This window comes from Phoenix dactylifera, chromosome 2, assembly GCF_051530095.1.
Source record: "Phoenix dactylifera cultivar Ajwa chromosome 2, Ajwa_hap1_PhDact_Kaust_v1.1, whole genome shotgun sequence".
Lineage (NCBI taxonomy): Eukaryota > Viridiplantae > Streptophyta > Magnoliopsida > Arecales > Arecaceae > Phoenix > Phoenix dactylifera.
Genome location: NC_143191.1, coordinates 15,679,256 through 15,795,183, shown reverse-complemented (window position 1 = coordinate 15,795,183; position 115,928 = coordinate 15,679,256). Strand labels below are relative to the sequence as shown.

Genomic DNA, 115,928 nt, shown 5'->3' with positions numbered 1-115,928 from the left:
CGCTCCTCGGATTCAAGTTATCATATCCTTGATATGAAGGCAGTAAATATATTAATCTTAATATTTTTTTATTTTGTTATTAATTTTCCTAGCCTCTCTATTTTAAATTTTATTTTCTGCTTTCCTACTTCTAGGTTTAGTTTAGTTTACTTTTTGCTTAAGAAGTTTAGACTATTACTTAACTAGTCTAGTTTCTCATTAGGTAACTCTAAAACTAACATCATGCCTTCCCTACCTACATCCAAGGTACAACTTCTAATCTAGGAAGAATTTGGGGATGTGATTAAAGAAGTTGTTGTAAGAGCCAAGATCTGGCTTACTCCAAATTTGAAATTTGTATGTATGTATGTATGTATGTATGTATATGTATCCATAGAATGGTAGAGAATTTGCAACTTCTTTTTCTTTAGATAAAAGAGCAATCCAATTCAAAGAAGCAGAAATTCGGTAGTATAAATGGAGGGCTCATGCCATGATTTTGCAAGACAAGAATATAGGGAGTGAAAATAAAGAGCATAGACTACTTTTCACACATTATATAATTATCTAGATTAGAAAGATTAATGAAAGTAAAGGGCTAAGGCCCTACTTTCTAAAATTTTTATTGTTAATTATTTTGTTTGAGAGATTGTGCTGGTTGACAAGATTATTTTCCTTAATCGACCATGATTACCTTAAACAAGGTTGAAGGGAGACATGAACCATCCAAGGAGTTTGATTTATAATATTTGATCAATTGATATGTCATTTAACAAAAAGAGATGCATCGATATTAGTCATCCATTGGTTGGCATAGACTTCTTTATCACGGTCACAACAATAAAAATAAATAAATAAATATCTTAGTTATTTTTCTAGTAAAAAAGAACCAACTTGGAATTAGATTTAGATAAAAGGGACTAATATGCTCTAGAGAGAAAAGGAGAAACCAACATGAAAACGTAAACTTCTTCTTTAGACGTAACAACCTAAATGTGAACCTCTTCTCTTGGAATGGATGAGGGAAGGATTGCAAAACAAAGTGTTCATGCTCTGCCTTGGCTTAGTGATAGCCTTGACCAGGCTTCTTAGTAAGAAAACAAGCCAAGCTCAAGCCACAGTTTATTTTAAAATGAGCCCATTTTGAAAGCCATGTGCCACTAAACAAAGAAGGTAGCATAAGCCAGGATGACAATAAGCTAGTACAAACTAAAGTTGATCATAAGCCGAGCTTGGACACAAAAATATTATATTTTAAAGAGGCTCGGCCTGAAGCCCAGCTAAAAATAAATAAAATTTAGGCTCGAGGCTAACTCATCCAACTAGGAAACAAACCAAACTGAAACATGTGTAATAAATCAAGCCTGAGCAGCCCAAGCTCGACTCAGCTCGTTTGCATCTTAAGATCAACTGGGTCGCCTCCTTCGTCATTCGGCACTCCGAAAAATTTTTTTGAATATTTATAGGAGATATTCCTTCTATTTTGTATTCTTTATTTTTTTTTATCTAGCAAAATGTACTCACTTTAGAGCCGTACAATTTGCCATTTTGATGAGAGAGAGAGAGAGGAGGTAAGCAGACCGGAAGGTGAGTGGATAGTGACACGGACAATAAAGTAGGCGACCCACTTGACGACTTGGCGCCCGCAGGGAATCGAGGTGGTGACTAAAGTATTAAAGATCCCACCAGATTCTCACGTGGTAGGCGAAGAGATACCTCTGCTGACATCATTGGTGGGTGGGATTCCCAAGAAGTAGGACCCACTTGGCGGATCCGTCAGAGGGGCAGCTAAGTCAAAAGCTTCGTCCTATCAAGGATGCACACGTGGAGGCACGAAGGCGGTGGCAAGTTGCAGCCAAGGGTTTAGATAAGATGCTTCATGAAACCTTATCAACCCTAACCCCATGTAAATCTCGGGGTCATTTCAATCATTAATGCCAGGACCAGTCTTCATCTCCCCCCACCCAATCAAACGGTGATGGTGTCCAAAAGATGATCAAATCCAACAAACAATTGTAGCACCAACATTCATGATCTGCCCATAGTAGTATTTAAAAAAAAAAAAAAAACGCATCTTAAGAATTCTACCAAATCTTGTTATATAATCTTAAATAACAAGAATCTATTACTGAATATAGTTAAAGTGATTACAAATTATATCAATGTAAAGTGGGTGACTGCATTCATGATGTATGGCTTCTGTCACATATGCCGTGATCAGACTGCAAACATTTAGCTTCACACAGACTTTTATGTGTGACATTCTGATAGAAATTTTGGCAGCTTACCTCAGCTATGAACGTGGTTTCTTCAGTCTGGAGTCAAAAGGGGGGGTTAGTATGGGCAGATGACAACCAGGTGGTGAATCCACACTTAGCCACCAACTTCACAGACAAAGACTTATTTGGATGTTTCACGAGATTCCAGAACAATGAAAAAAGCTTGCATCAATAAAGCAATTCTTGGATCAAAATAAACAGCAAAATTAAGGTAAAGTAATATACTTCCAATCACAGATGTAAGCTTATGTAGGGCAAAGTAGAAAAACTTGGGACGACCAGCTCATGTTGGATGCCAAAGTCTTCACAAAATTCATATGGCTGCTGAATAAAAAAATGAGAAGAAGTACAAAATTTGAACAAGGCATGTTGCATATAGGCTGGTACATATGATGTACACAATCATGTAGAATTAATGGAAAGGTGGAACGTGTACTCTTAAAAGAGGCTAAACTCTAGGAATATGTACCCCTAAAGAGGCTAAACTTTAGCATAAGTTTCATAGTGGGGCAAGAAAGGTGTTGACAGAGAAAAAAAGAAAAAGAAAGCAAACCACCACGGCATTTCCCCAGGTTACTTTCCTGCTCTCATCATATGACAGTTGATGGAGGAGGCTCAGATATCAATATAAGTCATGCGATCCATCTGCCACTAGCTATATATCTGTTCAATATCTGGACATCCAAGTACAGGAAGGCTCATCTCATGTTTCCATAGAGAAGAACAGAGGAGGACTTTCTCCCTTCAGAGCTTTCTGCTATGAGCCATCAGGCACCGCCCACAAGGAATAAAAGCCACACCTCAATCCAAGAATCCATCTGAATGCAATGATCTCAGGGAGCTTTTTTTCAGGTATACTCTCTGAAAACAGAAGATAACCAATCATGGCTGGGTTGTCCTTGAAACTTCCCTTTTGGATGATGTATATAATAGCCCAGTTGGTAGTAGGCTCTGTCATTTCTGGTTACTCCTGGTGCCCCGCTCCTCCAAGCAAACAGACTGAATCAAAATTTAAACAGAAAACGAATAGATTCTGGAAGTTTGCAGAGAAGACCAATACATGGGTAGAAATCGGCTTGCCGTTTGATCTGATGTCCTGTATTAATGAAACCTGCACAAAAGTAGGATCAATCGAAAGCATGCATATGAAACGTAATCAGTTACCTACCCAAGAGCAGCAGAAGAATACAAGAATTGCTGGTACTGATAGAGTTTTAGAAGAAAATATTGATCCAGTTCTGCCTTTAAGAAAGAGAGTTTCTTTGACTAGAATGTCAGAGGCATCAGTTTGGGTGACGGGGCAAAGTGGTTCGATCTATGAGAGGTTCTGGAATGGGGTGCAGTGGGTAATTGCTCCCCATGAATTACCTACTGCAGCTGGTCAGGCTGTTTCTGTTTTCTTCATCAATCAGACAATTCTTGCTCTGTCAGAAGGTGGGATGCTTTATCAGGTAATTAGTATCTTTTAATTTCGGATGTTACTTTTTTCAGAACGATTTCAAAATATTATGTTTAGGATTTTGTGATATTGCCAAGTGGCATAAGCGTATCAAACTTTGCTATAATTGCTTCAATCATCTTTTGTTCTACATGATTCGATTCAACTTCAGTGTCTATGTTGATACTTAGATACAAAAGTTGAACAGACCAAGTTCATATTCTTAACAGATTGATTATAACAAAGCCTCCTTTTGTGTATTGATACCACATCTATTCTCTATCCTGTTTAGATCTCTGGCTTTGCTTGACAATATTGTTACTTACCTAATAAATAATGGTAATCAGGAAAGAGAACATGGTCAGAAGAGAAAAGAGTTGTTTCACAGAAAAGCATGGCTTAATCAAGATAAAATCAATAAGCAGGAAGCCATGTTACTTACACAATAATCTCTCTTGAAGATGTGGTCTTACCCAATAATTCCCTGGCCTGTTTGGTGGAACAAAAATTGATTGAAGGTTCTGCGAAGGAAAATACTTTGAAATTCCCTGTATAAAAAGTTTGACATTTTCAGATGTATATAGCTCAGTGCAGATTCACAGAGACTTATTATGTATAACCTTCAGCCAGGATAAAATCCAAATGCATCTGGTTGTCCAGCTCAACAAAAATTGAACTGTATTCTGGAGCGATAACTCTCACTCCAAATTGCAGAAGGCATGGATGGGATCTTATGTGGATGAATAGATAAGAACCAAAAATACTAATTTCATGATCAGGATAGAACATTTACCATCAAACAAAGTGTCATAGTCTATGGGCCATAGTCTATGGGCCAAGAAAACATGTAAGAATATCTGGAGGTGCAATATGACTGAAAACATCGTAGCTCCTTGCAAGAAAGAAGCAACTTCATACAGTAAGCAAATAGTCAACCCCACAGGCACAATTCTATTTTTAGTCACAAGTTCAACCAATGGTTTTGACCAGTGAGGTTTATGCTTATTTAATGGTAAATATTTCATTGGAACATGAACATAATTGAACTTCTTATACTGTAATAATTTCAGTTGCAGCTGAACGAAAATTCTCAGCCCATTTGGACAGAATTTGTGCTTATGTCCAAAGAAGACATGCATACTACAGAAGCTGAACCAAGCCAAGTTGTACAGATTAAGTTTGGCATCATATCGCATGATGGAGAGTGAGTAATCTGGTACACATTCACAATTTTTCAATAATGTGTGCAAATGTTCTTTTGCAAAAAAGGAATTAAAAAAAAGAAGAAAAGTTGCATTTATGTAAAGTTCTTTCTTTAACTGCTCATCAATCTGAATGCTAACAAACATTGTTCCTTGATCTGTATATCAGGAGGTTGTACTTATCCACCAAGAACGGGTCATTGGTTGAGATCAGTGAATTTCAGCCTTTGAGGTAGGAGAAACAAGTAACAAGAATATTCAGCTGCCTTGTATTTTATCTGAAGTAACATGTCAAGAACTTAAAAGAGGGTGAACCAATGTTTAAGCATTTGGCATGTGGGCATGACTTAGATTAGCAAGATAGCTGTTATTGTGGTGGTTCTGACACTAATGTTAAAGCTTAATGGATGCCCGATGAATTGGACTTGAATAGGTGGGATTTTCATGGCCGGCCTCCAGGTGGAGATGTTTCAGCTATTGTTGACACTGGCACTATTAGACCAGGCATTGTGTTCACAGTAAGGTATGTTCATGTCAGTCTATTCTTTTTTCTTTTCTTTTTTTTCTCTTTTGTTTTTGTGGTTTTGTGGGGGTAATGAAGGGGGATAGGCATATTATTCTATTTGTCTGGTCATAGATGGACTATTCTGAGTTCATATTGATTGTGCTGTAAATTAAAGTTGCACTATAATAGCATGATTCTTTTCCAGTTACACAAAGACAAAGTATTTTAATAATTTTAAACCACATGGACACCAAGCATTCATCTAAGGTGTTTTCATGAGTAAAAATAAGGTCATATTTAATTAATGTTCTACCAGAATGCTTCACATGCCCAATAGTCCATGAGCTTATCCATCTAGTTACTCCACAACTTTTGATCCACTTAGTAATTTTGTTGCCTTAGCGAAGACCTTCAGTTTCCATTGCTTTCATTCAGGAACCTCATCTCAACTACCTTCACATGGAACCAAAGTTTCATATGGCACAACTGAGAACTTTCCTGAATCAGTGCCTACTTTTATAGCTGACAATGCGTGCTGTTTCTACATATCAGTTTCCCTTATACCCATGTCAATGACCAACCAAGAATGTATCAAATTTTGATTCAAGGAAGAACTAACATCTTACAAGATGGGCAAACCACTTCAACTAAAAAGACGACACTAGGCTTCTAATTGTAAGTAATATTTGGACGGTCAAATAGAGATTTAGTAGTTTCCCATAACTACCATCATATTCAATGAAATTCTCGTCTTGTTACTGCTTACGGAAATTATTACCGCTAGCAGTAGGGCCTCCGTTGGGCTTTTGTAGAAATAATATTCACATTCAGGTGTAATAAGACAGAGTCTGAACTCCATGCCCTTATCCTGCTGTTTGTTTCTATAACAAACCTTCCTCTTCTAGTTTTTATTTGTGAGACTATATATTGTGGTGCAGTTCTACTGGAGATCTATACGAATTCGACAAGAAATCAAAGCCATCATGGAAGAAGCATATATCAATGGAAGAAATATCACTTAGATCATCCGGAGGATGTTCTCTACATGGCCAGGCTGGAGCTCATTCAGTATCACTTTTCCTATTAACCAAGGTAATTAAGTGACTTCTCTGCAACATTCAATGAACTAAAGTAAACTATTAAATGACGTAGTGAATGATACAAACCAAAAAGAAATAATGTCATACAGTGTAAGTGAATAGCATGTAGCAGATCTCTTGAGAGCATGACTATATTAATAAACTAATAATCCATATTCAAAAACATGTTGTTTGCACATATATAGCCAAAAATGTATCCGAGGTAGTAACATAAGAGCTAAATAGCCTCTTATAGCACTATTATTCATCATGTATACACTGGTTTTCATAGCTAATTATGTTTATCATAGTCTTGTATTAAATTTTCATTCTCCAATTAAGAGGGCATGAGAATCAGCAGAGCAGGAACGTCAGTGAACTGAATGCTATTAATATAAATAATTTAAAGTTCTGCTTGCTAATCTACAGTGCTTTTATATGTCAGCTGAATATATTCCTTTTTAATTGATAGTTACCAATATAAAAGCAACTTTTAAATAATTGATTGGTTAAAGGGACTTATAGATCTACAGGGTGGTTTTCTAATAGAACGGCGCTTGCACAAAAGGAAGTGGAAGTGGGAACTCCATGGGGCTCCTAAAGATCATCGGTTAAGTGCTATCACGCCAGTTCGACAGAATGACGTAAACGAAAACATCTTATCACTATTCTTCACTACAAATACTGGATATGTATTTGAATATCAGCTTCCAAAGCACTCAGGTAGAAACCAACTTCTTCTGCTCCCTTGGTAAAATCACTTCTTTTTTCTGCTGTTTAAGGCCATTTTGAATGATTACCTAGGACAACACTCAACTGGCTATTCCTTTGTCTTAATTACAATAGCGCTATTATAAGATTTAAAGAACCACCTCAGCTCACTGTAGTAGCTCATATATAAAAGCAGAGAGATAGGTATCAAATCAGAACAAGATGAGTGGCGCATATGTCATGCTTTTAAGTTGTATTTTCTAACTCATGGTGATAATGATATTGCAATAAATTTTTATTTACTCAAACAAAGCCGGAGTTTGATGGGTATCCATCAAGGTACGCCATCTTAGTACCAGGCCTCGTACTGGTGCCACCCGGTCACTATATCGGTTCGGCATACCAAGTATCGATATGCTCTCTATATTGTGTACTGGTACCGAACCAGTACCATACCATACTAGTTCGGTACGGAATGGTGTACCTTGGTATCGATACTACTGATTGAAAGCCAAATATAATAGACGTATTTCTATAGTAAGGCAAATTAATACCAACCAAACCAGCTCACGTTATAATTTGGTTTTGTACAGAAGCATGGCAAAATAAAATTGCTTCAGAGATCATTTCAAAAAATGTTCTTGGACTTCCCTAGACACTCTCCATGTTATCTTTCGCAATTCTTTTTCTGTTTAACTTTGGGTCAACAATTAGCAATGCTGATATCTGCAGAATTTCATAGTTACAGAAGTCCAAGAATATTGCCAGTTAACTAGGGCAAAATATTTCTAGTTAACCCTACCTATTGACTTTGAACTAACTGAACCACAACAACAAGACAGTGATTCACTTATCAGTCCATGGGTAAAATTCTTAAGCTAAAGTCAGTAAACAATAAAGTCTTTCTTTAGCAAATAATCAGGATTGTACCAATTACCAAAGATAGATCCCTTTCAAATTCATGATGATGCTGATGCACCTAGCAGATGCGCAAAGAAGCCAAGCCAACCAATAAACTAGATGATTGTGAAGTAGTTTCTACATATTCCTAACCTTCTTTTAGTTGCTTACATGCAACCACCTCCTCCAAATACTTATTGGGCAAGGATTGTTATTTTCTGAACCATTGGCTGATATCTCTATCAAGAGAAAAAGGTCTCTCAATACCTTTAACAGTGAAAAAACCTGAACTTCTGATGGCTTTTATGCTCGAGGATTTTCTTTCCAAATGTCAACCTAAAAGGTAGGAAAGAAATGAACTTTCCATGCACTACTATGATCACTGAAAGGGCATAATTGCTCAAGCTGTGAGAGAATCTTCAATAACAAATGGAAAAGGAAAATAGTGCCAATATCTAGAAATGTTACAACCAGCCTCTGGAAAAATCCATCATCCCTCCATGTTTTGCAGATAAATCCCTTTTATCTTGCACATGATTCAAGGTAGACACCTATTAGAGATGCTTCACGATTTAAACACTTGATATTTAGACATATGCAACACAAAAGAATGAAATCAAGATGCCTTTTACCCCATGCATGTCAAGAATTTACATGATGATGTTAACAAGAATTTTAAGTTCCCCTTGCAGTTCTAAGGCCTTTCAGCAACACCAATATGGATGTAAAATGAGAATTTTGAATACGACATAACTGTTATCAATTCCAATAAGTTTATTTACATTTCATCTCCCATTTCCATTTCCAAAGCTCCTTTTTTTTTCAAAACAATCCTTCACGATGAAAATTCCAATTAGCACGTAAATTTTGAATCCAATTTTCGTTTACCATTTATGAAATTCAATATCCTTCCAGACAAAGCACCCAGCCACCATTATTTCAACATCAGAAGCCACTTTGAAAATCAGGCAAGTGAAATCCAGAAGGTGTTTCCCGCAAGAATTTCTTTCAATTGGATAAAATCTATCTGAGGGTGTCAGTTTCCTCCTTTACTTCTCATACACCGCTCTTCCAAAGGCCTTAATAAATTTTCACTCTTACAATAGCAGATACTTGCATGCATTTTAATAGTATGGATCTTTTTAATTCAAGATGCAAAATTCATTCTTTTAAGTTACTGTTTTTGTTGGAAGACTCCACTTGCCAAATTTGAAATCCAAAAGGAAGAGCTAAGGAAGATTAGGAAACAAAAGCAAATCAGTATCACTTCTCGAAATTCATTGAAAGTGGGAATTTCTAAGAAGCCTTTGTGTGAAACAAAATCAGTCCTAATAAAAGACAACAGAAAGCATTAGAACAAAACAATACATCATCTTATTTACGGATTTGGAAAATATTTAAAAAGGATTAAACATTAGTGTATTCATCTAGTAAATATCAACCAAGAAGTTTTAGAACATCACAGGGTTATCAAACTTAGTGCTCAAGTAATATTGTTGCTTGAGACATCACGGCATCCTTTTCAGATCTCACTTGTGACTTTGATCTGTTTCAAACAGCATGGGTATAGCCCCAATATGTATTGGAAAAGTAATTCTCTTGTCTCTCATGTTTTTGCAGATACCCATAATTATGTTGGCATGTGTGTATCCTGTCTTTTATATTTCACAGGCTTGTGGCACTTTTAGCTTCATCCAGATGTATTCTTTCATTCATAATAAGTTTATTTGTCGATGTATTATATGAAGTAGAATGTACCTTGGCCAGATAGATGCACAAACTTTATAATCTACTTCAATGCTAGCTAATCAGAATAACTGATGTCAGACTTTTATGAAAGCTTTTGTGTGAAATATGCCAATATATCATCAAGCTTTGCAACACCCTAACTATTGTCATATCCTCTCCAGTATTTTTCCAGAGTTTTGTTGATATTTGATAACTAGTCTAGCAAATTGGTTTCAAAACATTTAAGCACCTCAAATATGAGATACAATCAGTACACAGGTAAAAAGCATCTATCCCCCTCCATGGGTTGTGACCCACCCCTTGTTCCATCTTTATTTCTTCACCTAATAGTCTAGGGGGCTTGAGTTACTCACTAAAGTTAGCTTAATCCCTCCAATCAGGGTTGGACCTTTTTCATATTCAAGGTGAGTGACATTGCTTCTTGGTTCAATGACATCTACACAACCTTGCCCAGCCAGATTAATCATCTTTGAACTTCCACTTGTTCCCAAATTTAGTTGGATTCTTATGGTACCAGGCATTAATTTCTCCTGAATCCAGGTCATAGTCTTTACGCTTTGATGAATGCCATTGTTCACAATCTTCTAAGATATGAACAAGCCCTTGTCTGCATGGGATCTGAAGTTGACTTTGTTTTCTGTTCTTGCAGCCAATAGGAGACTTGAATCCTTCTTCTCATTATTTAGCCTGTCATGCAACTAAAATATGGCCCTTAAAGAATGCATAATCATTTTTTTCCAGGGTCACTCTCTGGGTCCTACTAGTCTGCTTTAAACTCTCTACAAGACCCACTATATTAACTAATAAAGGAACTTTTGGACACCACTGAAATATGATTTTCTGTCTTGTTTTTGGGCCATTCTTTAGGTTTTGCTGATTCAATAGTTTGTGAAAGTCAGTAAGTTTCACAATTTTGATTAATACTAGAACGTTTTAGCACTTTACAAGTTCAATTCATCCCACTGAATTATGATCTTTTACTTTCTCTTCTCTCTTTTTTTTTTGAACTGGCCTTGTGTTGGGCCTGCAATTTTTTTAGTCTGATCTACATCTTCATAGTAAACATTGTGCTTTGTCACCATATGCTTTCATGTGGTTTTCCTATTTCAATTTCTTAAGCTCACATGATATTCATGTGCATGTTATTCTCATTGTCTAGCATGTCAACAATATTCTGCATGTGCATGTGCTTCACATGGTAGTCAACCCGTTCTTCCATTAATTTTACAAGTCTGAATTTAGACTACCACTCATCATCTTGATTGTGCTCCCTTTCTCTAAAAAATAGAAAATGATGAGGTTTGCCCGTCGATTCATTTCATGAGTGAATAAAATAAAAGGAATACAGAGTGCCATACGAAAATAGGAGTTATATTTATTTTTAAAAAAAAAAACAGAAGAGATAGCAGCCCAAAACAGAGCATAAAAAGGTGGCCCAAAAATGAACAACACATCATTAGCAAATTCAGCACATCACTATCAATCACTCCATTTATACGCATTCCCACAATACTTGGATCCCCAGTTTTGTTGAAAGTATAGTGGCCTTGCTTGTCACATGCTTGAAAGGACGCTATGGAGTTGTCTTTCAGAATCTTTCAGTATGGGACGTATTGTACCGGTTCGGTGTCGGTACACAACACGGAAAGCGTAGTGACACTCGGTATGCCGAACTGGCCCCGTACCATACCATACCGACACAGATAGCACCTATACGGGGCTCAGTATCGAGACGGCATACCTTGCCTACAACAGATATATGCCATTTTAAGTGCAACCTCTTTTATTGCCATTAGACTCATGCAGCTTTCAAGTAGTTGCTTCCCAACAGCAATATGTTATCCATGTTCAGGCTTGCTTCATCAAACTTGCCTTGAGACAGTGGTGCATTTTTAACCATGTAAAAATTATTTTTAGTGGTTTGCCTCTCGAATTGATTGCCCACAAACATTTCACACCACATGCTTGCTGCGAGTCAACTCACCAATGAGCTTAGTCTGACAAATTTGTTGATCAGTCCTAGAAGCGATGTGCTAGAGTCCAATCTACATTGGTTATCTTGGACACTCACAAATTAGTATGTTCCTTTGGACACTACTTAAGTCTTTCCTAAATGACTAGAGAAAACTTTTACGAAATCTTATTAGGTCAGCTTTAAAAATCATGCACAACTCATGCAGTTGTTGCTCATGTTTAAAGTAGCTTGTTATTGTATCAGCACAACTTGTCATGTTGACATGCCTTACCATAGCAGTCAAGGATTAGATAATCGCATATCAAACCTACATCAGCAAATGATCACCATAGTATGTTTCTATCATGCCAAAACACATACCCGTAGGCAGAAATTACATGATGTCCTGACAGATACACAAAGGTATTCTAAAACTCACTACAAAAACCTCCCCTTATTTCCATTCAAGCTACCTTTCAGCTGTTTCTTAGAGCAAGCCACACATTTTTGAACATCTAAAAGTGATTATTTGACCTGTATAAGCAAATTTAAAACATGGTACTAACTACTAATAGATTCCTATATAGGTGCGATGCACAGCCTCGAGTAGTGCAATATGCCAATAACATGAGCTAGCAATATCTATGAGCAAGCAAAAAAATCAGAAGATAAAAGTTCATTTTATTAGTCATCTGAAACCATATAGTTACTTTCAATCTGTGGGAAATAGCTCTATGCATGAATGACACAGTGGACAAGCAAACAACACAAAGCAAGCTAAACACAAAACAAGCTCATGACATTGCATCTGTTTGAGTTCTAGCATAACCAACCAATCTGCAGCAATATGGCCCGAAACTATAGGTAAGTGAGATGTCAATTTGTATTATTAATTTTTTTAATAGTATATTAATTAATGTGCATGGTAGCTATTAAAATTCCACAAAGTGCAAGAGGGTTCTTTTTTCATTCCAAACTGAATGAGGCCTAATCCTTTCACTTAAGCTGATATTCAATTCACTCCTGAACAAGTGGGAAAAACTCATAGATGCACTTAACATGTTATTAAGGAATTAAATTTATTATGAGATTATCATTATCATTATCATGACGAAATCCTGATACCTACTTCAAAGTTTGACACCTGAAAACCTGATATGATGATTATATTGATAATTAATCACTGTTTGAACCTGTTATGTCTGGAAAAATTCAAATTTATCATCCTTCATAGTAAAAAAACGAACTCATTCAGACATTGTGACCTTCTATATTCATATTCGTCACCAAATATTCTTTCAACATATTATTAATTTTGTTATTGGAGTATAATCCACATGGAGCAATAAATTGATCATCAGTTTCTGTTGGGAAAAAGGTGGCACTCATGGGAATCATGTGGAAGGGCTCTGGATAAATCATATACACCCACAGCATGCCAAGGTTGCTCAAGGTGTGCAAGGAATACAGGTTCAAGCTGGAAGATTAATGTTCCCCCTGGATGATGGTAGACTTGGAGAGCTGCATTTGCCTGGAATTGGAGGTGATGGTTCTGGTCCAACTCATCAGAGTAGCCTGCGCAGGAAAACATCCAGTAGGTATGAATGGTCAGTCATAGATGCACCTGAAACAGAAGGATGGAATGCAGAATACTGCACCGATGAGCGTGGCCCATCAAATTGCATTGCAGGAATAAAGAATGTTCTTTCAGACGACGAACCAAATGACTCGAGTATTATTACACCTGCTAGAAGACGCAAGGCACAAGGGCATCAAGAGTACATATCCTTGAGTAATCATGAAAGTGGTGCAACTGAATCTTACAACTTTCTAACAAGAAGCATCAATACTAACTTTCGCATGCGAGTAATGTATGCAGATAGATCATTTTTTGTTATAACAGACGGTGGCCTAACTTTTGAATACCTTTATTCTGATAATGTCTGGTTATGGCTAAGGCATGAGCATTCAACAGCAATGAGAGGTGCACTAGGAAGCTATAATGGAAGTTTGTTTTTGGTCAACACGCATGGAAACTTGCTTATTAGAGAAAGGAATGGAAATGAGCTATCATGGATCAATTGCACTGCCATGAGGAAGGGAAGGCAGGTAGTGACAGGACCTCCATGGGATGTCATTCCGGGTAAAGCTCACAGAGCTACGACAGTAGATTCTCTCTTCTTCGTCGACAAGAAAGGAAAACTTCTTCAGTTTACGGTGAGAGTTCAAAACCTGAAAACTGAAATAATTAGTTCTAAGGGTAATCATGCTAAAAAGTAGGAGAAAAAAAGCATCTAAAAACATCATGACTTTTCAGAAGAATCCACTGAAATAGCTTAAAAAGAAAAAAGAGAATTTGCGTTATCATCAAAGATGCTACTTTCTAAGTTGTGGCTTTTGACCATGGATAGAAATACTATAAATGGCATTGCTTCGGTGGTTACTTGTCTGTTTGATAGTTTTAGTTAATGCTTGCTCAAAACTTGGATACTTAGTGGCAAAGCGCTCATGAATATTAACCATCCACATCAAGGTGTGTTCTGTGTTATGTTTTATTTATAGATTACTAAGGCAAGAGAAAAAATGTATATCAAGTAATTTATGGATGTTGCAACACCAAGTAGCATAGCATGACTATGCAATCATGTCTCCTATTGACCCATGCATTTTTGCAAAAATCTCTTTTAATAACCAAGAGATATTACCCAAAATCAAGTTTGTTTAGCTTTTAATTAAGTTCCTGGAATCAATGAAGCTCATTGTTGGCTTCAGCACTTACCTAATGTAGCATGTCAAACCCTATTCTTGGACATCATTTCGTACTACTGATATAAAAAATCAACTAATATTTAATTGATTGCATCAGATTTAGGACTTGATAGTTTGCTTAACTTTGCTTTATTAATCAGTGTGTAAGGTTTTTTATAATCCATGTTTAAAGCTGGACCATAGTGGTGAACCTTTCTGCACAAACATTGGTAATCTAAATGAAATCAAGCTCTTACTTCTCAGTTCATTCTCTTCCTCCACATTTTTTTCTTCCATCAAACCTTTTTCTTCTTTGAGCTCAGGCAGTGCTTCATATACACTGTCCTAAATATTTCTGCAGAACTACAAATTAAATCAAGTGATTTGAAATGATTTGAAGATTATTTTTATCACTGCATTCAGAGAAATTGTAGTTCAAAAGGTTACAATTTCTCCAAATTTAAAATGGCATGGTAATTTCTTTCTTCAATAAATTTGTTGGAAAATAACAAAAGTTAACAGATCTTTCTACAGTTTGACATCCTTATGTCAGTACAAAAGCAATCTGAAGTAAGACATTATCATGACCTTGTAGCTTAATTTCTCTTAGAAAATAAAAGGAAAAAAAAATCTATTAAGCATTACTTTGTTACCAACATTTAAATTTCACATATACGCAGGCATGCTTTTATGTTCCATGCATATGCATCTCCTGTATAATTCAGTCCTAAGCATCTGGTGCCACATGTCTTACAATTCATTGAGCTCCTAAGCATCTGCTGCCAGTTATGTCTTGCAATTCATAGGTCATCATGACCTGAAAACTGGTTTAGCATAGTGCAGAATATAACCGTGTCTTAATCTATACAGGTGGCACTACGAAAATATAAATGGAAGGACTGCCACAGCCCTCCAGATACTAGGATTGCATTTATTGTGGATCAAGAATTCTTCAGGATGAACATCATATTCGTTGTTGGACGGAACGGCCGTCTATACCAATATAACAGAATCACCGAGCTATGGCACGAGCACTACCAGTCCCCTCATTTGGTCCTCTCAAGATCCCCTGGAACTGCTATGAGGCCATCGCTGCAATCGCTTACAGGCTCACTATTCATGATATCAGAAAATGGAGGTCTTGTCGAGTATCACTGGAACTCACAAGACAGATGGGAATGGGTGGAGCATGGGACACCATATAGAGACGTGATGCTGCTTGGTGCACCAGGTCCATGTTTCGATGGCACTCAATTGTTTGTGATCGGGTCAGATGGCCATGTTTATCGAAGATTTCTGGAACAAAGAACTTGGAAATGGATGAGCCATGGGTACCCATACACGGAGACTTCAGCTCTGGAAGCTCAAAGAACTAGAAGTGATCACACTTGCACATATGAAGATAAAACGGCCTACCTTGAGCACAATGACCAATACTCAAACAGTTACAGAAGACACTGCAACGAGAAGGTTAGTGCGACCACACCCCAAACCAATACCAGATGAAATTCCCATGATGTACAAAAGCATATATAATAACCATATTGCAAATTTGATCAATAGGATGGCATTTACATCAGCTAAATGTATTGATAATCTGCAGGTGGCGCCGATACGACCAATACCATTTTCGCAAGATTCAGTAATTTTCGAGTTACAAGATGGCAGGGTAAGTAGCATTCAGTTTTGCTAAGTTTGTGAATTGCACTGCAACAAAATCTTTAGGATGGAATGGGAGTGAATAGTTGAATTAGAATTGCAGTGCACTGTTGCTGCAACGTGCTTGACATTGAAGGAAGTAGTAGAATTAAGTATAAAATATTTTGAGTTTAAAACATGGGGAGAGCTAACAAGGGTGACTCACTGAACAGCTGGCCGAGCTGCGGAGATTGGAAGGGACGGCCGACTGGGCGTGGGCACGAGTCATCGTCACGCCGACCAGCTTATGCTCGTCGAGTTACTGGACTGCAGTGGCAACATAACAGCGTCGAGCAACCAAACCTTTTGCAGGATCATCGAAAGCGCAGTTAAAGAAACAAAAAGGTGGAATGTGTATGGAGTTTGTAAAGAAGAGGGGAGATATTAGCAACTTACAATGTTAAATAGTTTGATGTAAAGATGAACAAAGAAGGAACGAAAGAAGAACAAATTGAGAGTTTATTTTCTACAGGCTTTGGCTCTTTAGAAAATCAGAAACAAGACCCTGGAAGGGTGATGGAGAAGGGGGCGGGCCAAAAAACCAAAGAGCCTCGCATGAAAAAGCGAGTTTGCTCTACTGTTTGAGCTACATCTCCGACAGGCGAAGGATGCTCAGCTTTTCTTCCGTGGATCGCCTAATGGCTGGATAAATGTAAGGGCATTGTAATTGTGCCGCATCAACCAAAAAAAAGTTATTGTTTGGTTGGATTGTACTTGGAGGACAGGTGTAGCAATGGATTTATGCACATCATTATTGATTTCAGTTCAGCCAACCTAATTTAACCAATATGACTGGACTCAACTTTTAATTATGATGTTTAAGGGTGTTGTTGGTGCGGAGCGAATTTTGCATAACTATTTTACCAACAAGACTTGATCATTTTCTCATTTGGCACTGCTTTTGAAGGGCCAAAAATTTTTTTGTGTTTAAGTGTGCATTAGAAATTTTGAAATAGTTTTTTATTTTATTGAAAAAATAAAAAAATTACTATGAAAAAGTTTTTGAAACAAAAACTCCATTTAAGATGCATCATGAGGTTGTTTTTATTTTAATGAAAAAATTGCAGTGTTGAACATACCATGAAATATAATTATAATATAATATAATACAATAGGATATTATCATTATATTAAATAATATAGTTATATAACATAATATAGTATAATAATATTGTTATATTGTATTCATGGCAATATAATAATTTTATCATATGCTAGTATAAGTATATAAAGGCCCCCCAAGGATTTTATTATATCCTAATATAATGATATAATAATTTTATTATATGCTAATATAAGTATAATAATTTCCGTCGGAGAAGAAGCCTTCCAACGATTTGGCCGCGCTGCTGTCCCGAGCGGATAAGTATATAAAGGCCAAGGAAGCTATAGCAACTTGGAGGGAGGTGGCTGGAGGTAAGAATGGTAAAAGAAAGAGCTGAGAAGAAAAAGAAACACCAGATAGAAATCGGGACGCGAAGGAGGTTCTAGGTAACTGAGGAGTCAAACTCAAAAGTTCGAGAGACACACCTCAAAAGTACAGATTTTGATGGAAATCGAAAGCCGATACTATCTACAATGGTCCAAAAGGATGAAAGCCCCTCCTAGCAAAAGAAATCGAAATAAGCACCGTTGATTCCATAAGAACCGCAAGCATGATATTGAGTGTTTGCAGCTGAACGATGAGATCAAAAGCCCTTATCCAATGAGGGCACCTCAATAGATACATGGATAATCAATAGAGAGGAGAAGACATTGGTCGGGATAGCAGTACCCCAGGTGGCCCGATAATTGGCGGATTTAGTTTGTTGGCTCAGAGAGCTTATGCCCAAGCAACCCAAGCTAGGGAGGCAGTCCCAAAAAGGCCATGCACATGAGAGATGTTCTCCTTTTCCGATGGCAACACCCCATATGACGATGAGGTGGTGGTCTCCCTCACTATCACTATCTACAAGGTGCGGCGAATACTGGTAGATAATATAAGCTCGGTCGATATCCTCTTCTATGATGCCTTTTAGAAGATGAACATACCAGCATATAAGCTTAGGAGAATGGATTCCTCATTGCTCTAATTCTCAGGAGATCCAGTAGGGTGCTATTACTTTTTTTGTTATGGCCGACCAAGACTTCATGGTCTACTAGGGTCATGGACCTCTACTTCAAGGGCGACGGGCTGAGATGGGGCCTTGGGAGCAATAGGTCATATCTCAAGTTGCTTCAGCTAAACCCCAACCTAACAGGAGGTCAAGGCACTGCATGCTTTTTTTGCAGGTGAGAAGGACCCACCTTCCACTGCCTTACGCTTGGTGGTAGCTGCTTTCTTCAGAAGAGCCTTGTCCACCATATTTATGCAAACAAAACAAAGTCAAACAATTCATCATCAAAAGTAATGAAAAGATTCTTACCCTAAGGCTGTGTAAGACTCAAGCTAACATCGACCGAGTTCTACTCTGCCAATAGCTCCCAAACAGAAAGAGCCTTGGCACGACACAAAGCCTATAATATCTACTGCTTGGCACCGGTGAGGCTCGAGGCCCGGTTCAAAATATTTTTTCTGAATACCCTAAATGGTGTTAAACCCATAGAGTTGCTCAGACAGAACAAAAATAAGTAGCCCTTCCAGCCATGCACCAAGGAAGAACTGTCCTAAATCAGGCAATAATCTTTCTAAGCAGAAAAATACCATCATCCCCACTCGGAAGGGTGTTTTTTTTTAAATGTAAAGAGAACAAAATATCTATATAGTGGGTTGAACACCATGTAGAGATAGAAGAGATAAAAAGCCAATAATTATCCGCCACGTATTGGAGACCAATTGGGTGGAACCAAATGGAAGAGATTGAGAAGAAGGGCTATAAAGAAGACAAAAGAAATCTTAGGTTGGCCTTCAGAGTTTCTATATAAAGGTTGACCTGGGCTGGGAAACAACTATTTGCTCTCTCCTCAAGTCTGGGCAACTTGAGAGAGAAGCCATTTGGGATGTAAAAGCTCTTTTAGAATCTATCCAAATCCTCCTAGTCTATGATGCATTCCTTGGCCCCTCGACTATAGAGGACCTCTTGCTTGGTAGCCTTCGAGCTACTAGAGGACTGGTCAGAGGAGGAGGATGAGTTGGATGACAAACTCAATGAAAGATCCCTCTCAAGTGTGCCAACCATTATGGCCCACCTGACCAAAAATGAAGGAAGAGGAAGAAAAAAGAAGATGAAGCAAGAAAGGAGGAGAAGGATCAAGGAAGAAAGATGCCAACCTAGAAAGATGCAGGAAACTCCTAAAGTCGAAAGGAACTCAGAGCTGGGATGACTTGGGAGTTGGAGAACACTTATCGAGCGGAGAGCAACTTGAATAAAAAGGCTCGATCTCTTAGAATAGAGAGGAAATGGTTGTCGATACTCCCTCTTATATAGAGCCCTAAACAGCTCAGATCTAGGTGTCGGATCGACTACCTAGCCTAGAGAGTCACCGCATGTCAATCCGATATTCGGCATCCATAGCTCACATGGATCAGCCCTTTCAGTCACCTCAAGAAGGCAATGTGACACTATTAACTTTATTAACTTTCCACCAAAACCAACGTCGCTTTGGAAAAGTGAACCAAAAACATGGAAATTATGCCAATCATTTAATGCCGCTTCCAAAGACTTCTAGACCAAGCTAGGTAGCTCAACTCAAGCCTCACCGATTCATCCGTTAGGTGACTTGATTACTTTCTCTGCTCGAGTTGATAAGAATAGCTTGAGCTTGGAAGTGTGTGTGTTGGGGGGGGTGGGGGGGCGCAAATAATAGGGTTCGGATTCAATGTCCATTAAAATTGCACCTACTAGCTTAGGCCGATCAATAGCCAGGTGACATGTGGCATATGGAATTAATGGTCGAACGAACCTCCGAGCTCGATGTGAGCTCGGTGCAATCTCGACACGCTAGATAAGGTAAGGTATAATCGTTCAAAGCAACAGAGAAGGAAGAGCACAACAACTCATCTGAAGATCATATGACTAGATTGCGATGAACTCTCACTGTTCTCTATATAAACCAGGCTAGGAGATCATAGGTATAAGACTTTTCACCCCCCCTTAGCTTGTTGTTCTTCATCTCATATCTCCTATGTTCTACCAAAACTCTATGCAACGGTTGTCCCTCGTTGGGCACTCTTTGATAACCCCTAATTACCTTTTTTGCAGGTGATCTCTTAATGCATAGCCCAACTCCAGCCGAGCCAACCAACCTCAATCCTATATAGTCCCTAACTTTGTTGGGCCGAGTTCTGGATAGCAACAATACTAATTAAAAAAATAGTTTTTTTATGATGTTGAGTATTTTTAGATAAAACTATATAGAAAATAATATATAAAAAATCGCTTATTTTTTGTTGAATTTAGAAATTATTTACTTACAAATTAGTCAAGATCTCAAAATATTTTATTTTTTTTCAAAATTTTCTCATCTATTGTTCGACCAAGCCAAAATAAGACTATCAACCCATCTCCATTTCTAGTTACAATTGCTTGGACTTTATGGGTATGTTCTTTATCTGCAAGCTTATTATCTTGTGTCCCTTGTCACTAATTACACTCCATCTCGATCAGAGTAAGGAGGCATTTGGTACTGAGGTGATCATTCCAAAATCAAGGATGATAGGAGAGGAGATGACAAGATCACCATGTTTAGTAGTAGCACACTGATTTTATATCATCGTGATCTCCAATCATCCCCACTCTTCAAATTACCACCCAATCTAGTGATGAAATATCCATTTTTGAGGTCGGAAATTCAAGATCACCGTAGGATAGCTATCTTGGGCCGAACTTTGAGAATAAAAATACCTCTCAGTCCATCAAAAAAAAATTGACATATCAATATACAATTATGATATTATATATTGTATTTATGATATATAATATATTATAATATATTATTACTCACATTATTATTCAATGATAATTTTAAGTTAGAATAGAAATACATCATTGAACTTTATATTTATATAATGAAATTATTTAATATATTACTTCTATTTTACTTATTTTCCTAGTCAAAATAAAATATTAGTATTAAAAATATAAGTATAAATAAAATGTTAATTCTATAATAACAATTAACATATTTTTATAGGATTATATTTTATATATGTAGTAAATATTTTTGGGATAGTTTTCGTAATGATATGGCCAATAACTTTGGATTTTCATAGAACACCTAACAGATTATTTATGGATACCTAAAAATTTTTAATTATTAAAATATAATAAACTAAAAATAAACTTTTTAAATTATAGAGTATTAAATTTTTCTGAAATAAAAATCTATCAGTATCTAAGATCACGTTGATGTTTCCATTCGGATCACCAAACGGGATCTAAGAGTTTCCAATCGCAACGACCATGCGCCCTGGCCGTAACATGTGACGTGGGTCGCAACAAATTCCCCAGTCGCCAAAATGATCCCGTTCCTTGCGTCGACAAATATAGCCCCATCCTAAATTTACGAAAAAAAAAAAAAGAAGGAAGGGGTAAAAACACCCCCAAAAGTACACCTTTTTCACACCCACGCAGAACTTGTGATAACCGAACTAAAGAGTATGTGGGCCCCAGTTGTCTGTAAGTCGCAATTCTTAGTTCCTTCACCGGTAAGATAGGAAACCCGTTTCGGAACCCGAGATCACGCTTGCGGCAAACCGAGGAACCAAATTTCCCAAACATACCCCTATCTTTTAATCCTCCCGGCTTTAATCCGACGGTCCGAATTCGAATGATAACCACTCATTTTGTTAACGTAAAGCAATAATAAGAAACAAATACTAATTAATTCCTCTCCCATTTAAGAAAAGCGGGGAATACAAATTTCGTAGGGGTAAAATCCGGAAGGATCGCTGCATGCTCTGTTTGCCAGTAAAGAGGCGAACAATCCAAAGACGAAAATAGCGGCGGGTCGTTCAAAACTTGAATTTTTTTTATCATTTTACCCAAACTAATCCCCGCCCTTTCAGGAATTATGGGAATGGATGCCGTCCTAATTCCCAAAATACCCCGCTCCGGCGATGCTTGGCAACCACACGTCCCGTCCCCTAAGGCGACGGTAAGGCGTGCGCAACTCGCCGTGACGACAGCGCCTGTCATGTCAACGTCCTCAAGGTGGGATCCACCGATTCTACGGTCGAGATCGTCTCTTGGCCCTGTCTTGCGAGATCACGACCGTGTAGTTGGGGGAATCGTAGGAGCCAGGGGCGCAGAGTACTAAGGGACGACGACAGAGGAGGCGAGGGCAAGGCTGTTAAGAGGTGACGGAGGTGTATTTTGGGAAATTCGAAAAAAGGGCGCTGTCTGACACGTGGGCCGGAGGGCTCGGACGGCAGCTTTCAGTGCGAACCGATTCCAATAAACCCCCGTAAGAAACTTTCTGTGCGGTAAAACACGTTTCGTCCGTCAGCAAGAAAAAGTGCGCGGAGGGTACACGTGGACGGCGATTGATGTCTGTCGTATACAGTTTTTATGCGGTGTGGATGTATTGCAGTTTTAGAAGGCGAAAGGGGGGGGCGGGGGTGGGAGGCAGCAAAGAGAGTACTAAAGAGAGAGAGTAGGAAGAGGAGGTCTTGTTCATCTTTTTTCTACTTCTCTTTGGGGTAAGCTGGGTTTGCCGCTCTCTTCTCTGAAATGAAAAATTAGGGTTCAGGTGGCTTGTTGTACGGCGTAGACTAATTTTTTGGTCAAATTTCTTTTTTATTTGTTCTTTGTTGTCTTTGGTTGAAATCCTTTAGGGTTTCTGGTCCGTTTTTGGGGTATTTTTTTATTTTGTCGTTCTACTTTTTTTTTATTTATTTTAAAATTTGTGTTTTTGTGGTTTATGAAGGGTTGCCGAAGAGGAAACGGAGTTGGTGGAGATTGTGAGGTTTTGAAGAGGGAATACTTGGAAGGTAAAGTGGTTTCCATCTGAATCCTTTTTTTTTTGCTCGGTTTTTGCTTAGATTCTCTGTAATGCAGGTGTTGTTTGGTAAGATTTGCTGTGTTATCATGGCTTTGGTGTCTCTCTTTTTTTTTCTTCGGTACTCTAGTTCGTGTAGACTTGAATGTGTGCTGGTGTGAAGTCTTTACAGTTTTGGAGAATGTTCTTTCTCTATAGGTTTGATTCTTTAGTTGTGAAGAGGTTCATCTTTTTTTTTTCCCCATCATTTCTAAGGATCTTGTTTTCATGCATGTTTCATTTCTGTTTCTGTGGATTTATATGACATCCTCACTTTCTAAAGGTATTTTGCTGTGCCGCTTCTTAATGTCTCTCTGATTGTTGATCTGGTTAGGGGACTTATGGTTCATCTCTTGTTTGAATCTATTTGTGCCTATTTTGCGATGTTTATTTCAGTTGTTACTGCTTTAAGTTTTGTGGTTGTGTTATATTTTTCACATTGTTAAGCTGGAATTTTTTTGATGTTGAGGGTGGTGGAGGCAGCAAGTTTGGACAATGCTATTCACGAGACTAGTGCGCGCGCAACAACTACCCTGTTCGTACCCTGTAAATTAGCTGAACGACAGGGTCACATTAGGGGACAGGGGTATTGTGCATGCCTTCTTATGCCGCGTATGTGAAATGTGATATTCATCATGTTTGAGCTTATTAGCTCCGGCATTAATAATCATAGAGCTGGTATTCAAGGCCTGGTTATGCTTTTGCAAGGAGGCCCTTTTCTATCATGTTCTCCCCCCCTCCCCCCCCCCCCCCCCCCCCCCCCCCCCCCCCCCCCCCCCCCCCCCCCCCCAAGTTATAAAATCTACTGTATTATTATTATTATCATATCTTGTGGAGTGATTGCATACGTAGTATGTTTACTGGAGGAGCTATTGTTCATTAAGACCATGTAGACGCTTGCTTATTGTTCACCAAGACTTGTAAATTGGGCATCATGTTTTTTTCCCAACCCAGTTATAGAAGCTACACATGTGTAAGTTGGTGGACCATGTGCAATATAATATAATTATGTAATATCCTCTAGAGCTAGTGTGGAGTATATTTACTGGAGGTGGTATGCTTATTCATGACAGTATGGAGTATTTACTGCAGTACAAGTTGCTATGTTTTGTGCTGGGTTGCGGCAAATATGAGTAGTCATTTGGACAAAAAGACCTAGAATTGATGGTATAATGCTTTACTAATGAGTAGAAGTCCTATACTCTGATATGTGATTCTATAACGACAGGATTTAAGTTTTGCATCTCCTTCTTGGAACGTATGAAAAATAATATTTGTATATATATTTTTGCAAGATAAAGATTATTCTCTATTTGTCTACTACTTTGAATGTATTTTGTATTTGTTTTGTATATTTAGTCACTGTTATATTTTCTATCATGTCTATTTTGTGTTACCTGATGCGATGTAAATTTTGAAAGATGTTTGCTTATTTGCTGTTTGATGGGGCATGTTTGATGAAGATCTAGCTTCATGTTATTGTGGTTTGATATGGTTTATACTTTTGGTTTCTGTTTTTAATTTTTAGTTAGAGATTCCGTTTGATGCAGGTGCTTGTCATTTATCCTGCTCTTGGATGGTTTTATGTCCAAGCATTGCCATTTGACTAGTCAATCTTTTTTGCTAAGCAAACATGTAGTTCTGGATTTCAGTTTTGCTGCACCTGTATACTTGTAAATTCATTTTGTAGATATCAAATTTTCCCACTTGGAATAGGAGATGGAGTCCCGTGGGGGGTTTGACCCTGAATCTGATACGACTGATGTTCTGCCTCCGCCTCCCCCTGAGGTACCTCCAAATGTTGTTCCAATCAAAGCTGACCCTGGACAAAGTTCCCCTCCAAAAAAGGCAGCAAAGCCTAAGAGGGTGCCAGTGGCAAGACCTGGCCTTGCAAGGAGAGGGCAGCCGATTAACCTCTTAACCAATCATTTCAGAGTTGCTGTTCGAAATGTAGATGACTACTTCTATCATTACAGTGTATGCATGCTTGTCCCCTGTTTTGTCTCTTTATGTCTATCTTGGTTGATACGAACAGGTTTTATGATATCTTGGTTGCGTGGTTGTATTCAATCTACTTGTGAACAGGTTTCCTTAAAATATGAAGACGATCGTCCTGTTGATGGGAAGGGTATTGGTAGAAGGGTAATTGACAAATTGCAGCAGACTTACGACACTGAGCTGGGAAACAAGGATTTTGCATATGATGGAGAAAAAAGTCTGTTCACCATAGGTGCCCTTCCTCAAGTGAACAATGAGTTTACTGTTGTGCTTGAGGACATGTCCTCGGGCAGGTAATTTGCTGTTAATCTATGCTTTTTGCTGCTTGTATTGCTTTATTTGTCTTAATTGTATTCCTTAAGATAACTTACAACCATGTTCTGCTTTATTCTCCAATATAGAACTGGCAATGGAAGCCCAGGAGGACATGACAGCCCTAGTGAAAGTGACCGCAAGCGACAGAGGCGTCCATATCACGCGAAGACTTTTAAAGTTGAACTTAGTTTCGCTGCTAAGATACCTATGCAGTCCATTGCTATGGCTCTAAAGGGTCAAGAGACAGAAAACTGTCAAGAAGCTTTGCGGGTTCTCGATATCATTTTAAGGCAGCATTCAGCAAAGCAGTAAGTTTATTTGTTTATGTTTTAATCTTTCAAGGCTGAGAATCGTGGAATAAGTAAACAAGCTACCTTTCTGATGATTTTGTCCTCATTCTTCTGCTTTTTTGTAGGGGGTGCCTTCTTGTGCGCCAGTCCTTTTTTCAAAACAATCCTTCAAATTTTACTGAAATTGGTGGTGGTGTCTTGGGATGTCGGGGTTTTCACTCCAGCTTTCGGCCTGCGCAAGGTGGCCTATCGTTAAACATTGGTATGCCTTTATTTTTTTTGTAACTGCAATATATAATTGCTCTTGTGACATTCCCATGAACAAACTTGCACTGGTTGGGTGAAGTTTTCTATTTATATCATCATGATCATTCTATTGATCTGCGAAGTTGTCTCAAGGTAATTTTTTCCTTGCTGTGCAGATGTCTCAACTACCATGATTGTCAAACCAGGGCCAGTAATTGATTTTCTAATCGCCAACCAAAATGTTAGGGATCCCTATAGCATAGACTGGGCCAAAGTAAGCTGTTACTGCATGTTGTTTTGATGCCTTTCCCCTCTTTTATCATAGTAAATGTATATTGATAATTTAAATGATTAAAGAGAGATGTGGCAAAAATTATTGTGTTATTACTGACACATGGATCTGATGTTTGGTATATTAACAGGCTAAGCGGATGCTTAAAAATTTGAGGATAAAGGCAGGTCCATCAAATTCTGAATTTAAGATCGTTGGTTTGAGTGACTTACCTTGCGACCAGCAAAAGTAATCCTTTTTTCTTGGCATCTTCATATCAATATTTTGTTCTGCACTAATACATTTATACTTTATCTATCATTTCTGAATACCTTTTGCCTCCATTTTGTTAATGGTTTGAAATTTCTGGCATACTTGTATGGTCATCTCATATGACTCTGCTCTGGTGTACTTTGCTGTTAAATTTTATCAGCTCATCTTTTTGTTGTTTTGCTGCATGTTTTTCAGGTTGGTGATCAGTAAATCACTATTTTATGATGTTTGATTCTATATAGTGTCCATTAATTTTATTATTTTAACTGTATAGGTTTGTACTAAAGCAGAGGAGTGGTGGGAATGGTGATGATATTCATACAACAGAAATAACAGTCTATGAGTATTTTGTCAAGTATCGTCATATAGAGCTAAGGTATTCTGCTGATCTGCCATGCATTAATGTTGGTAAACCAAAGCGCCCCACTTACTTTCCTATTGAGGTATGTGGAACTAGCTCTCTTAATTGCTGTTCAATTGCTATTCAATGAATATCTTTCTCTATGATGCTTATAGAATTTTGTTTGCTTCTTTAAATTCCTAGCTCTGCACCTTAGTATCATTGCAACGGTATACAAAGGCATTAACGAATCTTCAAAGAGCTTCACTTGTGGAAAAATCAAGGCAAAAACCTAAAGAGAGGATGGATGTTTTAACAGGGGTATTCTTTTTTTTTAAATATCCTGTGCGACATTTGGTTTCTTGAAGCCACATAAGCTATGTACAGATGACTCGTTTGTAACTCTTTTTTCATGTAGGCTTTAAAATACAACAATTATGATGCCGATCCAATGTTGCGGGCGTGTGGTGTTTCTATAAATACCCAGTTCACTCAAGTGGATGGTCGTATTTTGCCTGCCCCTAAGGTTCATGGGCGTTGCAGTATTTGGAGATCAATTTTTCATTTTTTTTATCCTTTTTGCTTGGCTGCTAGTTGTGGTGTTAATGGCTAAAGTTCTGCAAAACTTTTTGATGCAGTTGAAAGTTGGCAATGGTGACATCTTTATTCCAATGAAAGGGAGATGGAACTTCAACAACAAAGTGATATTTGCGGCAATATTGTGCTGTACTTTTCTCCCTGTTTTGGTCTGGTAAACCTAATGATGATATTTCTTTATGTGCAGAAACTGATTGAGCCCACGACAGTGGATCGATGGGCTGTTGTGAATTTTTCTGCTCGTTGTGACATACGGAATCTCGTAAGGGACCTGATCAAATGCGGAAGCATGAAAGGAATTGTAGGTCTATTTTTTTCAACATTTGCTGTTTTCAAATTAGACGTGCTTTTATGACTAAGTTGTTGTTCGCTAACAACTTGCTTCTGTAGGACATAGATCAACCCTTTGATGTGTTTGAAGAAAATCCTTCCATGCGGAGGGCTCTGCCTGCTGCAAGAGTGGAGGATATGTTTGAAAGGATCAAGTCAAAACTTCCTGGAGCCCCACGGTTCCTTCTATGCCTTTTGTCGGAAAGGAAAAACTCTGATGTTTATGGTTTGTTTCATGCTTATATATTTCTGCTGTGCTGTTTGATTTATATTTGTTCTTGCATTTATGTGGATGAACTAATAAACATGTTAGGTCCTTGGAAGAGAAAGTGTCTTTCTGAATTTGGAATTGTCACGCAATGCATTGCCCCAACTAGAGTCAATGATCAGTACTTGACCAATGTTTTGCTGAAGATTAATGCCAAGGTGGATTTGCGGGTGCTCTCTACATTGGGACTTGTTTTTCTCATTGTACCAATGTTTCCTGTCTTTGCTTATTGGTGCATCTTGCCATGACAGCTTGGTGGAATGAACTCTTTACTGCAAATTGAAGATTCTCCAACTATTCCATTTGTTTCCAAGACTCCCACCATTATTTTGGGTATGGATGTTTCACATGGCTCACCTGGTCGATCTGATGTTCCCTCGATTGCTGCGGTATGATGCGCATAACCTGAACTTTGTTTGCTAAGTTTTTCTCAGGGTTCGGAGTGATAGCCTTTTAATTGAATAGTGCAATACTTGTTGCTTTACTGCTATTTCCATTTGAGTAAGCTTCTTTAAATGCCTGGTCCTTGTTTTTGCTAGTTCTTGTTCATTTACTAATCGTGATTTATTTTTGTTGTTCTCGTTAGGTCGTAAGTTCGCGACAGTGGCCACGCATTTCTAAATATAGAGCTTCTGTGCGGACCCAGTCGCCGAAAGTTGAAATGATAGACAACTTGTTTAAGCCTTCAACAGATGGTGATGATGAAGGCATAATTCGGTAGGATCCTAGGTTATAGTGATGGCTTATGTCTTTTCTTGTAGGCTGTTGAGTTTCAGATGTCTCTGATTTTTATTTATGAAATCTAATTTGTTGCCTTGATGTTAAAAAAAATATCCTATACGAAACATGATGGCCATTATCTGTCTTTCAATTTTTTTTTTTAAATTTTACATCAGTATTATCTGCTGACATGATTTATTCGATTGCTCACTTGATTTCATTTGATAACTAAAGGGAACTGCTGATTGATTTTTACACCAGTTCTGCGAAAAGAAAGCCTGAACAAATTATTATTTTCAGGTATGCTTTTTTGCCGAGGTTGTCCCAAAGTCCTGTCTTTTTTTTAACCTGGTTGAATGCAATGTTATGATCATTGAATTTTACTATCATTTTATGGATATCATTTGTTTATCTCTGTTGATTGCTACCTATAGTAACCTTTCTTGCTTTGTTCTGATTGATCTATCATGTCATCTTTTCACTGATTTGCAAGAACTACTAATTTAACTCCTAAGTTGTAAAAGATGGTCAAGGTGACATTTGGTGTAAAGTGAGAGCATTGCGTTTTGGTTTTCTTGCATAATTATTGTAAATCAGATTTGCAGAAAATTTTAGCTGATTTTTCCAGTTCTACTTTTTCTTGATTATATGTGGTTGTGGTTGCACCTTTGCAATTATATCTTTTTTTAACCATAAATGTGCTTGGTTTCATTGTTGTCCACTTAATTCTACCTAAAGTCAGTAGTTGGATTTTAGGGATGGAGTAAGTGAGTCGCAGTTTAATCAGGTCTTAAACATCGAGCTGGATCAAATTATTGAGGTACATAGTTGCACAACTTGTTTTCTTTTGCAGGGCAAACTATGTCAGATTTACCTTGATTTCTTTTCAAAGGTCCTTATGTTGGCATTTTCTGTTTTATTATTTAAGGCTTGCAAGAATCTTGATGAACAGTGGTCTCCTAAGTTCACTGTGATAATTGCTCAGAAAAATCATCACACAAAGTTTTTCCAAGCTAATAACCCTCAAGAGAATGTTCCACCTGGTATGCCTATTTAAGCTTGAACTGTAGTATTTAATTTCACAATCTACTTTGAGTTTTCAGTGGTTGAAACCTCCAAGATCCTTGAAACATGATACACTTACATTTTGCTTTCTTTTTCAATGTACAGGCACAGTAGTTGATACCAAAATATGCCATCCACGAAACTATGATTTCTACATGTGTTCACATGCAGGGATGATTGTAAGATTTCTGCACGTCTTAATGCTTGGTTTGGCTATATATTCTTATGGATCTACTGCTAATGACTGTTTAATTTTGGTATCTTGTTTTGCTTTGTCGACCTTTTGTAATTCTAATAATATTTTGGGGATACATTATTATGTTCTCTTTTTTGATAAATTTGTCCTTGTCATTTTGCTATTGATGATTAATCTTCTCACATGTACATATAAAATTTGTGGAAGCTTATGATTTATCTTTGTAATATAACGGTTTTCCTTTTCTTGAACCAAAATTATCGCACAGGGTACCACTAGGCCAACTCATTATCATGTTCTTCATGACGAGATTGGTTTCACAGCTGATGATCTGCAGGATCTTGTACACTCGCTTTCCTATGTGTACGTGTTTGTGTCTGAAAATTTGCTTATTGACTGCTCTATTATACAAAATTGATGTTTTTGACTGATACAAATTTTGGCAACTGTTCAGTTACCAGAGGAGCACAACTGCCATTTCTGTAGGTAAGCCTTTGCACTAATTCTTGGTGAACTGAGTTTTGAACCTATATATATATATATATATATATATATATATATATTACTGTGGACTCCTAAATCATCTCTCTGATATGCTATTTCTGACTGAGATTGATCTTTACTAGGTACTGAGATTACTGATCTCTGTGGCTTACATATTTGTCCTACATTACCTTTTTTTGAAAAAGTGTCTTGATATATGAATGCATGATTGGTTTCAAAATATTCACACCCGAAGTGTTGCATTTCTCCCAGTTGCACCCGTTTGCTATGCCCACCTAGCGGCGACGCAGCTGAGTCAGTTTATCAAGTTCGACGACATGTCCGATACTTCTTCAAGCCATGGTGGATTCTCAGCAGCTGGGGGTTACTCTGTTCCAGAGTTACCCAGGCTGCATGAAAAGGTGTGCAATTCCATGTTTTTTTGCTAAGGTGGCTGTGCTGTGTATGGCAGAGCCATTTTTTGTTTATCAGGATAGAACTAATTTAGCAGTTGCTGGAAACTGTTTGCGCATGTCTTGGCCCTTGTTGAATTTGGATTATGCAAGACACTTGCAGCCAGGAGATTTGGAAAACAGGATGCAAGTTTTGTCCATAGTGGTTTATGTCTGCAGATTATTCTGTATGAGCACATATTATTACTCTGTCACTGGAAGCTTCTTAGTTTCTCTTTTGCATACAGCTATCATTCTGAATTCTTAAATGCCACATTGACCCTCTATTTAAGGGGCAAGGTAGTCCTTCCCAAATCCCAGGAGGTTGGCCGTTTGAACTTGTTCTTGGTCCTTTTAACGTCCATGTTGCAAAATTGTTCTCCTTCGATTTTTTTTTGGCTGGTCCTCTGATATGGGTTTTGGTTAAGGCGTTATTGTAGTAAATCTTGATAGAGGTTAAAATCATCCACATGGGTTTAAAGTTATGCAGACTATTTGAGGTTAAACATTAGGGATTATGAAGGATTTGTTTGTTTTGCGGAATTTTTTTTTTATTGAAATATTTTTTTGGGGAGAGTAGGTTTTGTGTATGTGGTTGGTTATGGAAAGATGGTATATTTCAAAATAACTAAGGAAGTTGTATAAAGTATCTGTTTTACTCTTAATAAAAAAGTTATCTATCTTATCTAAAAGCCCATGTATTTTTTAAAATATTTTAATTTTTAGCCAAAATACAAGTTATTTATTTTAAGCAAGATTTTTTTAATATTTGATTGGGTTATTTATTTTTTTGAAAATTTTAACCAAATACAAGTTATTTTTTCTTTCATGTTGTGGAAATTATTCTGCCATGTCTTGAACCCTCATTAGTCTTTCCAAAATATCCTTCCATCCCATTAAACCGTCATTTCATTTTCGAGAGTTGCCTCAATGCCGGTGCCAAGCTTCTGCTCGATATATCTGACCATTTTTATTTCTGTATTCGTTTCAGGTCTTGTTTAGATATTATTTTTTTGGGGATGTGGATGTGGATATATTTGATTTTTCTGGATTTGAATTTAGATCTGAAAATAAATGAAAGAAATATAGATATCGCGGTCGCTCATGACAGTAATTAAAATATATTTAATTAGTTTTTTTTTATAATTCTGTACATTGCTCAAATTTTTTATCCATTTTATTTTTTTCTCTCTTTATTATATGATGAAAACCGAAAGAACATAAAAGAAATAAAGGTCCGGTTGGCGTTACATTTGTTTTTTGTTATCTTTCCTTTTAAAAAATCATAAAGATCAAGAACTTGTGTGATATTATTTATTTTTATTTATTATTTTTAAAAATTATTTTATTTTTTTTCTCACACAATAAATTAAGAAAATTTTCTTCTTAATAATTTTAAGAATAAGAAAATTTATGATTTTTATCACTACTGCTGACTTCGTCTCTACCACCGTTATCATCTGCGAAGTGTGCTACCATTGCCACATTTATAATAGCATCTCATCTATTATATTTATCGTCATCTCTATCATTACTATTATTATTTTTGCCACAAAATCATTGTAAACATTGCTAGCTCCACCGCATAGCAACTACACTTGCTTCAGCAACTACTCTCGCTATCATTACTATTATTGTTTTCAGAACAAATTTCCTTTTTCTTTTTTCATTCAAGCTTCCTACCTTTCATTCCCTTTCTTTTCCAATTCCACTGTGATTCATTTCTTTTTTAGGAACCAAGCATGGTATTAGATTTTTAATTCAAGAAAAGGAAATACATACCATGGTTATTAGACAAATAAATGCAAACCTTGCTAGTCGGGCAAAAGATTCCTTGGGTATGTTGATGCGGCAACCAATGGCATTTTCCATATAATTTTAGAGTCACACCCTCGAATCCTTGTTTCAGGGATTTGGCCCTACATGTGTCCCACCAGTTAATGAATTTAGCATAACTTTGCTCACAGGGGTTTGTCCTTATCTACTCTTGCTAAAAGATGTTACTAGTCTAGTTTTCAAGTCTGTGGATCTACAAAGCTAAAAGGCGGAAATAATGACCAAGCAAATATCAAACAAATTGAGCTCAACAAATCTATATAATGAAATAATACATTTTCACCAAAGTGAAAATTATTGTATTATCCATGTAGTGAAATCATCCATTTTTACTAGGGTAGAATGTGACATCCAAATTTCATATTTAGAATTGTACTCGTATTCAGAATTTCATATATATATATATATATATATTATATATATATATATATATATATATATATATATATATATATATATATATATATATATCCAATACAAAATATTTGCTTTTACAATTATTAGGACAATCCAAGCATTTCAAAATTGAAGCCTAACTTGGGCTTCATGGGATGGGATAGGATTGCCATTTAAGCCAGAAAACTTGCTTTCATGTATCCGATCTCAGACTAAAATGAAAAAAAAAAAATTTAAAGCTATTGACATAACTAATAATTAGAGGATAAGATTAGTTTTTTATTCTTCAAGTGTTTTAGTATTTCCAAACATGCACAATTTACAACAATATTTCAACATGCTATTTTATTTGTAAAATGATTTTTATAACATAAAATTTTACATGCTCGATCCAATTTGTGTAAATATCTGAAATATTTGCAAAATAACGTGTAGAAACAATGCATGTAATTAAAAGATATAATTTAACATACATCAATCATGAATTTAAATATTTTCTGAATATATCTAATAATAGTAAATCTAAGAACTTAGTTCATACAATTGAAAAGATTTCTTATGTGACAAAATTTGAAGTTACGATAATTTGCACATTATTTGGCAAAAGATATTTTACAAAATTTTAATAAAATATTTTATGAGTATAGAATATGACCTACCTTGTATGCACTAACAATTAAGTAGATCGGTTACCTCACAAAGGTCTCCGAGACGTAATAATCCCAAATCGTAAATTAATTCCAACTCTAAACTCTAAAGAAAAAACTAATGAGTCACACACTAAGTATAGCAATATACCATATAGAGCAAGAATTATTGTGTACACTGCGTGCATGGCCATGCCGGCATGTCACCAGTCGTTCTGATAATATTATGATAGGCCATCACCGAGATGAGCGCATGATGAATGGAACCCATGCTCACACATCTTAGTGATTGGTGGTGTGTACCAATATGGGTGTGCATGCAGAGCATGCAATAATTTCTCCATGGAAAGAGACGGGAGGTGCGATAAGGGCTATCTAAATTAGGTTAGAGAGAGGGTCGCTATAAGTGAGAGAGAATAATAAAGAAAGAAAGAGAGGGAGAGTAAAAGAGACAAGATAGAGAGAGAGTAAAGAGAGGGGCTTTGTACCCTCTCACCTTCTTCCTTCACTCGTAGACACAGAAAGAGAGAGGGGATGAGGGAGAGGAGAGAGAGAGAGAGAGGGTGGATGAGAAGGTTGTAAGGGCGAGGCGGGAGTATGAGAGAATGAGCGAAATGGGAGACACTGGTAAGTATAGGTGGCAAGGCAATTTTAGAAGCCACTATAACAACCCTTTCTAGTATTTCAAATGGACCAATAAATATAGGGTTCAGCTTATCTCGAATCCCAAACCTTGCAATACTTTTTGTAAGGGACACCTTCAAAACACATGGTCACCTACCTAAAAACTGTAGTTCACGCCATTTCATATCTTCATAGCTTTTTTGTTACTCTGTGCCATATAGAGCCATTCTCCAATCAATAAGATCTTTTTCACTATTTATTGTATAAGTTAAGTCCTATAAATTTTTTCTCACCAATATCATCTCAACATATAGGTGATCTATATTTTCTTCCCCTTACAAGGTGGCATTTCAATACTAGCCTGGTAACTATTATTATAGGCAAATTCTACTGGAGGTAAATGTTCTTTGAAGGAACCCTTCATATTAATGACGCAAGCTCTCAATATATCCTCCACTATCTAAATTGTTCTCTCTGATTGTTCATGTGTCCGAGGATAGAAAGCATTACTAAAAATAAGTTTAATTCTTAAGGCTTGATATAAACCTTTCTAAAATTCATATGCAAATTTAGTATCCACCATGTGATACAATAATCATAGGAATGCTATGCAACTTCACAACTTCTTTGATATAGAGTTTAACCGACCTTTCAAGAGCATGACCAACTATGCAAGCCAAGTAATGAGTTGAATAGTCGATCCACAATCACCCATATTGCATCATTGCAATTAAGGGATTTAGGCAAGCCTATCACAAAATCTATGGTGACGTGGTTCTACTTTCACTTAGGGATGGCTAGAAGTTTCAAATATCATTTTGGTCTATGATGCTCAGTTTTTACTTATTAACGTGCTAGATATTATACAACAAACTAAGTAATTTCTTTCTTCATATTATTCTATCAGAATATTTTCTCCAGTTCCATGTAAATTTTGGCACTAGCAGTGTATATTATATAATTAGAATTGTGAACCTCCTCCAGAATTTATTTTGTCAAATCTGAATTATTTGGTATTGCTCACTTTTCTAAAAGTTAAAGGGGTTGGACCAAGATGCTTAGCTAGACCAATGCGTAGACGTGCCACCAGTTTAAAATGGAAAAGATAGCAAAATAATAGTAGGTCATGCTATTTTAAACCTCTAAGAACTTCCGCTACTTGAGGAGTTGTAACTAAGCAACTAGACTAAGAGAAATAAAGAATAATATTAATTAAAAATGAAAAAGATACAAATAATATAAATGTGGTCATGATTCTGGAAAAAAGGTCCTTCCTCCATAATTACAAGCCTTCCTAACTGCTGGATAAATATCTAATTGTTAACTGGCCATTTACCGACTGGCTTGCACCATTCCACCTACTTTTTGAGAGTTACCGCTCTCGGTTTAATTTTTGTGCATCATCTCCACTCTTCACATGTCAACTTTCGGTAACCATCCACTGAGGTAGTTACATCCAATGCCTTACCCTGGCCTAACATTTCATCCATTCGGATCACATTCCAAGTACCTTGCATCAAGTTAATAGTCACTTATGCTCCTCTAAGTGTGTAAGCTGAGGCTGATATCCTTTTCCACTTGGCCTAACATTTCATGTTTGGCTTGCACTCCAATATTCATTTTAGCATTCATCCTTACTGCCAACACTTTGGCTTTAGTCAGCGGCTTCCATACTTGACTTGTGAAGTCAAAACTCGGTGCTGGGTCTGTTCCTCGTATCTTGGTATATCGATCTATTTTCATTACTAAGAACGAGTCCTTTCTTCTATTATTTCTTGGCTTCTATTGTCATCACATGGTTATTACCTAATTGACCTTTGGACTTCTATTATGGGCTAGGATGTGGTGTAAACAATGCTTTCCGAACATCCCATCAATGGATGATGATCAGGAGGGTGATGGTATGTGTCGGGAAATACATCCACCGTTATGATGCGGTGACAGTTTGATTCAGCATTTTTTTTTTTTTCAAATTATGTTACCCCATGGACTCCTCATGTCCCTCATCCTTTTGTTTAGTTATGACGTAGTCCCGTAGACCTTTTTCACTCATCCGTGGCAATTTCTGTGCACCATATGTCTACATCATGGAGGTGATCCCGAATGGCATGCATGATCTCGTTACGTTTGTTATCCTGTAATCCACTGGAATCCTTTTCAAGTATACCTTGGTAAGGCACGCCTAGCCTTATTAAATATAGCCCATCTTTTTTTTTTTCCTGCATTTCATCCTCCCTTGTAAATCCTAGCAACCATGATCATCTCCTTCCTCCAGCTTTCCCCTTTACAATTGAGTCTTCTCTCTTAGGATCTTTCTTTCCACCCAAGATGAACCAGGATACCTCCATGGTTAGAATTGTAGCCAAGCAGGCTGAAGTAAGGTAATAGCAAATGGCGATCTCGGGCCTTTTAGGTCCAGTTTCACTATGTTCCTCTTGGCTTTCTCATCCCGCGCCCTATTTCGAAATAGGTGTCCCTCCATCCGAGGTCAAATTTGAAACTTGTGTCTAGAAGGGTTAACAGCCCTCATGGATCTTGGCCCACTAAATTGAACCTCTGGGACCGATCTGGCTTTATCATCTTTCCAGCCAAAAGGCCTCCATTTGGGAGATAAACTTTGAATCCCTCCTGTTACCAATCGATCCCTCCTTCTTGCAGCCCTCTGTTTCTGATCGTCTTTGACCAATGCGTTAAATTTGAATCATGGCATGTCTAGTCCTAGTCTTTGGGATTTAGAAATTCTTCTTAATCTCAAGCCTACTGGTGAGGAGTTTAATGCTAACACCCTTGTTGACATCCCGAGGAGGAGTTTGGGCTAGATCTAGGCAAGAAGGCTAGTAGCTAGTATGTTTATATGGGGACTTACGGTTAGCGAACCAGCCATATAACCAAACAGGAATACATAGATTTTTTCTTAGTCCAGATTTGCAAGTATCTTCTTTCACTTGGTGACTGCCCTTGCCGAAGCTCAGCTCTTTGCTTCAGGTCCACTGGTTTTAGATAATTAAAACGAAGGTCTTAGAGAAGTATTCTGCAGAGCTTTATGACATCCACTAACTAATTCTTCTGGGACCCACCTGCTAGGTTTTCTTCTTGCTCGATTAGAAGGGCCTTTCCTCTCTTTTTTTCTGAGTACTTCAAAAAATTTCATGAGGCTCTTGGCTCGTTGAACCAATCCCTTCTTCTTCCCAATCATGCGGGCTCCAAAACCTTCTTGGCTCTCTTTCCATGCAGCTGACATCTTCTGTCGTTTCTTATTTAGACCGCCATTTCACAACCCAGCTTTCCGGAAGGCAACCTTCTTGGATCCATTCACACGGCCAGGCATCTGTTGTAAATATGATGTAAATGCAATGCAATGCTTGCATCTTCAAATATTTATCAACCAACAAGATAAGTCTTCATCATGACCAGAATAAACTAATAGCAAGTCACGGACCGTAATCCTCCAACCACCTCTTTCTTCGTGTATCCTAGTTATTCATGCGTGCTATAAGTTCCAACTACAAGCACAGCAATGAAATCTGCCAGATCTCGTAGCATCGAACTCAATTCACACAAATGACAATTGATTATTAATAGTAATGTGCAGCCACCGAAAGAACAGCCGCTCATACCATCAACAAGACGTGCGCTTGGACAGAGTCGAGTCCAGAGACCGCGCCATGTAACCTTCCGTTGGTTACACGACTCTTCCCTAGTTCACTTATATTCATGGAGTACATGAGAGAGATAGGATATTTTACTACCAAAATCTAATTAGGAAAAGCAAAAGGAAGTAAGGGCATAAATTTTTTTAAAATAGCATGGCTAATTCCAAGCTCTCTTATTTGTCATTTCCACAATTCCAGATACAGTCATTATTTATATTCCTTTACCTTATGTACAAATCCGGGATGGAGGGAAAAAAGAATTCCTGACCCAGCCACCTTTAACTACCGGCAGAGGACTCCAAAATCTGCACAAGATAAAAGCCTACTGACTCTGAACCCTCCTAGCCAAACCAAAGTTTTCCATGTCAACAGCCCAAAATTCACACCAACCTATGCCTTGGTTCGTGCACAGAGAACAGATGCTGCAGCCATAACTAACAGTTGGTTGATCTATCTCGATCGTTAGAGCCACCGCTTCTGCTGCTGCTGCTGCATTCTTTCCCTGATGCCTTCTCCACCTTTTCCTTGGCCTTGAAATTTTCCAAGCTACGATATTCTTCCCTAAGTAGCCTATCCAACTCTGGGTGCTTCTTTAGAGGCCGATTATGGCCCCGCATCTCTCGGAAATGGTGAAATGCCCTGCCATATGAACAAGAAAATCATAAGAAGTAGAAAAAAAAAAATAAAAAGATGGCATAGTGGCAATCTCTGTTCATGCTACTACCCAGTTACAATTTTGTACCAACATTATTTTGCTCATGTAACTACCCTGTGTGTGTGAAATGATATCAAATAAAAACCGCATAATGTGTGCATCCAATGACTCTGATGAACACCAAGTAGATAGAATAACAAAGTAGCAGAGATAATAATGGCTGCCAAAATGGCTAACATGAGAGTTCAATACTGAAGCTCAAATGAGTATTATCAGAATGGTTCTGATAGTTACAGCAGCAGGCTATATCCGTCCATCAGAACAGTAACATATAGAGGGAGGACTACAGGTGGTACAAGTAGAAGCAACCAACAAGCCTCTCAAGCACATAGCACCTGATGACAAAAGTATGTAGTGCACTCTCCTAAGGTTGCAAAAGAAAAAAAATATATATACGCAGAGATAATCAGACATAGCTTTTTGATATGGATTTGGCGCACAGATTATATAACCAAATTCTTAGGTCAGGAATTACCATCTCTATTTGAAATATAAAATCCGAGCCTCATGATTGAAAAGGTGGTGGTAATTCCTGACCTAAGAATTTGGTTATATAATCTGTGCGCCAAATCCATATCAAAAAGCTATGTCTGATTATCTCCAGTCGAGGATGGAGCAGCCTCCATATTACAGTTATTACAAAAGTCTACACATGAACTGTGGGTCAAGCTAGGAGTTACTTTTCTAGTGCAAGGAAAAGGTTTTCTTTTAAGATAGTATTGGTTCACGTGAAAAATTTCTTGATTTCTGAAGGTTGAGAATAATGAAGCTGAAGTATGAAAAAATATTCAATTAATAAAGAGACCTGCAATATGAAAAATGAGTATAATAAATTAAATTAGCATTAAGTACTACCAGTATTTTTCGAGGCCATAAATACTGCCTTTATGGTAAAATTCAAGCGTAAGCTGTTCAAAGTCTTCATACAAATCCTCTTTAAAATTCTTCTCCAAGCCATAACTGGAAAAATGAAAGTAATGAAGTTTAAAAAACTGTCGACTAACATGTCTAAACAGAGCATGACTCAACATTCAATTTCAGCATCTTTTTTAAGGTCAAAAGCTTGCTAAATAAATACCTGTAAAATCTAAAGAGACACTCTAGCCCATAATTATATTTAGCAGCTGCATCTTCCAGTGCTAGCTTACGAAATTCATTATACATGGATTGGTTGAACATGTCTCTCAGAAAATATGACCAAAACCGATAAAGTGTGTTCATTTCCTGCCACATAAAAGGCAAAAGCTGATTCACACAACACATATATTAAGAATAGAAACCATGTGCTTTGATAAAAGGCTAAACCATACTTGTTATTACTAATGATAGGAGACAGAAATATCTTGAGAAACTAATTTTTAGCAAATATAAAATGAAAATTGACTAAAACTTGCAAAAAAATAGAAGTCAATGCACTGTTGTGGACAAGCATCAGAAAATGAAAGAATTGACACTGGAAAGAGTTGAATACGGCCTAAAAAAATGATTAATAAGTGTAATAAATAGACATCATTACTCACTCAGGTGAAATTTTCTACAAAACCGATGTTATCGGGAATACATTGAAGATAATAGTCAGAATGACTGAAGTGAGGAACACAAGGTGTCATGCATAGATAATTTGTTAAATCGACTTTACATATAAAAGCCCTCACTAGAACCAGCAAATTTGCAAAACTGAAATATCTGACATGAAATATTTTTGAACATTTCAGAAATAAGTATCTGACAGAAGTCCTTTATGCTATAGCCTACCTCACTACAACCAACTCCTAATCTCTTACGTTCATTAAGACAACGCTTATGATACTTCAGGTACCTTCATCAACAAATAACAGAATCAGAATGATTTGATGGTGCAGTTTGAAAATAAAAAGTAAGAAGAAAATTTTGATGAGAGGTGGAATTATGAAAAGTATCAAAATATACAAAAAAAATCCAAGTCATCTACTTTTGCTGCTTAAATTCATTTTCTTCCAAAAGCTGATGGCTTGGGTGCTGAAAAGGTGGAAAAGGTTTTGGCATTGATCCCACTGGCGGGCTGCTTCCAGAAAGAATACCATGAGGAGACCCACTCAATTTTGACAACATCAGGCTGCAACAGTAAATTCAAAAGATCAACAATACAGATCAGGGTTAACATGTAAAATAACCAGAGCACGGTGAAGTAATTCAACTGGAATAACTGAAAAGTACTCACCCACAATTTTCAGGTGGTGTTGACCCAAAGAAAAAGCCAACTGAATTGCTTGGTGGGCTTTCTGAAACAATTCCATTGCGGTGACGGCCATTGCCATGATTTCTAAAATTACCAGGAAACAACCGCTGTTTATGTGAGGAATGCGACTTGCTGGTGCCTTTATTTTGCCGTCTCCGGGAATTAAGATGTCCACCCTCTTCCGGGCCATTATTTACAACAATGTTCACATTTGCCTTTGAACTCGGAGATGAATTTCCAAGGCTGGAAGGTTTAAAGTCACCATCTTTCATCTCCATTCCATGATTATTTCTTTGATTATTAGATCGTTTGGCTCGCAACTCCTGCTAATAACAAGATTTTTAGAAGGATTTAAACAGCTAATTCTCGGATGGTGATAGTAGTAGTACTTCAAAGATGTATTTGTATAACTGAAAAAAATAAAATAAAGACACATGCACCATCACGTATATACGACATTCCATTCATGCAAGGTGGACAAGTCCCCAAGTAAATACTTTTTTGTATGCAATAGGAGGGCATAACCTGTTCATAAAAGTAAAGGCCATCATTGATGGCAGTTGCAAGCTCATTCGAGATAGGTTCAGATTCCCTTGAGCCAGTTCTATCATCTTGTTCTATCCGAATATCCTGTTTAGAAGTTAGACAAAATGAATCCATAAGTCAATATAGAGGCACATCGTGATATAGATGGATAAAAACCCTGTTGTTAATTATTAAACCCATGAAGGTTGAAATTTGCATATATCATGTCAACTAGACTTGTTCATGGGCTGTGTTGGGCCAGGCCAGGGCCGAGTTTGCCCAAAGGTCAGCACAATTTTCTTAGGACTGGGCTTGGCCCGGCCAGCCTTCGGAGCTACCTTCTGGCCCGAGCCCAGCTCTCACTTGGCTTCGGGCTTCGGGCTTCGCCCTAGGCCTTGGGTTTCATGACCATTCTTTATTTTTTTAAAACTACTAAAAGGCCTCAAAATATTTTAAAAAATAAATATAAATAATTAAATATTGCTAACAACCTACAACATGTCTGTTATCCCATTACTCACATATCAACAACGACTGTCAATCAAGTTTACAAATACATTAAACATAAATAAATAAATGGCTAGGCCAAGGTCAAATCCTCAAGCCTGAGACAAACCAATTTATTAAACAAAGCTATTTTCTAGGCTCGACCTAGCTCAACGGGCCTAAAACCTTCAATCCGAACCCATCCAAAAGGCTTTCGGGCTCAAGCGGGAGAGCCTGGCCCATTTATTAAGTGGACCTATATTCTAGGCCCAACCTGGCCCGATAGGCCTAAGACCTTTGGCTCAAGCCTATCCAAAAGGCTTCAGGTTAGGGCAAGCTAGGTAGTCCACAAGTCCAATGTCAACATTATTTTTTTCCTTTAAGAGAAGTTGATGGAATAAAGTTGAATCATGGATAAAATTAACCAGTTCTAGCAAAAAAAATCACAAGCAATGACACAACCAAAACTAGTTGTCTCATTTAGGAAAGTGCAACACAAGAAAGCCCATAGAGATCAGCTGGAACACTTTAAAAAAAAGGCTATATTATGGGAAATTGAAATTATGCTAGAGAACAAAAATGTGAACTTATAACAAACCTGAAACAATAGACTACGAAAAAGCAATACAACATTTTAAAAACATAATAATTAAGCATCACATACATATTATACTGCCATTCATGCCAGTCAGCATTGAGTAGAATTTATCCTGCCTGTGCCAGATGCTTAACATGCTGCAGATCCAGTGTATGCCCATGTTTGCTAGGTATCGGAATGACCCAGTTGATCCAATGCCAATGTCAGTGCTAGGCCGGTATTGCAGAGGCATGCAATACTTTAATCCTCAATTGCATACAATACTTTAATACTCAATCACATGCATGGCTCGCTACACCACCCTGAATTGCCTGGTTCAGGGCGTATCAAGCCATATTGACGCGGACCAGCATGGTTCCACCCCTTAGATCGAGACACCAGCGAGGGAGAAGGAGAGCAAAAGAGAGAGAGGGAGGGAGAGGGAGGGAGAGAGAGGCCGAAAGAGGGAAGGGAGGGCTTTCGAGCCCCCTCTCCTCCAGCACTGCATAACAAGGGTGGAGCCCCTATTTCGATATGAAACACGATTTCCGACCCCTTTATTTTTTTTTTGAATTTTTTTTAAATGAAGTGGATAGTTTCTTACCACTAAAAAATTCAAAAAAAAAATTTAAAGGGTCGGAGCTCGTTTCATTTCAAAACGCAGAGCCCCAATTACGCAACGCCGAAGGAGAGGGGGATTGAAAGCCCTCCCTCAGTCTCTCTCTCTTCCCTTTCTCTCCCTCTCGCTCTTTTTCTCATTTTCCTTCTCCCTATCCCCTTCCCTCTTCGGCTCCCTTTGGTCGGTATGCTGCAATAGCATACCTTACCGTACTGTTGGGCAACCGATATAGATCTCGATACCAATTCCACCAACCTTGATCACATGCATGGACTGGTCCCTAGCCGGTAGGGCTATGAAAAACGGTTCTGGCCCTTATGTGGCTGGAGCTTAGCAGTTTCGGCTGCGTACCGGACCGGTTCGCACCGGCTCGCGCGTGGGAACCGCACCGGCGAGCTGGAAACCGCACCCGCACACGGTTCCTCGCACCCGCGCGCTGCCCCGCGTGGGAGGGTATTTAATGGCACAGAATGGCAATTAACGTGGACACGTGCGTCTGCACGCGCGTCCGAATCGGAACCGTACTGGTCCAGTAGGCAACCGGTATGCCTACCAGTATCGGTACGGCGTACCATGATGACATGTATATGAAATATGAGCAGTCAAGCAAAAGAATTTGTTTTGGAACTAGAGGACATATAGAGCTTCTATTATATAATAAAAGGTTGACTTTACCATCACCTGGCTGGTGTGGGAGTAGAAGAGGTTAAGCCAAATCAGAAGTTAAAATATAAGTGATATGTTAAGCCTTTAATAATGAGTCTGCAGAACTTTAGCATCGCTTTTAATGTGATGGAATATTAGATTAAGTAACTACTTTAAGGTCAAGGATTTCTTTTCATCAAATCCCCAGACTTCATGGCCAACAACTTTCCTTTAAGGTCAATGAACCAAATGGAACAATAGCCTTCAAAAGGAATATAAAGCTAAAATTAGAACACTTATCTCCAGTTCAAAGCATGGCATCAAGGGCATTAGTTCACTGGTGCAACCTCTTTCTAATTTATACCCAATTTTTCGAGAGGTGTTGAAGTCATCTAGAAGACAATTTCCACTCATTTCACTGGTGCAACCTCTTTTGTTTATGTACATAAGCCAAAGATGTTCTACAGTTGTATCCATTGCCTCTTGCAAAGCAAATCAGTTGTGATGTGAACCTAGCATCAAATAGATACATGATCAGAAACCTTGGTAACCTAAAGATCATAATCCAATTATAAGAACAGTTGGTGTCTGTCACAGGTTTACAGTCTTCAAGAAGCTGGATTTGTTTTGGTTTATAATTTAGTTAACCTATTTTAAGTTTCAGTTTGCTTTAGTTCCAAGAACTTTGTACTTTGTACTTTGTAGGTTATAGTTCTAACCAGGATTTAAGCATTTTAGCAATTACACAAAGTTTAATGTACTACATGGTACACTAACCAAATAAGCTTTAATTCATATCATAGACCCTCTATTAACAAAACTTTACATAAAAATATATAGTACATACAACCTTTCAGGAAGCATGTTACTCTAGATAATAACTAATATGTTATAATATCTGCTATCTGAATTTCTTTGTTGGTTTTAAAGCACAATATTAGGTATACAAATATTAACATCCACACAAATAACCTAATTTGCAACCTAAATTAGTAAGTATAGAACTTAGACCTACATGGCTACACTTGAGCACTTTATTTGCAGGTTCAGATCTGATTTTAGCCAACCCAAATAGTTCAGACAGGGCTTGATGGTTATTGTTATTAGATTTCGCCGAATGCAGCACATGGCACATGGAGAATCACAATCAAATCATTCTGTTAAATCAAGATGTGGATTACATTCCACATGCTTTGATTTCTTGTCTTAGACATTTTTGAATTAGATGTGGTTCAACCCAACAGACGAATTCAAAGGACAAGTTCAGTTCCAATACTTGCATAAGTCCTATGCCAAAATAATAAGGTGAATTTTCAACTGAAAAACTCTACAGCTAGGAGTGTAATGGTCTAATCTGACAACCTGATCGAATTGTTATTTTCAAAAAAAGACTTTGAGCACTAAAACCTAACCAATAAGACTACTGGATCAGGTTTGGATATGGCTAGAACTAAATGGATCGCCTGATAAATCCAATCATAAGTTGCATGCATAACTGAATAGATAAGGGATAAATTAACAAGATTTTCACTAACATCAAATTTTTTATGCTAGTCTATTACACACTATTTTTTCAGTTTAGACTCTGTTTAGAGAAAAGTTTAGACAGACTGTCAAAAAACTAGAATCTAGAACTTGTATGATGGCCCAGAATCATTAGTCTCCTATCAGGTGAAAACAACATAGATTCATTAAAAAAATTCAAAATATGATTGTGCTAGTTATTTAATTAATAACCGCACCATTATAAGGTTATTATGTCAATAGCAAAGATTATTTGAGGAAAAATATCTGCAAAAACAATGATGTTAGAATTTCAGTAACATTTAATAATGGATCCAAACAAATCAATCCAATAAGTAAAAGACTAACTTGAATTCAGATCGGATTTTCATCAGTTTAGATTCAATATCTGCTAGACCCAACCCATTTAATCCTACTAACAACTGATATTTTCTACACTTCACAGTAGTTACACAATAAAGAATATGATGGTTATTTATTCGTTGTTGGTCTAACAACTTTTTTGGATGACAAATCCATATTTCTTATTAATTTATCCTTGAGAAGTGTTGACAATTGTCTTGGCTTTAAGCTTCTAAGCATTTGGCAATACGATTTTCTCAGTAATTTGAGGTACCTGATTTGAGTCAAGTATATAGAGGAGATACAAAAGGTGATGTAGTAAGATAAATATAGCAAATGCCAGCCATAGACTATCAACAAGCAATGTTCAAAGACATGAAGAAGGCACCAAAAAGGGGAAAAGATGGAGGATACAATTCTGAAGCAGGCCTAATGCCCTCATGTATGTGAACTGATCCGTCACAACTCTAATTCATATAGTTTCTTTCTCGATGAACCTTGAGACATTTTAATGCAAGAAATATTTCTCTTGAAGGTACAATTGAAGCAATGGATGGAAGTTATTTAATAAATAATTGATCTATACCCAAAATAGCGTATATATGGAAAACCATGTAAAACCAGTAGCTTTAACATCCTAGTCAAGCACTAGGAAATTACTAAGTACCTACAAACCTTTCTTAGCACCCAATTAAAAGGTAAAAATTTCTCAAAGCCCCAACTCACCGAAGAAAACTTTTTTTGCTGCAAAATGTTCCAATAAATTTCAATTTACTGTAATAGAAAAAAATCTAGTAGTACAAATAAGCCATGGTCATTGAAGATCAGCTGCTAAGACCTAAAGGAAGGCATAATGGCTACAAGAATCATTTCAAGAAAAACTTATGTTGCTAGAATTAGAAGTATAGTCAAGGTATTTTAGGGGCTCACCCTGCTGCTAGGAACATTTACCAAACAATGAGCAGCTGGAATTTCATCCAACGGCTCAAATTTAACACTTCTTAATTAGCCTTTCCATTTTTATCTTTATGCTTTCAAATCAGTTTTCACGTTAATTAGGGGTTATTCTGTTCATGCATTTCTGTAATATAAATAGATTACTACCATTCTGGCTGAATTGGAAATGTTAGTAAGTCTTTGGTTAACTGCAAGGTTTTAAATACCAGCAGGATGGTGGGGGGTCCCATATCAAGACGAGACACCATCCTGACTGTTGGGACAGGATAAGTCGGAAAATGGACTAGGATGGGATGGAACATCCACAATCCTGAGTATCCAGATACCCACTTGGATAAACTAGGAGGACCCCATCTCACAATATTTAAAACCTTTGTTAGTTGCGTAGTCAAGGAGATTTTGACAGGATTTGCTTTCTGATGTAGTGAAGTCCTAATTAGACTCAAAATAGGAAGCTGGTGGTGGTCTGTTAGTTATTTATGGGATTGCTTTAGGTGTCCTAGAGTGTGTAAACTGGTTCGGCCGTGCTACTCCCCTCTGTGTCTCTTTCATTCTCTTCTATTAAATTATCTTTCTTTCTAAATCTATTTCCATTCCTTTTGATTCAACTCCTCTTTCTTAATCTTTCTCTTAGTGCTGAGAACTGATTTGGTAGTTTCAAACCTGAATATACTTTTGATTGTTACATGTTTGGCATCTGGCTGAGCTGGTTTAGTGTAGCCTAAATTACTGGGTACTTGTGACCAAGATTAAAGTCTAATCTTGCTGTTTTTGAACTCTCTTGCTATTATTCTTAAACTCTCCTTCTTCCTGTACTTAAATTCTGCATACTGCACCACTGTTATCTGAAATTTTTCTAAAGTAAACATTAAAGCTGTTTAAGATTGCCATAAAAGTTTCTGTATTAGGACACTAGCATCCATTAGGAACCCCTAATAATTACTGCATAGTTATTTCAGCTTTTGTTAGGCAGGACTCTTTAATTTTGACATATTCTGTCCTGTTTCCTGAAATGGGGCAGCAAGTTTAAAGCATAGCCTAAAACTAAGGTTTTTCTTCAGTTTAGATCCTTAAATGCATTTTAGATCATCCCTAATTGGTCAAATTAACAAAACTTTCCACTCATCTACAATTTCTGATATCTTGTTTGATAAACGATGAAATTTTAAGAAATCATGACTTCATATTTTTTTCCCAATGGAAGCCCAGGCATGAATAACCAGATGTTAGATAAATAAATTACCGGACCCAAAAAAAATCAAACTTCAGCAAAAAAAATATAGCTAATAGCCCTGATTGACAAAAATCAGCCTGATAATATATATAACTGGATATGTACGTATTAATCCGCCCATCTCGGAATCATATTTGATGTTTCTTCTCAAAATAAAAGTCCATTAAAAGGACATAGTTAATAAATCCTGCAGGGGGGAGGTTGAAGCAATGGAAGTCAAGAACAATAATGTAACCTTACCTGGGTAACGATTATAAGTTTATGCACATCTTGGTCATTAACATCCATCTCATCCTCCTCCTCATCAATCCTGTTCAGAATAATATTATTTGGGAGAACAAAAGGATTTTGCAAAGAATAAAATATATTAACAGAATATAATAACTTTTTACTTAAGTACAAGTAGATGGGATCCAAATGAAATAACAGTTTTAAAAAGCATATATAGAATATTCCTCCTTGTAATTGTCATTACTGCCACTAGCATTTAAAGATGATAAGCTTGTGAAAAAACATAAGCAATTTGCACTAATAGTTGCCATAAGCTCATGAAACATGTCATTGAAATCTGGAGGCTAAGCCAAGGATTCAAATCCAGGGGGACGTGGTTGTCCTGACTTTCTAGTGGACTTGGACATGCTGCATCCCAAAACCTAGGATAGTGGATGTCCCTATCACAGTGCCGTCCCGTACCAGTCTCGTCCCAATGCCTAGAATGATATCCCATCCCAACACTCAGGATGGTAGGATGCCCTGCCGTCCCACCAGGAATTAAATCCATGGTCTAAGCCTCCAAATGGGAATTCTTAGGATGCCAATTAACCAACTACCAGTCCGCTAACACCAAGTCTGAGTCTCCTTTCAATTGATGTATCTACATGACATATTTTCCCTTTCTGATAGCCATGAACTATATATGTAGCCACTTCAAGATGCATGTACTCTTCTCAACAAAAAAACAATTTCTTTATTGTTTTATTTCCAATAAAATATCAATGAATTATGCCATTACTGGTTTGTACAAGCACCAGATTCCTTTAATTCTTTTTTACTTTTAATATTATTTAGATAAATATCATGATTCATATCATTATCAATTCCCTAGTCCTGCATCCAGATCCACTCGCATTGACACTCTTGCTACTGCTCACCTAATATTTGTTTTATGCAATGCTACAAATAGATATTTTGGTGGCCTAATAACAGAAGGTTGCTTTCCTACAAAGTCAAAACTCTATGGTATTCCTACAAAAGCACGATTTCTTACATCCAGAAATACAGTGATTAACTAGTGCATCCACAAAATTAATAGACTTTAACTTTTTGTCCAGGAGAATCAATTCAAGCGTTTAGCTATACAATCACATTAATCAGTATCTCTGAAATTAATCTTCTGGAATATCAGTAACACTATCATGATTCACAGCTTACTGATTTCATAATATCATAGCAAAGGTGCTAAGTATGAGGTTTAGTGAAGCATATGAAGGACAAGTTAGTCACAAGCAGCAATATTCATTATAGATATATCCAAAAAAGAGTGAACTGAGCCATGAGATTATATCTTAACCACTGAAAGAGAAATGGAAAAAAAGTCAACTAAAATTGAACTATAAAAAATTATCTAAATAGGGGTTTAAGGATGTATCGACTCATTTCTGGGTTTTCGGCCTCTATAGATTGAATGGATCTGCCAGTAAGTCCTCTTTTAACTCTTCTATCTTCCTTTATGATGCTTTATGAGTTTTTTGCAAGTTGTGAAGGCCTTAAAAATGGTGACCACTTTCACCATATATGTTGCAAAATAGAATTAAACTAGCGTTGACCCAAAAATGGCATCAATGACGAATGTCTTACAGTGTTATAAAGCAATTCTTCAATTTGCTAGTGACAACCTCATCTTTGGACAAGCCATCTCAGATCAGATTGAACACCTTTTGATACTTCTATGTTTGAGAATAAACTGTAGAGAGGAGTCCTTTAATTTTAACACACAAAGACCTTGCTATGTCAAAAAAGGCATATTGTAAGCCCTAAGTTTGAGAACCTCCCTGTTACTCTTGACAGCCTTGAACCATTCGGACCTAGAACTGCAAGCTAGACTCTTGTGGCAACTATTAAAAGAAGATAATCTAGCCAAAAGGGTGAAGCCTATACCCCATAGAATGCTAAAGCTCTCGAGCATTCCACCTCAGTTCATGTCAGTAATCTCTTTTCCTATAGCACCTATTGCTGAAGTGATAAACTAAGAAGTACTTTATTTGAAGACTAGAAGCCAAGATTGGAAAAGTTTACCCCCTCGAACAACAGAGAAGAGCATGTGAGAATAAAGTGCAAGGGAATTGAAGGGTTCCCAACTAAAATGTGTCGTTCAAAAAAAAAAAATAGCGCTTCATAACGTATGTGCCAAAACAGATGCTTCATAACATATGTGCCAAAACAGACACTAGGACAGGTGAAGAACCCTTTCTTTTATCATCTAGACTCCATTTAAGTGCTATACTAAGACATGGAAGTCATGAAAAATTGAATAAGTGCAAAAAACTTTTCAACAATAGATAATAAATGAATGACCATCTGCTTCCTTTTTCACTCAATCTATTGATGCCACCTTCACAACCAACCACTAGTATGACATAACTTTTACCCACAAGGACCTGTCATGTCCTTAAAAATATCTCTTGAGACATCATATATATAGTTACTTATTGAGTAGCTTGAACTCAATGCAACATAAATATCATATATTCCACTGAAACCAAGTTAATTAGGAGTGTCAATGAGCTCAGATCAAGCAAACAGGGTTCAGCTTGAGCTTGGCTCGGTAATTATCTAGCTGAGCTAGACCTTACTTGAGCTCAAGACAAGAAGCAATGACCCAGCTCAAGCTCAACTGAGATAATCCAAATAGGTTGACATCAGCTTGATTTGGTGCATGATGGTCAATAGGATTAGGAGAAGAAAAATTGGTCGAGCTCTGTGGTGGTCACAGGTGGAGGTGCAGCAAGGAAGAAGGGAGATGTAGAGGCCAAACAGCGAGAGCGCAACACGCATTTGGTTGGCTGATGTGAAGGAACTGAAAAGATTCAAGTGGATTGAGGAGAAACTCAAGGTATGAGTCAAAGACAATGGAGGCAGCAAGGTTCCCGTGGATGAGCAAATACCACCAGACACGGTGAAACAAGAAGGATTCAATGCTAGACAGGGAAGTGACAACCATGATAGAGAAGGAGATAAAGGGAGGAAGAAGAGAGGAAGGGACTGCCCAAAAGCATAGTTGACTTTAGGTTAGGGCCATTGGTGTCTGTCCAATCATCCTTAAAAGGCTAGGGTCTCACCTTTGCCATTCGATCAAGACACGATAATTTAGATAAACCTCTTCTATATACATTTGTTGATTATCAACCAACAATTCCTACTATCTATGGTTATGTATGGCTTAAGCAAATTCACCATCTTTTTTCAGGCCTTCTTCGCTCATTGATCATTAGTTTTAAACCAAAAAAGGAAAAAAAGAAAAGATGGCAGCTGAAGTGTTTATGTATCAAGTTACTTACTTATTGGAAATAATCTTTGTTTATTAAACAAGTGCAAATGTGATGGACCAAGACCAAAAACATACATCATCTCACAAACTAGCCTTACAGTAAAAATCTTCTAACCCTGTCTTGAGGTTGATTTTTTAATGAAACATATTCCTATTCTTGTTAAAATTTATGATTTTTTTATTTAATTGGCAGAGCACGTATTCTATTTAAATAAGCTGGTCCACCGGGTACTGATAGTATATTCATTATTTAATCAATATGTTGCACATGCCTTTATTATCTTCCTTGCTCTATCATGAGAAAAGTGGCCAATATCAACCAACTATAATGTTAAGAAACAAGATTTCCCTACTCTAGTTGGATTGGAAGATAATGAAAATGTTATGTTGAAGCCAAAGAATTACATTTGTCAAGCACATGGCCATCAAGAATGTGCTTGAGCAGACTACGAATAAGAAAGCAAAACATCATTATCATTTAATACATGCAATGATTTAGGAATATGACTGCAATCAGATAACATACATATATCTTCAGATCCTAATTATTTTTATATTTGTGAGTTCAGAGCATTCAACAGGATTACAAGATAGGTAACGATTATTTTAAATTCAATGAATTGAGAACCTGGTAACCATAGGCTCAAGAGATAACAAAGTAAAAGAATCATTTTAATACCTTCTGTTTGACGAGAGATGGCCTTTTTGGCCTGTTGTCTGCTCTAATTCCAGTTCTTCATCAAGCATGAATGTGCTTTGTTCCCCAGCAAAGCTGGGAGACACATTATTTGCAGAAGCATTAGAGAAACATCCTAGACTAGGCATGTCAGGTCTCCTATTTGACCTCGTGTTTACTTTCTGAAGGTCAGGATTACCACTACTGGAAAGATTGATTTTTTCCTGTGAGCTTACAGAGCTAACAGAAATATCAATGCTGCTATACTTAACATCAGAAATGCTGCTGACAGAATCCTTGTCTAACACACAGCTACATTCACTACAAGGTTCTCCTTGTTTAGTGTCCAAAAATGGTCCGGATGCTAATTCTTTGCTCCCTTCCTCACCATCTCTGTTGCATGCTATTGATTCACAAACAGTTAACAGCTTCACCATGTTACATTCCATATTATTCTTAACTTCTGCCTTAGAATAATCATTCAATGAAGGCAAACACTCATCTTCATCTTCACATGTAGTTTGGCCACCATTATTCTCAACAGAGATGCCAACATTACTACTTCCATTATTGTCATCTTTTTCCATGCTGACAGGAGATTGGCCCTCTGTAGGCTGAGATTTTGTTGAAACTGCCTGCTGAGCTAATGCCGGAATCCATTTTGACCAGTCATTTCGCCTTCTTATCTTGTCATCCTATAAATTAATATTTAAAACGAAAAAGACATGACAATCTATAGAATGGCAAATAACATTTAAACGTTAACATGTAGTAGATATCACAAGCACAAACAAATATAAATTGGAATGGTTATATTATCCGACAACTCGTAAGAGATAATAACCTCAATTTCTATCAACTCTGAACTCCGCAAAGCATCCAGAATCAAGGATATGTTTGTTGTCATTTTTCTAACCTGTGACGTCAAACATTGAAATCTGTTAGGTAATATTTTTCTCAACCAATAACAAATGAATATCCATTAAAAAATGAAAAAAGCACAACTATTTAACTCTGAGAACACAATTAGCATCAAGATACAGCATACCCTATTAAAGTCCGCGATTTTAGATATAGAAACCCATCCCTGTTCATCCAGTAAAGATATCAAGTAATGGTCCTTCTGCAAATTCTCATCACTGCAATAAGGATGATTACTATTATAGCTAAAACAGTGAAACAGCAATATATATATATATATATATATATATATATATATATATATATATGTACATATGTGTGTATGTATATCCATGTATGTACATACATGCATATATAAATAGTATATAAGCATATGTCCATCCATCTATTTACCTCTGTATCTAAATCTATCCATCCATGTGTGGGTACATAAAGTGAAAGCAAGTTGGTTAAAGACAGTTTGCAGACTTCCTTTTACAAGCAGAATAATGTCCCATATTGGATAAAATAAATCACTTTCAGTATAAAATGACGAACTTATTTCATTCTAATTGACAAAATTGGAACGCTTTAATGAATTCAAGGTCACATAGATGTTAAATAACCGACTCATGGATCCAAACAAAAGGTCGTGCATGCTCGTGACTGAGAGAACCCAGAATTGCAACAATGAATATGTTTTCTCCTTGTGATGATTGTGAATGAAAAACTGCAAGGACTAATTGCATCTAGGCTTAAAGAACAAATGCAGCATCAACTAAAATTATGTACCTGAAATAGTACTCGATTTGTTTTACTATGTTAGCTCTCAAGTCTAGTGGCTCTTGTGTCACAACAGGATATGTAGGAGGGGGAGGATGTGAAAAAAAACGAGGACCCCTCATCATCTCCAGAGGAGCAGCAGGAACATAATACATCGGAGGAGCAGGACCTGCATTTCGAGCATTATTAATTTATGATAAGGAAGAACAGGAGACCTCAAATGGAATTCATAATATTTAAGGCATTACCAGGATAACGAGGTCCACTAATAAACCCTGGAGCTAGACCAAAAAATTGTGGAACTGGCCTGATGAAAGTCCTGGGTCCAATACCACGTGGCATATTTATCTTCTCTCTTGGATTCCGTTGATTATGCCATGTCTGGTTGAAATGGCTACCAGGCTCATGACCATTATTTGGTCTGCTGCCAAAATTGCTGGCACTGGGGCGCCAAGCATTTGGATCTCCACGGGGTGGCGGATGGAAATTTCTGCTACCATCATTTCCTCCAGCATGGCCAGCTGGAGTAAAAGCCGGCAAGGGAGTTTCACATCCAGGCTTTGCAATATGTGGTTCACCATTAGGAAACGGTGCAGGGCACGACTGATAGGCATACTCATGAACCACCAGAGGTGGAGGTGGCACGATAGGGTATAACATCGGTTGACCTGGTTGTTGGTGGTATGGCAGGGGGACAGGAAATGGTGGCACACCATTTGAAGGGGCATTTCGCTTGGGACCATGTTTATGAGGGTGCACTGGATGATGCCTATTGGAAGAATTACCTCTTCCAAATCCATCAGATTTACGCATTCCAATTGATCCCTGAAAAAGAACAATCCAATAAGCATTGTGTACCAAAATTTCTACTAAATAACAAGCAACTGCTGCCCATGAAATAAATAAGGTGTCGTTGAAGTAATGAGAAAATTCAAAACTAAAGAAAACCCAGTATATCGTCATCTTTAGAAGGTGGCAATGATTAAGATTTCATGGATTACTATAATATCTTTACCATATCATCAAAAAAAAATTACCCAGGAAATGATTTTCCTTAGCCAGTCTCCACAATTCATGGTTGAGGTGGTTCTTAAACTCCTTTAAGACCAACCCTTATGTTCTCTGAGACTATGGAGATTCCCCAGAAAAATTGCTCATTTATTCATGTCAATTAAGTACATCTGAGCCCACTACCCGATCACCTCTCAGGAAGTGTTAACTCATAGGTTGCCTACCATTCATCTTGCCCAGTGCATCATCTAGATTTTCTCCAGAAAAGTAGGACAGAATTAGATTGTAACAATCTTATTGATTTCATGATTTTACATTTTCAAATAAAGAGGTGGAGAATAAAGATAACTGTGATTACAAAAATGTTGATAATTGCCAAGTACAAGAAGAGAATAAAGAAAATTTAAAACGGAAAAAACAAATCTAAACACTTGCTGCTTCTTGTTTTTAGGTGAAATTGAAAATAACAATCATTTGATCTAACTAATCCACGATCCAGATTGCAAGGATATGGAGTTTAGGACCTAATACAACTCTGCGATCTGAAAACTGTGAGTTTGGATTATCTCGATACCATATAATCATGAAATTTCACTGCTGCTCACATTAACAACCAGATGCAAAATCTAAATTTGTCATTTTACCATATTCATCAAGAAAATAATGCCTCAGAATCCACAGCAAACCAGGGCGTATCAGAGAAATCCTTGCATCAAAATTTGAAAGCAAAACCATACTACCCATACCACCAAACAAATCAGTAGCAGAAAGAACAGAGAAATGTCCTCAGAGCAGGGAGTCATCCAAAACAGAACCAGAAAACATGCAGAAGCAGTTAATTCTTTTATTCCACAAAAAAAGGTCATTAAGGTCTTTAGACATGGGCAACTTCGGTAGTGTAATTAAAGTTGTCTAAGTTTAGGAAACTAGGAATATGTATAAACTTAGTTGTCTACCATTGAATTTGTTTCCAGTTATAATTTTTAGGGCCTATTTGGCAAAATCCCTCTGGATCCATGAGGATATGCAGGGTAAGAGCGTGGGGAGCAGAGAGGAAAAGAGGGCGCAGGAGAGGCAAGATCGAGAGAGCAGGGGGTCATGGCCCGTTCCTGCAAGGATTATTTATAAAAAAAAGAGGGACCTCTTGAGGTCTTTTTTCTCCACCTGCAAGAATTGAGCCCTGTGACCTTCCATCTCCTGCACCTAGGCCATCCTGCCCGCCCGCCCCCATGTTCTCTCTCCAGCAAATACTCTAGATCCAGCAGGATTACAACCTGGATTATATTATAGATGTTGATCAGGAAGCCTGATTGGATATGCATGAAGAAGTGTTAAATGTACAATAAAGGTCCATGTTGACATAGTTAAAGACCCTTAACTTGCTTATACATGTCCCACTGACAAAATCGGCCTAAGGGCATGGCCTATGAGGGTGCAAAACAACAAGAACAACATGATCAAAAAAATTTAGGTTTGTGATCAGGTTGGGCAGGTAGGTTTCTGGTCAGATAAAATTTTAGTAGATCAGGATCTGGCCCAAATATTACAAGGTCTATCTTTGGATCCAAACACAACCCATAGGCAGGCATATGCATTCCGATTGGGTCAGGCTAGGGTCCCTGCCAAGTATGGATCTGCAGGTTGTAGTGGCAACCCTAAACTATTACTGGAAGTTTTTAAAAAAATAAAAGCATCGATAGCTTATCCATCATCTTGGACTTGAATAAAAGGTTGGCACTAACTTTTTCAGTGGTAAAGTATATATATACTCAACCAAAACTATTCTACTATGCTCATTGTCCCCAAACAAAAACTTGTACAACATTAAATTTCCCTTGTGGTAGCTTAGACACGAAGCTAAACTTGGATCTGACAGTCAACTTCCAATTGTCACATCTCTTCAAATCATCAACAAGGGCATGTCATGAACTTAAAAACAAGCATATGAGAACACAAGAATGTTACGAAAAATGATGGATTTTGATATGAATAATTAGCCATCAAGGTTGACCCCTAAATAAAATAAAATCTGACCCTACGATTTTTTCTTTGCAATAGCAGATTCTCAATATAAATTGACACAACATGAGAAGCCCATCTGCAGTATTATACCAAAGCAAATTTTTTTACAAAAAGGGGAATAGATAGCCTAAAAGGAGGAGAAGCTTTGCAATCAGATTTCAAAGTTATTTGAGCCTTTTTCTCTGACATCTATTCTGTTAATGGCGGCTTTCTTTCTATGCATTTCCTCTTTAATTAATACTTGAGCACTCTACTTGTTTCTCATCATCAGTCTCAAACCATGATAATATGATAGAAATCCCTCCATGCTGATGTCCCTATCATACTTCTCAAAAAATTTTATCAACACATTTCCTTATTCTTCTCAAAAAAAGATCGTTAACAGAACCCATGTAAGAGTCTTACAAGTTATTTGAGCATTTTTCTCTTACAGCTATTCTGTTAATGGTGGATTTCTTTCCACACTTTTCCTCTTTATTTAATACTTGAGTATTCTACTTGTTTCTCAATACTGGTCTCAAGGCATGATAATATGATAGAGATCATTTCATACCGATATCCCAATCATACTACTCAAAAAAAATTATCAACACATTTCCTTATTCTTCACACAAAAAGGGATATTAATAGAATCCATGTAAGAGTCTTACAAGTCAAGGTTCAGCAGTTAACCTACAAAGGCAAGAATACCCTTGGTAATTTAAAGGGAGAGTTACAACTTTCAAGAATTATAAGAGAGATGGAAGATTGAAGAATGTTGAGGTATAATAGCGAAGAAGAGTATTCAAAAAAATTCTCAATATGGTTTGTAATTTTTTCAGAAAATTGGGGAACAATTTTTAATATGGATTTTTGAATATATATATATACCCCTTGAAATATGTTGTGTTGCACATTTACTCCTCAAAAGTTATTATTATTTGCATGGTGGTCACATGAAATCACTTTTACAAAATTTAAGAGCATTTTAAATGCAACTCCAAGCACACTTGACGACTGTGAAAATTGTATCGCTTCCTCAGATATGTATTTATCCAATAAATAAATTATGTGGACCTTGGCAAAATCACAATGCGATGCGGATAATATATCACTTTGATGCTCACCAACAAAAAGCATTGGTCAATAAGAATTGTCTTACCATAAGCAAAACAAAATGTCTTTTGCATCATCTGGCATTATTTGTAAGTGCTCTCTTTCAACATAAATCCAATGCTGAAATACAAAATGCCTTACCGATGCATAATATACCTGAAGAGGACAGGATCCACTAAGGTTTAGGATAAGGTTAGGCCTATAGGTTGCTGGAAACTTCAGCTCAGTTGTAGGTTTTAGATAAAATTGTAAAATAGTTAGGAAATCAATGCAAAATAATCATGAAGAAGGTGAACCTAAGGATATGGATCTACAGTTGGATGAGGGAATTAAAGGGCTTCAGGTTGCTTAGGTGTGAAATACTAGCTTGCTATCCCTTATGTTCAATATTTGAAATTTTGTTACTAGTGAACAAGCAAGACTAATTTTCTAAGAGAAAGAAGGAAAAGATAAAAAGGTATGGATTTTGAGGTAAAATTTAAGGTATGCTGTTAGTAACATTTCCAAAGAAAGGGTGCAGGTATCAGGTTTAAGATTTGAGAGAGTAAGATTGGACACTTCAGGAACTAGGGACTGGGGTCAAAAGGACAAAAGTTAGCGTAGGGTCAAACTATTAAAAGTAAGGTCAGAGACATATTTCAATCCAGAAATTAAGAAAAATGGTATGCCAGAGAAGAGAGAAGTGTTAAGAAACAGATGATTCTTAGTAGAATCCCACCACCAAAAAGCTCACATCTAAGAACTAACTCCTCTCACTTCCATCCACAGATTCATGTGGGAGAGAAAAGAACGAGAATAAATTTTTCATATTTTTTCTTCCCATTCATCACTAGTAACTAAATGAAATCGAAAACCATACAAAAAAAAACAAAATGGAATCACATAGAAGAGATAGCAAAGAAAAGAATATACAAACTAAAAATATTGTAGGACCCTAACTGCTTAAGGTGATGGACGGCTATGATTTATCAGGAGCAAGCTGCTTGAAGTCCCAAAAAAATTAGCAAGCCCTCAAAATTTACTACTGATGTTTCTCACAAGCAAAAGGATACTCAAAGGGGAGATAGACACATGAGCTTTTTTCACAACTCTGTCATCCATTCTTGATTAGTTACAAGCAAGGTTCATCGCCTCGGAACCAGATCCTGTACTAGTGCCACACTAGCACTGCATCGGTAAGGTACAATACGAAATCTTTTCGGGATACCGAGTATCGGTATGCCACCCATACCAGATATCGGTACAGTATGGTACATCTCGTATCGCCCGAACTGGCACATTATGGTACGTCCTGTACCACCCAGTTCGAGCCGGTACGGCGAACCATGGTTATAAGAATATACCTCTCTTGGACTCCTTTCAAGCAAGAATCTTTTTTTTTGGTACAACAAACAGGTATCCTTTACCAACTGCTCCGTTTAAACGTTTCTTTGATTTCCTTTCTAAATGAGGATTCCTCATCTCATGGTTCTTCTCAAAATTCATATATTTGACCACAAAAAAGGAAAAGTCGTACGTGTGAAAAATGTTGTCAGGATCAGGTTGTATCATAAACTGCAAAAGGGTTTAGATTGGATCATCGACTGCATAGTCCTTTTGATTCCTTTAAACATTCAAAAAAAAGATAGACCAATATCCAAAGCAAGAAACATGATCAAACTGTAATTTTAAACGAACTAAAGGTAAGAAGCCATCATTTAAGGACAATCATTTTTCAACAATCATGAGCCCATCTTCGACAACTCCAAGACACAAACACCATGCTTAGTTATATGATGTAATTTTTACCACCATAGAAGATATCTTAATTTGACTCAGGGAAAAAAAATTGCATGTAAGGATGGGCTTTATTAGACTTGATATATCATCTCCCCCATTATTTTGGCTCCTGATGAACAAAGTTTTTTCCTCTCCATATCCATTAGTTGAACTTTGTACAACATCCTGATATGTGTATTCTTGTCTTTACAAACTAACTACATCCTAATTTTAGTATAACCAGCGAAGCAAGATTTGCTCCTGCAGATGCATCAACTCAACTCTTGTTTAGTATAAGCTTGTACAATAAAAGGAATCATGGTTTTAGAAATGGTTGCAAACATAGGAAACTTTACCTCTAGATCTTACTTAACTCCCAATTAAGTTTCTTTTTCTTTACTTTGAAAGCTGAAATCACTTGAAAGATTGCTAAATTTTATGGTCTGAAAGGTTATGAACGATGCTTTGGTCATTCTAAGAGTCCAAGATATTAAATGGATTATAGAAAGATGGATGTTCTAATTGCTTCAATATGTAGCAAGATTATCCAGAATTGGATCTTGGAAACCACGAACAGATCTTATGATCCAAGTGAATATATGATCTAAATACATCCTGACTTGGGTATCAGAGCAGAATTGCGAACGGCCATTTAATCCAATTCAAGGATCAATTATGAATGCTAAGATCCTTATAGTAGTGCATGCGAAGCCTACATAAAAGTACTCCCCCTTTCAGAATTCCTGCCTTTAGGATTTTCAAATCCTAAGCATTAGTAACATGAACCTCTTTACATTCTAAAAATAAGTGTTCTGGACATAATATGAAAAATCTAAAGCAGTCAATCATCAAAATCAAGGAAATGGCCTCTTATTTTCGCATTTTTGCTCTTGCCCTGCTGCTCATCATTTCTTTCTTCTATAATCTAACTCATTTTCAGTCTTCCACTCCTTTTGTTTTAATGTTTCATCCTGTAAACCCTCTTGACAACAATCAAGAACTTTGCAACGTATTTCAGTCCATCAGCTGCTCAAACCATCTGAGGCAGATTTTTCTCACACTTATCATACACTCTTGTTGCATCTAGCGAGCATCTAGATGCTAAAAGTATCCTTCCTAGCTTTACTAGGCATAGAGTTTGACATCAAAATCTTAGATACGTTTGTATTTAGTTTGTGGGACTTTGACTACATAATTGTTCAATAAAAATTCCAAAGATATTTTCAACAGTATACTCTTATCCAAGATACACTGAACCGGTAGGCGTACCGGTTGCCTACCGGACCGGTTCGTATATATTTTTTTGGTTCACGAACACGCATGGAAAAAGATTTTTTTTTTGGTTCGCGTCCGCATCCGCACACGGACGTGGCAGAAACATAAGTTTATTTTTCTACCACATCCGCGCCAGGGCTGGCCACTGTGGCATTTATGGCACACGCACTACCCCGCGGGGATGAGCTAGCCCGCAGGAATCGCGCCTGTGCGCCGTCAAATCGTGCCGCGCGCGGGAGGAACCATGCACGGGCGTGCGGCCCCGCGTCCATGCGGGGCGCTCTGTCCCGAGGGAGCGCATGGCCCGCTCCCACGCCACAGTGCGCGCGCTGTGGTTTAAAATCCACAGCACGCACTGTAGGTAAAAAAAAAAAATTGGTACTGGTGCAAATCGACCGGTTCGCACCGGTACGGACCGGTACGCAGCCGGTATGCATGCGTACCGGCCGGTACCAGCCCGAAAATAGCTGGAACCGGTATCCACACTGTTCAAGTACCCGTTCCAGGCCGGACCGGTCTGTATCGGGCCGAACCGGCCGGTACAGACTAGTTCGGCAGACCATGCTCTTACCTCTCTTAACCTTTTACTAATTCACTCTTTTCTAACTGTTATTAGTTATTCATCTCAGCATCTAATTTCTAAGGCACCATATGCTTATAACATACTTACATATCTTCTTGCATAACATTCTTGCAACAAAAATATTTAATAGTGTAATGCTAAAAAAACAGACAAAAAATCAACTTCATGAACTTGCAACTTTTTGAATATTCACACACTTGTAAGTATAGTATTTTCTTTTTTTTAATCAACTATAAAGCTGACTTACAAGGTTCTACTTATATGCCTTCCATGAAGGTGCAGATAAATGTCTTCGCATGTTCCTTCACTACCTTCCCAATCACCACACCCTTAATGACTATTATATCTCCCAGCTTAATCATTACCATTAACTAACAAACATAATCATTTAAATAAACTGAAGTAAAAATTTATCAATGATTAAAAATTAAAAGAAAAAAAAAATTATGGATTGCATGTTATGCCTATTAGCATTAGAACTGAGATGAAAGACAACAGAACAAAACAAACCTCACATAAAGAAATTCAAAAGAAAGAGATACATAAGATTTCAGAATTCATATAAATTAAGACGGTAATATATCCCTCTATTGAATGAATATTGGGTTGAAACAGTGTCTTTGTCCTTCACATGCATGCGCATCAGTAACCATAAGATGCACTGATGTAATTATATGGTGTGAAAGAGTATCTTAGTAATTGACATCAATTCAATGCATTTATGATCATAATTCATGAAACTAAGGAGCATGGCAAAGTGATAAAATATAGCAATACTAAGTTCATGTCATCCCCCTGCATGCATGATCATGAATCATAACACAAAAGCCAATGAAATAAGAACCTAGTTCCAGCGGAAACAGTTGTAAGCTTTGACCAACTTATTAGCAGTTATTTAGACAATTAACAATTTGCAGTCTGACTTCAGACTCGCACAGATATTCTCTCACTTATATGGGAAACAGGCTATATAACAACAAAGAAATGAAAAACTATATACCTTTCTCGAGAACCAGCAAAAAGAAAGGACCGTAGAAGAAAATTCCAGGTTCACAATTCAGGGTAGCCCGGCTAAGCCAATAGCTAAATTCACAAATCAGTAATGAGCAACACCAAAAGAATATAAATCCCAGCTTCTGATGTGGGGTAAAAAAAATAACTTTCCAAGTATAAAATTGCCTATAAAGAGTTCCAGTAATTTTTATCTATATATTGGCACATTCAACAAGATGAACACGAATATGGACACGAAGGAGTGATATACTGTGTTCCAACTGCATCTAGGGTTGAGAACACTAAGCAAGGAAATCGAGAAGGGAAAATTTTCTTTCATCAGGAAATCAAAATTTTAGATAGGCTGCTTTCAGCAGTGTATCATACGGTGAGACAAAACAAGAACATATAAATAGAATTAAACATAAACACTAGCAAGCATCGAGTCACCGACACGTTGAGAACCCCATCAGTGATTAGAATCCTGAATATAAGACTCATGTTTAATTTAATCTATAGTTTCTTAAATCTCTTTCCTTTCATCCTCATCACTCGAGAACTCCCAATTAATCTTTTCTTTCACAAACAGCAGAATGGGATTCGATTGAAGAAACCAAAGTTCAAACCAGAAAGCCGTCACCCAAAATCGATTCTTTTTAACTGATGATGACTATTCATTTCATCACCTCAAGAACGAGTCCCAAAAAACTGACCTGAAACGGAAGAGGCGGTGGCAGTGGTGACCCGTTACTTGGAACCGGACCCACAGTCCCCGCCGGGGACGCCGCCGCCGGTGGAGGCACAGGTGACGGAGCCAGCCTCGTCACAGCAGCATCATAATCAGCCTTCGTCCTGGCATCCGTGAGCGCCGGCCACGACTCCGCCCCCATCACCGGGCCCTCGGCCCTCCTACCCTCCGCCGCCGCAACGGGCGGCGCCGCCGGCTTCCTCCACGGCGACCTCACCGCCACGCCGTCCTCTCCCGTGATCTCGGAAGCCCCGCCCTCCGGGGTCTCAACGGGATCACTGCCTCGGGCCATCGCCATGTCGCTCTCCATTGCCAGTGGGTTTGGTTGGGAACAAATCTACCTTGAAAGGGATCGTACCGCACGAACGAGGTCTCGCATCTAGGGTCTAGATTCTCGCCGATCTCCGCGGATTCGGCGTGTCACTGCCATCTCCGCCGACGCCAGCCTAGGGTTTTTGGAGGACGGAAGGCGGCATTAGGGTTTTTGGAAGCAGGCGAGTGACAGTTTTGCGAGCGGAGAAGGAATAAAATACGCGGTCGCGATTTTATGAGAGAAAAGAGCGAGAGGCCACCTATTGCGAGCGGAGAAGGAATAAAAGCATGTGCTAGCGCCGGATATGCGAAGTGATCGTGACTTTACCATTTTTTTCTAATTTTTTAAATTTATTCAAAAAGTTACTTGAGTGACGAAAATTAATTGCTACCGCTTCTTTTAGGGCTGATATTTATTTCTAATATATTATACCGTTGTACTCGAGCCAACCCATACTAACCCAAATAGGATGGATTTTATTGGACTGTAGCTAATAAAACCCATCCCAAACTCGGCCGATATATATAATTTTTTACAAATTCCTCCCTATTTTTTGCTCGAGTCGTTCTACCCGTGAGAAAAATTAAATATATAAAAAGTTATGGACCATGATGCTTAGTTTATTTTTAATTGATTTTTTTAATTTAAAAAATATTTAACTTCTTAAAAAATAATATTTTTTTATTTATTGAAAATTTGATCCGTTAAGTTCTACATTTTAGACTCTTATTTGATTTAATATTATATAAAATACTAAAATTTATTTTATTAGTTATTTAATTAATTAATTAATATGAAAAAATAATTTTTGCAGTTTTATCGGATTCAATCCATCCAACCCATCCTGTCTAACTCTATCTCTAATCCCACCCCACTATCAATACAGAACAGGTACAAGCAATGGCCTATCCAATCTGTTGCCATGCCTAACAGCTTTTGAGATTTAGAGTAAGAGTGTAAATGGGCCGGTTTGGCCCACTTAGAATAGGTGAGAACAGCCTTTTGGGCTTGTCTTTGGCTTGAGTGATGATTCTTTAATTTTGGGAAAAGATGCCATATGCGATGCACGTGCAGATGTGAAGTTACTAAATAATTTAATTGGCATATGTGGGATTGTAGCATACTCTTGTGTATCATTAAGCACTTGCTTCAAATCAAATAAACAGGTTTCTTTGGCTTTATTCTTTTTGAGATATCACTAACAATCATTTATTTTATTCAAGTTTTATATCAAACTCGTAAGATGTATTCTACCTTAATACAAGAAACTTAAGTAAAAATATTATTCTAATTTGCAAATATCTAAAAATTCAATGGAAAAATGATAATGATAATCATGACAGATGATGATAATAACTACTACGATTATTAAGAACTTGCAACTTCTAATACTTGAAGTAGTGACATGGGAGAGGATAGGCAAGTTGTGGGGGGGGGGGGGGGGGGGAGCGCATGGGCGTGAAAGCTGTCGATGACTAGTTCTCAGCCGGTTAGTCTGTTTATCAATAATCTATTAGTTAATAGAAGTAACTTAATCAAAGGATGCATTAATTATTATAAATATGTATGGTCTACAAAGATTTTGTTCATCTTATGACCTGTTAGGTCAAAAAAATAGGTAAGGTGTTTCTGACATAACATATTTTATTATTCTAAAGAGCATGCAAAACAGCAAGCATAATGAAACTCTCAGCCCATGCCTCCCCATCTCAATATATTATCAACTAATTGTGCACAAGTCAAATGAATTTTTTCAATGTTCGAGTGCAAAATATTTGTGAATTGCTTGTGTTTAAGTTTGAATGATCCATACACCGGTTGATGATGTTTAGGTTGAAGAAATATGTAGGTCCGATGACTGTGTATAGGTTATTGTGAATTGGTTGCGTTCAAGACAATGGAATTTCCATAAAATGTGTTGCTGTTCATGCTTGGGTACTCCACATACTGTGTTGTTCTTCTTTTAAATTTGATTGATTGCATATATAGATTATTTTCAGCTGGTTGCGGCTCAGGTCTGGACAATCTAATGCATGGGTTGAGATTTAGGTTGGATTGACTGTGTATAGGTGAGTTTGATATGGTTGGGTTCAGTGAGAACTAATGTATTGGTTTTATAGCTGAAAGTTATGGCTGCGGCGAGTTCCATGACAGGTGAAGCAAGAGAATTGGCATGAATTAAGCATTTCTTTGAATGAGATATAGTTGTCTTGAAATAGAATTGTTGCAAGAAATACTCGAGGTATCAACTAGTTTGGGAGAATGATTTCTTGATCGCAGGGACAGGTGTAGTTGGTTGTATGGTAGCTGAAAAGTAGCAATAGTAAGGATAACTGAACTAGTTGCATATGTGATATTTACCATCTTTTATAGGATATACTACTCTGATTTCTTCTTCTCAAAAGATATTGTTGGTCTTGTGATTCTAGAGATTTTCGTTGATACCAAGTCTTGTCAGAGGTACTAATATGTTGAAGCATGTAGCATAAAGCCAAAGAGTTATTTTATCCCTTTTCAAGACAAAGTAATATGGTGTCATGAACTGATCAGTGAGTATAAAGTATTCCCTTAGCTGCTCAATTTTGATCTCTTAAAAAAATTAGAAAAAATAAAAAAAGGAGAAAGTGGGATCTAATTTTCTTTTTTTCATTAATATCTTTTAAAGGGAGTTGCATAATCTCTAGATATAGTAGTGAGATCTACCGTAGCACAATTTTGGTCAGATTTCTGTTTCAATTAAAAAAGGATGCGTCTTTTCTAAAATAAACATAATTAGCAAAAACAATCATGAAAAAAAGCTAAAATTTTAAATAATGTGGTTTTTAATTTCTACATCGACTTTGCCTTCAGTCATTCTACTTAATTATTCCCAAATTGAAAGATATATCCAGTCAAAATCTTTTCTAAAAAGGAATTTTTTATTTGATTAGTCCATTTCAGAGCCCAAATGATAGAATTTGGCTCTATTCGCTCGATTTGCTGCACTTTAAAGGGGTGGTACTACATGATAAAGGTAAAAAGTTACTCGATTAAAAATAAAAACCAAACTGCATTGCATTATTCGTGCTTTGTCCACCTTTTCCCTTTTTTTTGTTGCTATGCAACTTGATTCCGTTAGGAAGAAAATGTGACCTTCGCCTAGGAAGCTTTATTCTTATTTTGGAGCTATTAAGGCTTCAATTTTCAATCCTTAGCCCTCTCAAGACAGTCTGCTTTTATGTAAAAGACAATTTGACTTGGTTAAACCAGAATTATCACTTACAATTGCTCGTTGCTACTTTTAGGATGGAGTCTTCTATACCAAATTATTGGTAAATTAGCACTATTCATAACCAAAATTTGTAATAGTTTTAATATCTTTGTTTAGTTTACTTGAGGATATTTTAGGGGCTAGATAGGAAACCATAATAGGATAACAAATGCTGAGAAGAGAAAGCATGGTTATGCCTTTAATGTGCAAAGAGATAACAAAGAATCAAGCATTCGAGCATGCACTTAAGCAGTAACATTAAAATATTATGGAAATTAAAATTAAAAAAAACAAAGAATTGTATCTTTGATGAACCTAAGGTACGGTAAATGTTTGCTTGTTCAAAAATAGATTCAAGTAACAGAGATTCTAACAAAGCAATATAATGAGCAACAATAGAAAAGAAGCATGATTAAATCTAGAATATGGATACAACATTTCTTACCTTGAGGAGTTAGTTTTTCTTGCCTTTGGATGACATAAAACCAATCATCAAAAGGAAGATACCTTACAATCTCTAGCTCCAACATCTATATAAAGGGGGAAGAACATTTCTGTGGTATGTAGGCATCACAAATAGCGAAGAAATTTAGTCGCCAGAACTTGAAACTTAGGTTATGAGGAGGAGGATGGAGTTGTGAAGATCAGATTCTTACAAGGGAACTATTGAGTCTAGGACTATAAACCAATTAGCTACTAAAATTTATGGCTTTCATGGCTCTGGAAGATAACTCCCAAAGACTTGATTGAGGTGGCACATTGTAGAATATAAGATATAAGGGACTTGATAGTCGTAGTAGAATGCAAAACAAAAGGCTAAGAATAGAACATTTGGACGAAATGCCTTATAAGAAAATTATTAAAGTGCAGATCCTATGATCAAGACTCAATAGAAAGGAGAACATATGGCTATCATGGCTTTAGAGGTAGCTCTCAATGATCGAATAGAGGCGGTCAGACTTTAAGAAAATAATAAAAATAAAAGCAAAAATAAGGTTGCAATTCATAGTTTGAGTTTAAGACTGTCCTCTTTTAGGATTGCTTTTGGAGGGGTTAAAAGCATTTCTAGATCTCGGTGATATAAGGGTGTTTGGTAAAAGAATCCTCAAACAATTTTTTGGTCCTCCTAAAAGCTGAAAAACCTCCACCTGGCAAAAGCTCTTATTTAAAAATTTTCTGCAAAAGCTCTTTTGAAATCCGTCAGAAAACTACTTGTATAACCAAAATACCCCTAAACTTTGTAGTTATTACATTGTTTATTGTAATATTTAGATTAAGATAAAATATACAAATTATAGATTAGCAATACTTTACATTATACTATATCAATATGAAATAATATTATAATATTATATTAAAATAATAATATCATATTCATATATTATAATAATATTATACTATAGAATAATATATCAATATATAATAATTATAACTAAAAATTATATTATAATTATTAACTAATAATAAATGTATTATATCAGATTATATTATATATATTATACTACGTGATATCATAATAATCATATTTTAATAGTATAACATAATTATATTTCTAAAATATTATACTATTATGTTACAATATTATACTATTCTAATATTCTACTATTCAAAATAATAATTTGTAAATTAAGAATACATTATAATATGTTGCCCAGAGATGGTCACCCAAGAGGGGGGTGAATTGGGTGTTTTAAAACTTTTTGACTAATTAAAACAAAACACACAAGTGTATGTGCAAAGGTAAAACTAAAGTAGCAATTACAGTCAAACGCAAACACACAAAGATTTATAGTGGTTCGGAGCTTCCACTGCTCCTACATCCACTCCCCAAACACCTTTGGAAATTTTCACTATAATCAGCGATTACAGTACGGTAGTTTTGCGAGTTCACTATCCAACTCGTTGTTTTACCCCGGGCTAACAACGAACCCTACAATCCCCCAATTTAACCTAGGCTTGGGACGCCTATCCCTTGTTCCAAGTCCCTTGACTGGAACAAGCACAATAAACAAAGGTTTTACAAAGATTTAAAAGCTCTTAATGAAGCGAATATAACAATGAGAAATAATAAAACCCGGAAGAACCCTTTTAGCCGTTGGAAGCGTGGGTAATGGTGGTTCTTCCGATGTGGATCGCGTTGGCTTGAATGTGAGCTTTGAATGCCGAGTGGGAGTGAGTAGTTGAGCACGAAATCAGATGAAAAAGCTTGAATGCACTTGATTTCTCCTCTTAAAAGCTCTAACTCCCTTGAACCTCTTTTTCTTTCTTCTCTCTTGAATAATCTTGTGTTGGGTTGGTGAGAAGTTGTTGGAAGGCACTTAAAAGCTCCCTTTTATAGCCCAAAAAGCAATAGATCCGTTAGACACAAAAATATGACCGTTTGAAATTCAAAATTACCTGCAAAAGTGTGTCAGTCGCGTTCCAGGCGCTCCGGAGACGTCTCCGCTTCGACGCGAGACGTCTCGGCTGTATAAAATTTCTCTTGACGTTGTTTGGAGTCGACTCGGCACTTTTACGGGGACGTCTCTGAAGAAGAACGACTTGAATGCTTGTTTTTCTGTTTTTCTGAGAGAGTCGGCTCGGCACTTTACGGGGACGTCTCGGGATGTTTGCGCTTTTTGCATGGGGACGACTCCGCGACGTCGGGGACGACTCCGTAGTTGTATCACTGAAAAACACGTCCTCTGGAATCTCCTGAGAGAGTCGACTCCGCGCTCTCTGGGGACGTCTTGGGAAGTCCGCTTTTTACTCGTGGGGACGACTCCGCGTCCTTCGGAGACGACTCGCGCGCATCCCTTGAAATCGGCCTTTCTGCCGCCTCTGAGAGAGTCGACTCCGCAGAGTCAGGAGTCGACTCCGACCCTGCGAGACGCCTCGCCAGGTGCCAGGGACGTCTCCAGACGTGCCAATTCTTCCTGTTCGTGCCAGAGACGTCTCTGGGACAACCCGGAGACGTCTCGACTGTCCCTGATCTGTTTTCTTCAACTCAAAAACTCTTCAATAAATCCTTGAAAAATATGGGAACTTGCCTAGACATTTCTTAACAATATTCTTAATTAAACACCTGAAATCCTCAAATAAATTGTTAAGATAAGGGAATTATACTCTAGTGTTTTGTATTCATATCCATCAGGGGGTCAACAATCTCCCCCTTTTTGATGATGACAAAACACTGAGTATATGCAAAATTCGAAATTTAAACATATACACAGTATTTGATCAGATGTACAAGTATTGTGTTTTGGTTAGAGCTAGATACAGTGTGCATAATTCAAAATAGTCAACTTTCAGTTCTATCCTTATGCATAAGTATTGATCTTAGTAGCTCTTGAGCAATTTTAGCATATCAACTGAATTTGAATCAAGTTAAGATGTAAATTGATGAAATATTGATGCTGAAAACAATTGAAAGCTAAGTACTTTTTGACTCCCCCTTTCTTTTTCAGAAGGGCAATTGTCTTAAAGCCAATATTCTTCAATTTTATCTTTTCTAATTCAACTTTTAAGTATGAGTGTAAATTTTGTATTTTGCATTCCATATATTTGTTCTAGGTTCTACTCCATATTCTACTCCCCCTTTTTGTCATCAACAATGAAGGGGACAAATTTTTCTTAGGTATCTAAAACACAATTTCTAGTAGAATTCAGCATATTACCATGAATCACTCAAGGATATTCAAGTTATGCTCCCTCTGTCCAAGTTATTTTTATTAATGAATTCAGCATTCATTTCACTCCCCCTTTGTTTTGGAATTCATTTCAGACCTTTTAAAAATAGTTATCACAGGTTGTGCTCCCCCTGTTTCATATTCATTGATAAGTTGTGTCAAATTTGAACACTTAAGGTATGTTATGAGATTTTTATGGCACATCACAGAATTACATACACAAAGTTTGATTCCACAGAATTAGAAACATACAAAGTTTCAAAAGGAATTGTATGATATTCATATATCATTGCAATCATTTGAAGTCATTACAAGGTTAAAAAGGAAATCATTACAAGTATTGATTCCTAATACAAAAGAGGTTTCAAAATGAGCCTAGGGTTTTACAAAAAGGTGAACCCTAGATGTTTACAAAATGTCCTTCAACGGCGACGTTGCTCAATAGCCCTAGCCGCTGCCTCTATAAATCCATTTATTGAATCCAGTAGAGTTCTAAACTGATCTCCCTGAGATTGATGGAAGGCTGCCACTAGTGCTTCAAACTCAAGACTTGCCCTTTCAATTTTTCCTCTAAGTTGGGCAACCACGGTGCCCGCATTGCCTCCAGGGCTCGTCAACTCTTGAAGACCATCTGATATGATCTTCAATTTCTCCTGTAGCTCAATTGATCTTAAAGTTTGGATGGTACCCACATGAACCAATTCTGATGCTGTAGCTTCTACCTGAGCTTTGATTTCCTTCAATTCTTGTAGGAGAGCTTCATGTGAGGTACGGATGGGGGCCAACTCAGCAGAGACTATCGATCTCATCTCTTCCCTCATCTGCTGGCATATCACAGATGCTAGAGTGTGCATCTGTTCATCTGATAGGGAGAGAGATCCACTGACTGGAGGAGGAGGAGGTATAGAGGTGGATGGTCCAGCCGAGCTGGAAGGTACATCAGGGAAGGCTATAGGGCTATATGGAGGAGAGTGGTGGTCAGGCTCCTGATGTGGAATCTCGGGCTCTAAGGTTTGGAATTTTCTTTTAGGGACCTTAACCCAAGATCCATCTTTCTTGTGAAACTCCATTCTATGCAATGTGCTCTCATTGTAGTAATCGGTGTTTCGTAAAGATTTTGCCGGCTCATTTTCTGGAATTGGAACCTTGAAATGTTTGAACAGTAGGGTAAAAATCATCCCATATGGTATGCTAAACCTAGAATACCTATGACATGTGGAGATATAGTTCAACATAAGTCTAGGGAGGTTTAGGGGAATCCCTAGCAAGATGTGGTGCATGATGGCTAAATCTCGCTCCGAAACGAAATTGAAGCGACCGGTTTTTGGAAACAAGACCCGGTTAACAATGCTCAAAAGCAATCTCATCTCGACATTGAGGTCTTGGGAGTTAACTACGTCAAGAGGGCCGCAGTCCTCTCTTCCTAGAAGTAGGTTTAGGGCAATCTCCCTTTGGGGATGTGAGGTCGGAGCCTCACCGTATTTAGGGATTTGTAATAGGCTAGATAGAATATCCTCATTGATTTCTATCAATGTCCCTCGGACATATCCAGTGTACCCCGAGTCCCCTAAGGCCATATTGCTAAACATTTCTCTAACTAGGCCGGGATAGGTTGAAATATTTAGGGTACATAGGTATTCCCAACCTTGGGCTTGGAGTCTCTCTCCAATAGAGAACCCCTCACTAGCTAAAAATTGGAAATCAATGTACCTACCCGTGGTTACTGTGCGATTTGCACAGGAAAGAGTCACGGTTGGCAGAGCAACCAGAGGAGACGGCGCGGAGGGCTCTTCCCTCCGTTCTTCGTCGTCGTGCGCTACTCTAGGACGCCTCCCACCCGTTCTCCTAGCTTTCTTAGGTGCCATAGTTTGAAAATCTAGGGAAATGGGAGAGATTTTGGTTCGGTTTGTGGTGGAGAGAAAATGGAGGCTAGGGTTTGTGTTTTCGTTGGGGACGAAAGAGGATATCTCGGGTCGGCTCGAGCTGTTTCGGCCTAATTTAAAAGACTTTCGTTCGGTCTCCGAGACGTCTCCGCGACTAATGCGAGACGTCTCGCCGGGGGGACGTCTCTGTGATTTGCCAGAGACGTCTCCGGCACTGAAAAATTTCAGATTGATTTTTATCTTTCCCCAATTTATTTTATTCAACCACAATAATCAACGTGATTTCTTTTGGTGAATATAGAGTGAGTTTGCTTGTGATCCTTCCCTTCAATAATACATCCTACAAAAGTTTTTATAATGATTTTTGAATTCATCAATATTGAAATGAGGAATGTTTGACCAAGTTTCGAATGCCTATGAAATAGGCTCTGAAAATATCTCCATGAAGAGTCCAAGGGAGGGTAACCATCCTCCGGAAAGTCAAACAATTCATCATCTAACTTTGATAGATTCATGTTTTCACTTATTAGATACTAGGTTTGCTATTTGTCACCTTGAAGTGGATTATTAGTTTGAGTAGCAAGGCATTGCATTACAAGTTCAATTTATTTGCTAGGATCATACAAGCACAAAGCATTCCTTAAAAAGTTGAACCTATCTTTACTAAGGGGCTTTGTAAAGATATCGGCCAATTGATTTTCAGTACATACATACTCAATCATCACATCATTTTTCAGCACATGATCCCTTATAAAGTGATGCCTAATCTCTATATGTTTTGATTTAGAGTGTTGGACAGGATTTTTTGTTAAATTAATTGCACTTGTATTATCACATCTATTTGGTATGTTGTCCATTTTGATACCGAAGTCTTCAAGTTGTTGCTTAATCCAAAGAACTTGGGCACAACAGCTTCCAGCTGCAATGTACTCAGCCTCAGCTGTGGATAAGGCAACTGAATTCTGTTTCTTGCTAAACCAAGAAACCAAATTAGCACCCAAGAATTGACATGTGCCACTTGTGCTTTTTCTGTCGAGTTTGCACCCGGCAAAATCAGCATCGGAATAAGCAATTAAATTTATGTCAGATTGTTTAGAATACCATAAGCCTACATTAGATGTCCCTACTAGATATCTGAAAATTCTTTTAACAGCTTGCAAGTGTGATTCCTTAGGACATGCTTGGTATCTAGCACACATGCAAACACTGAATAATATGTCTGGTCTACTAGCAGTAAGGTAAAGTAAAGAGCCTATCATACCTCTGTACAATTTGCAGTCTATACTTTTACCTTTTTCATCTTTGTCAAGCTTGCAACTTGAGCCCATGGGCGTGCTGATTTCCTTTGTATCCTTCATCTTGAATTTTTCCAACATTTCCTTGATATATTTGGACTGACTGATAAAGATGCCTTCCTCTGATTGTTTTATTTGTAGCCCAAGGAAGAAGTTGAGCTCACCCATCATGCTCATTTCAAATTCTCCCTGCATAAGCTTGGCAAACTCTTGACAAAGACTATCATTAGTAGCACCAAAAATTATATCATCCACATAAATTTGCACAAGCAATAAGTCATTCTCTTTTCTTTTAATGAAGAGGGTTTTGTCTACATTTCCTCTTTTAAATTTATTTTCAATTAGGAAATTACTTAATCTTTCATACCATGCCCTAGGGGCTTGCTTAAGTCCATACAATGCTTTATGCAATTTATAAACATAATCTGGATGTAAGTGGTTTTCAAAACCTGGAGGTTGTCCTACATAAACTTCCTCCATTATATAACCATTTAAAAAGGCACTTTTTACATCCATTTGATAGAGTTTGAAATCCATGAAGCATGCGTATGCCAAAAGTAGTCTAATAGCCTCTAACCTAGCAACTGGAGCAAAAGTTTCATCAAAATCTATTTCTTCCTCCTGATTATAGCCTTTGGCAACTAGTCTAGCTTTGTTTCTTATTACTATTCCATCTTCATCTAGTTTATTTCTATATACCCACTTGGTGCCTATAATTGAAACATTAGGGGGTCTTTTCATTAGATTCCAAACTTGATTTCTTTCAAATTGATTTAATTCCTCTTGCATAGCATTTATCCAATTTTCATCCTTTTCGGCTTCCTCTAGTGATTTGGGCTCTATTTGTGAAACGAATGCAAGATAATTACTAGTATTTCTTAAAGAGGATCTTGTCCTTACCCCTTGTGAAGGATCACCAAGGATTAGATCCCTTGGATGACCATGTGCATACCTCCATTCCCTCGGAAGATCTTAATTTCTTGCTTGGGGTTGATCTTCTTCATCTTGCTGAATTGTATCTTCCTTGACTTCATCCTCAAGTTGTTTGTCTTGTATGGAGAACTCCTTCATTCTGTCTTCAAGTATACCTGCATCACTATCTTCTTCTTTTCTAGAAGAATCTCCATTAGCTTCATCAAAAACAACATGAATGGATTCTTCAACAATGAGAGTTCTCTTATTGAAGACCCTGTATGCTCTACTAGATGAGGAATAACCTAAGAAGATCCCTTCATCTGATTTAGCACTAAATTTACTTAGATTGTCCTTTCCATTGTTTAAAATAAAGCAACGACAACCGAAAACATGAAAATAACATATATTTGGCTTCTTATTTTTCAGCAATTCATAAGGTGTTTTCTTTAAAATAGATCTGACTAATGCACGGTTTAAAATATGACATGCAGTATTTATTGCTTCAGCCCAAAAATATTTTGGTAGATCCGATTCGCACAACATGGTACGAGCCATATCTGCTAGTGTGCGATTCTTCCTTTCTACCACCCCATTTTGTTGGGGTGTCCTAGGGGCCGAGAAATTGTGATTTATACCGTTTTCTTCACAAAATTTTTCAAAGTGCTGATTTTCAAACTCGGTACCATGATCACTCCTAATTGCTTTTAGTTTAAGATTAAGTTCATTCGAAATCCTATTATGAAACTTGATAAAAGCGGGAAAGGACTCATCTTTATGTGCAAGAAATGAAACCCATGTAAAACGTGAAAAATCATCAACAATCACAAGACCAAATTTCTTACCCCCTAGACTAGCAGTTCTAGTAGGTCCAAATAAATCCATGTGAATTAGTTCTAAGGGTTTTGATGTCGAGACTATGTTCTTAGACTTAAAGGAACTTCTTGTTTGTTTTCCTAGTTGACATGCAGCACAGATTTTGTTCTTTTCAAAGTCTATTTTTGGTAATCCTTTGACTAGATCTTTTGTAATCAATTTAGAAATTAAATCCATGCTAGCATGCCCTAACCTACGATGCCATAACCAGCTAGTCTCATTGACTTTGGCATCCATGGCTACAAGACATTGGCCATCCTTCATGGTGAGATCATCAAGATCTACCATGTAAACATTTCCACGCCTATGTCCCGTAAGTATGATTTCATTGTCAATTGGACTACTAATTATGCATAGTGAAGATTCAAAAGACACTTTAAAGCCTTTGTCACAAAATTGACTTATACTTAATAAATTATGTTTTAATCTATTAACTAACAATACATTGTCAATAAATGAGGAGGGTGATATGGAGATTTTACCAACGCCAATGATTTGACCTTTAGCATTGTCTCCAAATGTGACTACTCCTCCTTCTTTCGATTTCAAGGTGACGAAAAGGCTCTTGTCACCGGTCATATGCCTTGAGCAACCACTATCAAGATACCACATTCTCTTTTTACTCCCGGCTGCAAGGCATACCTGCAAAATAATCATGTGAAGCTCTTAGGTACCCAAGTTTTCTTGGGTCCTTCTTGGTTAGTGTAGTTGGTCTCCTTAGGCACCCACACTTTAGTTGTGTTTTTACCTTTTACAAATGTATTCTTTTTAGATTGAATCTTTCTTTGAATGCAAGAATAGGCTTTATGTCCACTTTTCCCACAATGAAAGCATGTAGGTTTTTCAGTTTTGGTATCTTTTGCTTTCACAAAAAAGTTCTTTAGATATTTTTGTTGTTTGCTAGTTTTGTATCCTAATCCGGCTTTATTAAAAACAGCTCTTTGATTGGATAGAATAAGATTTAATTTTTCAGAACTAAGTGTAAATTTCTCCACAATTGGTTTGTACTTATGTACCTCATTTTTAAGAACCAAATTTTCTTTAGCCAATTCTTCCTTATCATTTTTAAGGGATTCGACATTTTGCGTAAGTGAGGTATTACTATTGAGTAGGGATTTAACTTTTAGATTTAATTCCTTAATTAGTGTTTTTGCCGTTTCGTTTTCAATGCTAAGCTTTGAATTTTTATTTTCTAGGTCAATGGTGTTAACATTTTCAACGCTCTCCTTCTCAATCAATAGGTTTTTAATGTCATCCTTTAGTTTTTGATTGGAGGCCTTTAATTCTTTATTCTTTGCTCCTAACATACTACAATCACTCATGAGCTCTTGGAAAGCTTCATATAATTCTTCTAAAGTAAAATTTGTGGTTGAGCTTTGACATACCTCATCGTCTTCGAATGCCATGAAGCACAAGTTGGCGGTCTCTTCCTTCTCTTCCTCGGAGGATGATGTGTCACTATCATCCCAAGTTGCTTTCAACGCCTTCTTCTTCTTCTTTCCAAAGTGCTTCTTCTGTTGAGGGCATTCGGAACGGATGTGTCCCGGTCTCTTGCAATCATAACATATGATTGGGTCTCTTTCTTTTTCTTTTTCCTTTTCCCAATCATTTCTCCCTCCAAACTTCTTTCTTGGGAAGGGTTTCTTTCTTCTCATGAATTTCTTGAACTTCCTTACTATTAAGCCCAAGTCCTCATCTTCGCTTTCTTCTTCACTCTCACTACTTTTTCTTCACAAACACTCGAAGTAGCCTTGAGTGCGATTGTCTTCTTCTTTGGCAAATCTTCTTCATGTTGCTTCATTGTGAGCTCATGCGTCATCAATGAGCCCAATAGTTGTTCAAGTCCCAATGTGTTGAGGTCTTTAGCTTCTACGATCGCCGTGACCTTCGCTTCCCATGCTTTTGGCAAGGACCTGAGAATTTTACTCACAAGTTCTGGATTAGTGTAAGATTTACCCAAATTCTTTAGACCATTTATTATATCAGTGAAACGTGTGAACATGCATGAAATGGTTTCGTTGGGTTCCATCTTAAATAATTCATATTTGTGAACCAGAATGTTCACTTTAGATTCTTTGACTTGATTGGTACCCTCATGGGTAACTTCAAGCCTATCCCATATTTCCTTGGCGGAACTACATGTGGAGACTCTATTAAACTCATTCACATCTAGAGCACAAAACAATGAGTTCATGGCTCTAGCGTTGAGTTGAACCATCCTATTATCATTCTCATCCCAATCCTCCTCAGGTTTGGGAACTTGAATGCCATTAACCATGTGAGATGGTTCGTGTGGTCCCTTGATTATAACCCTCCACAAGGCATAATCTTGTGCTTGAATAAAAATCCTCATTCTAGTCTTCCAATAGGAATAATTTGTCCCATTGAAGAGTGGAGGTCTATTGGTTGCCTGCCCCTCAGCAGGAACATTGTTGAAGGGTGTTGCCATCTAGATCTTTGGCTAAGACGGTTAGGTCTTCAAGAAATATACAGAGCACCCGCTCTGATACCACTTGTTGCCCAGAGATGGTCACCCAAGAGGGGGGTGAATTGGGTGTTTTAAAACTTTTTGACTAATTAAAACAAAACACACAAGTGTATATGCAAAGGTAAAACTAAAGTAGCAATCACAGTCAAACGCAAACACACAAAGATTTATAGTGGTTCGGAGCTTCCACTGCTCCTACATCCACTCCCCAAACACCTTTGGAAATTTTCACTATAATCAGCGATTACAGTACGGTAGTTTTGCGAGTTCACTATCCAACTCGTTGTTTTACCCCGGGCTAACAACGAACCCTACAATCCCCCAATTTAACCTAGGCTTGGGACGCCTATCCCTTGTTCCAAGTCCCTTGACTGGAACAAGCACAATAAACAAAGGTTTTACAAAGATTTAAAAGCTCTTAATGAAGCGAATATAACAATGAGAAATAATAAAACCCGGAAGAACCCTTTTAGCCGTTGGAAGCATGGGTAATGGTGGTTCTTCCGATGTGGATCGCGTTGGCTTGAATGTGAGCTTTGAATGCCGAGGGAGTGAGTAGTTGAGCACGAAATCAGATGGAAAAGCTTGAATGCACTTGATTTCTCCTCTTAAAAGCTCTAACTCCCTTGAACCTCTTTTTCTTTCTTCTCTCTTGAATAATCTTGTGTTGGGTTGGTGAGAAGTTGTTGGAAGGCACTTAAAAGCTCCCTTTTATAGCCCAAAAAGCAATAGATCTGTTAGACACAAAAATATGACCGTTTGAAATTCAAAATTACCTGCAAAAGTGTGTCAGTCGCGTTCCAGGCGCTCCGGAGACGTCTCCGCTTCGACGCGAGACGTCTCGGCTGTATAAAATTTCTCTTGACGTTGTTTGGAGTCGACTCGGCACTTTTACGGGGACGTCTCTGAAGAAGAACGACTTGAATGCTTGTTTTTCTGTTTTTCTGAGAGAGTCGGCTCGGCACTTTACGGGGACGTCTCGGGATGTTTGCGCTTTTTGCATGGGGACGACTCCGCGACGTCGGGGACGACTCCGTAGTTGTATCACCGAAAAACACGTCCTCTGGAATTCCCTGAGAGAGTCGACTCCGCGCTCTCTGGGGACGTCTCGGGAAGTCCGCTTTTTACTCGTGGGGACGACTCCGCGTCCTTCGGAGACGACTCGCGCGCATCCCTTGAAATCGGCCTTTCTGCCGCCTCTGAGAGAGTCGACTCCGCAGAGTCAGGAGTCGACTCCGACCCTGCGAGACGCCTCGCCAGGTGCCGGGGACGTCTCCAGACGTGCCAATTCTTCCTGTTCGTGCCAGAGACGTCTCTGGGACAACCCGGAGACGTCTCGACTGTCCCTGATCTGTTTTCTTCAACTCAAAAACTCTTCAATAAATCCTTGAAAAATATGGGAACTTGCCTAGACATTTCTTAACAATATTCTTAATTAAACACCTGAAATCCTCAAATAAATTGTTAAGATAAGAAAATTATACTCTAGTGTTTTGTATTCATCAAAATCCATCAGGGGGTCAACATAATAGTACTTCTTGATTGTATGAGGAGTTAAAAAATTAAAAATATTATGCAATATTCTTTATTAATATTTTTTCAAACTAAAAGCACTTTCTCAGTTTAGTTATGAAATAGACGTTAAAGTTCCACAATATTTTAGAAATATGATTAAAAAATAATAAATATTTTTTGGTTAAAAACTCTACTAGCAAAAGCTCTACTAACAAAGGCTCCACTACAAACATCAATCCTAAATAGGGTTGTAGGTTTTAGGATAAAACCTTGAACAACAAAAGAAAATCATAAAAAGCTTAAGATATACAAATGGTAAATTATAGTATCATTAAAATAACAATTGGCCGGAGTACGATGATTGATATTTATAAGATTATTGTTTACAAATTATCATAATGCAAGTTGACCAATGGAATCCAGCAGTCCCAACTTCTTAATAAGATTATTGTTCAAACTTCTTTATAAAATCAATTGGCCCAATGAGAACAATGACGGGCGATCAAGAACACCAATTCAGAAATCGGCAAGATAATAAGGGAACAATGCCGAGAACCCGGCACGCCAGGTCAAGACTGGCACGCTCATTCAGAAGTCGGCAAAAGGTTGAGGGAAAAAAGCCGAGAAACCGGCAAGCCAGGCCAAGACCGGCGCGATCTATTTCATAAGTGCAACGGTCTTTGTTTACGTAATTTCCTGAGTTTCCAACTCATATTCGGATTGGCAATCTAACGTGTATTACCACAAGGATTAGGAGCTGTGTGATCTAACAGGGATACAGCTGTCCCAACGGTAAATTCCTCTCCTCCGTTCGATTAGGATGGTCTCAACAAGCAGTAACCATGGGATGTTTCACAATATTATCGACGTATGCTTCCGAAACTATATATTGCAACAGAGGGTTTGATCATTAGACTTAGTAACGAGTCCCAACTCTCTCGCTTCCTAAGGATTTCTTTCCGCTCTGTCGCTTCTTGAGACAATCCTTCAGCATTGTCGCTTCTTGATCGAGAAGAAGAAGTCTCAGGTCTCCCGCTTCTTGAGGATTTCTTTCGACTCCGTCGCTTCTTGAGACAATCCTTCAGCATTGTCGCTTCTTGATCGAGAAGAAGAAGTCTCAGGTCTCTCGCTTCTTGAGGATTTCTTTCGACTCCGTCGCTTCTTGAGACAATCCTTCTGCTCTATCGCTTCTTGAGACAGAAGAAGATCAAGGAGAAGTCCCAGGTCTCTCGCTTCTTGAGGATTTCTTTCGACTCCGTCGGTTCTTGAGACAATCCTTCTGCTCTATCGCTTCTTGAGACAGAAGAAGATCAAGGAGAAGTCTCAGGTCTCTCGCTTCTTGAGGATTTCTTTCGACTCCGTCGCTTCTTGAGACAATCCTTCATCCCTGTCGGCTATCGCTTCTTGAGACGGAAGAAGAAGAAGTCCCTGGTCTCTCGCTTCTTGAGGATTTCTTGCAGCTCTGACGCTTCTTGAGACAGAAGAACAGGATTTCTTCCAGCTCTGTCGCTTCTTGAGACCGAAGAACAGGATTTCTTTCAGCTCTGTCGCTTCTTGAGACAGAAGAACAGGATTTCTTCCAGCTCTGTCGCTTCTTGAGACAGAAAAACAGGATTTCTTTCAGCTCTGTCGCTTCCTGAGATAGAAGAAGAATCTTGCAGCTCTGTCGCTTCTTGGAAGAAGAAAGGAAGAAGAGCGAGCATCACCTAACGAGAAAGATGGAGGAAGAGGCAAGCGAAGTACCGTCGGGCATTCGATTTCGGCCAACTGATAAAGAACTAATCTTGTACTATCTACGGCCTTGGTTACGCTGCGAGAAGCTTCCGTGCAACATCATTAATGAGGCTGACCAGTATGATGGCACTCACCCTGAGTTTCTCACAGGTATATCCCTGATTTTCTCGTAGGTATTTATGCGGATGCCTCATCCAGTCCCTGTTAAGAGACATTAGTTACTTCTTGCCCTGATTTCTTGAAATATTTCTGCGTTAGCTGATGAATCTCTTTTCATGATCAGCACTGTACGAGCCTGCTGAGCATGGTGGTCCATGGTACTTCTTCATGCAAGTGACTCCAATCAGCTCTAGCAAGAAGAGGTTGAAACGCTCCAATGAAATAGGACAGTGGAAGATGAGCCACAGCCAAGACCTAAAGAATAAAAGAAAGGAGAAGATTGGTGTCAAGAGCATGCTCAACTACTATGAGTTTCATGGAAAAAATAAGAAGAAGACCGGCTGGATTCTGTATGAATACAGAATCGCGGGATACGAAAAAGCAATCCGAGTTGGTGACTGGGCTTTATGCAAAATATATTTAAACCGTTCCAATAAGAAGTCCAATGATGCTGATCGTATAATAGCTCCCACAATACAGCACCCACCAATGGTATGTATTTGAGCACATGAAGAACTGATCTATTTTTCTTATTTTTCAGGACATTAATGTCTTCGTTAGTATTCAGATAGATCAATAAGGCCATCTGTTTCTATTTTTTTTTCATACTTTTGCTTAATTCTCCTCGTATTGTAGGCAATGAGCAGTTTTCCAAGTGGTTTCGCAGCACTTCCACCACCATATAAGATAGGAGGAGGACATGAAGTGCAGCAAGGGAGTGTTGGGTCAGGCCCTCTTGATTCTGACCGTGACGTGTGTCGAAGATTGGCACCGGTATGTAATGTTCAACACGTGCAATTTATTAGAATTAATTCTTGGATTGATAGATCGAGTAGTTGTGCTAATATGTATATGTTCTATTTGCAGCCATCTTGTTTTGCTCCAAGCTTCTCCTTTCCATCTATACTCGAAGCAGGAACAAAAGCTCATAGTCAAGAGGTTGGAGCTCTTGGAGGAGAACAATGTAGGGGTTCAAGTACTCAGCTACTAGACCTCCAAGCAGAAGATGTAGCTGGACCACTATGCCATGAGGATGACTATAATCTTAGCATCACTTTGGATGAACTGGAGGAATTTCTCAGGGAAGATAACGAGTAATAGTTGTCATGTTCTTTCCCAAATCATTGTTCACGTTGTTATGTATTTTCTCGATATATATTTTTTTTTTCTTTCTTGGGTTGGGAGGGGGAGGGGAGGAGAGATGGTTTGGCTTCCATTTACACTCATGAAATGGTTGTCAGGAAAATTTTGGAAGCAAAATCAAGAACGGCTGTATTCCATTTTTCAAATTAATTGATATATATATCACCAATGTAATACCATGCTTCTGTTTTATTTCTCCAGGGCCATGCTACTAAAGCTTGAAAATGGTGCATATTATATGATTTGAAGAAATTATACTTCAGCAGTTCAATTGCAGATATATAATTAAGTTATATATAATCATATGATGTATTAGGGGAATGGAATATGATTACATGTTTTTGTATGCCAACATTTATATATCGAGATGGTTTTGTCATCTTCCCCTCTTTGGTTTGCTTTCTTAGTTTTACATAAATGAACAACCTGATCTATGACTTTATTCTTCACTCTGCATTGTGACTACCATTTTCTTTATGTTGTCTATATGCTAGCTCCATAAATTAATCCATAACATTAGTACATTTCTGCTCTTTAATTTTGTAACAAAAAAATGTCTAGACTGCTGTATCAGTTCCACATTATGCTGATTGCACTTTCATGTCCTGTGTACAGAAGGGAAAAATGAAACCTTTAAACATATATACAATTTGTGTGTCACAATAAACTCTTGCTGTCTATGCAGCATGGGCATGAATATTAGAATGCAATTTCTGATAAAGTAGGATACGATATGGCTAGGATATATATTAATACGCTAACGTATATAAGTAACCATGAAGCTTAGTAGGTTATGAAAAATAATAGCATCCATATTTTATATGATAGCATCAACCTTTCAACATATCACTTAGTTATCCTTCACATCTACATACCTCAATCCACACTTCATTATCAGCAAATATTTCATAGAAGCTCCAAATATTCTCCTCTGCTTTCTATCAGAACTTTCAGCCAATATTCATGAGGCTCATCATGCACATGTTTCTTGCACACCAGGTACAAGGAAATTCATCCTTCTCTACCTAAGTTCGTCCACATTTCAAAGACATTATGTACTTATGCTAAATATGTGAGACGTCTCTAATTTAAATACATTCTGGAAGAACTATGTAAGCCTGACCAGTGACCACTATAAAAAGCCTGTTCATTTGATAAGTTTGATACAAGACTGGGTGAACGTGCCAAAATCCACTGTACGCTTTATTTTTTGTAGAGGCAATGCTAAAGAAGCTTGTCATGTATGCTCGGGCATAACATGTCATGCAAATAAACAATTTCATCAATATAGTAATAAAAAAATAATTCATCCTCACAGCATCTCTATACAGAAGTCGTTATATACTGTATACATACATAATACTCCTTTAATTTCACCAATTTGATAGTTCTATATTTACTATGAGCATAATATACCTCCCCAGAGAATCCAAAGCTAGACCACCTTCTATCATATCATCAGGTTCTGGTCCTAAGATCATCAGTCATTGCCTACCTACCCTTATTATTTTGGTTGTATCCCTCAAAATTTCAACAGTAAGCTCCAAAGAGGCATCTGTCCTTTGCATGCTATTGGGGACACTACTAGCTAACGTGAAATTATGGATGTTAATTATTAAAATATTAAAAAAAGCAAGCCCACGCATTCATGGTGATATTTTTGGTAAGTTCAAAAGTTCATATGAAAAACTTTGGTAGTGTAATTCATGATCCAGTGCATTGCTTTAACTTGCTTCCTGCATAACTTGAGGCATAATGAGTATCAATCTGTTTTTTCTTAGGCAGTTATGTACCAGAGGATTTACATCATAGAATACAAGAATTTCATCTTAGTTGCAACCAAGGAAATGTAACCTTTGCTTATATAATTAAATGTAAAGATGTATATACTATTCTGCAACCTGTTATTCCCTTTAAGCTCATATAATACTTTCATGAATCGCATGGAAAAGCATTTAAGAGCAATATCTGAGTGAATCCGCGGCATATCAGCCGATGTGAAACGATGTCTCTGATCTCAAAACTCCCTATTCACGCATTTGATGCCATGCAATGTGAACATACTGCCGATAAAAGCAACCCCAGGTTTTGAAGCTTATCATGCGGAACCAAAAGCCTCTGCCAATTAGTGCCAATTTTTTTAGCTTTGTTATGTGTCTACTACCATCCATACTCAACGGTTCCCTGTCCTGTGGGGCTCTTATGTGGCCACTAGCAATGGAACTTAATTTCTAGAAGGAAGAAAACTTCTGGAGGAAGAGAGGTCCTAGGAGAGCTACATGGCTCTTTGAGGAGAGGGAGGTTGGGGGGAGGGGGTGTGTGAAAGCTTTGCATTAAGATAAATATGACCTTCATTTGAGGTTTACCTTCCTGTTTTGCTTGTTATTTCAATAAGGTAGCATTTCAGGATGAATGAAATTTCTAGCTTGGTGTGTCATGTCATGAAAACATTGTTCAAAGATTTCATATTGGATCTTTCGCCATGTTCTTTGTTCTTGTGCTGTCCTGATTTGAAGCCAGTAGTAGCTTATGTCACCACTATTTCAAACTCATCTCATCAATTTTTGTTTCCGAATTCTACTAGAAGCAAACTACCAAAGCTCTGTGCCTTTGAGGTTTTTTTCAGGTCTCTTTCTGCAGAGACTGGAGTTCCGATGCTATTTAATAGTGATTACATTTTGATGATCATGATATGCACCGCACATGTAACTTTGTGTATTTTACCCACACTCATGTTCTCTAGAGAAACCACAAACAACTATTCTTCTAGCTCATATTTTTTTCAAGCTTTTCAAAAGAAAAAAAAAGACCCATTCTTTAGGTTCTCCAATTGTTCATGTAAACAAAAAGATCACAAATTTGGAAAGAGTTTCCTAGCATTCATTTCCTGTTTTATATCCTCTTCAGGCTCATCAGTAAAGGATCCGTGCCAATCTGTTGGCCTTGCCTAAATTATACATCCATGCTGCAAATTGTCCTTGGATTTTCATCCTTTTCGGGATTGTTGTCCTTGAACTCTAGAAGTCAGACCAATTAAATCAATTGTACGTTTGATATTTAAACGAATTATATATATATATATATATATCTATATATATATATATATATGTGTGTGTGTGTGTGAGTGTGTGAATTTTTTAATTTTTTATATTTTATTATATAAAATAAAATATCAATCTGAAAAACCAAACTAAACTGAACCGAATTTTTTGAGTCGATTTTAAGCGATTTTTGTAAATGGTGGGTTCAATTTTGGTTTCGATTTTAGGAGACTAGTTTAAATCATACTTTAAATTAATACCCTGCGAAATGATATTCTCATAATTATCTCAAACTTTTGCAACAACATACCAGCATGATGCAGACTACTGTGATTCATCCCTTAGTTTTGATCCAATATGATTCTCAATGTCTCTATAGCACTTCCATCCTTCTTGATGAAAATTGACCTATCTCCTTCATCCATAGGGTAGTTTCTTCTTGACCTACATCATGAGGGGGGATGGAGAAAGAGTTAGAGAGAGCTTGAAAGACTGCACTATAAAAAAGAACTTTGACCCTAACCTATGTCATATCAACCTACCAAATCCTAGCGTTGGACTATATGTTGTTAAAGATTTCCCTAAATAACCCCACTACATGCTCTCTCCACCACTTGACACCATGAGCTGAGTTTACTACTGCCTTATTAAAGTAGGATATGTCCTAAAAGCCATTTGCATGTAACTATTAAATATTATTTGAAATATGACATGAATATTTCATTTGCATAAATGCTAAACAATATTAGCTATGTGTCACACATCGGTAATAGAGTAAGAAAAGAATTCGTGAGTGCTTGTAGGAATTATTAAAGTGGCTGGAGTGTTTACCATAGGAGGAATTGGATATTCCCGGGCATTTGAATATTTCACATCTATAGGTGAAGTTGGGCATCCTACTTATATGACTATTGAAATGTAAAATGATTATATGGAGCTTCTTCTCCATTGCGGTGGTGACGTTGCATTGACACTTGGATGTGCTGTTATTTTGAATGGTCAACATTGAAAATCCATCTTGGAAATCACTAGCAAGGGTTGAGGTGTGAACCAAAGACAGCATGTTGCAAATAGTTCTAGGGTCAGTAAATTTGGGCCGAAACTTGTGTATCATCCATGATACCTTAGATAATATTCTTGATAGGGAGCAAAGTTGTTTATTGGGTCTAGATGCACGTGAGAGTCAAGCTATCCAGTAAGGAAACTATCACATGACATTGTCTCCACATCAGGATGGAGACATTATTACATATAGGAGTCTTGGATCCTAGGCTATTGCTTGTATTTTGAAAAAAAAAAAGATAATTGGTTTGCAAAACTATATTTTGCAAAAGGTTTTGCACAAATGGTTTTTATTTGAAATGTGTCTAAATGATCCAGAGTCCCGTTAAACCATGGCATCACATGATTAAGGATCAAACAATGCATATGATTTCAATAGCATGCAAGGATACTCTAATGATGGGGACCAAATTACAATTATAAAGCTTGTGCAAGAAGAGAGAGATGACTGATTTCATCTTAGCTCACTAGGGGTTCAATAATGCAATATGGGCATCCTATACTTATATCGTGCCATGTTGCTAATGTGTGGCATAGTGGACGTAAGGGGTAGTTTATTTGCGATATAAGGAACTTGAGTTGACTTTCCCTAGTAATGTGTCTATCTCGTATGACCTATATCCAACTATTAATTAGAAACAGATTCTTAACCATTATTCTCAAAGTTTTGAATTAGTTGGATCAAGTGTGACCCAATTGGAAATTTAATTGAGCCTTAATTGGGTCTAGTATAGCCCAATTAGATTGAATTAAGCCATATCAAGAAAGACTTGGGCTTTGACCAAGTCAAATCTAATTTAACTAGGTTTAAAGGAGCGGATGGCCACCTTTCTTGGTTTGTTGGCTCTCTCTCCTCTCCTTTCAATGGTTGGAAATGAATTCTCCTAGGAGATTTTTTGTTATATTAATAGTCATTTGCATACAATTATAAATATTATTTGAAATATTATATGGATTTTTTCTTTTTATGATAACTCAAACAATATAGAGAATGTGCCGCATATTAGCCTTAAGCCCCGTTTGGGAGAGTTGTTGGCAGTAGAGCTTTTGGAAGTAGAGCATTCTGAAGTGGAACTTTTATAAAAAACTATTTGCTGTTTGCTAACTATCTTTCTAAAGTATTGTGCTGCTTTAATATGTGTTTGGTAAACAAACTGAGAAAGTACTTTTGATATAACAAAATGACCATAAAAGATATTGCATAGTATTATATAACAGAGCATAATACAATATAATATGTATTAATACATGTTGGGGAAAAATAAATCGTCCCGAAGCACGTGAGCACATCGCCAGCACGTGATCGGAGGCGCCCAACCTGAAGGCGCCCGACCTGGAGGCGCCCGACCTGAAGGTACCCGACCAAGATGCGCCTGGCTTCAGAGGCGCCCAACCTCGAGACTCTCGACCTGGCGTCCGACTTCAGGGCTCCCGATCGGGCGTCCGACTTCAGGGCTCCCGACCTGGCGCCCGACCTGGCGCCCGACCAGGCGCTCGACTTCGAGACGTTCGACCCGAGCACCCGACCTCAACATTCTTGACCTCGGAAGCCCGGCCTCACTATCCACCTGTTGCGGTCACATCCTTCTGCTGCTCGACCAAGGACCACGCCCTGCTACCGCTGTCAACAATTAATGCGCATGGCCTCTGCTGATCTCCGACTCACTCAACAATCAATGCGCATGCTATCTACGGATCTCAAGCCCTCCACGGCAAACGGCTGACCCGCTCAGTTACGTCCGATCAGCCACAACGACTCATTGGCTCCGACCTGATCTCCTACGACAATGCATTAATTCACACGATCGTGCATTCATACGACATGCTCAATCATGATGGTAACCCGTTCGCCCCGTCATATCACAGGTAATCCTGTATCCCTCTATAAAAGGGGAATCCCTCCATCTTAGAAGGGGCTGGACACTGAAACTCTGGGATATATTTTCTCTCCCTCCACACATTTGCTCCCTCTGACTTAAGCATCGGAGGATCGGCGCCGAAAACCCTGGCCACCGACTTTTTGCAGGTCCTCCGGAGGACGCCGCTCGTCGATGGACCGCCACCCGCCATTTCACGTCGGAGCTCCTCCTTCTCAGCCACTGGTCACCCCCGGGTCCAAATTTCCAGCAATAGTTGGTGCTAGAGGAAGGACCCGAGTTGTGGCCATGAAGTTGAGAAGCAAAGGAGCCTCCAATGCCTCCCGGCGTCTCCCACCAAGTTCTGGATACTCTGTCCAGAATTCGCCATCTCCGGCTGACCCAATTCTCCAAGTCCAGCCGGAACAGTTCAATATCCTGGTGCAGCAGGTTCAAGCCCTGGCCGCAGCCGTCCAAGGCCTGCAACCTGAGGAAGCCCCACCTATGCCACCTCCGCAGGCCCAAGTCCAGCCAGTGCTTCCTCCAAACGGACCGGTGCCCCAGGGCTAAAATCTTCATGGCTCCTCGAGGGCCAACGTTGAAGAACGATGCTGTTGCCAAGGCTCAGCTCGAGCGTCTCCCCGGAGAGAACTGCCCGGGAGGAGCGTAGATAGAAGGCCGCAGCGCTCAGAAGCTGAGTCAGCCCCGGACCGACACGAGCTGGAGCAGACTACTGTGGCAATCCCCCAGGCTGGGGAGCTCGACGAAAAGGTCGAGAAGCTTGAGCGTCAGATTGAAGCGCTTCACAGCAGGAAGGCAAGGTGTGAGGGTGACTTTGAGTTCACCACTAAGTTCCCCTTTTTCCGCCAGATCAAGGATGAGCCAGTCCCACCGAGGTTCAAAATGCCCCAGGTGGAGCCCTACAATGGAGCTACCGACCCCCTCGACCATTTGGAAAGCTACCGAGCCCTCATGGCATTGCAGGGGTCTTCGGAAGCCGTGCTTTGCCAGGCCTTCCTAGCAACTCTTCGGGGAACGGCTCGGCTCTGGTTTTCTGGACTGAAGCCGAGCACGGTATCCTCTTTCGAGCAGCTCGACAGGCAGTTCGCCACCAACTTTACTGCCAGCCGACGTCAGCGGAGAACGTCAGATTTCCTCCTCGACATCAAACAAAAGGAGGGGGAGTCCCTCAAGGATTACCTCGACCGTTTTATCGCTGCAACCTGGGAAGTCGGCGAGCTCGACCAGTCGATAGCCATGTCGGCACTTAAGACTGGGGATCGATCCTACAGGTTCCTTTTCTCCATCGAGAAGAGCTTCTCCGCCGATTTCACTGAAATGCTGGCCCCAGCTCGGAAGTATGCAAAGGCCGAAGAGGCTATCGCCTCCAGACGGGGCGCGACCGAGCAGGCCTCAAAGAAGTAGAAGAAACGCCGTAAGGAGCGCAGCCGCCCGAGAAGTCGGTCTCCCCGCCGAGATAAGAACATGCCTCGGCTAAGGAGTCCACCTCGGTAGCAGGGACAGCTTCGACCAAGATCCTCGCCTCGACCGAGATCTCCACCGTGACCACGAATGCCTTCGGGGAAGTACGAGAACTACACTCCCCTCAATATTCCCCGGGCAGAGGTCCTAATGGAGATAGAAGGTCGAAACTACTTTCGACCTCCACCCCCGATGCGGGATACCGGAGCTCGGTGCAATCCTAGGAAGTATTGTCGCTTCCACCGGAACCACGGCCATGATACAGAGGATTGCTTCCAGCTTCGGGATGAGATCGAGGCATTTATCCACCGCGGAGTACTCAACCGGTTTGTGCGGAACCGGCGTGAGGAAAGGAGGCCAGTGGAAAATGCTGCACTACCCGAAGATCCAAATGATAATAGGCCTATCGCCGCCACCATCAACACTATCGGAGGAGGAAGTTCAACTGAAGATCCAACCGGAAGAAAGACCCCTCCGAAGCACCCGCGCACCTCCGAAGCCATTTCATTCTCGAACGAGGATCTGGAAGGAGTTGAGACTCCTCATGATGATGCTGTGGTCATCTCCATGATTGTAAACAAATTTGATGTAAAACACGTCCTAGTTGATAATGGAAGCTCGGCCAATGTTTTGTACTACGATGCCTATCAAAATATAGGGATGACGGAAAACCAGCTTTGGACAATGAATGCTCCACTGGTCGGATTTACCGGAGATTTGGTCCCGGTTGAGGGCGAGATCGGCCTCCTTGTCACGGTCGGGCTCGCTCCCCGAGAAAGTACTGTGAGGACGGATTTTTTTGTGGTCCACCTATCTTCGGCCTACAACGCCATTCTTGGACGACCAGGGCTAAATGCCCTCTGAGCTGTGGTCTCGACCTATCACCTGCTCATGCGGTTCCCCACTGACCGAGGAGTAGGCGAAGTTCGTGGGGACCAGTCAATAGCTAAGCGGTGCTATATGGCGACTTACCAAGCAAAGCAACCAGCTAAGGCACCAAGCCAAGAGGAGCCACCGGCCAAGGCGCCAACCCAAACATCAGATCAGACGCTGCCCATCGAAACCTTGGAAGTGCGGGACAACCTCCGAAAGGAACGGGTAGAACCTGGTGAGCTTCTTACCCGGATTCCTTTACAAGAAAATTGCCAAGAGTTAACCGTGTAGGTCGGCTCCGGCCTGAGCTCCCTCGAAAGAGACCGCCTGATTGAGTTCCTTCGTTCCAACATGGACGTCTTCGTCTGATCGCCCGCCGACATGCCGGAAATAGATCCTAAGGTCATGGTTCACCGACTCCAGGTGAAACCGACCTGCAGATCTGTGCGGCAGAAGAAACGGGGCTCCGCCCTGGAACAACAACGAGCAGCGACCGAGAAAGTGGACAAACTTCTCGAGGCCGGCTTCATCCGGAAGGTCTCCTATCCAGACTAGCTCGCCAACGTGGTCCTCGTGAAGAAATCCAACGGAAAGTGGCGCATGTGCGTGGACTACACCGACTTGAACAGAGCCTGCCCAAAGGACAGCTTCCCACTCCCTAGCGTTGACCAGCTTGTGGACTCCACCTCGGGACACCAGACCTTCATGGACGCCTTCTCGGGATACAATCAAATCCGAATGGCGCCAGAAGACGAGGAGAAGATGGCCTTCATCACCGACAAGGGCATTTATTGCTACAAAGTGATGCCTTTCGGGTTGAAAAACGCCGGAGCAACATATCAAAGGCTGGTCAGCCAAATCTTTAAAAATCAAATAGGCTGAGACATGGAGATCTATGTGGACGACATGCTGGTGAAGAGCCGAACAGCGGAGGACCATGTGGCTGACCTCAACGAGACATTCTCCATACTTAGGAAGTATCGGATGAAGCTCAATCCTGCTAAGTGCGTATTCGGAGTCACCTCAGGCAAATCTTTGGCTTCGTAGTCACCCAGCGTGGAATTGAAGCAAATCTCGAGAAAATCCGAGCACTGCAAGAGATGGTACCACCAAAGGCGGTCAAGGAGGTACAGCGGCTCACTGGGCGGGTCGCAGCTCTGGGAAGATTCGTTTTCAGGTCGGCCGAGCGGTGCCTCTCATTCTTCACAATCCTTAAGCGACCAAAGAACTTCCTATGGTTGGAGGAATGTCAGCAAGCTTTTGAAGAGGTTAGGCGCTTCTTGCTTCCCCTTCATTACTCACAAAACCCCAGTAGGGTGAGCTCCTCTATTTGTACCTAACCGTCTCACCGGTTGCAGTAAGCTCGGTCTTGGTTCGAGAAGAGAACGAGCTTCAAAGACTAGTGTATTATGCCAGCCGAGTCCTAAGGGATGCCGAGACTTGATATTCCAAACTGGAGAAAACAATGTTTGCCCTGGTCATCTCGGCTCGGAGGCTCTGACCCTACTTCGAGGCCCACATCGTGGCTATACTGACCGACCAACCTATGAAGCAGATTCTGCAACACTCGAATCGCGCCGGAAGGATTGCCAAGTGGGCAGTCGAGCTCGGAGAGGTCAACCTCGAATACCGTCTGAGGCCGGCGATCAAAGCCCAAGCGCTCGCCAATTTCATCGTGGAGTACACTTTGCTGGAAGATCCCGAGCTCCCACTCATGCCAGTGGAAGAGACCCCGAGGCAACCATGGGTCCTATATGTGGACGGCTCCTCGACCACGGGGGGTAGCGGAGCAGGTCTTATCCTTACTAGCCCAGATAGGGTAATTGCGGAGCAGGCCCTACGCCTCGAGTTTCCAGCCTCGAATAATGAAACAGAGTACAAGGCGCTCATCGTCGGGTTCAAATTAGCAAAGGAGCTGAAAGCAGAGGACCTGAAGGTTTTCAGTGACTCCCAACTGGTCGTGAGTCAGATTCTGGGAGACTTTGAAGCAAGCGAGCCATCGATGCAGAGATATCTCCAAAAGGTGCGAGACCTCACGTCCACCTTGGGCTCCTTCAATATCCAGCACATTTCCAGAACAGAGAACCTAAGGGCAGACCAACTGTCGAAGCTGGCGACTTCCCGCATGAGCGAGCTTTCTAAGGCAACAATGCTCGAATATCTCCAAACGTCCAGCATAGAGGAGCCTAAGCCAACCCTCTGCGTCGACACCGAGCCGAGCCGGATGGACGAGCTCGTCAGCTATCTATAAAACGAGACCCTCCCCGACGATTAGCTCGAGGCTCACCGAATCAGGCGTCTAGCCTCCCTATACATATTATATAAAGGCAAGTTTTACCGAAAATCTTTCACCTCTCCCCTCTTCAGATGCCTCCGCCCGTCAGAGGCGGACTATGCTATGCGAGAGGTTCATGAAGAGATATGCGGGAACTATCTGGGAGGCCGAACACTGGCCCATAAAATCTTGCGCCAAGGATACTACTGGCCCATAAAATCTTTCTATTTCGTTTTAGCTATGCGAAATCAACACTCTATATATAGACTAGTGTCAGGGTAATCTTTAATTGTATTATCATTTGTATTGCTCTTCATTACTTTGACCCCTGAAACCATATATATTGTATAGTTTTTTTTTGTTTCAGCTTTTGTTATGGGTATTTATCTTTCAAAAACACCGGAGTTTGCATATTCTTGGTTTTGATTTTGGTGGGAAGTCTGTCTACACATAAAAATATATGAAAAATGACTTTGGTAAGAAGTTCCTGGAATGGTCATTGGTTTGGGAGATTGGTCATCAGCTTCAGATCTACATAGCCCAAGTGTTTGTGATACTTATTTGTGTGTGCTCAAGGTTGGTAAATGTGACACAACTGGTGAGAACAGTGTGTGCTCAATGTTGGAGAGATTAGATGCTCTTGATTATTATTATTATTATTCTTATTATTTTTGAGAGTTAACGTACAATATGTTGAGAGCAGTGTGGCCGGAATGGTGGCTTGCTTGGATGAGAAAAGTCCATGCTTTCATAAGTATAACCATCCGGCCTCTCCCCAGCCATTTGGAATCAGCTTTATGTTTCCTCATTTACCAAGTATTCATGCTTCTAGAGGTCTTTAACCTAATATACCGGTCATGGGCTGCATGTCATTTTGATTTAATGATAGAGGCAACAATGATGTTGCTGGATAATGCTATCTCAATATTTGATCTGCTTCTATAAAATAACTTGATATGTTCTTATGCCAGTAGATATTTTGAAAATGAGAACACCAAATGATATTAGATGCGAATCTATATAGGCATGTTGCTAAGCATAGCATCATGTGGCTGCACATGAGGTGGACAACTTGCTAGCTTGTGTGAGCAGCATGGATTCAGTCTGTTGGTTGCTAGACGTACGTTATGGCTGGTGCGGATACATTTGTTTTTAATGATGATAACTTCATAGTAATGCCAAAAGTTGCTATTGGGGAGTAAATGGCAAGTAGTAAGGAGCAATTGTTAGTTCTTGCTGTTATTAATTTTTCGATTCTTATTTATTGTTACTTCGTATTATTTTGTATTTTTACTTATTTATAAGATATTTAATAAAATAACAAGTGCACGTGCACCCACTTTTGTGTCTGCATACTGCATATGTGCTATATGATTTGTTGTCCTCCTGCGTGGGGCCTCTTGCTTTTGGAAAATTGAGAAAAATGTGCAGCACTTAGAGAGAATCTTGCTTACAAAGCATTTAGTGTTGTGGAGCTCATAATTCAACCAAAAAAAGAGAAGACAATTTAAAAGATCCATCTCACTAATGCAGCAGGATTGCAAGCCAATGAGTTAAAATTTTAGTAGAGAGAGATCGTAGGAGGAGAAGGAAATAATGTTGAGGAGCACTTGATGTGCTCGTTGCAAAGTAGACCAGTCTTGGTATTAGGTCTCAACAATTCATGGACATTGCAGGTTCCTTTGTAGTGAGCTCATGAGTTCTTGACAAGTTACACCAACTTAATCACCAATGAATCCAAACCATCTATTTAGACTAGCTGATTACAACTATCCAATTAAGCTAGATAAAAAAAATGATATGCACACCCATATTCATTTCCTGCCATTACTATTCGTAGGCTTGCTGGATTGCTTATGTGCACCTACATGGGAACCTTACTTTGCAATGTCACTGAGATGTTCTGAAACGATATCCTATGATGCAAAATTCAACTTCCAGAAGTAAATAAGAGACTTATTGCGGATGCTATATTGGTAAAGCTGTAACTTATGTTATTTGGTTACGATGCTGTGGTTGAAAAGTAAAGGGGAATAGGTAATTTGAGAAGTTTCTGCTATTAGTTTCTCACTATTGGGTGTGGGGTTATATCTGGCATGCTAATTAAAGTAGAATCCTTGTATAATCATACGAAGCATTTTAAATATTCTAGTGTTGACACGTATACTATAGCATTTGGTGAATTTCATATTTCATAAGAAATATAAAGTTGATGATCACTATTTAGGATTAAATATATTTTTCTTGAAAAGATCAAGGAAATTAAAAGCTTCTTGAGCAAGGATTGCTGTGCCGGTACCGGGCCTTAGAGTGGTTGTCCGACGGCATGGGTCGGTACGGCTCTGTGCCGTGCCGGGCTTGTATCAATACAGTAGAAGAGGCAGGGGAGAGGGAGAATGGAAGAGATAAAAAGAGAGAGAAGGGGGAGGCCGGCAAAGAGCCAGCGGAGGGCTGGAGAGCTGCCGCGCAGAGGAGGCGGTGGCTGGGGAGCCGCCGCATGGAGAAGGCGGAGGAGGGGCTCCGTTTCCGGTCCCCTGTTTCGTTCGAAATAAAAGCCCGGAAGGGGCCCCTTTTATTTTTAGAAGAGTTAAAATAAAGTCATGTTAATTCGATTCTTGGTTTATTTATGTAAGTTTATTTCATTCATAATAGTGAAAATACAGTAGAGTTTTGGAATTGTAAATTAACAGCGATGGAGTTTATAGATGTTTAAATATGTAGTGCCTGCCTAGTTGGCTATCAGCTGGGCTGGAAAGGTCTCTTTAGGTGCCTAGGTGTTTATTTATATGACACTTTTTTGTGGTTCCACCCTCTCTTATTGGTATGTCCTACAAGAAGTTTGATTGAATCTTATCTCATTATTGATCTAATTAAGTCCTGGAATAATGAGAAATACCATGAAATTCATTTTTGAGAATGTACATCAACATTGGAGGATCGAAGAAACCAAAACTGCTGTATCAAAAGCATATGCTACATTCAAGATTTTATTTATCATTGCATTGAATTATGTTTCTGAATTTTTCTACCATCTGCTTATGCATTATCTTCTACATGTTCTAATATATATGATGCCCGTGTTTGCAAATTCTGTTTCGAGTTTTAAGTTATGAAGGACTGAAAATATAAATATTGCCTGTGGCTGCAGTTGCATCATTGTCTTGTAGAACATCTCTATGTCATTATGGTTCCTACTTGATGTTAAGTGTTTTAGTATGTCTTTGCTGATCCTTTTTTTGGCTTTTTTTGTTTGGCTTGTCATCAATCAAAATGCTGATTAATCTGTTTATAGTTCTTGGATACTACTATGTATTAACACATTATCATATTTGTAAATATCTCTTCATCTTTGCCAGTTGAAACGTTGATATGGCTGTAGGTAGTTGAACAACTTTTTCCAAGATGCTATGCTATATCTTATTTAAGTTCTATTTGACATTGCTTTTGGAGGGCTGAAAAGCTCTTTTTGAAAAATGCTCTTTTGAATGATTTAAGATGTTTGGTAAAAATTTTGTAATAGCTTTCTGGTTTCATCAAAAGTTGAAAAAAGTCTGCTAGGAAAAAACTCTAATTAGGAGCTTTTGAGCAAAACATCTACTTGCGATGTGTTTGGAAGCGCTCTCTCTCTCTCTCTCTCTCTCTCGGCAAAAACTCACTAGAGAGACCTTGGTTCAAGTCTCCACAACAGGAAGTTTTTAAATATTAATTTAAAAATACTTTTTATGACCATAATTTTAAGTTGGTGTTTTTTATGCGAGAAGGATTTTGAATTTATTTATTATATTATTAGGAATAAAATATTTAAATAATTCACAACTTAACAATATCTTATAATAACAAGATAGTACAATATAATAATAAAATAGAATTAACTAGTGTACTATTAATAGAATACAATATTGTATTATATTTTATTGTATTGTATTACATATATTATACTAAAATATTGTATTGTATTGTATCATATATCATCTTTATTGTATTATGTTGTTTTATATTATAATAATATTATATCATCATCATCATTATTATTATTGTAATATAATAATGTATTATAGTAATATAATATCATTGTGTTATAATAAAATTGTAATATAATATAACATTTTTAAAATAATAATATCATATTATTATCATAGTAATGTTATTATAATTTCATAATATTACAGAAATATTCTTATATTTTTATAATAAATATAAAAATTTATTATTTATCATATTATCTAGATTAAATATCAAGATAATTTATAATTTAAGAATACTTTGTAATAGTAGTTTCTGATAGAACAAATAGTTAGATAATTGAAACTATTATGCAATGTCTTTTATTGTCATTTTTTGATCCTGAAAATACTTCCTCAGTTTGGTTGATCAACATATGTTAAAGTTGTATCATACTTCAGAAATGTAGTTACCAAACATCAAACGGCTTTTTATTAAAAGATCTACTTGTGATAATTTTACTACCTAAGGTTCTATAGATAAAAGCTCTACTACCTAAAGCATTGCCAAATGGGGCCTTAGAAGTTGAATTCAAATGCTTTTCATTGAAATTGATAATTTTACTATCTAAGGTTCCATAGATAAATGCTCTACTACCTCACGTCCACCTTGGGCTCCTTCAATATCCAGCACATTCCCAGAACAGAGAACCTTAGGGCAGACCAACTATCGAAGCTGGCGACTTCCCGCATGGGCGAGCTTCCTAAGGCAACAATGCTCGAATATCTCCAAACGTCCAGCATAGAGGAGCCTGAGCCAACCCTCTGCGTCGACACCGAGCCGAGCTGGATGGACGAGTTCGTCAGCTATCTACAAAACGTGGCCCTGCCCAACGATGAGCTTGAGGCTCACTGAATCAGGCATCTAGCCTCCCGATACATATTATATAAAGGCAAGTTTTATCAAAAATCTTTCACCTCTCCTCTCCTCAGATGCCTCCGCCCGTCAGAGGCGGACTATGCTATGCAAGAGGTTCATGAAGGGATATGCGGAAACCATCTGGGAGGCCGAGCACTGGCCCATAAAATCTTGCGCCAAGGATACTATTGGCCCACACTTCAAAAGGACGCAACGGACTTCGTCCGAAGGTGTGATCGATGCTAGCGGAACGCCAACATCCAGCGCCGACCCACGGCCCTGCTGATCTCGATTAGTGCCTCCAGGCCATTCGCCCAATGGGGGATTGACATCCTGGGACCATTTTCCTTGGCGACCGGGCAGAGAAAATTTCTGGTCGTCTCCATCGACTACTTCACCAAATGGGTCGAAGCCGAACCAGTGGCCCGGATCTCCGAGCAGAAGATGCGAAATTTTTTTGGAAGTCAATAATCTGCAGATTTGGACTCCCCCGCATCCTTATATCTGATAACGGCTGTTAGTTCGACAACACCCATTTCAGAGAATTCTGCTCCGAGCTCGGCATCGACCACCGCTTCACCTCGGTAGCCCATCCACAGACGAATGGAGAAACCGAGGTGACGAATCGCACCATATTCTAGGGGCTCAAGGCTAGGCTCAACCGATCCAAGGGGCAATAGGTCGAAGACCTCTACAATGTCCTCTGGGTCTACAAAACCACATTCCAACTTCCTAACGGCGAGACCCCCTTCAACCTGGCATACGGAACAGAAGCTGTCATCCCCTTGGAAGTTGGGCTCCCCTCACCAAGAGTGGAACATTATGACGCAGCCTCCAACTCCTCCGAGCTTAGGGGCAACTTGGACCTCATCGAGGAGACAAGGGAGGCAGCCCGAGTTCGCATGGCGAGATATTAACGGAAAACGGCACAGTACTATAACTCCAGAGTAAAAGCCAAGCTCTTTAAGGCGAGAGATCTCGTCCTCAGGAGAGCAGAAGCTTCTTAGCCCACCGAGCAGGGAAGCTTGCCCCGAACTGGGAAGGGCCATACCGAATTGCACGAGTCCAGCGGCCCGAAGCATACAAGCTGGAATCTCTCGAAGGAACCCTCGTTCCGCGAAGCTGGAATTCCAAAAATCTTTGGATATATTACCAGTAAAGCCCTAAGGGGTCCTCGACGATTGGGAATACGATTCTCGTCCCCTTCTCATGTTAATTCATTAACAGCTCTCCTTTAATTATTCCGTGCTCCTCCTGATATTGGGACACTTGTGATCTTCAGAAAACCCGACCAAGATCGGATGCCCGACCAAGCTCGGATGCCCGACCAAGTTCAGATGCCCCAGCCAAGTCTGGAATACCTCGCCATGATGATGTCGAGCTCGGTCTTGATCTCCATTAAAGATCCCCTACCGAGATCGGGATGCCCCGCCAGTCGACAGTGAGCCCAAGCTCCCTCGACCTCGGAAAGCGTCACCAGGTCGACAGTGAGCCCAAGCTCCCTCGATCTCGTGCTCGATCCCCTGACTAAGGTCGGGATGCCCCGTTGAGTCGACTGTGAGCCCAAGCTCCCTCGACCTCAGAAAGACATTCAACAACAGGGTAGTACCTATGCGGACCTCCGAGGCCTCCAACAACGGGGTAGTACCTACGCGGACCTCCGAGGCATCCAACAACGGAGTAGTACCTACGCGGACCCTCGAGGCATTCAACAACGGGATGGTACCTACGCAGACCCCCGAGGCATCCACCAACGGGGTAGTACCTACGCGGACCCCCGAGGCATCCACCAATAGGGTAGTACCTACGCGGACCTCCTAGGCATCCACCAACAGGGTAGTACCTACGCAGACCCCCGAGGCATCCAACAACGGGGTAGTACCTACGCGGACCTCCGAGATATTCAACAACGGGGTAGTACCTACGTGGACCTCCGTAGTGCACGACCCAGGGGTAGTACCTATGCGGACCCCCGGGTGTGCAGACGCGCACAAAGTGGACTACAAGTCAAAGAGCACCACTGAAAGCCAACTTCAGAGCGGAGTCGCTTACCTCAATATGAGATGCCCGGCTCCGATGGTGCGAGAGGTATATCCTACTCAGCACCTTCATCATTGTGCTTACCTGCTTATATTACAGAATGGTCAATGAAAACCCGACTAGTGCCGGGATGCTCTCCTGAATCGATCACGAGCCGAGGTTCCCTCGACCATGCACGTAATCTTTTGACCGAGTGCAGAAAGCTCCTCACCGTCAATCTCCGGCTCAATCTTGCTCCGGACCCCCCTGGACGAGGGCTTTGCCGAGTTCGAACGTCGACTCAAGCCGAGACGGCCTGTAACGGCGACCTCGAGCTCCGCCTGATGATGCTCTAGCCGAGCTCCGAGGCGCCAAGTCACTCACCATGAAACCTAATCCTACCTGTTGGCGCGCCGACCAAGTTCGAGATCGAAAGCATGAAAGCTCCAACGATATTCCGACCTCGGCCTATGTTATCTTCGGAGTCCGAGCTCAAAGCTTCGGCAATCTGAAAGCCGAGCCCAAGGATTTGGTGAAATTTTTCCAGAAGACAAACCTAAAGGCCTAGCGGGACTTCTTCGAAGCTCGAGCTCAAAGACTTAGTGAGTTTTCCTAAAGTCTAAGCCTAAAGCCTCAACATGATCCTTCTTAGAGCTAAACCTAACAACTTGGTGAATTCTGCCGGAATCTAAGTCTAGAGACTTAGCCGAGCTTGAAGACTTGAAGAAATTCACCAAAGAGGAATCTAACTCAAGTAGCCAAAATAAAGGTTTATCCACTATGCAAACAGAAGCAGGCACAAATTTGGAAAAAGAAAGCTCTTCATTGATAAGAGCCCGAAGGTCAAGTACAAAATTGAGGTTCGGCCGTATTCAAAGGCCGACCTCACTTACAAAAAAGAGAACAAAGAAAAAGAGGAGGCTAAGTCCTAAGAGGCTGCGGCTTCATCGGCACCGACCTCGGGGTCGTCCACGATGATCACTTGGGGGTCCTCGGCAGGAATTGGCTTGGGACCTTCCACAGCGGCCTCAGACGGAGCTTCGCCAGTGGCCTCGAGAACGCCTCCAGCAACTTTCCCAGTGAGAGTCTCTCGAGCCGCCTGCTCGGCTGTATCAGTCTCGGCCTCGGCGGCCTCCTGCTCGGCCTCGAGAATCGCGGGGATATCAAGCTCGCTCTCCGCACCGACTTCCCATCCTCGGTCGAATGCCTATAAGTTTGAGCTGGGGGTAGAACCGTTGCATCTGTCTTCGAAAATTCTCAAAACCGCGGAGGAACCCATCCACGGCCTCCTCCTCCATCAGGTCACGAAACTCTTCCAACCCCTTGAAGAGTTCCACCGTGTTCTGGGCCTGCTCCAGCCCCCTCTTCTCTCGAGCTTCAAGCTGCTCGACCTTCAGGTGGAGAACCCCGCCCTCATATTTGTGGCCGGCGGCCTCGGCTAGACGCGCCTCGGAGGCGCGCAACTCCGACCTCGCCAGAGTATGTGAGGCTCTCTCCTCCTCGAGCTGGTCGACCGCTGATTGTCGCTCGGCCTTGGCAGCCTCCATCCGCGCGATGGCCTCCGCCCGCGCGGCCTCAGAGTCGGCAAGTCTCTTCTCGGCCATCTCCAGCTACCTTTGGAATCTCCGGGCCTCATTCTGGCATCCCAAAGCTATGAATACCAGCGTGTCGATCTCATGAAGATGCTACAGGAAAAACAACGATAAGTGAAAGTGGAAGAAATGCCAATAATCAAAGCAAAAATGAGAAGGCGACTTACCCGGGCAGCATTGCAGTATGTCGGATCGACAAGATCCCCGAGGTCGATGGCTTCGAACTTGGCCCGGTCAGTTGGGAGCAATGCTTGACGAAATACCTCGCGCGCGACATCGCTATCGCGGAGGGCCGAGGTGCCCTCACGGATTGGAGACTCCGAATCGCCAGATCCCCTCTCGGAGCGATCTCCAACCCCCGATGAGCTCAGCTTGCCCGGGTTCACAACAGCGGGATGGGACGCGCTCGGGACCCTAGGGCCCCTGCTCGGCTCGGGGCCCGAGCGCCGCAGACGGACGACCGATCGACCTGCCCATTGAGAGACGGGGGCGGGGCAGGCTGGAGGCGCCGAGTCTGACGCCCCCCTGGAATCCGAGCTCGCGTACTCGGCGGCTGGGGCCCTTTCCCGGACAGACCCGGATGTTCCGGCTCCAAAGCCCCTCGCCTCGGCAGGAGCAGAAGTTGAGGCCGACCTGGCCTTCTTTCTGGGCTCGGGGTGAGCCCTGCCGGCCTCGGCCGCTCTCCTCTTCAATCGGGCGAAAAGCGCAGTGTTGCTGGTCACCATGTTGGGAATGTCTGAAAAGAAGAAAAAATTTCTAAGTATCAGACCAACACCAAAAAAGAAAAGGAAAGAAACAGATAAGATAGAAAACAGTGAAATGAAGGAGCAGTGCAATTGCTCTTACCCTCGGGGGGCGCCGAGCTCAAGCCGATGTTCACCAGGGCCTTTTCGCTCAAAAGGTCGGTCAGAAGGATATCCCCCCGAGGCCATGCAGAGCATCAAGAATCCTCTGCTCGTCTGCCGAAAGCTGGGTGAGCCTGTTGAGGGCCTTCAGCCGGGGATGCCCCTACCTCGGGTCAAATCCTCACGAGAGCTCGGAGGAAAGGAGGAAAAACCTCCCCTTTCACTCATGAATAGAGGAAGAGGCACCTCGGAAGAGTGACCTACTGCCCCAAAAGGTGAAGTAGAGCCACTCTCCGTCCGCCGGGTTCGACTTCAACAAGAAGCACCGGCGGAAGATGTTCACCAAGGTCGGAAGCCCGTGCGCAAGGCAAAAGGATAGGAACGTGATGATGATCCTCCACGAGTTCGGAGCGAGTTGTGCGGGGACGAGCTGGTACTCCACCAGCAACTCGTTCACGAATTCGTGAAGAGGAAACCGCAGGCCGGCCCAGAGCGTCTCAACGTACACTCCGATTCGACCTGAAGGAGGCCTCGTCATCCGGTCCTCCGATCCCGCTGGCTCGAGATGAAACCCGGGCTGGAAGAAGAACCGAAAATGAACCAGCTCTAGTTCCTCCTCAGTCAGGCTAGACCCGACCTCATTTGGATCACGACCCATTTCAAAAAGAAAGGCGGAGAAGAAAACAAAGGATGGAGGAGGAAAAGAAGAAGAAGAAGGGGAATCCTCGAGCTAATATGGGAAAATGACCTACTGTGGGGTCGCCGGAAATCACCTCAGGGCACCGGCGGAAAGACTCGGTCGCAACTGGGAAAGAAGGAAGAAAGACGAAGAAAGGGGAGCAGCAAACGCGGCGACCAAATAAGAACCTTTAGGGCCAGGTTTGAGGTTTATATAGGACCTCCCGACGGCCCAGATCCTTCAGGTCCAGATCCCGCCTTCTGTCCAGATTGTGCCACGTGTCGGTCCCAAAAATCGAAGCGATATATTTAATCTGGATCGATGCTTCGAATACAGAATCAAGGCAGCGTCCCATCGGATCCCGAAGCCTCATCATAAGCCCACAACGTGAGGCAACCTCGAAGGGCGAAAGGGCGTCGCCCCATCTCCTCTCATTAAAGGTGCCCCAAAGCGCGCGGAATGCCGGAATAATTTAAGGCTCCCTGGCCCCCACTAATGCAATAAAGGCAACTACTTCCCACGCCCGAGCTTGCAAACGGCTCAAACTCGGAAGTCGGAGGATAGTGTTGGGGAAAAATAAATCGCCCCGAAGCATGTGAGCACATCGCCAGCATGTGATCGGAGGTGCCCAACCTGAAGGCACCCGACTGAGAGGCGCCCGACCTCGAGACTCCCGACCTGGCGTCCGACTTCAGGGCTCCCTACTGGGCGCTCGACTTCAGGGCTCCCGACTGGGCGCCCGACTTCAGGGCTCCTGACCTGGCGTCCGACCAGGCGCTTGATTTCGAGACGTCTGATCCGGGCACCCGACGTCAATATTCTTGACCTCGGAAGCCCGGCCTCACTATCCACCTGCTGCGCTCACATCCTTCTGTTGCTCGACCAAGGACCACGCCCTGCTACCGCTGTCAACAATTAATGCGCATGGCTTCTGTTGATCTCCGGCTCACTCAACAATTAATGCGCATGGCCTCCACTGATTTCCAGCTCACTCAACAATCAATGTGCATGCTATCTACGGATCTCAAGCCCTCTAAAGCAAACAGCTGACCTGTTCGGCTATGTCCGATCAGCCACGACGACTCATTGGCTCCGGCCAGATCTCCTACGGCAATGCATTAATTCACACGATCGTGCATTAATTCATACGACATGCTCAATCATGACGGTAACCCGTTCGCCCCGTTACATCACAGGTAATTCTGTACCCTTTTATAAAAGGGGAACCCCTCCATCTTAGAAGGGGCTGGACTCTGAACTCTGGGATATATTTTCTCTTCCTCCACACATTTGCCCCCTGTGACTTAAGCATCGGAGGGCCGGCGCCGGAAACCCCGGCCACCGACTTTTTGCAGGTCCCCCGGAGGACGCCGCTCGTCGACGGACCGCCACCCACCATCTCACGCCGGAGCTCCTCCTTCTCAGCCACTGGTCGCCCCCGGGTCCAAATTTCCAGCAACAATACATAAATATATGATATAGTATAGTATTAATGTAATGTAATATAATATTATTATAATATAGTAATATAATATTGTATACTATAGCATAATAATTTAATATAATATTAAATAGTTAACATAACATATCAATATATATTGATATAATATAAAATAATATTATATTTATAGTATAATACAATAATAAAGGTATAAAATATTATAATTATTAGTGTAAATTAATTTTTCATAATATAACAAATTTTCTAGCTAGGTGATAAAATTGGTTAAATAATTACTAAAGAAATATTTTGGGTAATTATTATATTTTATCACGGATATTTTGATAAAAAATAACTTTTTGACTGGGCCTAAAAATGCTTTTTCGGAAAGCTTCATAATGAATTTTTTTTCAAAAAGTTGTTTTTAGCTTTTTGAAAAAGCTAAAATAACTTTCCAAAATTTTTACCAAAATTCTCTATTTCATCTAAAAATATTTTTGGAGGGCAAAAGCTCCTCCAAATGGGGCTTTAGAGCTAGAAAAAGAGCCCAGAGGTACTCTAGGAGAATTATCCTAGTGGTTGGAGTGCTTACCACAGAGAGGATATGATATTCATAAGTGTTCGAAATATATTCGCAACTATCATTGAGCTTAGGCACCTATAAGGTTGTTAAGGTGTGGTAACTATATGGAGTCCCCCTCGATCGAGGTGGTAATCTTGCACCAAGACTCAGGAGCATTTTTACATTAATTGAATGGTCAACACCAACAATTTACCTAAAAAATTACTATCAAGGGTTGAGGTGTAAACCCGATTCTTTGTAAGTGGTCTCTTGACCTGAATGGCAAAATACCTGCTGTACTTTAGATATTAGTACATTTGTAGGCAAACCTGTGTATTGAAAATGATACCTTGGACTATATCCTTGATAGAGAGCAGGGGCGGCCCAAGCCTTAGGCGACCTAGGCGGTCGCCCAAGGCCCCGGCTCGGGAGAAGGTCCCGCGACGGCATCCTACGCTCTACGCCTCTACCCTCCCAGCTCACGAAATATAGGTTCTACTAGCTAGCTAGCCGCAGCCCGCAGGATGGCAGGAGCCAACGGCTACCTCGACAAGACGCGGGTCGCCTCATCCTGCAGCTCTACTTCCTCCTCATCCGCATCCTCTGGCTACTTCTGCAGCTCTGCTTCCTCCTCCTCTGCTCCTCATTCCTATTTCCTCAAACCTCTTCTACTCTGTAACTCTGTTCGACTGTTCCGTGAAGGTGTGACCGTGTGACTGCCTGCCGGCTGCCGCCTGGGTCGTCTACTCGTCTCCTCCTCGCCTCCCCCCGCGTGGCCGCGCCTCCGCCTGTCCGCCAGTCCGCCTCCCCGCCTCCTCGGGCCCCGGCATCCCGCGAGGCCGCGACCGTCCCCGCCTCCCCGGCATCCAGCCATCCAGGCTCCTCGGCTCCTCGGCTCCTTGCCTCCCTCCCGCCTCTCGGGCCCCCGGCTCTCGTGAGGCCGTGACCCCGTCGCCCGTCGGCCCGTCCGGCTCAATCCAGCGAGCCGGCGAGGTCGTCTCCTCCGCCTGAGCGCCTCCCAGTCCCCGGACCCCGCCTGTGACACCGTCAGCCGTCAGGCCGTCAGTCCGTGAGCCGTGACCTCCTCCGCTCCTCGCCCGCCCCCGGCCCCGGCTCCCGTGAGGCGTGAGGCCGTGAGCCCGTGATCCCGTGACGGCACGGCAGACGGCGTGACCTCCTCGCCTCCCTCGCCGGCCCCGGCTCCCGTTGTCCCGTGAAGCAGTAGAGGCCCGGCCGTCCCCTCACCCTCAGCCCTCCCTCCCGTCCGTATCACTGAGAGACTGTCAGTCTGTGACACTGACAGTGACTCAGTGAGTCAGTGGGTTACTGCCTTACTGGGTAGTGGGCCTAGTCACTGTAGCACAAGTGCACAACATATGGTGTGATCCTTCTAACCCCCTTTTGTTGTTTGATTATATTTTCAACATCCAGTGTTTAATTTTTCTAATTTTATTGCAATTTCTATAATTTTGTTACAATTTTTCTCTTCTATTTTTTCTCTTTTATATTTTAATTTGTTTGTAGTAATTATCTTAATTGTTTTGTTTACTAATATAATTTTTATATTCAAATGTCTAATAGAAAATATGAATGTGGATATGAAAAACTTAAAAAAAAAAGAAAAATCGAAAAACTCATTCAATCTCAAAAAGGAGCAGCTATATTATCGATTGAAAATAATATTTTAATGAATCTTGAGTACAAAAGTTTGATTAGTAATTTTGCATCTCAAAAAGCTAGACGGATTATTTTTAAATAATTTTTTAAAGTATTTTATACTTATTAAAAATTTATTATTATTATTATTATTTTAAAAAAGGCCTCATTTAGTGAGTTCGCCCGAGGCCCCCAAATGCATTGGGCCGCCCCTGATAGAGAGCAAAATGATTTATTCAATTTGGATGTAAATAAGGATCTAACTATCTAACATGGAGTTTATCATATGACATACAATTCATATCAGAATAGAAACATGGACAGCTGGAAAGTCCCGAGACCCAAGTAGTTACTTAATTTTAAAAATAATTGTTTTCATAAACCTATTATAGTAATTAACTGTATATGAAAGGTTTCAAGCAAACAATTTTGTTAGAAGGGATCTAACATGATCCTACATTCTAACGAGCCATGATAAAGTATGACTAAGGGTTTGACAATGTATTGGTTCTTAATGGTTATATGTGGATATTGGATGATGGGAAATTAAATTGCAACATAAATCTTGTGTAGTAATAAGGAGACTAATTGGTTTCATCCCAACTCACCAATGAAAATAAATCTGGTTAAACTCTTTCGAGCCTAGCTCGATGGGCCTGAGGTCGCCTCGAGCCCATTTTCAACCCTAAAGATTATGTCCAACCAAATATAGTATATTTTTTTTCCGAGGCCATTTTTTGAGTATTTTTTTACCGACCAAATATGATAAAATTTAGGTTATGTTTGTTATCGTTGTTATTTTTTTTAAAAAAATAAGAAACCAAAATTCTGTTTTTTTTTTTATTTTTTTGACAATAAGATTTTTTTTTTAACAATAAGAGGAGTTGCTGGACCATGTTGAGGTTGGAGAGACAACGCCAAGAGAAGCTAGTGGGGAGCTCGAGCATCGTCGACGGCCGATGCTTGTCGAGGGTCTCAAGGATGGAGCAAGTTTGGGCAACATTGGAGATGGCGGTGGTCATGATGGAGCATCGTCATGGTCGATCGAATCCAATATTTCTATTTTAAAAAATAATGAAAGTTGTTAAAAAAATAAAAAAAACAAAGTAACAAAATATATTTTCTATATTAAATTCCATATTTTTATTAAAATATAAATACTAAATAAAATTTCATATTTTTAATAATTATTTTTTTATATAAAATGATTAATAGAACCATTGACATCCACTAACCAAACGAACCCAGAGCCTTGGGTGTTGTACCCTAAGAGCTATAGAAATAGTCAATCCTGCCCGTTTGATGCGTGCAACCCAAATGAGCACCAAACCTTTTCATGACGATCCAAAGAGCACAAAGGTTAGGGGCAGTCGCGTCATACGACACCCTATATAATCGCTTCAACCCGCTTCGCTTGCGCGATCAGTATCCAAACCCTAGCCGATTACATTCTCCCCGCACCCTACTCATTCCGTCGCCTCTCCCCGGCCATGGCTAAGAAGCGAAAGCTCGCGAACAAAGCCGAGCCCGTTGAGGACCCCGCCCCCGAATCCACCACCCAAGAACCCAGAGACGAAGAAGAACCAATTAGCCAAGAAGACCCCACCGAGGAAGAACCCATCGGCCAAGAAGAGCCCTTCGAAGAAGAACAAGAAGAGCCCATCCACCAAGAATCACCCGCCGCCGACGACCAGATCCCCGAAACCTCCGACACTTCCAAGGCTAATCCGGACCCCTCCGGCAGCGCCGGCAACGGCGTTGCGGGCGACGAGGACGAGGAGAATGACCCCGCCTCCATCCAGAATCTCCTCGAACCCTTCCCCAAGGATCACCTTATGGAGATCCTCCGCGACGCCGCCGTGAAGTACCCCGACGTCCTCGAGGAGGTCCACCGGATCGCCGACATCGATCCCGCCCACCGAAAGGTCTTCGTCCACGGCCTCGGCTGGGACACCAACGTCGAGACCCTCGTTGCCGCCTTCCGTCAGTACGGCGAGATCGAGGACTGCAACGCCGTCACGGACAAGGCCACCGGAAAGTCTAAGGGCTACGGATTCATCCTCTTCAAGCACCGGAGCGGCGCCCGCCGCGCCCTGAAGCAGCCTCAGAAGAAGATAGGCAACCGGATGACTGCCTGCCAGCTGGCCTCAACTGGCCCTGTGCCGCCACCGGCCCCTCCGGTGTCGGAGTACACGCAGCGCAAGATCTTCATCAGCAATGTCGGCACCGAGCTTGATCCCTACAAGCTGCTGCAGTTCTTCTCAAAGTTTGGGGAGATCGAGGAGGGGCCCTTAGGGTTAGATAAGATGACTGGGAAGCCGAAGGGATTCTGTCTTTTTGTCTACAAGACGATTGAGAGTGCGAGGAAAGCATTGGAGGAACCTCATAAAAACTTCGAAGGCCATATCTTGCACTGCCAGAAAGCAATCGATGGGCCGAAGCCGAACAAGCCGGGGTTCCACCTCCAGGTCCCTGGTTCCCAGCATGCTGGATCCCACTTCACGAGGAGTGAGAATGCTGGGTTTATAGGTGGGGTGGGGAGTCATCTATCTGGAGCAGGGACTTCTGGACATTTGATGGCCCCTTCAGCTGCCGGATTGGGGCTTAACCAGGGGGCACAACCTGCAGCTGCTGCTGCGGTTGCGGCAGCAGCGGCAGGGTTGAACCCAACATTGGGGCAGGCTCTGACTGCATTCCTTGCCAGCCAGGGGGCAGGGTTGGGTTTGACGAACCTTTTAGGCACTCTTGGTTCTGCAGGACTGGGCACACCGGCAGTGAACCAGGTGGTTCCCAGCCCAATGGTGAACAGTGGGGGGCATGGGATGCAGGGCACTTATGTGAATCAGGTGCCTGCTGTTGCGGGAAATATGAATGCTGGAGTGATGGGAGGTTATGTGGTGCAGGCACCAACGCAAGGTGGATATGGGAATACACAGATAGGGCAAGGAGGAGCTGGACGGAACCAGCAGGGTCTTGGGCATATGGGCGGTGTAAGACCTTACATGGGTCATTAGGTAAGGCTCAGGTACAATAACTTGCAATCTGTATGGTGTTTGGTAAATTTTTTTTATCTAATTTCTTTGACAATATGGATACTAACAATAAGATAAAGAGTTTTTGGTTTTTTTGCTCCTGTTAATATCTTGCCATCCTGCAAGCATTTTTCTATTTTGTTTTTGCTATGCGAAATCAACACTCTATATATAGACTAGTGTCAGGGTTATCTTTAATTGTATTATCATTTGTATTGCTCTTCATTACTTTGACCCCTGAAACCATATATATTGTATAGTTTTTTTTTTTTGTTTCAGCTTTTGTTATGGGTATTTATCTTTCAAAAACTCCGGAGTTTGCATATTCTTGGTTTTGATTTTGGTGGGAAGTCTGTCTACACATAAAAATATATGAAAAATGACTTTGGTAAGAAGTTCCTGGAATGGTCATTGGTTTGGGAGATTGGTCATCAGCTTCAGATCTACATAGCCAAAGTGTTTGTGATACTTATTTGTGTGTGCTCAAGGTTGGTAAATGTGACACAACTGGTGAGAACAGTGTGTGCTCAATGTTGGAGAGATTAGATGCTCTTGATTATTATTATTATTATTCTTATTATTTTTGAGAGTTAACGTACAATATGTTGAGAGCAGTGTGGCTGGAATGGTGGCTTGCTTGGATGAGAAAAGTCCATGCTTTCATAAGTATAACCATCCGGCCTCTCCCCAGCCATTTGGAATCAGCTTTATGTTTCCTCATTTACCAAGTATTCATGCTTCTAGAGGTCTTTAACCTAATATACCAGTCATGGGCTGCATGTCATTTTGATTTAATGATAGAGGCAACAATGATGTTGCTGGATAATGCTATCTCAATATTTGATCTGCTTCTACAAAAATAACTTGATATGTTCTTATGCCAGTAGATATTTTGAAAATGAGAACACCAAATGATATTAGATGCGAATCTATATAGGCATGTTGCTAAGCATAGCATCATGTGGCTGCACATGAGGTGGACAACTTGCTAGCTTGTGTGAGCAGCATGGATTCAGTCTGTTGGTTGCTAGATGTACGTTATGGCTGGTGCGGATACATTTGTTTTTAATGATGATAACTTCATAGTAATGCCAAAAGTTGCTATTAGGGAGTAAATGGCAAGTAGTAAGTAGCAATTGTTAGTTCTTGCTGTTATTAATTTTTCGATTCTTATTTATTGTTACTTTGTATTATTTTGTATTTTTACTTATTTATAAGATATTTAATAAAATAACAAGTGCATGTGCACCCATTTTTGTGTCTGCATACTGCATATGTGCTATATGATTTGTTGTCCTCCTGCGTGGGGCCTCTTGCTTTTAGAAAATTGAGAAAAATGTGCAGCACTTAGAGAGAATCTTGCTTACAAAGCATTTAGTGTTGTGGAGCTCATAATTCAACAAAAAAAGAGAAGACAATTTAAAAGATCCATCTCACTAATGCAGCAGGATTGCAAGCCAATGAGTTAAAATTTTAGTAGAGAGAGATCGAAGGAGGAGAAGGAAATAATGTTGAGGAGCACTTGATGTGCTCGTTGTAAAGTAGACCAGTCTTGGTATTAGGTCTCAACAATTCATGGACATTGCAGGTTCCTTTGTAGTGAGCTCATGAGTTCTTGACAAGTTACACCAACGTAATCACCAATGAATCCAAACCATCTATTTAGACTAGCTGATTACAACTATCCAATTAAGCTAGATAAAAAAAAATGATATGCACACCCATATTCATTTCCTGCCATACTATTCGTAGGCTTGCTGAATTGCTTATGTGCACCTACATGGGAACCTTACTTTGCAATGTCACTGAGATGTTCTGAAATGATATCCTATGATGCAAAATTCAACTTCCAGAAGTAAATAAGAGACTTATTGCGGATGCTATATTGGTAAAGTTGTAACTTATGTTATTTGGTTACGATGCTGTGGTTGAAAAGTAAAGGGGAATAGGTAATTTGAGAAGTTTCTGCTATTAGTTTCTCACTATTGGGTGTGGGGTTATGTCTGGCATGCTAATTAAAGTAGAATCCTTGCATAATCATACGAAGCATTTTAAATATTCTAGTGTTGACACGTATACTATAGCATTTGGTGAATTTCATGTTTCATAAGAAATATAAAGTTGATGATCACTATTTAGGATTAAATATATTTTTCTTGAAAAGATCAAGGAAATTAAAAGCTTCTTGAGCAATGATTGCTGTGCCGGTACCGGGCCTTAGAGTGGTTGTCTGACGGCATGGGTCGGTACGGCTCTGTGCCGTGCCGGGCTTGTATCAACACAGTAGAGGAGGCAGGGGAGAGGGAGAATGGGAGAGATAAAAAGAGAGAGAAGGGGAGGCCGGCGAAGAGCCAGCGGAGGGCTGGAGAGCTGCCGTGCAGAGGAGGCGGTGGCTGGGGAGCCGCCGCATGGCGGAGGCGGAGGAGGGGCTCCGTCTCCGGTCCCCTGTTTCGTTCGAAATAAAAGCCCGGAGGGGGCCCCTTTTATTTTTAGAAGAGTTAAAATAAAGTCATGTTAATTCGATTCTTGGTTTATTTATGTAAGTTCATTTTATTCATAATAGTGAAAATACAGTAGAGTTTTGGAATTGTAAATTAACAGCGATGGAGTTTATAGATGTTTAAATATGTAGTGTCTGCCTAGTTGGCTATCAGCTGGGCTGGAAAGGTCTCTTTAGGTGCCTAGGTGTTTATTTATATGACACTTTTTTGTGGTTCCACCCTCTCTTATTGGTATGTCCTACAAGAAGTTTGATTGAATCTTATCTCATTATTGATCTAATTAAGTCCTGGAATAATGAGAAATACCATGAAATTCATTTTTGAGAATGTACATCAACATTGGAGGATCGAAGAAACCAAAACTGCTGTATCAAAAGCATATGCTACATTCAAGATTTTATTTATCATTGCATTGAATTATGTTTCTGAATTTTTCTACCATCTGCTTATGCATTATCTTCTACATGTTCTAACATATATATGATGCCCGTGTTTGCAAATTCTGTTTAGAGTTTTAAGTTATGAAGGACTGAAAATATAAATATTGCCCGTGGCTGCAGTTGCATCATTGTCTTGTAGAACATCTCTATGTCATTATGGTTCCTACTTGATGTTAAGTGTTTTAGTATGTCTTTGCTGATCCTTTTTTTGGCTTTTTTTGTTTGGCTTGTCATCAATCAAAATGCTGATTAATCTGTTTATAGTTCTTGGATACTACTATGTATTAACACATTATCATATTTGTAAATATCTCTTCATCTTTGCCGGTTGAAACGTTGATATGGCTGTAGGTAGTTGAACAACTTTTTCCAAGATGCTATGCTATATCTTATTTAAGTTCTATTTGGCATTGCTTTTGGAGGGCTGAAAAGCTCTTTTTGAAAAATGCTCTTTTGAATGATTTAAGATGTTTGGTAAAAATTTTGTAATAGCTTTCTGGTTTCTTCAAAAGTTGAAAAAAGTCTGCTAGGAAAAAACTCTAATTAGGAGCTTTTGAGCAAAACATCTACTTGCGATGTGTTTGGAAGCGCGCGCTCTCTCTCTCTCTCTCGTGGCAAAAACTCACTAGAGAGACCTTGGTTCAAGTCTTCGCAACAGGAAGTTTTTAAATATTAATTTAAAAATACTTTTTATGACCATAATTTTAAGTTGGTGTTTTTTATGCGAGAAGGATTTTGAATTTATTTATTATATTATTAGGAATAAATTATTTAAATAATTCACAACTTAACAATATCTTATAATAACAAGATAGTACAATATAATAATAAAATAGAATTAACTAGTGTACTATTAATAGAATACAATATTGTATTATATTTTATTGTATTGTATTACATATATTATATTAAAATATTGTATTGTATTGTATTATATATATCATCTTTATTGTATTATGTTGTTTTATATTATAATAATATTATATCATCATCATCATTATTATTATTCTAATATAATAATGTATTATAATAATATAATATCATTGTGTTATAATAAAATTGTAATATAATATAACATTTTTAAAATAATAATATCATATTATTATCATAGTAATGTTATTATAATTTCATAATATTACAGAAATATTCTTATATTTTTATAATAAATATAAAAATTTATTATTTATCATATTATCTAGATTAAATATCAAGATAATTTATAATTTAAGAATACTTTGTAATAGTAGTTTCTGATAGAACAAATAGTTAGATAATTGAAACTATTATGCAATGTCTTTTATTGTCATTTTTTGATCCTGAAAATACTTCCTCAGTTTGGTTGATCAACATATGTTAAAGTTGTATCATACTTCAGAAATGTAGTTACCAAACAGCAAACGGCTTTTTATTAAAAGATCAACTTGTGATAATTTTACTACCTAAGGTTCTATAGATAAAAGCTCTACTACCTAAAGCATTGCCAAATGGGGCCTTAGAAGTTGAATTCAAATGCTTTTCATTGAAATTGATAATTTTACTACCTAAGGTTCTATGGATAAATGCTCTATTGAAATTAATTAGTTCATTTGATGGCAAATTCTCATTATTTTTTTTACTATTTTCAACTGAAAGCTTGAAAGAAATTGCCAGTGCTTGTGATACAAGATCATATGATTACCATGTATATGCAAGCAAAGCTTAACTATTCTTATGACAGATCATGCAATATTATTGCCCTTGGCTAAATTTTTGAGGAGACATGTATTTTAATTTCTCTTGTTACAAAAAGAATTCTTGATTAGAAGATTTTTAGAGATGGGATAACTCTTTTTTCTCCCAAGTAATGCCATTTATGTATTCAAAGACAACAGCTAGTATTAAAACCATGTTGCTTAATTTGAAGTTACATGACATATCTTGAAAGATGATTGCTAAGCTTTTGAAATACTATACTATGCCTAGAAGGGAACCCAGATTATGTTGGCCCAAGTCATGAAATTCACTAAATAATAAGGAGAAACTAAGAAAATACAATTGATATATATATCGGATAAGTGTTACTAAATTCATTACACAAGAAGTATGTTTAGACTTATTGATGATATTGTAGCCACTATAAACAGACTTACAACCATAAAAACAAATTTCTTAGAGGGATGCATAATTTTCCTTGTCAAATGTTAGATATTCTTGTGATTATAGTAAATCTCAGCTTTGAGGCCTGTCATGGCTTAGTGGCGACTTCATTTTATGATACTTGAAACAAATTAATATGGATAAAAAGCTATAATAATGCCCTACCAAGAAACCTAGTTAGACTTGATCATGTACTCTACTATTGTGGAACATGCTTACTATATGCTCGCTTTGCAAAGGAGTTTTGATCTTATTTTGTATTCTTATTTGTTTTTTAATAACCCATCAATCAAAGCATACTGTAGCAAGAATGACCTTATCATTTCCATGTTGATATAATTTTTTTGTTGCACATTTTCTTTTAATTGTGACAATGCACTAAGAAACCAATTGCTTCACATCTATATTAGAAGCAAGGTTCACCAGGCGCATCATATTGTACCGTTATCAAACTAGTATGCAGTCTCATACCATACCGACACTTGGTAAATCTTGCCATCTCATACTGTACCGCATACTGACACTGTAATAGGATGGTATCGGAATGGGATCCGTACTGAGACGGCGAACCCTGATTAGAAGTGAAATGAACTGATTAAAAGAAATTTATCCTATACGTTAACTTTTCATCGTCGGTATAATTATAAAAGTAAAGTCATATCTTTAGTTAAACATTAAATCCTTCTATCAAATGTTGTTATTAAAAGATCTAATGTTTTTATAGTTAATATTTTTAATTACTAATTGGCATTGTATGAATTGATGGAGTAATAAAAGCCTGCAGCCCTGTTCTGCAATCACATGATATAGCTTTGATCAACCAATGAAAAATGGAGTAGTAAAAGCCTTCCAGCCCATTTCTGCATTTGCATTGATATAGCTTTGATCAACCAATGCAAGTTTAGCTG

General features: G+C 39.3%; 4 protein-coding genes across 14 annotated transcripts in view; 3 read left to right on the top strand and 1 right to left on the bottom strand.

Moving 5' to 3' along the window:
- Positions 1 to 2,752: 2,752 nt before the first annotated feature.
- Positions 2,753 to 17,005, top strand: LOC103718346 (uncharacterized). 2 transcript variants are annotated; one of them, XM_008807126.6, is made up of 10 exons: positions 2,753 to 3,709; positions 4,767 to 4,900; positions 5,068 to 5,130; positions 5,332 to 5,421; positions 6,342 to 6,495; positions 7,016 to 7,205; positions 13,175 to 14,013; positions 15,415 to 16,014; positions 16,148 to 16,213; positions 16,416 to 17,005. In XM_008807126.6, the coding sequence occupies exons 1-10, from the start codon at positions 3,143 to 3,145 to the stop codon at positions 16,524 to 16,526; spliced, it is 2,814 nt and encodes a 937-aa protein (XP_008805348.3). In that variant the 5' UTR covers positions 2,753 to 3,142; the 3' UTR covers positions 16,527 to 17,005. The 2 variants fall into 2 exon arrangements, with proteins under 2 accessions (XP_008805348.3, XP_088571603.2); XM_088715477.2 differs by having other exon boundaries at positions 2,949 to 3,692.
- Positions 17,006 to 22,728: 5,723 nt separating this feature from the next.
- On the top strand, positions 22,729 to 31,286 carry LOC103718345 (protein argonaute 4B-like). 5 transcript variants are annotated; one of them, XM_008807123.6, is made up of 24 exons: positions 22,729 to 22,861; positions 23,089 to 23,152; positions 24,916 to 25,176; positions 25,285 to 25,490; positions 25,599 to 25,820; positions 25,928 to 26,064; positions 26,225 to 26,322; positions 26,471 to 26,568; positions 26,867 to 27,035; positions 27,137 to 27,253; positions 27,351 to 27,458; positions 27,571 to 27,633; positions 27,717 to 27,830; positions 27,920 to 28,085; positions 28,173 to 28,285; positions 28,379 to 28,516; positions 28,714 to 28,844; positions 29,082 to 29,147; positions 29,604 to 29,667; positions 29,776 to 29,890; positions 30,018 to 30,091; positions 30,377 to 30,471; positions 30,563 to 30,594; positions 30,865 to 31,286. In XM_008807123.6, the coding sequence occupies exons 3-24, from the start codon at positions 24,919 to 24,921 to the stop codon at positions 31,038 to 31,040; spliced, it is 2,760 nt and encodes a 919-aa protein (XP_008805345.1). In that variant the 5' UTR covers positions 22,729 to 22,861; positions 23,089 to 23,152; positions 24,916 to 24,918; the 3' UTR covers positions 31,041 to 31,286. The 5 variants fall into 5 exon arrangements, with proteins under 5 accessions (XP_008805345.1, XP_008805343.1, XP_088571602.1 ...); XM_008807121.6 differs by having other exon boundaries at positions 24,890 to 25,176; XM_088715476.2 differs by having other exon boundaries at positions 24,750 to 25,176.
- A 7,109-nt stretch (positions 31,287 to 38,395) lies between these two features.
- LOC103718344 (la-related protein 1A-like) lies at positions 38,396 to 64,015 on the bottom strand. 5 transcript variants are annotated; one of them, XM_026808955.4, is made up of 14 exons: positions 63,398 to 64,015; positions 54,196 to 54,772; positions 53,957 to 54,116; positions 53,313 to 53,403; positions 53,109 to 53,180; positions 52,268 to 52,959; positions 48,282 to 48,351; positions 41,658 to 41,762; positions 41,115 to 41,455; positions 40,866 to 41,009; positions 40,670 to 40,733; positions 39,993 to 40,138; positions 39,770 to 39,874; positions 38,396 to 38,838 (listed from the first exon to the last, which is right to left on the bottom strand). In XM_026808955.4, exons 1-14 carry the CDS (start codon positions 63,740 to 63,742, stop codon positions 38,634 to 38,636), a joined length of 3,117 nt encoding a protein of 1,038 aa, XP_026664756.4. In that variant the 5' UTR covers positions 63,743 to 64,015; the 3' UTR covers positions 38,396 to 38,633. The 5 variants fall into 5 exon arrangements, 3 of the variants coding, with proteins under 3 accessions (XP_026664756.4, XP_088571601.2, XP_038986931.3); XR_015975144.2 differs by lacking the exon at positions 39,993 to 40,138 and having other exon boundaries at positions 40,844 to 41,009; positions 63,398 to 64,002; XR_015975143.2 differs by lacking the exon at positions 39,993 to 40,138 and having other exon boundaries at positions 63,398 to 64,002.
- A 44,246-nt stretch (positions 64,016 to 108,261) lies between these two features.
- The window catches only part of LOC103718343 (RNA-binding protein P-like), a 10,816-nt gene continuing 3,149 nt past the window's right edge, over positions 108,262 to 115,928 (top strand). Inside the window, exon 1 of one of the 2 annotated variants that reach the window (XM_008807118.4) lies at positions 108,262 to 109,925. In XM_008807118.4, coding sequence (XP_008805340.1) covers positions 108,402 to 109,925 — 1,524 coding nt within the window. In that variant the 5' untranslated portion in view covers positions 108,262 to 108,401. Of the gene's footprint in view, positions 109,937 to 115,928 lie in introns of both variants that reach the window. The other variant, XM_008807119.5, reaches the window with a different exon arrangement.

What these genes read in the sequence shown, in the direction of transcription:
- LOC103718344 (XM_026808955.4), bottom strand. Translation starts at nt 63,742, where the DNA reads ATGGAGAGCGACATGGCGATGGCCCGAGGCAGTGATCCCGTTGAGACC. An exon ending in CACCGCCTCTTCCGTTTCAG is followed by an intron (nt 54,773 to 63,397) that starts GTCAGTTTTTTG and finishes GTTCTTTTTCAG; the next exon opens with GGATCAATTGGAATGCGTAA. An exon ending in CAGAGTTGATAGAAATTGAG is followed by an intron (nt 52,960 to 53,108) that starts GTTATTATCTCT and finishes ATTAATTTATAG; the next exon opens with GATGACAAGATAAGAAGGCG.
- LOC103718345 (XM_008807123.6), top strand. Translation starts at nt 24,919, where the DNA reads ATGGAGTCCCGTGGGGGGTTTGACCCTGAATCTGATACGACTGATGTT. An exon ending in AGGCAGCATTCAGCAAAGCA is followed by an intron (nt 25,821 to 25,927) that starts GTAAGTTTATTT and finishes GCTTTTTTGTAG; the next exon opens with GGGGTGCCTTCTTGTGCGCC. An exon ending in GGATGGATGTTTTAACAGGG is followed by an intron (nt 27,254 to 27,350) that starts GTATTCTTTTTT and finishes TTTTTCATGTAG; the next exon opens with GCTTTAAAATACAACAATTA.
- LOC103718346 (XM_008807126.6), top strand. Translation starts at nt 3,143, where the DNA reads ATGGCTGGGTTGTCCTTGAAACTTCCCTTTTGGATGATGTATATAATA. An exon ending in GGCATTGTGTTCACAGTAAG is followed by an intron (nt 5,422 to 6,341) that starts GTATGTTCATGT and finishes ATTGTGGTGCAG; the next exon opens with TTCTACTGGAGATCTATACG. An exon ending in CACTTTTCCTATTAACCAAG is followed by an intron (nt 6,496 to 7,015) that starts GTAATTAAGTGA and finishes ATAGATCTACAG; the next exon opens with GGTGGTTTTCTAATAGAACG.